At 43.5% G+C, this 144179-nt stretch overlaps 2 protein-coding genes across 2 annotated transcripts; one reads left to right on the top strand and one right to left on the bottom strand.

Moving 5' to 3' along the window:
* Positions 1-15979: 15979 nt before the first annotated feature.
* Positions 15980-91047, top strand: LOC146808555 (extracellular calcium-sensing receptor-like). The gene is made up of 6 exons (XM_085624003.1): positions 15980-16022; positions 17820-18052; positions 22954-23796; positions 61439-61657; positions 83085-83205; positions 90947-91047. Exons 1-6 carry the CDS (start codon positions 15980-15982, stop codon positions 91045-91047), a joined length of 1560 nt encoding a protein of 519 aa, XP_085480129.1.
* Positions 91048-117170: 26123 nt separating this feature from the next.
* LOC146808556 (myb-related transcription factor, partner of profilin-like) lies at positions 117171-117572 on the bottom strand. Its single transcript, XM_085624004.1, has one exon. The coding sequence runs from the start codon at positions 117570-117572 to the stop codon at positions 117171-117173; it is 402 nt and encodes a 133-aa protein (XP_085480130.1).
* Positions 117573-144179: the final 26607 nt, after the last annotated feature.

Raw genomic sequence — 144179 nt, forward strand, 5'->3', positions numbered from 1 at the left:
ATTTCCTGGTGCTAACGCACCTTATCGCCGGTTTTGTGTTCTTATCGCCGATCTATCTGGCTGTTGAGAATGTTGAGGTGTGGTGTTGTCGCGGCTTTTGGCATGGGAACGCCCACTCTGCATCTCATTAGCAATAGTTGCGGGGGGCCTCTGTGGCGATGTTGTTTGCGGCTCCTATCGCGGGTAAACTGGTGCTGTGGGCTGTTAGCACCAGCTTGTGAATGGGGAGGTAAATTTATCACGACTTTGGCTGCGATAAAGTGCCATTAATTTGGCGATAGCTCCTTGTGAATATGGCCCTTTGTCTTATCAGCATCATGTCGCTAAGTGATCCCCTTTTTTCATATTGGTTAAAAAAATGTACCTTATTTTTTACATTCTGTGTACCATGAACATAGGATGATAAGCCACTGTCCTGAATAGAACAATGGACTTTTTTCCATCTAAGGGTCAAACCACTGACTACATCTAACTCAACTGAGTTTTGGTGTGGCACCACTTTTTCAGAATGTATTTCCATGGGACAGAACGAGGCTTCCGCTCCCTATGAAGCCCTGATTTTCCCTGAGCAGGGTGAAGCACCTTTGGGCTCCCTCCACTGTGGAGGTATGACTTTTGTAGGAGACTGTGCACATTGTATTTGGCACTATATATTGAGTTCTGCTGGTGATATGGCTCTCGTGCTATCTCACATAATTGCAAGAAGTGATTACAAATCAAGATAAAGCCATATGTTGTCATTTTATTTTATGTTTCTTCATGGTTTACCAGGTTTTACTTTTTACAGAATTTCATGTGAGCTGTTTTGGCTTGTTTTACCTTTGGTTGTTTTGCATAATGTTTTAAGACATGGGGATTGCTGCAATTTTCAACATTGGATTACATCTTTTTAAAGTCCTGATGTAGATGCATGCAATACTCCCTGTTCGAAGATTATCAGCGATCTCTTCAGCTTACCAGATGGCCAACAACACAACTTTTTCATGGGTACCTGATTGCAAAATCCAGTTGTGAAGAAGGTGTAATCACCCATAAGATGGAGAAGGTGTTGGCTGCATGTAGTCTATTTGAAACCATGAAGACTGACAATGGAGGCCTATTTTATGGAATTGAGTTCTGGACATACCTAGGAGAACTGTATGCAAATCATCCCTAAGTCACGTCTTGATAGCCTTCAGCTTATGAGAAACTTCAGTGGTTCACTTACATGCTCAACAAAACTTACTTCAAAGTGGAACAGGGTAAGGCCATTGAATAAGATATGCATAGCTTCCTAAGACTGCATTGGTTGAACCCTGATTGTACCACCCAATGTGCCCCAGAGCAATTTGTGACACCATTCTCGGGGGTCAAATAGGGAACCAACAGGAGGTAGGCTTGCAGAGCAAAACAGCCATAACTGATGCTCAAGTATCAATGAAAGGGCTAAATGAAAAATAGAAAGTTAGAATTGGCTTTTTCAGCGGGTTCGCCCCCAGTCTTTTTACTTTTTGGCCTCCTGTTTTTGTTGGTTTTAGGACTCTGGGCACGTTACCACTGCTATTCAGTACTAAAGTGCATATGCTCTTCCTGTAAATTGTGTTATGGATTGGTATTTCCATGATTGGCATATTTGGTTTACTGGTAAGTCTCTAGTAAAGTGCACTGAGGGTCCCAGAGACTATAAATCAAATGCTGCTACTGAGCCTGCATTCTGTCCATCAATTGTTCTTTTTGCATTAGTCACCCCAAGAGGGACGGGTATGCCCAGACATGGGTCCTGTGCTCTCCATGCCACTGGAGTCAAGCTATCCTGGTTGATGAGGGATGACACACCGAAACTTGTCCTAGGATGCTTGTTTCCAGTCCAGGGAGGACCTGGCCTGGCAGTCCGGGCTGAACTGTTCCCATTTGGCGCAGGGTCAAGACTAATTTGCATATGGCTGGGTTCAAACTGGAATGGCATGTGAGCAAGAAAACAATGGATTTAGGCCCAGATCTCTGTACTGGGGTGAATGCATGACATTGTTCTGCATTCTATCCATCAATTGTTCTTTTTGCATTTGTCACCCCCGAAAGGAACGGGTATGCCCAGACGTGGGTCTCGTTCTCTCCATGCCACTGGAATCAAGCTATCCGGGCTGATGAGGGGTGAAACCCAGCAACTGGTTCTAGGATGTTTGTTTCCAGTGCAGGGAGGACCTGGACTGGCGGTTCGGGCTGGATTGTTTCCATTGGGTGCAGGGTCAAGACTGATTTGCATATGGCTGTGTTCAAACTGGAATGGCATGGTGAGCAAAACAACAATGGATGTATGCCCAGATCTCTGTACTGGGGTGAGTGTATGACATTGTTCTGCATTCTGTCCATCAAATGTTCTTTTTGCTAGTGGACCTGCAGCACTGGTTGTGCCACCCATACAAGCTGCCCTGAAAAGGGTTCTCAGACCAGCTACTGCCGTGTCTGTGTGCAGTTTGAAACTACCATCCCGACCTGGCAAGTGCACCCACTTGCCAGGCCCTAATCTGTCCTTTTCTTACATGTAAGTCACCCCTCTGGTAGGGCCAAGGTACCCGTATGGGCAGGGTGCTGTATATTTTAAAGGTGGAACATGTACTGGAGATTGTGACATGTCTTGGTGGTGAATTACAGCCTATTTCATTTTTCACCACTTCAAGGCTTTCTGTCCCATAGGATAGAATTGGAGTTTGCTTATGACATCTATAAGCATAAATTGCCATTGGGACAAGTTAGGGAAATAGATTTTGGTATGCCTGGACTCAGAATGTAAGAATGCAACTTTTAGTAAAGATGATTTTTATGTTCTGTGTTTGAATGAAAATACAACTTTTAGAAAGTAGGGATTTTCTTGCCCAACCATCCTGTGTGCCTCTGCTGATTTGTGAATTGACTATCTGGTTTTGGAGAGACAGAGACAGGGGATGTGAATTCTCTTCAGAAAGCCACTGGGGAAGTTGAAGTGCGCCCTTCCTTTCCTGGGATGAGTCAGGGCTGGGTTGAATAGACCTGGGCTGCATATACAGTAGTGGGAGGAGATTTCTCTGCAGTTGAATAGGCCTGATCTAGCCTGAACAATGCTGTTCCGCCTCCTGCCAGGAAGCTGCACCAGTGAAGACAGAACTGGTTTGGACTTGGCTCAGAGTCCCTCTGCCACAAGAGAACAAAGGATTTAGTAGTGTAAATATTGGAGCCAAACTCCAGAACTTTAGATTACTGCTGAACTACGGAACCTGCCAGGAAAAAGGGCTGGAAAATCTGTCAGGAGGAACTGCCACTTTGCTGCATGCTTTGCTGTGTTGGCCTGCTGCTTGCTGCTTCTGTTTTGGGCAGGGAAAGGACTGGATTGTACTTTTATCATCCAGGTGCTAGAGTTTGTTCCAAGTGCTTGAGGTAAAGCGTGCATCCTGTTGGAAGTCTCAGGTAGATAAAATACTTCAGAGAACTCTTTTGGACCAAGAACACTGCCTAGAAGAAGAGCAGGAGAAGCTGTGAGGAGTAACTACCAATCTGATGAGTGCTCTGTTGGCCTGCAGTGGCTGCCTCTGTCTTGGGCAGTAAAAGGACTGGACTGAACCTTCTGCAACTTCTTTGTGTGAGTTTCTCAAAGGGCTTGATGTAGAGCTTGCCCCCTGTTCAAGAAGTCTCAGGAACAGCAAAGGCTTCAAGTTTCATCTGCTCTCAGCACTGAGAACTGTGTGTTTTGTGCTGCAACAGAAGAAAAAGCAACTCGACACCATCATTGACGCTGTGGCCGATTCTGTGTCCTGAAGGCACTGCAGAGGGCACTGCTGCACTTCGCACAGCAACCCTGGTCTCACTGCCTCTGCCTCCCAATGTCACTACCAAGCCACAGCTTGCACTGCGACCTGATAGCACCACACTTTGCATCGCCTTGCTTCACGCTGCCGTCCTGGTATCCCCTACACCGCTGCTCCATACCAACATTGATGCAGCTGCTTGCCCACGGTTTGAGGGCACCGCTCGTAAGTCACACGAAGCACCATCCTCATTCCGCACCACAGCTTTGGCCTACCAACGCCTGTGCCATTGACTCCAGTTCGTCAGCCCATGACAGCGCTTCAGCAACGCTGCCGCTGCTGCTTCTACTTGCACCGTGACCTGCCAGCACTGTGACAAGCACCGCATCACTTTGCACCCTATCCCTGGTCTAACCGATGCCTCTGGATGACCGTCACCGAGCCGCTGCCTGCACCGCAACCTGAGGGCACTGCACCCACCCTGTTGCACTTCGCACCACAACCCCGAAGCCACATGATGTGCAACGAGTGTGACTTTAACTGCCAGACGACTCCTGCAACGACTTCCGTCGGCTCATCGGAGCTCCACGCGAGGTCGCAGATGACCTACATTTCTAAAGGTACTGTTTCAATTGGCAGGTCTTCCCGACACAGTAGCTGGCCTAGTCAGCCAAAACTGTTTGGATTTAGTGTTCACAATGCCGTGGTAGCCCCGGATTAAGCTACCAGCTTCGAGGAACTAGATTTTTCAAGTATTCTTGCAAAGTATATATTTATAAGTACTGTATTGTGGATTTCTATCGATTTGGTCTTGTTTTAGGTACATTAAATATTGGATATTTTTCTAAAACTGGTGTGGTGTTAGTTTGTAGTGTTTTCACTGTATTACTGTTGGTTATGTGCAAATGCTTTTCACACTACCTCTAAGATAACCCTGACTGCTCATGCTAAGCTACCAAGGGGGTGAGCAGGGGTTATTTTAGGAGTGTAACTCCCTTACCCTGACTAGCAAGAAGGGTCCCTACTTGGACAAAGGTTTCTGACACAGAGTGAAAGGGTAAGCTTAAAATCCTGGATCTGGTGCTTGTGCAGCATAGGAATCCTATAGGAAAACCCCTGATCAGTGGGATCAATAATAGAGACCATGATTTCTACAATGAAAGGAACTGGAAATGTCTTGAAAGAGTCAACACCCATGCTATCTGAACCTGTGGGATGAAGACACAACAGGGTAGCAAAGGAGCCTAACAAAAGCCGAGCCTGTAGCCCAGCTAAGAACAATAGTCCCTAAAGGTCCCCCACTGTCATCACAGACTGAGGTACCTCAATGTGATAGGATGTGATAAGACCTGTGAGAATCACAACAATTGCAATGCTTCCAGAATTTTTTTGTATATTAATTCAGTTATGTATATTGTTTGGGGTGGAATGTGTCAGTTATATTGTGCAAGTAAGATGGTGATAAACTTGTCTCAGTGAGCTCATGACTGTGTTCCTGGTCTTGTGTTATCATCAGGGCCTGAGGGCATAGGAGGAACTAAGGAAATAACTTTCACCATCTTTATTATGATTTCTTGGTAAATCAAGGTGAAATATACAGAAAATGTCTGGGAAATTGCAGTCCTTCTGTAATGCTATCATTGATTTCAACATATTATGTATTAACTGATTCACCAACAAATTGCTGTATCCATTATCTTGGATTATACTAATTCTTTTTTTATATTTATGCTGCAAGGTATGGAGACTTAATGATGGAATCGAAAACTAAAGAATGTCATCCTGAAGAAATCAGCCAGACAAAAGTCATAATGATGAAAAAAATATTAATAAAAACACAGCATATTTAATGGGAAAAATAGGACTGTGTTTAATTCCCAGGTGGTGGCTTTGAATCCCAGGTCCAATATAAAAAGAAAAACATCTTACAATTCACAGACTGTTAGAAATTGTAACAACATTTTTTTAATGAATCAAACCCCTCCCAAAAAAAGAGGAGAAATGGAAACAGTTCAGATTAAGAAGAGGGGGATGCGAGGATGGGTCTTAGAGGCTATGTTTACTGCCAAGAATGTGGTCCGCCTTCCGAATTTGGATGCAGGTTGACTTTGGTTTAATCCTGGTGGAGACCACAAGATTGCAAGAAAAGTGTGATCAACGTACCATCACTACCTGTTCATAGTGGAGATTAAACCCCATCATCAGTCCTGAGGAGTAAGAGCCGTCAGAGGCAGACCTGTACTTCCGCCCACCTAATTCAGATGGCCAACATTAGAGATCAGTTTTCACTGCCTGTCACTGTCAGTAAAACCACAGACTCCTGTGGCGAGGCATTTTCTTTTTGGAAATGAAAATGGAGACAGTTTTATGCAGGGCCCCATTATGTTGATATAGCCCTGCACCAAACTGCAAAACAGCATTGACAGGAACTGTTATGACGGTGGCTCCCGCCTAAGCTTTGGAAATGACCCTCAGCTTGGCAAGCGGCTCTTCCGTCAGGGTGATGGAGTCACATCACTCTGTCACCCCGATGGAGAAATGGACAACCTACTTACATTTAAAATGGGACCTTTTCTAGGACTAGCAAGACCTTGAAAGAAGTATTTCATGACTGTCAGAACACCACCAGCAGGACATCACTAACATCAAACAACATGACCACTTCCAACTCACCAAAGGAAATATCCTAGAAATGTTCTGCTCCTCCATGCTAGCATTCCCTGAGCCCTCTTTACTATCTAAGGACTCGTAGAAGCATACTGCAGTCACATGCCTGTGCCAGCACATAAAATGATAGCCATACAAGACCCTACAAGCAACACCTTTGTTAGTTTAAAAATGACCTAGTGCATGCCATACAGAACGTCATGAATTAACTCAATGTCATGTTGAACGCCTTGAGAAAATGTCATCTTATAAATCTGGATACTCAACAACATGTTTGATTCAAGCCTCAGGCATTAGACACTTATGCCCAGATTTATTACATGTTGGGAAGAATTAACGCTTCTAAATCTGTTTTTACTTTTATTAAAAAACTTATTTAATGCTGAAAAACACTTGAAAGTAGCGTGAAGCACGTAATGGGAGGTGCATGGGCATTGCCATTCAAAAACCCAAGATTTCTGATGCTGAACCCTAGTTACTTGAAGAAATTGACAGGGCTTGGTATGAGAAAATAGCGCCTATTACAGATAGGCGCTATGAAGAAGAAATGCTTTCATTTCTCCTTTCTTTTCTGACTTTGCATGGGTGCTGCAGTATACACCACAACTATAAACGGTTTCAAGTTAGTCTAGGCCTTTTATTTTGTACTGGAAGCGTTCCCTTCCAGTGCAAAACCTATGCTAGACTCACTGAGGCACCCGTCCACTATAGTTCAGCACATTTCTGCACTAGCACTAGGGAGAGGGGAGGGGAGGTGCGTGCCATATTTCCTTAAATTGGCACTCTCCTGCTCTCTCCTTCTTACGCTGCACAGCATTTGTGGCGGCTGCACTGAAGTGCATGAGAAACTACTAAATCTGCCCCTTAGTGCAGAGCAGCACTGTGTGAAAATCAGGAGTGCTGAAATATTTGTAGAGCAACACAATTTTAATGACTTTTTAAGCACTTTTAGTGCAACACTAAGAATTGACTTATGGCACGAAGGCGACCCAGCAACCCATTGTGTGAGACTTTTACTCCAAATTACACTTCCAGTACAGATGTTGATACAAGGACAACCTTCCAAAGATATAAGTTAGGTTGTGCCTGGTTTTATTTGCCACTAGGATCTCAAACAAAGGCAAATCATGTTCTTACAACAAATAAGGCATAGCTTACAACTCTATGGGCACTTGCATTGTTCCCATCTTAATATACACCTAGCAATTCTAGGCCTGGTTCTCTGTAACCATTACACACAGAAAGAAACACCATCCTCAGACAAGCAGAGACAGCAAAGATCACAACTTGAGGAAGACCTTGAGGCCCATGAGAACACATCACTATACAAAGAACACATCACTATACAAAGAACACATGGTACTGAAGCCAAAGCAACAAACTATTCCAACTGCTTAAGCCTACCTGCCAACATTAGAAGTCACCACCATCAAACATACTTTAATATCAACACGAGAGCCCTCTTAGACACGTATTGATCAAATGCAAGATCAACAGCTTTCTCAAGCAGAAGAGAAGAACAAATAAGGAAATATGATAGTTGGCAATGCACAGTCAGACAACATCCCACCTACAAATTTTACAGCTCCCCAAATTGATTGCTCTGACTACTGATGGCTCTTAATATATCCTTATATGTTAAAGTTGATTCCCTTCAAAATCCGCTGATGTTATTGCTGATGAAGGCCAACCTTCACGCCAACACCTTGTAAGCTACTTCGAATCTGGGCAAGATCACTGAGAAGGTAGGTTCTATTTAGCCACAGCAGTGAATCAAAAGCAATGACATACTACGGGACCACTAGCCAGGATTTGGGCATAGAGACAAAAATATTGTGGTATTTGACAGTGTAACATCATTAACGCAAATGCTAAACAAAAACTTCCTTCAAAATCATCCAAAACGTCTTCAAATGACTGATTTATGATTTATGTGTGTTTCAGAATTTGGTGGGACCAACTTAATTCCTTATTCTGTAAAGTCCATCTTCCTCACTTATATTGGGGGTATTGCCTGAGGGAGGAGGACCATGGTCCAAGCCACGGGAGGGGGTGGAGGCATGCCTTGCTATATGCCATGCTTGAAGGGAGAAAGATTGAATGTGGTCACTCTTCAAGGAAGTGAAACCCACAGCTTGCCATGGTTGCGTTTTCCCTCATTAAAATAGTCCTTGACAAAGGCTAAGGATGGGAGTTTAAGACACTAAGCCCGGCCCTGACATGAGTAGACCTAATGTGCCCCTAATTGGCTTCAATAAAAAGAGCTCCACCATTGTAACGTCTTCCAACATTAAGTCCATGTAGTCAAAGATATTGTATTTGTGGCTTCCTTTCCATACTTAGTACTTCAAATAAAAATAAATTGTGTCCATATCCTAAAGTAAAATGTTCCTGTAGGCCACGCCAAGGATGCTAATGTTTCTGAAAGGACATATATGTTTCTCAAATTGCAAGGCTGACAGGAGTTAGCCATCTGCTCTAGCTGCTAAAGTTAAAAATGTTGGTGGGTGTTGCGCAAAGTTCTGTTTGTGGTTTTGGCCACAATTATACTTAACTGTACAGAATATATTCTCAAGAAGTTTCTAGTTTCTTTCCCCAAAATAGGTAATTGTTTTTCAATATTTTCCCCAGAATAAAACAATGATTACTACAGTATAAAGTTGGAAAACATTGTTAAGCTTATATTTCTGGATGAAACCCAGTTGAGAGGTTTCTCCTACTCGCCTGTCCACCCAGCAAAGCTATTATCAGAGGCACCAATACAAATTTGACTACAGCTGCTTTATCTGCCACAGCTCAAAATCCAGTGGGTGGACACTCAAAAAGGAGCAACTGCAGATGCAGAGTCCATAACATTGCAAGACAAGTGCACAATCATCTAGTAACTTTAAAGATTTATAGCATACCCTGCTCTAACACCGTGCTTTCACAAGTGGTTGTATAAGTCTGAATCATCACATGCCATTTGGTTCACACCATCCTGAGAGATTTACTTAAAATCAAAAAACACTTTACAACTGCATAGGTAGTTGGCATACCTACATATCAGGACTAGCCAAATATTGACCATTGGGGGGGTCATTATCTGGTAAAAAAACTGATGATATTAGTAAGAACCATTTCACAACTCCTGCAAATACAAGACACTAGTGTGTTCTAGCGAAGAGATAAGATGTACTTGCCCCTCTATTTCAATGAGCACCACAACAGTATGTCATGCAGCTAAAGTGTCTCATAGTGACTACAAGTGCATTTATGTCATCTAAGCATGCTCTCAAATAATTACTCAAACTCAGAAGACATTATAGTAGGTGTTCCACTCTACTCAGTTAGCAAACTTGGCCACAAGACAGAAGCTATCTAAATGTTCGGGAATTCTCTGCACTTCAATGAAGGAAAATATGCCAGCATTAGTATCAGATAGTGACTGGCCAAATCATCTACTTCTACTGATTTACAAAGGTGAGATGGAGGATGTTAAGGGTGGATTATGTACATGATTTTACAAGAGTGTGATAACAATAAAATACCTTTTCCTCATGTGTGCACTAGGTTCCCCAAGCAGAAGGAAGGTACAACCACAAAGAAGTTTGTTGATCTGCACAGTCCTCCTTTCCCCCTGTTGTCTGTCTTCGCTTCTCAGTGATCAGCTTCTATGGGCGGATACAGGCAATAGAGAGACTGGGAGGGCCAGCATCAGTGTTTATGGCATGGCAGCCACAACTGACATTTACACAAGACTTTCAACTTGTTTGTCTGAGAAATAGCACTATCCGAAACCAATTCTAAAGCTATAATTATAATCATTTACCACACAGGCATTTATTCAGAAACATATATAATAATTGTAAATACAATACTTAAGAATTCCCACATACTCTTCTGTGAAATAGAGCAAACCTAACTTTGTTAGTTAACTTTCAGTATGGGTTGAACTATGTGACAATACCACTTAAAGCAAATATGTTATATTTTTAAGTGATTAACTATATTCTTCGGATTCTCACCCAAGAAGAAATTGTCCAGAGAAACCCCATCCCCGCAGGACAGAAGAAGATGAGAGAACATCCAGGAGACTGTGTTACCTCCTGCTCCTAGTGGCAAAGGCTTGGGGAGCAAGGGAGGTTCAACACAGAAGCATCCTGGAGGACAAAGTATTGTGAGTGCCCCCGGTGGTTCTGTGAAGAAACAAAATGTATGCAGCATGAGGCCATATATCATGGTGCCCAAGAAGGAGCTGGGGCACCCCCATCATTTATAAAGTGTGGATGGTAAACTGACATAATATCGATCACAGCAATATTGTGACACAGAAATATTGTGTCAAAAATTATGGATCACAAAAATAACATTTTCCAAAACTTTGAAAGGTAAGTACAAAAATATTTTAAAAAATTATGGTTTCACACTAATATTGTTAAAAAACATCACAATACATTTCTTTTTAATATATATACATATATATAGTGTATAAATTAGTACAGCTTAAATATTTTAACATATAATGTTAACATAATGTAAAGTAAATGAATTAAAGTGACATTTAATACCATATATAAATATGTACTCAAACACACATACACAAAGCAATTAGCATTTCCGCTTTTGTATCAAAGCAGTTATCCGTTGCAGCTTACCATATCAGAGACCCTCGAACTATATATTTAGGCTTACTATGTGTCAATATTTTTAAGCTTACTAAATATTTTAATTTTGCTTTGTGTATATAATTCAGGTCATAGCGAGGAACATGAATTGTTTGAAAGTTTTACTCACTGTCTGCTTTCTATTTCTGATCATGCATTTAAGCACTGTGATTTGTCATTTGTGGACATGTGAACAAGGCCACGGTTGTGGCCGAAACATGTCATGTTTGGAAGTAAACTTATTTGCATCTACACAGTCTGAGTGAGCGTTTCATTTGTCGCGTGGGATTTCTTTTGTCTTAAAAAAGTGCTGGTGGGCTCATCCGGCACACCCCTCCACCCCTCATGGGCACTGGTGAAGCATTGTGTTGTTGGAATTTATGTATATATATCTCAAAAGGCGGAGGTATTGGTTGAGTGCTGTCTTGAAAGTAGTAAGGTCTTCAGTTTTCTTGCTTGTCCGTCACTTTCTTTCTAGTTACCAGCACTTGCATTTGGTGGATATCAGCTCCACGGTGAACCAGCTGGCTAATCTGGCTGGTGCATTAGGTTGGGCACCTAGCAGGGGCGATTGTGCTGGCACAATCCGTGAGCCCATGGGAGAAATTCTTCACAGCCTGTTCTGGGTCGGATGTAGTATCAGGGAGGTAGGAGTTGAGAGCGTTGTACCACTGACCTTCTGATATCTTTTTCTAGTTTCTGCACATGGAGCTGGGGGGCAAGGTGCCAGTGTTGGTAGATTCTGAGATGGTGAATTGAACGCTGTAGTGGTCAGTCCAGATGAGTTACAATACGTGGGTGCACTTGATGTGTTGAACATAAAAATGGGATAAAACATGTGTTCTGCGATGTGGGAGGGGTCGATGACAGGATGTTTGGGACTGATGTTGCTCATGCTTTCCAGGAGGTTGGTTGTGTTGGTGTTACAGGGGTTATTAAGGTTCAAGTTAGGATCCCCTAGGAAGATGTAGTGTTCGTAGTCAATGGTGAGTGGGGTGATGAGGTCGGGGTTGGCATTGCAGAAGTTGGGGGGTGGTTGAGGTGGTCTGCATGTGAGGGTACATCTGATAGTGCTTTTTTCATCTGTGTGAATTAGAAATTGAAATGCGTCATTATCGGGGTTAAATTGTCTGAGGAGGTAGTGCAGCGATTGACATCCTTGTAGATGATGGTAACCCCACCTCTGTGTGTGTTAGTCCTGGGAGGGGGGAGAAGCGCTGGGTGGCGGGAAGGGCTGGAGTTGGGAACAGTGGGTAAAAATTAGCGAGATGTGAGGCAGGCCGGCTCCAACCAGGAAAACGGCAAAACTGTGTTGTGACAGTGTGCTCCAAAATGCACACCAATTATATACCACAGTCTTACCACTCTCCTGCTGAGTGGCATATTTGTGACACTTGTTATTTGTGTGACGCTTGGATTTTTCACCTTACCAATGAGTTCAGTTAAGTAACATGGATGGCAGCACGCCCGCTCCAAAAATGTGTTCAGCACCACTACCTCAAACTTGCCTTATGGCCATAAACAGTGGCCTGCACATTCTAGGGTGCAGACATCTCAACAACAGACTGGGAGATGATTGACCCGCTCAATGTCCATTTGGAGCAAAGAGATTCAACTCTACCATTGATTACACTGGTATCCTGGCTTCAGATTTCGGACACTGTATAGACTTCAAATTGAAAACATCTCAGAAAGTAATATGTGATTAATATGTATTAGTAGAAAATAATTAGGAACTTTGCTTCTAAATGACCGAGTAACTAAAACTATGAAACCAAAGGTTTTTGGCAGATTTAAAGACCACAATAGCTTAGGCAACTCATCAGCTAGGTGTTCGAATGTGAGTGCCCCCTTCAGAACATTTTTAATTTCTTATCCTCAGTGATCAGTGCAAAGCAAGTTCATCACAATCCTCATAATGAAACAGAAGAAAAGAGATCACAGGAATAAATTGAAGGTGATTATTAAAATTACCAGCCACAAAGAACCAGGAGATTCACAAAACAGAGGGCTCTCTCTGGAACAGCTTCTTAATTATTATTTTTAAAAGAGTGGATCGACCTTCAGCAAGCAATTGAACCTAGAGATGGATTTGATTTCTGGCAACTAATACATAATTAATAGAACGGATTCCATCAAAGGGCGTTCACTGGTGGCTCGTCTACATAACACCATGCTCATGAACGACCAAATTCTTCACCCCTCACACCTAGGAAGCATCCATCCTCCAACCTATACATAAGCCTGGACCAAGAAATGAAGCGAGCAGCAAAAATGTAACTACGCTGATAGATGTAAGGTGAAGATTTCTACCGAACACCCCTTTACTTCTCTAACCCAATGGACAATGAAGACTCAGATTATTAGGTAAAATCAAACAGGTAACTATGCTGGCAATATCACTCTAGACTAACAAAGCATTCACAACTGGGAAACAAATAACACTATTGTCTTACTACATAGGTCTTTCAACCTGTTAAAACATGGTCATGAGCCAGCTATCATCCTGGGAGTCAACCAAACATTATCAGCTCATTGATTGCACTTCATACCTATAAAGGGGTGCGAGTAAAACATTCCTTATCGTTCCCTATATGTTGCTGACCAACCACAATTATAGAAAGTCATGTACATGCAGCCAACCTATCTCTTACAAAGCTAGCAGAGACAAACTGACTCCAGTAATACAGTAACCTAAATATCTGACAGCAGCAAATTATAAAAAGACAAACAAATATGTGTATCTAATAAATGAAGATTTAATTGGGTCCTAGAAAGTCTCCGCATTGGCCACAATATACTTACCTCTGGGTGCAGATCAACAAAAAAGATACAAGGAATATACACTTTATTATTTGCTCTAAAAAAGCTCAAAAACATGTAGGTAATCAAATGTTTATCTAGGAATTATGGGGGAGGAGGTGCAATGGACCAATGATTATTGCTGCTGCAACCACACACTCGCCTCTGTTCCTTTAAGTAGCCCTCATGAAATAACTAAACTGTAGGAAAGTGGAGTATTATTAATACTAATTATATAGTGATGAATAGACCTCACCATGTAATAATAATTAAAAGATACATATAATCACTTATAAAGCGCCTGGTTACACCAACTGGTGTGTCCCCATGCTAGAAGCCACTCTCCAGACAGGCTGGAAGAAAAAAACGTACTATAGACCAGAATCATGATGTACTCAAACATCACAACTGAAAGAGCTCAGTTCGGGGAAAGAGGGGTAGTGTGTTTCAACTCGTGGCGGCAGGTAGCCAAATGAGTGTGCACCCTATCTGGCTCTTTATACCCAAAGATGGTACTTGGATTCATAATAATACATATTTAGCTCATTCCAGTCAGACTTTAATAGATAAACATGTGCTAAGTAATTGACAAAACTTGACGGTAATCCAGCACCAATTTATACAAATAAAGCAGATGTCTATATTAGTTTAGACACCAAAACGAAAACAATGGGATGCATATAACAGAAGTAATGAATTTTAAAATCAAAAGTAAATCAGTTCATTTCACTGCAGCAAAATGGTATCATTGTGGTCAATAGGTAAAGCACTAGTGACAAGCAGTCATCGCAGGTCGAGCACCGTGAAACCCATGAGGGGGAGCACAGTTGATGCGGGTCACAGGACCAAGCCACAATAGTCAGTTCAAATTCAACTGGCCTGAGAGGCTAGCCTGCAGAGTTGAGCTGGGTGTCCCTGGTCCTGAGGTGGGACTCGTGGAAGAGCTGGGTTTACCACTGAGATGCTGCTGGGGAGAAAACAGATGCAACAAGGAAACACTACTGTGGCTGGTTGAAGGTGCTGCAGAGTTTCATCAGGTTGCAGTCTCAAGCAAAGATGGTAGCAATAAGGTCAGCAAGATGATACTTTGACATCCAGAGGTCCACGGAAAAGAGGTAGTTGCCTTAGGCTTGCTGGAGCTCAGGACTATATTACCCACAACACAGTGAACTATCTACTTTTGGGTGGTACCGGTAAGGGCCCGATGGCTAGCGATTCTTTTATTCAGGATGCATGGTTCCACATGCAGTATTCTAGTGCCACTTGCCTGAAGGAGTCTGAAGTTGCCTTTGGCATTCAAAGGAGTACTGCTGTGTGGGGAGCCAGTCTTTCATCTGGGACGGGTCGCAAGCATGCAGTTTCAGGGTGGTTGCCACAGTAGCAGGTTATCATGCTTTTGCTTTGTGCATGTCCTGAAGTCACGCACTTGGGTCTCTTCTTTGTCCTAGTTTGCAAGTCTTCTCAGATCTGAGGTTCTGGTGCAAGGGGTGGCAATTAAATTCTAGATTTAAGGGTGTTAGGGTTGTGGGTGCAAGTGGTCAATGGGTTACTTGCCTCAGCAGCTAATCCACTCTTGAGGTGACCACTTCCAGGGGGTGTGTTTCACTATTTCTTCCCAGAACCCTTCATTTACCACTTCTAAAAACAACAGAACCCTTCATCAGCTATACTGACCAGGTACCCCACCATAAACGTATGGCTAGCCTTCTTGGTGTGTATGACTACTGACTATATCATTTTCCTGCCTGCCTGCCTGGGTACAAATGTGCTAGGGGCATGAGGGGGTTTCATCCTGCGTGCATTTGAGAGGTGGTGCATGATTTGAAGCTCACTGCCTTGATGTACCGCTTCACTAGCCATCTTGTCAGGGTGGATGGTGTCACCCCCTTCCCAGGCAGGCCTTTATTTCTGACAACCGAAAGTGTTCACACTTCCTGGCAAGAGGTCAGATTCCTGTCTTGGCAGTAGAAGCCTGCCAGCCAGGGCACAGGAAAGGCTGAGTCAACCAGGTGGGCAACCTCTAATGTAGCCACCTGGTTGAATTTCACATTAAATATAACATTTGAATCATGTTGGGGTGATGAGGCAAGTTGTTTTATATCAAACATGACCACATTCAGCAGGGCCATAAAGGAGGTGGCGACCTCAGGTATGTCAATGTGCCAGCCCATGTTATCCTATGGCTCACCTATAGTAACCCTAAATGGAAAGAGACTTTAATTTGTCCACGCCTTTAATATAATGCACCTTTCCCCCTGGGCTCAGGAGGCCTATTTCATGGATGACTGAGAAGTATTACTGAGGGAATTGACACTCCTGAGGCGGAAGCCGGGAGAGAATGCCGGTGTTTTAAAATTGTTTGTTCTCGATCTCACTGATCTTACCTGATTGCTCTCTTTTGCTTGGCACTTCCCCACCAACAACAGCACCTTGAATACTCCCGCGCAGCGGACGTAAGCGCTGCCGCGGGTTGGGAAATCCTTCGCCGCCATCAACCCTCAGGCCATGCCCACTGACGTGAGGCCACGCCCCTTTCTTTAAAAAACCATCTTATAAAAGCCGGGCTGATTACAAGCTCGCGCTCAGAGGGAATTGACACTCCTGAGGCGGAAGCCGGGAGAGAATGCCCGTGTTTTAAAATTGTTTGTTCTCGACCTCACTGATCTTACCTGATTGCTCTCCTTTGCTTGGCACTTACCCACCAACAACAGCACCTTGAATACTCCCGTGCAGCGGACGTAAGCGCTGCCGCGGGTTGGGAAATCCTTCACCTCCATCAACCCTCAGGCCACGCCCACTGACGTGAGGCCACGCCCCCCCCTCCTAGCCTATAATTCTGTGTATTTTTCGGACGTGCAGTGGACGAGCGCAGCGGGCGCTGGCAGCGCGCCGAAGGGTCGCCTAAGGCAAGCCCATCTGCCCCTGTCCGCGACCGGACGGGGCCAGGGGCACAGCTCCATGCCCATTTTATTTCCTATCCCCCTGAAACACTGTGCGCCCACCAAGGCCCTGGGGACTTGAATCAAGCAGTGAAGGATCATATCACAGAGGCTGGGATCCTAAGCGCCCATCCCCTACCCTCTTTACCACCCAACCTGCCTTCGACTCCCGATCTGCACCAGTTCCACCTCTGCTCAAGTAAGTGACTTACCGATTATCTCTGCCCTCCTACTCAACACTCGGTCAGCAGTAAAACACCACCTTGACCTGTTTATTCTCCTAGACATGCAGAAACCTAACTTACTGTTCCTCACGGAAACCTGGTTTCACCAGGACTCCCTGCCCAACTTGCTTGCGGCTCTGCCCTCCTCCTACTATGCACTTCGGGCAGATCGACCCCCTGGCAAAACAGGGGGGAGTGGCTCTGATCATTCACTCAGATCTACACTTCCAACTACTACCTCACACCCCTATCCCAGAAGTGGACTACTTAGTTGCATGCTCGAACTCCTTCCAGATCCCTATCACATGTGTCCTGATGTATCGGCCCCCCCAAAAATATGCCGCACTTCCTTCCAGCCTTCCAGGACCTGCTAGCCACATTAGCCATGAACAACCTGAATTTTATATCCCATATTCACACTCCCACCCATGTTCAGGGCCACATATTAGATCAAGTTTGGTCCCTTAACATCCCTATCCTTGAGCCTACTGATACCCCTTGCTTGTGGTCAGACCACCACTTGATCTCCTTCTCCCTGGACTCAAGTTCGACCACAAAACCCCCCCTGCCCAAAAACACCTGGGCTCGCAACTGGGGCAAAGTTGACATCCCATTGCTGTGTTCTTCTTTACTATCCTCCAGTCCAGCTATAGAGGAACAGGCCCCCCCCCCTTCAGGCAGCAATACTAAATAATTGGCTGTCCAACGCCTGCGATCAGGTGGCACCCCTAAGACGCATTAGGGTAAGACGCGCCCATGACGTCAACAAATGGTTCACACCAGAACTGAAGGAGAAAAAACTGGCCGCCGGCCGTGCAGAACGTGCGTGGAGACGCACTTACTGCACAGCCTCCAAATCACTGTACTCCTCCACCCAGGCAGAGTACAAGAAAGCCATCCTTGATGCCAAAACCTGCTACTTTTCAAACAAGATCCTCCTGGCAGAGAACCAACCCAGAGAAATCTTTGCTACAGTCTTCGAATTAGCCTCTTCGGACAGGACTTCATCCAAGCCGGTACCTTCCCAGCACTTGTGCGACTCGCTGAACAACTTCTTTAGCAATAAAATTGCAGACATTAAGGCCAATATACCTCCACCCTCCCAAGCTTTCCTAAACCCCGACCCACAACCCAACGCCTGCCACCTCGACTTCATAACCCCACTGTCTAAAGAAACCTTCCTCTCCTTGCTCCCATGCGTCAAGTCGGGATCCCCCGCTGACATCTGCCCGGCCTACATCTTGCGCGATATCTTCCTCACTTGTCCATCTCCCCCCTCACCTTTCTCAATGAGACCCTCAACTCAGGCACTGTCCCTTCATGTCATAAATCAGCCACCATCATTCCAATCTTGAAAAAACCAGGCGCAGACCCCACAGCGCTAGTAAACTATCAGCCCATTTCCCTCCTTCCCTACCTGGCTTAAGTCCTCGAACGCCACGTAACCAAAGTCCTTAGCTCTTTTATAGAGGACAGCGGCTATTTATCACCATGCCAAGCAGGGTTCCGCACTCTCCATTCCACCGAAAAAGTGGTGCTCTCTGTCATTGACACACTCAGAGCGGGGCAAGATGCTAATCTCCCTCAGGCATTGGTTCTCCTCGATTTGTCGGCCGCCTTCGACACGGTCGATCACACCATCCTCCTTTCCCGTGTCGAGGTGGCAGGCATTGGAGGTTCTGCCCTGGCCTGGATCAGCTTGTTCCTGAGCGACCGCTCACAGGCAGTCCACCTGGCAAATTTTTCCTCCGAGGCCCGCAAAGTGCTATGTGGCGTCCCTCAGGGCTCCTCTCTCTCCCCCCTTCTTTTTAATTTGTACGTCTGCCCGCTCATTTGTGCTCTGCAGAGGATGGAGGTCACTGTGTTTAACTACGCCGATGACCTCCAACTCATTTTTAACCTCTCTAACTCTCCCGATTCTATTTCTAATTTCCAGTCGGTGATGGTCTTTATCAGGGATTGGATGTGCTTTAACCACCTCAAGCTCAACTCTGATAAGACCGAGCTTCTTCTCACTGGCGGCAAACTCAACCCTTGGTCCCCCTTCTTCTGGCCCCCCTCTTTTGGTCCCCCCCCTTCTCCCTCTCCCGCCATTAAGACATTGGGAATCACCCTCAACCAACAACTGACCCTACACTCTCAGATCAGCACAGTGGTCTCTTCCTGTTTTTCGCAAGATCTCACGTTTTTTCTCATTTTCAGCCCTTAAATTGATCTTGATGGCTATGTTCCTTTCCCGGCTGGATTATGGGAATGCCCTACACAACGGCGCCCCCGCTTACGCCATCCGGAGGCTCCAACTGGTGCAAAACCAAGCTGCTCGCCTGGCCTATGGTTTATCCAAGTCACACCATACCACTCCCCTTCTCAGATCCCTCCATTGGCTCCCAATTAGAGAAAGGGCCCTCTTTAAGATGGGTTGTATCACGTTCCAGGCTCTTGCGGAACCAGACCCATCTTTTATCACGTCAAAAATCGCCCCCTACATCCCCAGCAGACTACTCCGATCCTCCTCTCTGTCCCTACTGGTGGTGCCCAGATTCAAGAAGAGCAGAATGAGAGGCTCAATGTTCTCCGTTATTGCTCCACAATTTTGGAATTCTCTACCTTTCCAAATGAGATCAACCCCCTCATACCTGGAGTTACGGAGCACCCTGAAAACCAATCTGTTTGCACAGGTTTTTAAAATCTAAGTCGCATCACCCTCTCACTCAGGTATCATTTCCTATACAGCGCCATGAAACCGCTTGGTGTCCGAGCGCTCAATAAATATTTTTTAAATTCAAATTCAAATTCAAATATTACAAATAGTGCTTTGACCTTGGATCTCAGGGTGAGGGCAAAGTAGAGTTGGAGCAGTTTGCAAAGTCTGCAATGGCAGACCTGCTGTCATCTGTTTACTTGGGTTACTCAAGGTGGCAGTCCCTGGTGAACCCTTTATCTCCCATGCCCAGGTACTCATGGTGCCATTTACTAGGGACTTATTAGGGAGTTAAAGTCGTTGCCAATATGCTTACATCATGATTAGTGAGAGAGCACTGGTGCTGGGGCCTGGACAGCAGGCTCCAGCCCACGTTCAGAGTCAGAACCATAAGCATTAGGGCAACAATGTGGGGTGAGGATACAGTAAGGGCACTTCCCTAAACAGACAACCCTTTTATAAAACATATCTATAGCATACCCTATTTAGGAACCTGCCTTCCCTACTGCCATCTACAGCGAGAAATGTGTTTTCCTTTGTTGATTTCTTCCAAACATGTCACCTCACGTGTGGCTGTGTCAATGTCAATGTGGATACATTAAAAAAAACACATATAAAGTCCACAGAAATGTTGCAAACTTTAAATATCCACAGATACAACACGCTGCTGAATGATTAGCATTTACAGTCACATTATCGCATCTGTTCAAGTCCGAGCAAAAATTCATTCGGCAAAAAACATGTTTGACTGCTCAGCTTGACTTGGATCTTATTTAATTAATAAATTGCCTTACTACATTATAGACATTTAAGGGCTGATTACGATGCAGATGTAAAGGCCTCAACCATCGGTAGGAGTCTTTATGAACCGCATTTTAATCAGCCGCTTGGTTTCCTTTCTGAATGTCTTATTAGGATGGAGGCGGTAGAAAAGGACACTGACCGGGTATTTCGGCTGACATCCGACAGGTTCTGAGAGCCCGTCCGCCAGTCGGAAGCCATGTAATAATCTCAAGGGTGGCCGTTTCCATCCTTGAGATACCATGATGCTTTCCGACATGGTTTCCATGCCGGCCTGTCTGACATGGAAACCATGTCAGAAAGCATCTTTGGAGCCCCCATCGGGGCCCCCTTTGGTGCACGGTCTACAGTCGGAGGCCAAGGGAGCACCCGTCTTGATCCCTGCACATTGTGGCTGGCACCTTGAGGTGCCTGCCACAGGGTGCAGGGAAGAACCAAACCTCAAATTTTACAATGGGAGCATGCATTCTGGACGGTTTACGGCCGGAATGCATGCTCCCATAGTAAAATGTAGGAATACGACCAAACAGTTTTCGGTCATATCCTAATTAGGTGGTCGGGACTGTCGACCGGGTGTCGGTCAGTCCTATAATCGAAGCGATATCGGGCAAAAGTAATTCCAACCGACATTGTAAGTAGCCTCCAAATGATTTACAACTGACTTACATGGAAAAAAACAACTTTATTTGGATTAAAGAATTCACTCACAAACATTAACATCTTGAGTAAGCTTTAGATTATTGAATATTTATTTCAGTTTAAAGGGCCATCACGTGAGACCAAAGACAGGTTTTGCCGTCATAGCATCCTAACAATGGAACTATTGAACATATGCTCTGTTTGTGACTCAACTTTCTGGAGCTGCGCAAGACATACTCATACCCTATTTACCTTAGGAACAAAGTCACTGACAAAGAGCATCACAAACAATACTTCCACTGAAGGAGACACAACTTGATTTTAAAAAGTATATATTTTTTTTAAATGTTTTTAAAATACCTCATATTTCATTAATTCACAATGATTTGTGTTTTATTTCAATTGGTTTGACCTAATTTATACTATAAAGAACTGATCAGTCAACCTACTGAGATGTGAAATGTGTTGCGATGTCATCCATGGGTCAGGTATTCCTCATGTCACATATATTTTATAGTTTACGCCACTTACTGCAAGGAATCAAAATTTCATCTTGGTTATATTACTGCCCACAAATGCAAAACTCAAACCTACATGCAGATCACATAAAACCAGGGTACCATGACTGGTCATTATATCATGTGTGTTTGCAAAAGTAATGACTAAAGCTATTTAGTGAAGTGTAAACTCCTTCAGACTCCAGTTTCCCACTCATTTATTGGTTGTGAAAAGCCAGGTGGTGGAGCCTCAGCTGTTTCTGCTGCAAGCAATCTACAAGTCAATCATAAGATGCACAGTATTTAAGACAGACCTTCTGATGTACGTATTCTGTTGAGGACCACCTGGAAAAGCCTGGATGTCATGAACAGGAAGAATACCAATGACACTTACATGCTGGATGAAAACTCACATGGGAACAGACACCTCTTTGTTCTGTATTTCAGAAACAAACCCCTACTGCAAGGATTAATTTCTGAAAAACAGAAATGTTTCCAAAGTGGAGTCAACCCAACAGGGTGCTCGCTCAGCAAACATCTCTGCCTTCTATGCAACTCCTGCCCCATATGAATCTCCACCATGGGATCAAATGTGATGGCCCTAGGATGACTAAGTGAACTGTCTGACTTTCAATGTCCAACTCTCCTTCTAAATGTTTCCTAGCTGTGTAAGGCCCGTGGTGTAAAAGCTAGCCAATAGTCCCCACTGATGCAGTTAAACACAGGTCTAACACCCTGCAATACCAGGCATATCTGTTTCAAGATAGTGAGTGTCTGTGTTTTTAACAACACTGAGTATATTCCTTCAAAGTTAGACCCCATGCAAATACAAATCAGGCAACTTCTATCACAAATGTAGTTGGGATGGGAAAAAAACAATTTCTTGCAGAATCTCCAGCTTACATTGAATCAAAAATGTTCAAGGTTACAAAAGCGAGGAGGGACTCAGTTACATTTTCACAGGAGAATATACAACCTTCCGTCCAATCACCTTCAGTCACACGTCAGGCCTTTGTCTATGTCAGTAGCTGCAAGTGGGACACAGGAAGCTACTGGGCTCCAAAAAAGTCACACTTCTGCTGCTTCCCCTCCTGTGGGTGTGCATCATTTTTAAAGCCTTATATGCAAGTGATTTATAGTCAGCTAAATTAAACAATACAACAGGTGCTCTGAAAATCTTTACACAATGTTTAGGAAGGTCTGTTGGACTTTTAAAATGAAAGTCAAATATTTGCAGTGTGACATTGTATATATTTTACTACTATTATTTTCTATGCAGATCAGCTATGGGTCTGAGCTGCCCATGCTAAGTGACAAGTCTCAGTTCCCTTCCTTTCTGCGCACAGTACCCAGCAACATCTTTCAGATCACTGCGCTGGTGCGACTAATGGGGCACTTCAGCTGGACATGGATTGGGATGATAATCTCTGATGATGAACTTGGATTGCAAGGAGGGCAAGACCTGAAAGATGCAATCGAACATAACAAAGGATGTGTAGCGTTTATGGAAAAAACTCATGCTGCATATAATCGAACAAAGATACTCACCGTCGCCAATGTTGTCCAGAAACATGCAGTGAAAGTGATCATTATCTACAGTTCTGTTGTCCATGTGAAGAATCTCTTGGAGGCCCTCTCTGCACAGAACGTGACCGACAAGACCTTCATCTTCTCTGCATCCTTCACAATGACTCTTGGACTCTTCTCCAAGCAGGCCAGGAGGTTATTCAATGGATCATTAAAGTTAGTCCTCCGGTTAACCAAGATGCCAGGCTTTGAGGACTTCCTTACTCGACTCAATCCCATGCGGGATCCCAATGATAGATTTATTAAACTCTTCTGGGAGAAAGCATTTAACTGTAGATGGCTGGCAACCAATGGAAATGAGACATTGACCCCTGTGACACATGGTGGAACAGTTACCTCCTGCTTTGAGAAGCAGACACTTGACAAAATACCTCTAAATGAGTTTGAGTTGAATGATCTGAGCTCCAGTTATCACACCTACCTTGCAGTTTATGCTTTGGCCTATGCTGTGACATCCTTGATGGTTTGTAAGCCAGGACAAGGGCCTTTCGGCAATGGAACCTGCGCTGATAACAGCAACATTAAACCCTGGCAGGTAATTGAGTAAAAACAAATTATCTTATTGCTGAGTGTGAATGCTTATAGATGACAGTGGTTACCACCGATGAGGCACAAAGAATAGGCACTCCTGCCTTAGTGTGGCCTGTTAAGCTTAAGCTCTTGTTTTTCATGTAATCATTTATGTAAAGTATTCTTTACCATGGGATTAATTGGCAATTTTCTAATTTCGCAAAATAGATCTGCTCTGAAAAAAATCACTTCCTCTATTAGTATTAGAACTTAGCCTGTACATGTATGTAATTATCATTTGAAAAGCAGGGAATAATATCATATCTGTGTATATTTAAATCAACAGGAGCACAAAAAGTGGTCAAAAAGGTAAGTTTATTAAACACTTAGAAAAACCTTCCTTCAAAGATAGGAAGCCCAGGCTAACTGAGTTCTCCAGAATTCCAGCATGGATCTAGAACTATGGCCAACTAGAAATCCAACACAGAGAACACGCATTCCCCTCCGTTACAACAATGAAATTAAAATAAAGACCAACAATATACATAAGAACACAATAAATACATAGAACTATGCATCCATTAAACTGCAAAACAAGTGGCATGAAAGAATCAACCCACCCATTAATAACCCTGACTATAACAACCATCATATAATATCAGAGCATTAAACATATGTTAAGTTGCAAACAGCCTCTCTGCCCCATATTTTTTCAAATGAAGATCTGCAACCATTAGCCCTTGGTGTGGGCCAATAACTCCACAATAGTTGTTTGCTAATTTGATACCAATTTTTTCTATTAGCTATATTCCTTCCTTCACACCCCTTATCCGTTGTTCTACAATACCATTACTTTGTGAGGTGTGATTATGTCCAATACAATGTCTTGATAAAAAAATGTTTTTATATTGTTGTGTGTTTCCTATGGATCCCAATGCCATTTTTCCTATTGAGCCCAATGCCATTTTCCCTATGTTAGCCTAACTTTTGCACAATGTAGGTTGCTTCTTCTTTGCTCAAAAGTAGAAAGAAAGTGCACGCCTGTTTTCGTGACATGTTATAATTTGCACATATTCAGAACACATTTTAGTATTATCTTTCCTTTTCTGGGATGTTGCTGTACCGCCCGTGCAAGGTCATTATGGTCTAGAATAGCAAAGACATCCAACTGCTGTTTTTGGATGTACAGGTTTTGTACTATAACTAGGGACGTGTTGTTCTGAAAGTCCGAGAGCCAAGGTACTGCAGACGAGAGGGCTGCACCAGCTGAGATGTAGAACCATCTGATATATGTGCTGAGGTACGGGGTCCACCACCAAAACTGAGATATATTCTTTCTATAATCTATACCCACTTAGCTTTAGTAGAGAGGGTGGGGTTAGGCAAATATAACATAACAGGACCATTCATTGTTTATGGTCTGTTGATTATGCTTTTGATATTATTGGCATGCATCTGCTTTGTATTTATGGCATACTCATTGCAGATTAGAATCATGATTGTTTAAAAAATATATTAAACTGTGTTTATGTCTCAACTTTGGTAAATTATGGACAAGTAGAACAAAAGTGTGTGACCTGCAACCGCAACCTTAATAGGGTTGGAAGTGTTGTGTTCTGGGGTGCCATATCACTTGGATCTCTGGAAGCTTGGGAATGAAAGAGCGGCACTATGAGCTAATCAGATTCAGGCCCACAGATACTGATGTAGTATGGTGACGCAGTCCCTATCCACTGATGTCCTGTGATCCAAAGCATAGTTCCGTCTCCGAGCAGAATCCCTGCACCAATATTATCAGTTGTAAATTGCGCCCCATTATCTGTCACTATATCCTTAGGGAAACCCTGCCTCTCAAAGACATCGTTCATAAACGGAATCACATTAGCACATGTAACATGATTTATCATTTTAACCTTCGGTCACTGTGACATCTGATCAATCAAAACTATAGCAAATACTTGGCCTTTGGACTAGCGATAGCCAATTAAATTACTTCCCACACTCTACTGGGTCTAGACAGGGGTGACATCATAAACAACAGTGTTTTGTGAATTATCACTAATGGCATATCCTATACACGATCTTACTTTATCTTCTAACCTTCTATCTATAGTAGGCAACCAAAAATCACCCCTGACCCTTCTCTTCATGATGCTTTCCTCAGCATACCCCAGACGAGACATTTGGACAACAGTATGTCTTAATCCTACTGGTACCAATAGTTGCTCACCAAGGTACAATCATCCATCTTGTTGAGAAAGCTTGTCTGCCATATGCAAGTAAGGCAATAAATCTTCCTCTACAAATTTCTTTATTGCCAATTTTGTTTTATTGTTTTCTAGCACCTTCTGAATGTCTGCATACTCCTTGCATGCTTCCCTTCACTGTCTCTCCGTTATACACCCCTCTGATGTTTCACTTATAGACACAACAGAATCCTTCTCATTATCCTGCACTAGAGAGAGAGAGAGAATACAGGGTAATAATTGGTGAAGGGTGAGACACCGTATGTCCCTTTGCTACCAAGAAATTATCACAAAATGGGTGTGGTGGCCATTAGTTTAAGGATCTATGTAGGATATATTTGCACTGCCAATTTATCCTGAGTGTGCATCTTCAGAATATCCTAAGAAGCAAACTCTTAACCTAAGATGGTTACCCAGGAACAGTCATTCTTAGTGAAAGAGGAAACCTCTCACACTTAATATTGTCATGCTTCACCATAAGAATCCTCTACCCACCTCGATTGGAGAATGCCATGAAGGCAGGCTCATCGCCCTTGGAGACTGTAATGGAAGAAGGGAGTTCTTGGATAAATCTTACTGAACAAAACCAACAAGAATGGGGATCCAGATGGAAAAGTAAAAACACCTTAGTGTTTTATGGGCAATACCTTTAATTTAGTGGGTACTATGTATGATTAAAAACTCTAGTGAATAGGTAGTGGATATCAATGACTCACACCCAATTCTCTGTCTGCCAACATGTTTCTGCCCAGCTAAATTAGCATAAATGGTCTGGGGAATTCGTGGTAGAGAATATTATCAAATCACTCAAATTGGGCCCTACCCAATCACCTGTTGAGTAGGAGCTTGATACCCTAGATTTTAAGGAGAACCGGCACCTCGGTCACAGAGGGGGTGGTGTCCTTTGTAGTCAGGCATTCGTCAAAAGGTAAGTCACACGGTCTACCTCAGTTAGTCCCATTTTGTGCCCCTGAAACCCCCTCCTTCTGTTACAGTCTTCAAGGAGGTTGTGTCCTCCAGCTTTGTCACATACACTTTTTAATTTATAATATTATTTATATTAATTATATCCACCTCTTTCATTTGCTCTTTACACCTTACCACATCTCTCACCCAGATTCTTACTTTTCTCATGCAATCTGGCCTTCTCATTTTCCTCTCACCTTTCACTCACTCTTCTCTGCTTAAGGCCACCTAATAGTCATTTGACATCTATATCTACCATATATTTACACCTCCCATCCATGTACTGCCCAACACCTCTCATCTCTCCCTACAGCATCCTAACTTTCACTGCTAGTCTATCCCCTTTGCATCCACCTATCCACTTTATTCCACCACAGCCTGTTACCTTGTCTCACTGTGGTTCTCTTAGATCCCCATCTCACTTCCATGATAAATACCACAAATCATTTCTAATAATACCAGCTACCATGCTCACTGATTCTGCCTCTATTACAACCACCTTTCACCTTACTGCTACATACTTCATCTTACATATCTTGCCAACCTCTAACCTTTTCTTGCTTGTACTACCTTTTTCACATCTACCTCTTTCCTGCATACTTCTTTTCAAGGTCCTACACTCTGATATCCACCCACCAGCATTTCCTCCATTCCTCGTTTAAAATATTAGGATACAGTACGTATCCTATTCAAGCATTGTCTTTTACCTTTACTCCTTCCTTTCGGCCTCTTCTTCTCTCCACTGACTGGCACACAGCATCCTCTCTAAACACAATACCCTCTACACCACTGCTGTTACCAAACCCTGAGGTTTGACCTGCTCAACTAAACTGACCCAAGGAGGAGGGTGTTGCAGTGCTGTGTCACGCAGAAAAGGTATACCTTCAGCTGTATCACATGAGGCGGCTAGAAGAAAGATTGGTGAAGGGAGTACAGGCAAATGTAGATACTAAGAGGACTTGATATTTCCTAGCATTAGCAACATGTCAATAGTATCCTCATAAAGATACCATTTGAAATATATAGAGTGCAGCTACATCTTGAAAATTTAGAAAGTACTCTTAGTAGATGCATCACCTACCAGAGCAAGAGAACAAGTAGCTAAGATATCTGACAAACAACAAGCACAATTCACTCCTGTCAGCATTAAGCCAACTACAAATTCCAATGGAGCAATGCCACACGTGTGTCACATAACTGGATTGTCTGTAACAGCCTTTGCCAACAGACAAACTCTTGGTCATCCTAGGTACAATGTTTGGTGTCTGATATCCAATCCAGATCTCATATCCAATAAACCACAACCCAGATGTCCTGAGTCTTGTGTCTGTGTCTGTTTGCACATCACACATTCGCTCAAGGCATATAAACACACTCAGCATCACTTTTCACGCAAACACTCCTTGAAAACCTTGAATAACACATAACAAATAACATGACTCTCTGATAGCACACACATCCCCTATCATGCTGGTTACCATAGTCAAGTATTGTGCCCTATAAATCAGGCTGGACGAGCAAATGCAGGGCCATGTGTCTCCCAACCTAGATTCTAAAGGCGCATCAAGTAAGAATGATGTGGGCCATGTCCAGTTTTCAGATTATGTAAATGGGCAGACTATAACTGTGGCTTAAGACTAGAATTTAAGGTCCATCACTTTCAATCAGTCAATAACTTTATTTCGGCCACTGCGGACATAAACGTATGACAGGCATACAATACAGTACAGACATAGTAAACAATCAATTTTAAAAAATAGTCCATAATAACCTGGTCTTTTTCTTCTTGGAGTACAGACTTCCTAAAGCTCCACTGAAGAAAAAGAAGCCATAAAAGTGTTTGTGTATCGGGTATAATAAATTAATAACCATCTTACAAAAGCAGGAGCCTAAGAGTTGGCAAATAGGGACCTTGAAAGAGCCAGTGCCTAAAGTGCAAAAGGGACCAAAGATTCATTACAAAGATTTCAAAGCTGGTTCGGTTCAACTATCTAATACAATAATAAGAGAAATTTAAAAAGAACAATTAAAATCAGAACCAGGAGGTGCAGCAGGAAATGTCTATGCCTTAAGAGTTAACGGCAAGACCCGTCATGCAGTACAATTCCATATTTGGTACGATACTAAGTTAATAAATAGATACTTATGTAGTACCGGATAAGAACTAATAAAATACAAAGGGATTACATCAGTTGCATGGTCAGTGCGTGCCTTCTACTAATCCACATTTTACCTAGAAATTTTGCGACTGCACACACAATTAGCATGCTAGAGTCAGATTTTAAGACACGTAGCTCATCGCTATGACTGCGGGTACCTAGCTGTTTACAGATAGGAGCTATCCACCTAGATCTCGAATGGTGGTACCTAGGGGATGCAAGGAGTATGTGACTGATGGACTCGGCTGAAATAGAGCAGCCAGGACAGATCACAGATGCAGAAGAGTGCTGGGACCAGGAGGCAACAAAAGTGTTAAGAGGGAGGGAAACAAATCTGAAGTGCATGCAGAGTTTTCTATTCTGTGGATTTGTAATAACCTCCAGATATTGCTCAAAAGCGCCTTCCAGTTTGATCTCCATAAAATCGAGAGTCAAGCGGCCCCCAGTTGAATGGGAGATAAGGGACCTGTGCCACCCAGTCCCAATACTGTTTCTTAAGTTGGGCTTTGGTTGGAAGAGATTCTAGAGTGTCAGTATCCCAAATGCCATCCAACCCCAGAGTGGACAACAGTGATTTCACCCAGGTTATCCAGCCAATGTTCTTGTGTCGATCTAACATGTAGACTTCATCCAGAGCAGCAGCGTATAGATATAGCTCCGGGTTGTTTTAAGATGTAGCAAAAAGAGCAAGGGGAGTAACTGAGCTTTTTTCACAATCGTAAATCTACCCAAATCAAATCTCATGGGTTGCAGGGGGGTACTCTGTGGGAGGTAACAAAGTGATCTCAGAAATTTATTTTCAGTCACTAAGAGTGCATCCAATTTTTCAAACCCCCAGAGTTCCACCCCATAAAAGCTGCTCCCATGACTTTGTGATCAAACGGAGGCAGCTATTGGCTTGCTCACTGAGATCTTATGTTCCTTAATCAAAGCCCCTGAGATACGCCTTACCTGAAGGTTATGCCGCTTGACATGGAATCTCCAGGAGAGGTCGCCAGAGAGAGTGATACCCAAGTAATCAAAGGTACTCACTCTCGCTAGTGGTTTCCCCTCTAGGAATAGCTTCCCCTTGAAGGATCGATGAGGATTGATTATTAGGAGCTTAGGGCCATATGTAGATAGCTAAATACCGGTCGTTAACGGCCGAAAATCGGTAATTTTCCCGTTACCGACCGGTATTTAGCCCTTTCCAATGTAGGAGGCAGGTTTTAAGGATTTGGTAATTTACCGAATCGGTATCTTAAGAAATCGGTAAAATACCGATTCGGTAAATTACCGAATCCTCAAATGCTATGTAGGGAGCACTCAAGTGAGTGCTTTTTTGTTTCAAGGATTCGTTATTTACCACCAACTACAGGTTGGGGGTAAATACTGAATACCTGTTAAAAAGCACTTTTGTGCTCTTCTAGATATGCCATGTGGCAGACATACATGCCCTTAGGGAATTTATGTGTGCCACATGTGCACACATGCACGATTCAGGGGTGCAACAGGGTGTCAATGTGACACCCTGCCACCCTTGAATCTGCTCCCCCTATTACCGAATCGGTATTTACCGAATCGGTAATAGTCAATGGCTTCCCATTCATTCCTATGGGCCTCCAGGCCCATAGGAATGAATAGGAAGGTATTCCTTATTACCGATTCGGTTAATACCGAATCAGTAATACTGAATATTACCGAATCGGTAACATTTACCGATTTTTTACCTACATTATATTTACCGATTCATAAATACCGAATCGGTAAAATTTGGTATTTAAGAATCGGTAAATATAAATTACCTACATATGGCCCTTAGTCTTTGCAGTATTCATCTCAAGCCCTCTTAGTACACAAAAGGACTCAAAGCGTTTTAGAAGGGATTGTAGGCCACTCAGTGTTTTAGAAACTATCAAAGGGTCGTCTGCAAAAAAGTAAGGTTATCACTTTAACCCTCCCCAGAGTCGGTGCTTCAGCTGGGCTCTCAGTGAGAAACTGGACAACACCATTAATGAAGAGAGTAGGGGCCATTACACACCCTTGGCAGACCCCTCTATCTACCCTAATCGGATCTGACATTTGACCTTGATTACCCCAACTTACCGTTGCATAGTTGTTCTCATGCAAGCGAATGGTCAGTGATAGAATTTCAGGTGCGATGCCCATTTCCTTCAAGATGCACCAAAGTTTGTGTCTAAGGAAAAGATCTAAAGGAGACCATGAATCAATGAATGCTACATATAGGCTTCCCTTAGAGATTGTCACTGTCTTCCATGTTGGTAATAGGAACCGAAAAACCTTACCAACAGTGCTGACTTTCTGTCTGAACCCAGATTGATAAGGAGACCTTTTGGTCATTGTCGATCAGGCGGATAGGTCGATAGTTTGAGGGCAGTGAACGAATACTCTTCCTGAACACTGGGATTACCTCAGTCCCTTTCCATGAGGATGGGATTGCTGAGCCCGGAGGCTATTTTGTATACCAGGGCCAGAATATACAGTGACCAGCTCTCGATGTTACTGAGAAATACGTCGCCCGGAATGGTGTCCAGCCCAGGGACTTTAGAGCTAAGGATTACAATAATACTAGATTTTATTTCCGCCAAACTGAAGAACCTGTAAGTCTTAGAGCTGTCTTGAGCAACTGTTAGATCTACATTAGCGTCAGTCGGCTCTCCGGTGTATAAAGTTGAGAAATGGTGATGCTATTCTTCGACAGTGATGTTGTTGTCAGGTGGCTGGGACCTATATACCTCTCCCCTAGTTACTAGAAGCGAGAACCATTGTGTGTCTTTCTTTGCACAAGCATTAATAATCAGTGCACAACGCTCCGCCTCCCAGTCCTTTTTGGCCTTGAGAATCGCTTTCTTATATGCTCTCCTAGTTTACCTCACTTGGTTTACATTATTTGAATGGATTGCCGAGGCCAACTGGGTTCTAAGGTCCCCGCATTCTCGCGTAAACCAGGCAAACTGCGATTTAGAGCATGTGTTCCCTTTTTTCATTGTATTTTAAAATAAGTGGCCAGCAAGTTACAAAAATTAGTATGGCAGTCAGCAATCTTGCCAAAATCACCCGGGGGTTCTCTAAGGCGATGCATTAATTTAGTACTGGCCTCCAAGTTGGTGTTAATTAGAGCTAACTTCTCTGGGTCCATTGCTACACGTGCCCATTTGTATGTTTAGCAACCACTTTGGTAGTTTTTGTAAAGCATATAAGTTTGTTTAAAAGCTGCTTCATATATATATAAGTTGCATCCTCATCGCCATTGTCAAAAACTAAGGGTGGGAAATGATATGAAATCCATTTCCCTTCTTACCCAAGACAATGTTTGAATATAGCAAACTTCCTCTTTTCTGTAAACACATTTCCACTACTTGTCTCCTAGTGCTCCTCAAACCCATCCTTCCACTACATCCATTTCAACTTAGGGTCAACAGGATGGTTTATAATAAGTTCTTTCTTTATTCGGATGCAACCGCATCCATGAAAGATACAATAATGCACAATCATACTATATAAAAAAGAGCACAGCATAATATAAAAACCTTGCAAACCACTAAAACATCACCAGGTTTTAAAACAGTACAGATTGATAAAGCCCTGGGGATCTAAAACTAAATGCACCATCGCACTAAAAGTGGCATCATGAGTGAAGGCCATTCAGAGATCAACCAATTCTAGAGAGCCCAGATCTGTAAGCGGCCCACAAAAAGCTTATTACAGCACAGAGGGTATAGGAGTTTGGTAGCCACTGTAAGTGCAAAAGTGCCACTTTGGCCTGCCTAAACCTCAAGCTCTTTAACAGGGGTGGGAGCAATCGTCTTCTTGGCAATGAAAATAATTTGCACAATAAAACAAAATGAAGCATGTCCTGGTGAGATCTAAGATCGCAGCCACAAGGACCTCTTTGAGTTAAGGAAAAAAATCCAACCAAGGATGCTTAAAGATGGTGTAATTGATTAAATCTAAAACGTGTGATTAAAAATCTATCATGAGGGCTTGTTGTTCCAAACCCAACACAGACTTCACCATTACCTGAGTAATCACTGTGGGTTTACTGAGCTCAACATTTTCACGAAGCACGGTAGAAAAGTTTTAGTGTAAGTCTTTTGTGATGTTAACATTCCCGGGGCTTAAAGTGTCATGTGCAAAGAAAATGTCTGGCCTTCCTATAGCCTGAGAAGACTCCTTTGCATATCTATCAATGGAATTTTATTGCCATTTTCCAAGGCCAAACAATCCGATAGGAGCAAGCAATTTAAACCCTTATCCTCACATGTCTATATCTTTATCAAACATGTTTAATTGCCACTTGATATGCCAAATAATTAACCCATAGCTCCTCATGCACTGACCAAGCTGACGTGCCTTCGGGGACTTGCTGGATCCGGTGCAGAAACTTGTTTTCAGCCATCTGTAACCTATGAGAAGGAAGGTACCCCCAGATTTCACTGCCATATAAAACATTTGCAATGCTTTTGGACTTATACAGTTTTAAAATAACCTCCGGTGCCCATGAGCCCAGTCTGGTTATAGCCCCCCCAGATCTTTTCAGCTCGCCCAGCGTTATTGACCGTCGAATAACACTCCTAGGTAGGAAAAGGCTGGGACCTTAGCGACAATATGGTGATCAGCTTTAAAACGTTTCATCCGGAGCCCCCGGGAACCAGCAACTAGTAGATAGGACTTAGTGAAATTGACAGACTGGTCCAGCCTGTCCATAAAAGCTGTCTATTAAAACCTGCAGGCCCGAGCCATGAGGGCCATAAGCTTCGCAGCATGGGCATGGAGTAAAACTGGCAGGGCTCTCCTATCCACTCCAGGGGAATCTGACTGAAGTGCCAATAAAGCTACCTCAAGACCATTAATATAAACCGAGAATAAAAATGGATCTAGAATACAGCCTTGGCATAACCCTGTGTACAATTACAATGATTTGTAAGGGCCCCTCGTGTGAATATCTCACTGCTGGTGTCATTTGGGGATGAAGTGATGTGAGTAAATGAACAATTCCGGGATCTACTCTCAAAGAAATTAACATGTCCCACAAGTCCTTCGTGGAAACCATATTGTGGACATCAGATAAGATCTGGTTGTCTGTGGCCCACAAGGACAATCTAGATAAAAGGACCCAACCCAAGACCTTTAGTACAGCATCGATAAGGGAGATCGTGCAATAATAATGCGAGTTTTCCTTATCCCCTTTTTGGTACAATTGTAGCAGTAGACCAGAAGGGCAACATCCCCTTCGAGGCCACTGCACATAAACTGGGGTCAATATATGGGCCCAGACCTCAATATTATCGCGGAAGAGATCCGGAGATATTCTGTCGGGGCCCGGGGCCTTGTTTAGTGATAGCAGCTCAATACCTGAGTATCCCTCATCCAGAGAAAAGGTAAAGGGGACACAGCTAGGATGTAAGGTATAACTACACATGGCTCCATTGGGAAACCTGCGTTATATACTTTTTCAAAATGAGAGATCCACTGGTCTGGCGTAATGTGATGACACAAAGTCGAACTGACTGCATCAGCAAAGCTGGGACTATTACTGATCTTCCAACATAAGGTTGAGTCCTTCAATTTGCCTGCAGTAGTTAGGTTCTCCCATGCCTGCTTTGTAACTGGTGTCTGCGATCTTTCAGAGTCTCTTTGTGGAGGTGCCAGCACAGAGTCACTCTAACTTTTTCCCCGGGCACCTGTTTCAGGGCTACCTTTAACCTCCTCAGTGTCTACAAGCACTTGTGGTCAAACCATGACAAGGCAGCCTGGCCGCGCCTCACTGTCTGTGTGATTTAAAGGTCAGAAAACGGGCTTAGAATTTCCTCACTCGGTGTGTGAAGATCCAAACATTAACCTATCTCATGCTGCCAGGAGGAGAGGAGGCTCTGATTAAAGGCCCTTGCATCTAAACTCAACCAGCGTAGGCGCATGCCCTGGTCTATTGGGGTTAGGAGTGCCTGAGACTTTCGGGGACCTGTTGAATCAAAGTCCAACCCCATCAGCATGAGTGTCAGTGGATTATGGTCACTGAATGGGTGATGTTCTATATTAAAAGAACCAGGAACCACGCCTAAGGGGTGTGTCACAAAAATTAAATCTATGATAGTAGCAGAACCCCTTCCTTTATTGGACAGGGGGAACATGAGAGATAAGCCCAGTGTATATAAAGTTATGAGTGAGTAGGTAAGAGATCTTTTATCTGCTCCCCATCCGTGGTATGCAGATCCTCGGATAGCGGGCAAGGCTGTACAATAGACTGGTGCTTTACAAAAGCTGAATATACATAACAATTAAAACCCCCTACAAAAATAAGGTTTGTGTCCCAAAACCCTCCCACTTAAGGGAATCTAAGGCACATTTTAGGGGATTAAAATTGCAAGGCCCATCCTTCCCCATCTTCATGTTGTAAAAGTTGATTATGACAATTTGGAGTGTTCTCCCCATGCACAATTTTATACCCTGAAACACCTGGGAATCCCACTTTAACATCTGGAACTGCCATGCGAACAACCTCAATTTGCAGTGAGTGAATCACTGCAACCTCAATATGCAGCGATGTTGCAGGGATTCTGCTTTTGCACAGAACTATGCGCAGGAGACCAGGACCTCAGAGAATTGTGGTGTACCAGAAAACTCCCCTCAGAACCCAGAACCCCTTATCCGACTAGCTTAGTATCCCATTCGTTTACCTAGATCTAGCTAGGTGGTCCCAATGTATAGACAAACCAGAACAAGCAACTTAGATATTTCTCAGGAGTGGTGGGAATCCAAAATACCTGTTAGTAACTATTTGTTAGTCCACAACATAATAATACAGACACGGTAAAGTTTAAAGAGTTTATTTTATAAACCTCGCGTCCTAAGATGCAGTACTTTGGCTAACACTAGCAGACTAACAGTACAGATCAAAACCATAAGCATTATTACAATACCATACAAAATGAAAGGAGCAATCATACTAATAATGACAGTGGTATACAGCCACACTCCTTTCTCTAGAATCTAATACATTATTATTAGACTATTAGAAGGTCTCTTAGGTTAACAGGGGGGACCCCATACCGTATAGATCAGCTTAGTAGTGTGGAAATATGGATTTTCTGGTCAGTTATGTCCCCTATCTTGGACCCCAACGGTTCTATGAGCATGTCACAAGTACATGTATGTTCCCTCCAGTTCCAGTTATGAAGACGCAAATACATGTGCGTCCACCGTCAACATGCTCTCTGTCAGATCCGCCATGACTAGGCCGGATATTCCATTCCTAAATATGAAAGGCCACCGGCTTTATATGGTTCACTTATGCCATTTTACAGTCCAGGCAAGTAGGCCCTGATTCTGTCATCAAACTCCTCTTGCTTTCTGCCTCTGAAAACTCCAGTCTGAGCCTGCATCTGTGACCATGAACTTTGTCTCATTCTCTGCGCGGCTCACGAAGCCTGACATCAGCCTATTCTCTGCCAAGAACTGTATTTCACCTTCGAGTTATCTGCTTCCCCCTCAGCCGATGCATTCCTGCCTAGTAGTTTAAGTAAACATTCTTCCAGCCACCGAGCAAAAGGCTCGACTTCTCTGCCCTCATGCAAGTAATTCATAGCCCTGTTACCATGGAATATTCCTACCCCCTCGCTTTCAGTGTAGACACTTAGACGCTTGTACACGCACGCACAGTCAGTATAGAATAGATTCTGTTCGAGAGTCCTTCTTTATGGATAACATAGTTCTTTAAACATAGGATGTTAGATATGATTTGGGATTAGGTTGACTTGACCCCCCAGACTTTTTGTCTCCACATGTAGAGCTAAATGTCAAGTCCCCTTCACCCCCTAGTTGCACGTCAATCACACGTCATACTGCTGCGCACGCATCTATGCCAAGTATTATCTTATAGATCCACCTATATATGACATCATAACCAATTATGTTCCTTTTTACTCCTTATTACACCCATTTTTTGGTTACGCAGATAGATCGTCATTTTCCTTATCAATTGTTACGCCTACTACATTCGCCTCATTGTAATGTATGATCTATAAAAGTCATTTCATGTCAATAATGTATGTACTTCACTTCCTGAACCTCCGTGGTGATGGAACCTGGAGCAACCGATTATAATCGTTCATTGGAATAAAGCCCATTCCGAACCTCTAATACCACGGATTCTGCCTCTCATTTTACTGAGCTGTTTTATTATGTTTCTGTATCAAATTCAGTCCCGGTAAAGGAAAATTATTTACCACATGAATGGCGCCCGAACAGGGACACTTTCTCATCTCACGCGCTGGCGGTGCGTTGCAGGCCCGGTCTCCTGCCACAGCTGGACGGACAATAACGCGTACCAGCAGGATTTCCTGTATCTCCCTCCGGTCAAGCGGGGGCGACTGAGACTGCGATCAACACCCAGACGAGGCGGTGAGAAGTGCGAAGTATCCCGACCAGAGCCTAGCTGAGAGAGCAAGATCCGAGGTATACAGAGGCCCACCAGTTCGAAGTCAAGCCCAGTGTCCGACGAGTCGAGTCGAGTCCAGTCCGGTTCAAGTTCAAGTTACCGAGGCCTTCCGTTTCCGAAGCTACCCGGTGAGTACCATTGCTGGGGAGGCATTTCTGACGTGCACATAGGTTGTGCCGGTCAAGACGGGTTTGGGTACACAAATCCGGTCTGCACTGTTTTAGCAGTGTATCTGTACTGTTTAGCAGTATATCAAGTATTCCGAAGTATCTAGTTATTGTCAAGAATTAAGCTTGGTGATTAGTTATGCAGACGATCATCATTGTTGGTTATTTTAAAGGTTAAAAATGTTTTAATGTTTAATGTTCAATGTGTTAAACGTCCTGCATATTGTGGTATGAATGGTTGTTCATTACTGTGCTTTTGTATTAAGTGTGTTCAAGATTAAGTATCGGATCAGTTGTCAATATGCCGCTCTTTTCGAAATTAAGACAGATCACTACTAGAAAAGGGGTTCTCGAAGAAGCCGTCCCTATTCCTCCTAGGGACACTCCAGGGCACTTCATGTATCACAAACATGGCTTAGACGCTATATTATTTCTTGATTTATGGGTAGACTACACCAAGGGATTACCAGAAAGTCAGAGGTGGCCCGCAGCGGGAACCTGGGATGCAGAGTGCATCATGAAAGTCGAGGAAGAGTTATGGAAAAGGAAAGTCAGACAGTCACAGAAAGACGCCGTTGAGTTATGGCGTAAAGAATCTCATAGACGAACAGAAAAAGCACGTAGACAGGAAGAAAGGAATAAAGAAAGTTCAAATAAAGTTCGAGAAAATCTATTAATTGAGGAAGGTATCCGAGTGAAATCAGAACAAGTAGACAGACAAAGAAACGCCCTTATGAATGGTATGTATCCCCTTCTGGCCGAAGGATTACCTAAGGCTACTCCAGAGATACCGAAAGACTTGCCACCCCCATTGTTCCCAATAAAGGTACATCCTAAGGGGCATCCTAGAACCGCAGAAGATGTTTTTCTTTCCTCATATTTAGATGACGCCGCTCCCGAATATGCTAATTCCGCCCCGCATAGACCGCATACCAGGGAGGTCCAACGCCAAGATCCAGCACCCGTATCCCTACAGCAACAAATCGAGTCACAAGTTCTGGCAAGCACATCTGTTTCTGCATCCGCTCCTACAGCTACTTCTATAGCTGTGTCCACACCTGTAGTTGCTGTGTCACGTTCGACGAATCCTTTCACACCCGACACCCCAGATGGGGCCACGGGAGGTGCTACCAATATCTTTTCTACGCCACCCAGAATAAATAAACTTACTTTTCAGGAATCAGCACATTCACGTACACCCAAACTCATAAGTGCCCGTACGCTGAAGGAACTTCTTATAGATTGCAGATATGACCCTGTGCCCGGTAAATAGGACGAAATGACCCTGGCATCATTGCGTATCAGACGAGCCGCAGTGTATTTAGGAAAGTTACCAGGAATGACTGCGCATCTAGATAAAATATATCATTTTGTCCAAACAGGGCGAGATCCAGAATGTATTTACAGAGCTATGGAATACCAGAAAGTAGAGATACAGGGGGAACTGTTACGTTTCCTCATAAACTGTGTGATCAGAAATCAAGACCGACCGGGGGTAGACCCGGAAGCAATGCAAATTCTTACAAGATGGAGCCAGAATATATCAGAAGGTAGACATGATAAACAAAATTGTATAATAGCCATGTGCCGAAAGATCCGTAAAGAAATAGAGCGCCTACACGAAGATAGATTAGAGGTAGACGAGTTCGAACAAAGCGAGGAAGAAGGGTCAGGACTGCCCACAGGACAGTCAGACACCATAGCCTATGTAGGTAGAGGAAGATCTTGTAATAATAATAGACGTCTTACTGACTCAATACGTCCGATATGTCCAGATAATAACAGGAACTTCCAAATACCTATAATTAATATAAGGTCTAACGAGCATTCGTTCCAAACCGCCGACAAACTACTCCGAGAACGAAGGGGTTATCATTTTCTCGATTCTATGGATGAACAAGATTTAGCCAGGGCAGCTGTCCATTGGGTGGACAGTCCCGGAAAATATAGTGATGATACAGTAGTACGCACATTTCTGAATCTTACCCCAGATGAACAGAGGTTAGCTGGGATTTATATGATTCAACAACTCATTATACTATATCGAAGTCAGCATTCGGACCCTGGTCCCTTACCTGACATACTGACTGAATTACTTATGAATAAATGGAGAGGTGCAGGTACTAAATTAATTAAAGAAATTCTAGAATCAAGAAAGCAGTATATTCTTTTTGTATGCGCAGAGCATGTCTCATTGCCCGTCAAAGAAAGAACAACGTATCACATGGATAGACAGAATCCCTTACGAGAAGTGCACCCAATAAAAGGCGAGGACAACGAGTTCAAGCGCGTATTTGTATATACGCCCATATCGAAAATAGAATTGTTACAAATGAAGAAAGTGGTACCCAGTCATGACAAAGATCCAGCGGGTTTTCACCGAGAAATTAAAGATATGTTACTCATGGGAGAGTATACCTACCCCGACATTATGACCATATTAAAGGTATTGATGCCTGCTGGTATTTATGAGAAACTCAAGGAAAAAGAGTGGGAGGTAGGAGACCAAAAGATAGAATGGTCAGTGTTAGAAGCGGAAGAAAAGGCCCGAACTGCAGGAGCAGGACTTGGGGATAAAACTAAAGCACTGCCAGGTTTATTAGTGCAGGTACTGCCACGTTTATTAACTACGAAAAAGGAAGATTGGGGTACAATTTCAGCCTGTAAACAGAAGCAAGATGAAGACACTAGTGATTACTATGCCCGATTTGAAAAATGTTTTGGTATAAATAGTGGCATAAAAGCAAGTAGCGAATCATACCCACATCTGTTTGTAACAAAATTAGTAGAAAATGCCCTGCCACCAGTAAAGAATAGAGTATTAAAATTCGAGAGTACCTGGCAAGGTAACACTCCATCACAAATGTTACAAATGTTACAGTACCATCATAATAGAATTAGAGAGGAACAAGAACATGAACACAGACGCATGAAAGACACGAAAATGAAAATGTTAGTTTCCCAGACAGTTCCAGCTGAAGGACATAAAAAGGGTATGACACATTCCGATTCAGCAGGACCTGTAAAAGGGACATGCAATTATTGTAAAAAGCCAGGTCATTATGTACACGATTGTCCAGTTTTAAAACATAATATCGCCATAGGTAAAACACAAGAAAGATCACGGCCATTTAGACAAGATCAGAATGAACAAGGAGCTCTGCAGCATGCCCAGGCCATGCCAGCCGCACAACAGCCAATACAGTTTGTGCCAGCTGCACCACCGTTGCCTGTTGCTGCCACACAGACAACAACACGACAAATGTATCAGACCGCACAGTATGAATATCCTGAGTATCAGCGTTACGCATGAACTAGCCTAGAGAGGGAAGTTGACTTACCCCTTATCGAGATACCTGTAGATCAAGAAGGACCTTATGTACACAGTGAATTATTAGGTCAAGATAGAAAATTTTTACTCGATACAGGGGCAAGTCGAACAACTATAAAACGTAGTGAAGTTCCAGGGGCACCCCTCTCAGGCTCACAAAATATTTCCCTTGGTTTTTCAGGAAAACCTATTGTTAATGAAGTGTCACAACCTCTGCCACTTACGATAGGACCTCTGACCCGAACTACAGATTTATTGCTTACTAAGTCATGTCCAGAAAACCTGTTAGGAATAAAAACATTAAAAGCTCTAGGAGCTATAATATGTTGTTCTCCGGAAGGAGTAAGATTGTTTTTACGCGATTTTAAAGGTCACTATGTATCTAGAGACATGGATCCCCGACTGCAGACTTTACCTACACGTCTATGGGCACAAGGCCCTACTGATGTTGGTTGCATGAATATTACACCATATAGAGTCACATTAAAGGCAGGAGTGGTGCTACCACGAATGCGACAATACAAGTTACCACCAGATGCTGTAGTGGCTTTACTACAAATCATTGACGAGCTTATTGCCCAAGGAGTAGTTGTAGAAACAGACTCGAATGTATGTAATTCACCGATAATTCCGATTCTTAAACGAACAGATCCAAAGGCCCCACCAGTATATCGATTGGTTATTGATCTGCGTGAATTAAACAAGTGCATTGTGCCACAATTTCCTGTGGTCCCAGATATCTCGTCATTACTGACAGCTATTGATTCCGAAGCAACGTTCTTTACTGTAATTGATCTCAAGAATGCCTTTTTCAGCGTCCCAATAGATCCGGAAAGCCAATATTTATTCGGATTTAGTTTAAATGGACGTAGCTTTAAATTCTCACGCGCACCTCAAGGATTTACAGAAAGCCCCAGCATCTATAGCCAAGCACTGAAACGAGAACTCGATAGTATCCACATGCCAGTTAACACTGCCCTGCTTCAATACGTCGATGATCTGCTGATCACCGCAAGAAGCGAACCGGAATGTGAAAAAGCATCACTGACGGTTTTACAATTTCTAGCCGAAAAGGGGCACAAGGTGTCCCCTTCTAAGCTGCAATTCTGTGTCCAGCGAGTTATTTATCTTGGACACTCGCTGTCCAAGGAGGGAAGGCAGCTTACACCCGACCGCATTCAATTAATAGCTAACATGCCAATACCCAAGACACAAAAGGAGGTACGGGCTTTCATAGGCCTCACTTCATATTGTAGGCAGTGGATCCCTCAGTATGCATTTCTAGCAAAACCACTCATTCAGTTAACCACACAGGAGGCAGCCACATCGACTGTTCTCCCTTGGACTCAGGAACATACACAAGCTTTTGAAAGCCTAAAGAAAGCTTTATGTCAAGCACCTGTTTTAGCAACACCATGTTACAGAAAACAGTTTACACTTTTTGTTACAGAACGCGAAGGTACTGCCTTGTCAGTACTCACACAGGAACAAGCAGGAGCACACAAACCATGTGCTTATTTTTCTAGTACATTAGATCCAGTAGCTCAGGCTTTGCCTGCATGCCTGAAATCAGTAGCAGCGACAGCTTTAGCAATCAGACAAAGCGATGCCATAGTGTTAGGACATCCATTGACAGTTCAAGTACCACACACAGTAGAGGTCCTTGTAAATAGAACGCAAACACAACACTTGACTATAGCGCGACTTACAGGGTATGAACTTACATTGTTTCAGCCACATATAGAAATCAGACGCTGTAACACATTGAATCCTGCCACACTTTTGCCAGTAACCGGAACAGACCCACTAGCTCATGACTGTATTGAAGTTATTACTATAACGACAAAACCCAGACAAGACTTGACAGATGTCCCATTGTCAGATCCAGACCTGACGTTGTATGTAGATGGTTCATGTATGAGAACAAGTACAGGAGAGTTAGTGGCTGCTTACGCAGTCACAACAGATACAGAAGTCATTGAAACTAATCGTATAAATACTTTGTCAGCTCAAGCCGCAGAGCTCATCGCTCTGACACAAGCCTGTATTCAAGACTTCGGCGTGCTGTGGCGAGAGAGAGGTTATTTAACTTCCCACGGTGCCCACATTCAGCACGGACCCCTCATTCATGCCTTATTAGATGCAATACATCTACCCACTGCAATATCAATTATGAAATGTAAGGCTCATACGAAGGTTACTGATATCATTTCCCAAGGCAATGATCTAGCCGACAGAACAGCTAAACAGACTGCTCAAACTCAAACCCCCGACATGACAAAGACAATAGTCCCGACACCGACACATTGTATGACAGTTAAAGATCCTACTCTTGACGTAATTGACATACAGACACATGCTACACCAGACGAAGTAAAGAAATGGACTGAATTAGGAGGGATCCAAACGGACCAAGGATGGATGATGAAGGAAAAGTCTGTATGGTTCCTTCCTGATTCAATGGTCCAAGTTATAATTAACACTATACATAGTCCAGCGCATCTAGGAGAAAAAGCTATGCTAGACAGCATTCAACACATTTGGTTCAATAAACATTTACGAGCAGCAGCCAAACAAAAGGTCCGTACCTGTATGATCTGTTGCCAGTTCAACCCAGGAAAAAGCGTTCCCGTAGAACAAGGTGGATTTCATCCTCCTGACCACCCTTTTGAAGTCCTCCAGATGGATTATGTCCAGATGGAACGATGTCGAGGATTCAAATATGTTCTCGTAGTTGTCTGCGCTCTGTCCCGTTGGACGGAGGCATACCCGGTTTCAGATTACACTGCCCCGACTACTGCCAAACAGTTGGTTCGAGAATTCTTCCCACGATACGGTTTACCACGTGTTGTCTACTCAGATAACGGCCAGCCGTTCTCATCCGAATTGATGAAACATGTTTCACTTCTGCTAGGATATCAGTGGAAATTCCACTGTGTTCGACACCCCGAGGCAGCAGGTCTCGTAGAAAGACATAATCAGATACTGAAAATCAGACTGTCCAAAATATGCAGAGAGAAAGGTGTCGACTGGATAGTAGCATTACCAGTTGCACTCTTTTACATGAGAATGGTAGCACACTCTCGAACAGGGCTATCCCCGTATGAGGTGATCTTCGGCAGACCACCAAATATGTGGGGGACGCCCATACCACGAAAAATAACTGATGTTGACTGTAATATGCTGACAGATTACTTGGCTTCCTTGATGTCTGCACTACAATCTTGTCGTTCACAGGTTGCTGCAGCATTTCCCGACAACACTGAGGTGAAACCCCATGACGTAGTTCCGGGTGATTTCGTGTTTGTGAAAAATTTCGACCGAAAGACTCAGCTGGAGCCCAGGTGGAAGACACCCAAGTTGGTTCTGCTGACCACAAGAACAGCCGTGAAGATCGAGGGCCGCAAGGGCTGGATTCATTCAAGTCATATCAAGAAATTTCATGGACAATCCTCGGATATAGACATTGTGCCCTGCACTCCCTCACAGACTGATTCAAAACTTCCTTTGGTTGAAAAGACTGAAACCGAACTCTACAAAGTTAAATTGAGGCCTAGAACGTCAGACGATTTGATTGTTTAAGTCCTCTCCTAGGTGAAGCGGTTGAATTTGTCTCTGACATGTATCCTCTAGACCTGAATCATGGACAGTCGCGGAAAATGTTGAAACGACAGGCGTATTGTAAATCACTGCGTAGCCATTGCATAGTGACATTAATAATCTTGTTTTTCTTGAGTCTTTTGATAATTATTGCAAGTATATTGTTGCACATATATTACCCTATTTCTAAACATGTTTATAATGTTACTGCTGAACATTCTTTTAGTGACTTACCCCCGCATGAATTGTCTTATAGACTTGCGCTGCGCAATAACACTTTCATTAGTATGTTACATCATTCCCATCAGACTAGTAATGCCACTAATTGTTGGGTGTGTGGCCGACTCCCTCCCTATCAGAATTATGAAGGAGTCCTGCCTTTCTTTCCACATCCGTTTACACACAATGGATCCTGTGGAGCATGGTTTAGTTTAATCAATTCCATAGACTCAGACACAGCAGTTTACCAAGATCAGTGGGTATGGGGAAACCTGAACCTAGTTTTACTCAAGGTCTGCTACCCTGACAAGGAGGGTCGCCCCAAAAGAACAGGAACTGATCTAGAAAATGAAGTATATGGATTAGATAATTTCACACCTAATCTCATGATTCTAAATGTCGTATCCGAAGTTGAACTAGTCTTACCCACCATGTCAGTATTCCCAGCGAAGGGTGAATTATGTGTAAGAAAGGTTGGTTCCATACATATGGGCCATAGTAAATGCACTACTATAGTAGAATTCAGTGATCAAGGCAAATCCTCATTCAGAGCTTATCGCCACTCCTACTTTATATGTGGTCAGACTGCATATATGCGTCTACCTCTAGATTGGGATGGTACCTGCTACATTGCATTCCTTTTGCCACCTGTTTTCCTAGCTCCTCCTGATTATTATAGAAATATTCATTTAGTACACAATAGAGAGCGGAGAGATCTCCCGATTGTCGATTACACTGAAACAGCATGGGAAAAATACACAGATTTCAATAAAGGCATCTTTCCCTATATAGGTACTGTTACTAATAGTAAACTGATACGTAGATTAACTAGAACCCTTGAAGCAGTAGTGAATGAGACTATTTCCGCCTTAGGCAATTTAACGGAAGAGCAGTCTGCTATGCGGATTGTTGTGCTTCAAAATCGTCTTGTCCTTGACGTCATCTTGGCTGATAGGGGCGGAGCTTGTAGGGTCATCGGATCAAGCTGCTGCGTATTCATACCAGAAAATTCGCCATCTGTATATAAAGCCATCACTCGCCTTCATAAGATTGTAAACCAGATACACCAGAACCCAGGCACTTGGACTTGGTCCAGTTGGTTTTGGAGTGTGATATCAGCCTGGGGATGGAGAGTTTTATCCTTCCTAGGTATTGGCCTTCTCATACTATTCAGTTGCTGTCTATGTCTACAATGTGGACCAGCGATCTGTGGTCTGTGTACCACATCGTGTATTCCACCACCAAGATTTCGTTCGTCCCGGAAGAAGAAAGAAGAACAAATGATGTTATATTAACAGATCAATGGATTGATGAAGATTGATATCTCTTAACGGGCAAGTAGGGGACAAGGAGGGAATGTGGAAATATGGATTTTCTGGTCAGTTATGTCCCCTATCTTGGACCCCAACGGTTCTATGAGCATGTCACAAGTACATGTATGTTCCCTCCAGTTCCAGTTATGAAGACGCAAATACATGTGCGTCCACCGTCAACATGCTCTCTGTCAGATCCGCCATGACTAGGCCGGATATTCCATTCCTAAATATGAAAGGCCACCGGCTTTATATGGTTCACTTATGCCATTTTACAGTCCAGGCAAGTAGGCCCTGATTCTGTCATCAAACTCCTCTTGCTTTCTGCCTCTGAAAACTCCAGTCTGAGCCTGCATCTGTGACCATGAACTTTGTCTCATTCTCTGCGCGGCTCACGAAGCCTGACATCAGCCTATTCTCTGCCAAGAACTGTATTTCACCTTCGAGTTATCTGCTTCCCCCTCAGCCGATGCATTCCTGCCTAGTAGTTTAAGTAAACATTCTTCCAGCCACCGAGCAAAAGGCTCGACTTCTCTGCCCTCATGCAAGTAATTCATAGCCCTGTTACCATGGAATATTCCTACCCCCTCGCTTTCAGTGTAGACACTTAGACGCTTGTACACGCACGCACAGTCAGTATAGAATAGATTCTGTTCGAGAGTCCTTCTTTATGGATAACATAGTTCTTTAAACATAGGATGTTAGATATGATTTGGGATTAGGTTGACTTGACCCCCCAGACTTTTTGTCTCCACATGTAGAGCTAAATGTCAAGTCCCCTTCACCCCCTAGTTGCACGTCAATCACACGTCATACTGCTGCGCACGCATCTATGCCAAGTATTATCTTATAGATCCACCTATATATGACATCATAACCAATTATGTTCCTTTTTACTCCTTATTACACCCATTTTTTGGTTACGCAGATAGATCGTCATTTTCCTTATCAATTGTTACGCCTACTACATTCGCCTCATTGTAATGTATGATCTATAAAAGTCATTTCATGTCAATAATGTATGTACTTCACTTCCTGAACCTCCGTGGTGATGGAACCTGGAGCAACCGATTATAATCGTTCATTGGAATAAAGCCCATTCCGAACCTCTAATACCACGGATTCTGCCTCTCATTTTACTGAGCTGTTTTATTATGTTTCTGTATCAAATTCAGTCCCGGTAAAGGAAAATTATTTACCACAGTAGAATCACATCAAAGGATCAGCTAGCTCTCTCATGCATCAGCTCTTCTGTTCGAATGTCTGCAAACCCAAACTGTTCTGCAATATTAAAGACACTTGTCCTTCAGATATTGGCAGCTGCATGTATGATATGTCTAAGAAGTGGTACGATCAATCTAATCACAACACTCTGTACCTTCTAGAGACCCAGACTCGTTCTTTACATGATGTACAGACCAAGGGCACATTTCACGGTTAAGAATGTGAAACAACAGTTTGTTATCCTGTAAGGCAAAGTCGAGTCTGCATTTCTAAAATGAATAACACATAACAACAGTGTCGTGTGCAGCGCAGCAGAAATGACAAGCTTGCTTGCTAACAATGATCTCGTTTATGCTAACTTAGTGTTGTAAATAGGGCGTGGCTTAATCCATCTCACAGCGATTCACTCTCCCAATCGCATGCTGTCTCCATAATTGGCCTTCCACTGTCTTTCTTTGCTTGTCCTGCCTGCACACTTTGAAGACCAACAGCTCCCCCTCTCATTACAGAAATACCGCTCACCCAAATCTACTCAGGTTGCAGCAAAGAAGTGCCTCACCAATGCAGGTGCCTTCCGAGTAATTGTTGTAAACCCCAAGAGAAGGGACCTTGTTCTCAATTCTGAAATGTGGTCTCTGGTAATATTGCATCCGAATGTTCTTACCACAGAGCTCCAGGCTTCCCTCTGTAGTTTGTTCATTGCCAATAGTACATCTGTGTATCTTCAAATAAACAGGAGCCTGAAAAGTAGTCAAAACAAATGTGGATTAAAAACACATAGAAAAATGATTCTGCAAAGATAGAAAGCCCAGGCTAACTGACATCTCCGGAATTCCAGCATAGAGATAGAAGTTTGACCTACTAGAATTCCAGCAGAGATATCACAGTTAACATAATTGGATGAAAACAGGCAGGTTTCCACCACCTTTTGCCCCCATTTAGACTTTTAGATGCTGGTTACCAACTGTGAAAGTGCCCTGGAACCTCCAAACCGGGCCCCAGTGCCAATGCTGACTCGCCTAAAAAAGATGGATGTGAGCTGGAAATCTCAATTGGCAAGAAGTTTAACTCACCTATAAGTACCTGGGAGGTGATACCAGTTGCAACCGGTGCATGGGAGTTAGAACTAAAAGGATCACCAGGGCCTGAAGCACTGATTGTGCCACCGTGAGCGACCCAAGTAAAGAGATGACAGCAGGCCTGCCATTGTGGACTGCAGGAGCCATGCAAACTGCTCCAACTCAACTTTACCCTCAGCATGAGTGGCAAGGTCACTGCAGGTTTCATTATAGTAAAGCTGTGGCCATATAAGTGCAAGATTATGTGTAGCTTCTTTTCATTAAGGGCTACTATAAGTGTTTGGGCTATAGTATAACATGGGCTGGCACCTGGGTTGCCAGCTCCATTTTGGTCCCACTGAAAACTGTCATGTTTAGTATAAAATAACTCGTCTCATCAAATACAACTTTTTTCTCAAAGTCAGATTTAATGTGGCATGCACCCAGGTGGCAACTTTAGAGGTTGCCTATCTGGTTGCCCTAGCTCTTCCTGTGCCCTGGCGGACAGCCCGCATCTGTTGCTGCCATGTCAGGAATCTGACCTCTTGCCAGGAGGTGAGAACACGGCCAGGAGTAAGAGACAAAGGCTGCCCGGGAAGGAGGTGTCACCTGCAGAATGCAGTGGCCCATATCCTTTTGAATATTCCTAAACTTAACTCCCTTTCTCAGAGCATTTACAATCTCCACTGGCTGCCCTCCAGGACGTGGACACAATGTAAAGCCTTTTGTCCGGATCAAAAGTTGGTCAGATTCTAAGATTAACTGGCACATACCTTCGTGCAACCTCCAATCCCTAACTGCTAATAAGGGGGAGGAAAAAGCTTTTACTACAATACCTGTAATTGGTTGAATGCTCTGCCTGCTTACCTGAGAGCGCAGTTGAACCTGCTTAGCTTCAGAAAGCTCCTAAAAGCACGGTTATCCCTGCTGCCCATTGATCAGATCTTTCTTTGCCATGATGTGACACTCTCTTGAACACAGCACCAAGACACCCTATGGGTAGATGCGTACTTTACAAAATATTTTAACATAACCTCCCTCCTTGACCGGATGGCTATTAAAGTGGCACATCACGGGGTGAGCTTTAAAGCTTCCACCAAATCTGATATGCAACCAGGCTGCCCCCCAAAGAAGGAAACAGTCAGCTCCTGCCCCTACACCTAATTGCAACCGGACAGGTGGGAAAATTAGATAGTCAGTTGGCTTACCCCACCAGAACACTAGCCACACCCATTGGTCTGTACAGCCAAGGATGACTTCTGACATTTTTAGAAGTGGCAGAATAGAGGGTTCTGGGTAGAAAAGGTGGCACAGACCACCTGATATGTTCACATCAGGGGCAGAGTAGCTACCGGGGCTAGTAGTTCATTGGCTCTTGCAACCACACCCCTAACACCCATACATCTAGGATTTAAGGTGCTCCACTGGCACCAGAACCTCAGGTTTGCTTGTACTCCAACTATTGACAAAGATGAGACCTGAGTCTGTGACTTCAGGACCTGCTCAAATCAAGGGTTCACTAACATGCACCTGTGGCAACCACCTTGCAGCTGCATAACTGTGACATGTCCTGGACCACAAACTGGTTCCACAAGAAAGGAGAACCACTCCGCAAGCCAATGGTGACTCCAGCTCTCCCTTGGACTAGAGGTACTAGTCCCTTGCAGCTCGCAGGTATAGCACGCACCCGGAACCAAAGAATCACTGAGTTATTGGGCCTGCTAGGGGATCACCCAAAAGTAAATGATCTAGTGCATTGTGGGAAACATAGTCCTGACCCTCAGAAAATGTACGCAACTACTGTTTTCCGGCGGATTCCAGAATGCCAAAGCAACCACCAAGGCTTGTTGGTGGGTATTCAGGCTACCACCTTGATGGAATCTCACAGCATCCTCAACCAGCTGCCTCAGTGGCTTAGTTGTTGAGATTTTGTATCCTGTTCCTCACCCACACCATCATAGCAGCAAGACCAGCAACCATGGCTCCCACATTCAGTACCAGGGACACCCAAGACAACTTCACATCCAGGCCCTCAGAGCCATGTAAAAATCAACCGACTGTCGGATCCTGCTCCTGACACCCTCATCACCTTACCCCCCAGTGGTTTCCACTTGAGTCACCCTGCAAGTGTCCGTGTGCCACTAGTGTGTTTCCCATTGACCGCAATGTTATTGTTTTGCAAGAGTTAAATGCACTGATTTATTTTTCTGTTAAAAATTCATAATTCTGTGTATGCTCATCTGATTTTCTTCATTTTGGTATCTAAAATTATATACAAATGTGCTCTATTTTTAGAAATTGCTGTTGGATGTATTTCAAGTCGTTCCAATTACTTATCCTTCATATTTGGTACGGTGTGGACCCCCAGCACGGGTGGGGGTACATGCCGTACATACACGGGTGGGGGTATGTGCCGTACATACACGGGTGGGGGTACGTGCCGTACATACACGGGTGGGGGTATGTGCCGTACATACACGGGTGGGGGTATGTGCCGTACCTACGGGGGTGGGGGTACGTGCCGTACATACACGGGTGGGGGGACGTGCCGTACATACACGGGTGGGGGTACGTGCCGTACATACATGGGTGGGGGTATATGCCATACATACACGGGTGGGGGTACGCGCCGTACCTACGGGGGTGGGGGTACGTGCCGTACATACACGGGTGGGGGTACGTGCCATACATACACGGGAGGAGGTAACTGCCATACATACACGGGTGGGGGTACGTGCCGTACATACACGGGTGGGGGTACGGCACGTACATACACGGGTGGGGGTACGTGCCATACATACACGGGTGGGGGTACGTGCCGTACCTACGGGGGTGGGGGTACGTGCCATACCTACGGGGGTGGGGGTATGTGCCGTACATACACGGGTGGGGGTACGTGCCGTACATACGCGGGGGGCTGGGGGGACGGCGCGTACATCCGCGGGGGGCTGGGGGGACGGCGCGTACATCCGCGGGGCTGGGGGGGACGGCGCGTACATACGGGGGGCTGGGGGGGAAGGCACGTACATACGGGGGGCTAGGGGGGGAAGGCGCGTACATACGGGGGCTGGGGGGGGACGGCGCGTACCGGGCCCCCTATTCCGCTCGCATCGCGGCGTCCTTCGCTTTTCCGGCACTTTTTGTGTGCCGTAAAAATATTGCTGTCCAGACTGCTGTCGGTACGAATCGTACTTGCTGGGACTTAAAAACATGCCTAACTCCGTCCGGACGTCACGTCCGCGGTGTCCCAGATCACATTCGTATGGATTTTGCTGTCGGTCGGTGTTTTTTCCGACTCGTACGGAAATGGTGTTTCCGTACGAATCGTACTTGCAAGTTTGTATGGTGTTTTTACCGGGTACGAGTCGGACGGAGAAAGCGCTCTGACCGACGGTTCGTACCCGGTTTTTCCAGGTTCGGAATCGGCCCCTCAGTTGGGTTATTTTGAAGTTAGATTAATAAATTATGTATGTTTTCTGTCGACTTTCTAGTTTATTTTTGTTTATATTGAAGTAGAAATAATGAATTATATTTGTTTACTGTCCAGCACGTCCCTTAACTTAAGATCTGGGGTGTTTATAGTGTATTGTTTATGCTTAGTGTCCAGCACTTTCCCTGACTGAAGCTATATTGGAGTGGGAATAGTAATTTATGTATGTTTAGGGCCTGAATACGAGTCTGGCGGTCTTGAGACTGCTGGACTTGCGGTGGTGCAGGAGGGGCGATCCAAAGTTTAGCCAATTACGACTTACAAATTTGTGCCAGTGGTGGATTGCCTGCTGCGCCAGGGAACAGTAATTTCCTTGCGGTGATGCTGGAGCACCACAACGCATTAGGCTAAGCAGGGACTGATGCAGTCCAGCTCAGCATATTTTGCGTTCTTGCACCGCCAGCTTTTTCATGGCGGAGCCTCACAATGAAAAAGCTGGCAGTGCATAAACAAAGGAGCCCTACTGGGCCCTCATGTCCTCCATGCTATGGGGATACATTCAGGGGGGCACAAGATGTGTCCCCCTGTCTGTATTCCCCCCCCAGTTCCAGCACGGCATGGGCTTCGCCATCTATACTGTATTGGAACTTTTTGGCCATTCTCATTACAGAGCCTGTTTACAAGACACTGTCATGGGAATGGCCAAAGGACCGCCGACTATATTATAAGTCCATTTTCAACTCCTAATGCAGTTGATGTTCCTTGCGCAGTTTTGCCGCAGCAGTGTCATGTGCCCAGTGTCGCCCGCTGCACGCCCCATAAAACACCCAAACCACGGAGCCATTTGGATAAGAACCAGGCTCCATCTCCGCGAGATGCGTGAGTTTTGGAGGTCCTCCGCTCTGCACTATCCTTCCCGGCCTCCCTTGCAACACGCAGGCACAGGAAGTGACATAGCGAGGGTCCGGCCGGCTACGTAAGCCGGAGACGCCGAAGGTACAGGGAAGATTATTCCTGACTCGCTGGGGAACGCCGAGGAAACATCAACGTCGCAACTCTGCAGCAGAAAGCCCTGGTGGGGTAAGGATGTCGGTGACACCGCCTAGAGTAATTTCGTGCTATTTTGCAAACACGGCGTTGTTGGCTCACATCGCTGTGTTGAACCCTCAGATACTTTTGAATACGGGTGTCGGTGACACCACCTAAAGGCATTTTTTTGCTAACTTGCAAACACGGCGTTGTTGGCTCACATCGCTGTGTTGAATCCTCAGATACTTTGCATACGGGTGTCGGTGACACTGCCTAGAGTCATTCCTTGGTTATCTTACTTACAGCGCTAGTCTGATATCAACGCTGCACAGAAACCTCATATACTTTGCATACGGGTGTCGGTAACACCGCCTAGAGTCAAAATCTAACTAAGGAGCTGACGAGAGCTGCGCTTTCGCACCAGTGCGGCCATAGAATCCGCGGCACATCTTTTGCTACAAAATAAGCGCTTTCTCTTGTTTTGGGACAGTGAATGTTGTATATCCATATCAGGTGGTATATCTATATTCCACGTTATTGTGATGCATGAACAATGACTTCAGTCATCCACCCATAAGTGTTTTATGTGTGTTTCGTCTTAGCAGGGGAGCTATGAGAGGTGCTGAGAATAAAGCGTAATCCCTTCTTCCCTTGTGAGGCCCACAGTCACACGTTTTATGGTGGGTAAGGTATTCCTTGTAAGGAGTTTTGTAACCACGGCACGGTGAACAGTTGTTATATGTAAATGTTTATTTGTTCACAGTTCTCTGCTGAGTATTACTTACATGTGGTACGAACAAACAGACAAAAAACCAGGTAGCCCTAGAGGGTCTGATGATGATACAATCGTCCTTCTAGTTGTAGCTGCCACCACAGAGTTTTTTACTTTACAGGTAGATACAGCTGTGTTGCCGCAAGGAAGGCGTGAGATAAACTGTAGAGGTGCCACTCTTATGGTGTTTTAATCATAATTTTTCTCCACAGGTCTCCCTCCCCGCTATTCCCTTCCTTTCCTTCCCCCGATTGACCCCCTCTAATGTCCGTGCTTTTATAGCAACTCGGAAATTGAGGTTGTCAATAGGTGGACCCCAATTGAGCAACAAACCAATCCTGAGAGGCCTCCGAGGGACCGTGACAAGCAGAGTCAGTGCTGACCCGGCGCCGCTGCACCAAAGTCTTAATCGGGCCCTTAGAGTCCAGCACCTTCCCTGACTTAAGTTATATTGGAATGGTAATAATAAATTATGTATGTTCAGTGGATAGCAAGTTCCTTGTGTTAAGATGTATGGGGGTGCTAATAGTTTATTACGTATGTTTATTATCCAGCACCTTGCCTGACATAAGTTAGATTGGATGGGAATAGCAAATGATTTATGTTTAGTGTCCAGCACCTTCCCAGACTGAAGCTAGCTTGGAGTGGTAATAGTAAATTATGTATGTTCAGTTTCCAGCACCTTCCCTCATTTAAGGTAGGTTGGAACAGGGAATAGTAAATTACGTATTTTGGGGTGTTCATTGTGTATTATGTATGTTTAGTGTCCAGTAACTTACTTGACTTAAGATATCTGGGGGAGCTTTCAAATCTGTTTGCTTAATGTCTAGCACCTTCCCTGACTTAAGGTCGTTTGGAGTGGGAATGGTAAATAATGCATGTTTAGTGTCCAGAATCTTCCCTGACTTAAGCTATGTTGGAGTGGTAATATTAAATTATGTATGTTTACTGTTTAGCAATTTCCATGATTTAATATATATGGGTGATAATAAAGTAATATGTATGTTTAGTGTCCTGCACCTTCCCAATAGGTAGTGGTGCGAATAGTAAACTGTTTATCTATGTTGTCCAGCACCTTCCCTGATTTAAGCTACATTTGAGTGCAAATAGTGTTTTAATTAATTAAGACATACATATTTTAAAAAAGTACATTTTCTTTTCACACATAAGAATGTGAACCAGGTTTATGTAATATGTAAATAAATGTCATTGCAAAGAATATATTGATTTATTTAAACAGATAATACAGAGAAATGTTTTGTGTGAATTGCTTGTATTTGTTTTCCATTTATTATTAAATTATACATTTTATGTATAGGAAGTACATTAAGGGCAGATTCTGCATGTTTATATACATTAAAGTTCTATTTCTAACAAGTTTTATAATGTTCATTTTTACAGTATTTTTGAGAATATTTTAATGCATAATCAAAAATTATGTATACTGTAAATTCTGGGGGGCGCTAGAGGGCGGGCTAACAAGATGGCCGCACTGAGGTGTGGCTCCATCAGGCCTGGAGAAAATATCCAACATTCATTCTGAACCTGTGGGGTAATCTCACTGTACTCTGCCCCAAAATGCAGCGGATAAAGTGGAGCACCCTTATACTGCTATTTTCCCAGGATGGGTTTGAAGCACCCGATCCTGAACTTTACTATCTCAGCGCTCAGGCACACTATGCTGCGTACTGGTTTGAGCCTCCACCATTCATGACGCACTTAGCAGTGGAACAGGGGTGTATGGCGCCAATCCCCATAACAGGATTTCTGGGCACTGCTGATAAGACAGTCAGAGGACAAAGGTCAACAGTAGCCTGCACTAATAGCACGTGGCGAGATCTCGCTAAGCGGTATCAAGTTCCCATGCTCTACTCCCTGCTGCTTCCCCTCTAGGATCAACAAGGTGTATCTGTCACACAGGAAGGTATTGTCAAACGTATGCTCCTCACCGATGGCATCAACACCTCGGGGGATATGTGTGAACTCGGGCAATTCAAAGGCACAGATAGGTTTTGCAGGGACCGGTCCCCCACAACCATGGAGCAATTCCTATACATACCCCTCAGACAGGACTGCCACTCCAGCGTTCCCTGAGGAACCCCCCACATTGCTTCCATTGCACAAACTGTTACAAGCTGGGGCGCCTCACGCAGTGTCCCGTATATACAGGGCAACCTTAGGGGCAGGGACACACAACACACTGAAAGTGATGTTGGGGTGGGAGGCAGAATCAGATAACGAACGAGGCCTGAACGTATTGCTGTCAGCAAATGGAACACATCACAACGAGCAGCAGATTTAGGATAATACATTTTAAATGTATTCACAGAATGTACTAGACCCCTGCAAGAATGCACAGGCTCCAACTGCGCGATAACGACAAATGAGACCGCTGTAAGCAAGATGGAGCAGGATTTTTATATCTCGCATAGGAATGTGGGGCCATAGCGTGCTATTCCGCAGAGGTGGAAGCGGGCCTGAGGGACATGGTTGGGGACCAGGTGGTCCTAACACCCGAGATGAGTCTCCTTGGATACTTTCCCGGGTATAGAGCCCGAATCAAACGCTTACTAGGTGTGGGCCTGCTCATTGCAAAGCGAAAGATTGCATGTAGATGGTGGAGGAGCAGGGCGCCCAAATTTAAGGAGTGGCTGACAGACCTAACTTACTGCCAGGAGCAAAATAACATATATGCCGAATTGCTCACCTCACGCTCTAAGCCATTTGACATTTGGGAACCCCTCACGAATTACCTGCTGTGGACAACTGCTATCGACACAGAAGAAAATAAATCACCTGCATAGACTAGAAGACCCGATGCGGCTGCCGGGTCACAGACTAATGAGGTTGATTTTTGCCAAGCTCAATGTGTTATATTATATCCCTTACTTATATAACAAAGTTACTATATAAAGTGTCCAGCTGATTTAGCTTCAACAATTGCACAACCAAAGTAGTCTTGCAATGTACCTGCAATGCCTACCACGTACTGTATGTGTTATGTACTTGAAACAAAAAATGCCAATAAACAAAGTTGTAAAAAAAAATACTGTATATTATTATTTAATATGTATTTACCAAACATTACAATTCATTATTATGAAGTTATTTGTATGCACAATACTTTTTTTGTATATTAAATAATATTAAGGGGCCTATTACGATGTTGGTTGGAGTTTCCTCTGACCGACACCATGGCAGAAATGGGACCAGCCGACCTCCAGTCGGCGGTCCCGATCGCCTAAACATGGTGCGGTTGCATTCTCACATTTCCCTAAGGGAGCATGTGTTACGGCCGTAGACTGGAGGCCGCAACTGAAAGCGTACCCCAAACATGCTTTCTAACAGGGCTTCTATGTCGAAAAGGCCGGCATAGAAACCGTGCCGGAAACTGTGCAGCAGAATCTATATGGCATAAACCACAAATGGATTATGGATCGATTCCGACTGGCTGATACATTTTTGCAGTGATATTGTTTTACAGTGAGTTCAATAAGTTATAGCCATTTTTCCAGCTTAATTAGGCAGCCATTATTTTTTAGTCTAAGTGGATTTTGTATTCCATCGCTGTTATTATTTGGACGGCTTTGGAGAGAGAAGCTCGGGGTTGGAAGCTGTGTCGCAAGGGTTAAGGTAAGTTTATTTCAAGTTATTTGTAAGGCAATTCAAGAGTGGGGGGTAGTAGTTAGGTATTGTGTAGGGTTCTATTGTATTTTTTAATGTTGTAACTTGGTGTAGTGCCTACATGGCAATATGTGTAGTAGCGTTAATGCATCGTACGTTTAATGATGCATAGTGTTGTAGATGTACATATTTATGTGTAGTTAAGTGTCTGTTGAGTAACTGTAGTTGCTTATAAGTCAGGTGTATAGTACGGCAAGTATATGTGTGTACGGGAAGGATTTGTTATATTTTTTTTAAAAGGTGGTTTTGTTCCTAATTTAGAGTGTGTTGGAGGTCTTGTTCTCTGTTTTTTAGAGGAAATGTATATTAGTTTATTATTAACTAATAATTTTTTTACATTTCCTTTATTTTTCGAGTTTTTTGGAGCGTTTCTTCATTTTTATTTCCTTTTTTTATGGTTCTACGCTATGGAGGTATATCTTGGTGGATTTATTATTGGACAGTTGTATTTTTCCATTTCTTGGGGGGGGGGTTAAAATTCAAAAATGGTTTTCGAAGGATTATTGTTCTCTAACTGATCAACGTCTGCAGCTATGAAATAGTAAGTACATTTTATTCATATGAAGTGAGTGGGAAATGTTATTTATTTAACTGTGGATATTCTTTGCAATTGAGATGCATTTTGTTATTTTCTATCTATGGAGGAATGTGATGGATTTGTTTGGTAACTTAATATTTTTTGAGAGGATATTATTTAGTAGTATATTTTTTAATATAACAAATATTTTACTATGTCAATTAGTAATTAATTGTTACATATAAATTTTTTGACAAATATTAATTTTCTAATATTAGAAAAAATGTTTAGTAGTATAGATTTGGCTATGGTATTCTAGACCATTAGGTATTCTAGACCATTAGTATTTGGATACAGGGCCCCCATAGTATCCCGCCATGGGGATACATTTAGGGGGGCATAGCATGCGCCCCTTGTCTGTAATCCCACAAAATACCAGCAAGGCATGGAGGTCACTGTCCATGCTGTGCTGGAAAAATTTTTGCCTTTCCCATTGCGAATCCTGTTTTCCAGGTCCCGACATGGGAAAGACAAAGTACTGCCTGCCGTATCACAAGTTAAACGCTACATTGCACCGTCAAACTCAAAATCAGGCCCAAGGTTCTTGGTAGCTTTGTTTTTTTTTTTAATAGATTCAAATAATTTATGTGGGGTGGGTTGACTTCTTCTCATTGTGGATTGTAAAGCATTATGCCATCCTTCCACTGCATTGTTGTTTTTTGCTTGTTGGGCTAGGGTACTGTCGTACACATTCCACCATGGAATGTGGAATTTTGGTTGCCACCTGTACCCAGATATGTGTAGTAATCTTCCCCAGGTATCCAAAACTTGTCAAGTAGGGGAGTTAGTTTATCTTTGTTTGTTTGATAATAAGGGCTCAAATAAAAGGTTATAGTGATTAGCATCTTCGGTTATGGGAACGTAGGCTAGATCTATAAATCTTTTAACTTCATATGCAAAGTGGCTGCTTGTTGCATATGCAACATATTAGGGCCAATTAATTTGTCGGTCAGAAAGACTCTGACTGCTAGTCAGAAGCTTTTATACAAAGGTCTGAGGCTTTCCGATTGACACGTCGGTTTGCGGTCCGACCGCCGAATTCCGATGACGGCAGTTGGAGCGTGAGCCTGTCGGTCATTCCAATAAGGTTCTGACAGGCTCTCAGAGCTTTCCGGACGGTCAGAACCGCTCTTTAATCCCCTATGGACAGTGTTTCCACCATCGGTATTACGATGTTGGTTTCACACAGCCTTTCATGCCGGCCTTACCGACAAGGAAAGGCTGTCGGAGAACAACTTTCGGGGCCCATAGCAGGGTATTTTGCCTCTGCAACTTAAGGTTGGTGGCTGAGGTAGAACCTACAATGACCCCCTGTAAATCAATGCACTATGTGGCAGGCACTATAGGGTGCCAGCCACAGGGTGCAGGTTTTTACAAACACCCTTATTCCTTTTCAGGAGACTGTTTTACAGCCGGTTTATAACACAAGCTCCTATAGAGAAACATTGTTGGGTCGTATCTTAATCAGACCGTTGGAACTGCTGACTGGAGGTCGGTCAGTCCCAAGAGCGAGATGGTGTCGGTCCGAGGCAACTCCAACCGACATTGTATTAAGCCCCATATTGTTTAAAAATGTTATACTTTAAAACTTAACATTTGCTAATATATATTTGGGTGTGTTGATATTTTTAGGTTTTGAAAAATATTCTGTTCTTTAAGGGTTGTATTTTTCCTGTTGAAGAAAAAAAAGGCTACTTATTTTGTTTATTAGCAAAATATTGCTTTGGGTGGGGCTTGGGTGGGATTGGTTTGGATTTTAAACTAGCGGATTTATTTTGATTTAAAGTGTAATTGCATTATTCAGTGGATTTTCTTTTATTTTCTTTGTAGTTAGTTTGATTTCAGTTGGTAAAATCTGTAGATGAGAGAAAATGTATAGAAAGAAAATATTAATTATTTTAATTATTTGGAATTGTATTTAACTTTAGCTTTGAAATCAACTACTTGCTTTGAAAATTGTATATTTAAAGGTCGGTCATTCTGGCAGAAATCCGATAGAGATTTGGCCCTCTACAGGTTTTGTAGCTGTAGATTATATGTCATTTTTGCTGTCTTTTACAGTGTTTATTTATTTGTTGGTAGATATTTACTGGTTGTTTTATTTCATTGGTTTATAAAGCATCTGTTTTAATTGTGTTGACAGTTATGTCCTTATTTGGAAAACGCTAAGTAGGTTTTAAACATTAATTTAGTAAAATGTAGGTATTTTTTTATTTAGAAAGTAATATATTCCTTGTATAAAATCTATGATAGTGGTGCTTATGTATGATATTTATTTTTGGGTGATGAAAGTAAATTTACAAACAGTGTGAAGTGGTGGTTTATACAAGTAGATATATGGCTTACATAGAGATAAGAATTTTGCTTGTATATTGGATAATTTCAGTATTGATATTAATTATATTTTCAATTTTTTTATGTTGTGAGGTTTATATATTTGTATTTGTATGATATTTATATGCTCAATATTTTTGGTTTCAATATTTTTGTTATGATCAATGTTTCTTTAATGTTTACAATATTTTTGTTTCTGATATTTTTGTGTTCAATATGAGGTATTTCGATATATTTTGTGACAAGAATTTGAAATCAATATTTATGTTTCTTTAATTAAATATAGGTGGGCAATATCTTTGTTATCGATATTAGTGTGATGATAATTTTGTAGGTCGACTTTAGTAGTGTGGATATTATGCCAGTGAATCCATTTGAACTTAAGGCATTTACTTAAACAATAACAGAGTAATGGTTTGAATGCTTCATTTATTCTCAGCCACTGGCTATCACTTGGAGCCCCGTTCAAGACTTGTTTTTTACCCACTGTGCCATTCTAGACAAAGACCTGCCTTATAAAAATCAGCCTTGGTTCTGCTCTAATAGAAACAGTGGAACTCAACTGCTAGTTTCAACCTACTCAGGTCTCGTCAGTGAAATATATCTTGAGTCCTATGGCACAGTGAGAATAGGATCCACGTCTGGAAATACAAAATGCAAAAACTACAAGGTGCTGGAACAAATGCTTGAATTTATCTCAGTCACCGGTCATTGCTCAAGGCCTCATATATATCAGCCTGTGTTTTTAAACATGAATAAAAAATCAATAGCCTGATGCAACTTTGGCTATAGAAATAACCAAAAGAGTTATTATCAGGAAATTCCTGTCTGTAAATCAGTCTTGACTCTGCTCTAATAGCAACAATCAAGTTTCTCATGCGTGCAGACCAGCGAGAGGTTTGTGAGGGAACAGGTACCCTTGAGCAGTACATCTGCATTTGCATCATGGCAAATAAAATACTGCCTAGGGTAGCATCTGCTGATTTAGCAACTTTTTCAATAGTTGTGAAATACTGAGGATGTTACATAGATTTAATTTGATGTTTGTTACATTATTGTTCAATTCCCTTCATGTGTTAATGTGTTCTCCTTGTGCCTGTATCTGTGGTTTTATCTAATAGGTTCTTCACTATGTGAAAAGGATGAATCTATCATTGAAAATCGGGGCTCAAATATCTTTTGATGAAAATGGTGATGCCCCAAGCGTGTATGACATTGTGAATGTACAGATATTTAACTATGAGGACATTCGACTGGTCAACGTGGGCAGTTTTGACTCCCAACAAGGTGCACATATCCATATCAACACCAGTGCCATATTGTGGACTGAAAACACCCAGGTGAGTATGTTATGTTATGTTATGTTACTGTTTTTTGTACCGCGCACAGCTGCCCCAGCAAAGGGGCGTCCTGGCGCCAGAAAAGGTAAACACAACAACACAGAATGCAACGGGTTACTAAATTTTATTAAAAAGAAACGTTTTAATGACACCTCTGAACCTAGTTAAATCTTCCTCAGCACGGATGTCGTAGGGAAGAGCGTTCCAGAGCTTGGCAGCTACTACTCGAAAGGAGCGGCCACCCGTCCTGTTCAACAGAAAACGGGGAACAACAGCTAAGTTCTGGCCCAAGGATCTCAAAGAGCGAGAAGGAATGTACGGAGTGAGAAGATTCGTGAGAATAGGAGGAGCCAAGCCTTTCAAAATTTTAAAGGCCAGGCAAAGCACCTTAAACTCAATGCGCCGCGCCACAGGCAGCCAGTGGAGAGTATGCAGTACTCCGGACACTGAGCAACGTTTGGGCAACACAAATATTGCTCTTGCGGCGGCATTCTGCACTCGTTGTAGCCGCAAGAGTTCAGCCTTGTTCGTGCCTGCAAGCAGAGCACTGGCATAGTCTATCCTAGATAATACCGAGGCCTGGACCACCAGCTGTCTCGTGCTGGCATCAAAGAATTTGAGCACCGGCCTAATGCTCCTGATAATGCCGAAGCAAGAGGCAGCCACCTTCTTCGTATGGCAGGTGAAACTAAGGGAAGGGTCCAGCCAGACCCCAAGGTTCTTTAGCTCCATTACAGGAGAAGGGATCATACCTAGCTCGGGGGGCCACCAACTATCATTCCAACATCCAGGAAGCTTACCAAACACCATCACCTCTGTCTTCTTAGTGTTCAATTGGAGACAGTTCTGATTCATCCAATTGACCACCGAGCGCAACCCCTCACAGAAGTTGAGGGCATCCATAGCTGAGTCCCCACTTAGTGTGACCGCCAGCTGCGTGTCATCCGCATAGGAAACCATTGTCAGGCCCCAGCTTTTGACTACCGCAGCCAGCGGCCTCACGTAAAGATTAAAAAGAGTGGGGCTCAGAGATGAACCCTGAGGAACCCCCGACGTGAGCGGGTGAGAGGTGGACTTACCGGGTGGTATCGCAACCTGGAAGGATCTGTTGGAAAGAAAGGAGCGGAACCAGCCTAATGCCAACCCCCTAACTCCAGCTTCCTCTAACCGCCGCATCAAGATGTCATGGGACACCGTATCAAAGGCGGCGCTCAGGTCTAACAAAAGGAGTGCCGCTGTTTGACCGGTGTCCAGCACGGAGCGCAGATGTTCAGCCATATATAGCAGGGCAGTCTCCGTGCTGTGGGCTTTACGGAAACCATTTTGCGTGGGGTCCAAGATGTTAGCTTTATCAAGATGGTCCGCCAGGATCCCATTCACGTGGGTTTCGATGACTTTAGCAGCCCACGGCAGCAAGGAGATGGGGCGGTAGTTCTCAGGTTTAGTGGGGTCGAGGGTAGGCTTTTTCAGGATGGGAGTGACTACCGCTTGCTTCCACTTGGAAGGTACGGTCCCTGAACCCAGAGACATATTGATGAGGGAAAGTAAGGGAACACGGCATGTATCCCGCATGTTTTTAAATAAGGCCGGTTTAAGGGGGTCTGCCGGGGAGCCAGATTTAATTTTTTGGCTCAGGAGATCAAAACCCTCCTCCGATAGGGGGGCTAGACAGTCCAGGATCCTATCCTTGAACTCAGGACAATCAACAGGATTCAAACAGTGCACGGCAGTAGGGAAGGAGTGGTAAATAGCTTGCACCTTCTGAACAAAAAACATGGCCAAGCGCTCGCAATGGGAGTCTGTGCATATTTCAGCCGCAGGGGTCCTCTTAGTTATGAGGTCCTTTAGGACCTTGAAGATTAATTTGGAGGGGTTCGGGCTGTTCCGAAACTCCTGCGCATAGAAAGCGGCACGTGTACGACACACCGCTCTGTGATATGCCTTGGATATAGTGAGGTAGCAGATCTTAAGCGCGGGATCATAGGCTTTCCTCCATCGCCTTTCCGCTTGCCTACACTCTCTCTTGAGAGACACCAGTGTCTCATCATACCACGGGCTATGAGCCTTGGTCCGGCACTTGGAACGTACACAGGGAATAAGAGAGTCTAAGGCTGTGCCAATCCAAGTGCAGAATGCATCATACCCACCGTCCACGTCAGAGAGGAGGGGTAGGGGTGTTTTACCTAATAAAAGGTAAAAATCATCGAGCTTTAATTTACACCACTGGCGGGACAGAGATGTTTTATTCAGTGCCACGAAAAGAGAATCTGCCACGGGGAGAACTGCTTTCACCAGCAAATGATCTGTCCAAGCCAGCTGGACAGGGTGGCATAAAGTAATCTCCTCTAAGGTGGTAAAGAACGGGTCTAGTATGTGACCACCAGAATGGGAGGGGGACATCACTCTCTGTGTAAGCTGCAAAGCTTCCAGATCTGCTAAACAGCTCCTAATGGAAGATTGAGAAGGACAGTCAAAATGCAAATTAAGGTCACCGACCACATTAAAATTAGCACAGCCGAGCGCTTCAATACTAATGACATCCGGGAGAGCAGCCCTAAATGCCGCATCGCAGCCCGGAGGCCGATATATTTAAAAGACCTGAGAAGCTAAAGCAATGAGACAGAGAGATTCTGAAGCGAGCACATTCACAACCTGGAAGTTTTAATTATTTCCATTCACAAGGAAAGCGCCGTTTCACCGCCATTGCAATCCCACCACCTCTCGAGCCGCGATTGAGAGTTACCACGGTATAATCAGGGGGGAAGGCAAGGTTTAAAATCGCTGTGTCATCGTCTTGTAGCCATGTCTCAGTCATAAAAAGCACATCAGGGGAGTCATTAGTGACCATGTCAAAGATCTCCGCCTGATGTTTGACCAGAGATCTGACATTTAGGCTATATATGCTGGCAACATTCCCCTCCAACCCGCTGATCTGCCGAGATGAACTGTGGCTGGAGCGAATGCGAGATGGGGGCGGCAGGTGCCAACAGCAACAGGTACACCGATAAGGGCCCCTTAGTGGTGCTACAGGCGGGAGTGGACAGACGGAACAAAGATCACGTACGGCCAATAAATCAGCTCTACCATACCTGAAAGACAGAGCAGCCATAGGAGAGATGTAAGAGTCTGCCGCACCCCGCACCTCCTTAGCGCGGACGGGCGCAGACGGGCAGACTCTGGCTTGACTCAGGCGCGATGAAGGCGCACCGCTGCGCTCACCGCTGCGCGACCGAGAGAAGGCTCAAGTAGGCTCCAAAGTGCGAGATCTCGCGAGATTACGCGAGAGTGCCCCAGCCCAAAGCAAGATGGCGCTCAAAGTCGTGGCCCCCGCTTCCCCGTGATCCCGTGTAGATGGTCCCCAGGGGGGTTCTATGGTGCAAGGATGAGGCCAGGGAGGTCAGTGTCAATAAAAACAAGGTACAAAATACACAAATGAAATAAAATACAAAACGGGGTTTTTAAAAACCAAGAAAGCATCCAGAAAGCGCTGCTAGCGCTAGCGAAGTCTGTGTAGCCGGTCACCTTCTCCAGGCTGACCCCTCACCACTCGCTGCCTCAAGTAGGCTCCAAAGTGCGAGATCTCGCGAGATTACGCGAGAGTGCCCCAGCCCAAAGCAAGATGGCGCTCAAAGTCGTGGCCCCCGCTTCCCCGTGATCCCGGACCCGCCAAAGGCGGTGTAGATGGTCCCCAGGGGGGTTCTATGGTGCAAGGATGAGGCCAGGGAGGTCAGTGTCAATAAAAACAAGGTACAAAATACACAAATGAAATAAAATACAAAACGGGGTTTTTAAAAACCAAGAAAGCATCCAGAAAGCACTGCTAGCGCTAGCGAAGTCTGTGTAGCCGGTCACCTTCTCCAGTATGAGACATGACACAGTAATGTTCGGCTTTGGGTAGCATATGTGGTCATATAGACGACCGACAGTTCTGATGTACTGCTTGAAAGGACTCAACAGTTGGGCATGAGCTGTCATAGTCTCCACACTCAGGCCTGTGCCACTACTAGTGGTCATAACTATTAAATGATTTATTATAAGGATCACTTTGAGTGATTGCTTGTTAATAGAGATGGCACTCTTGGAAAGCGATATCAAATAAAACAGTTTTTTTTATGGAGCATACTATCCAGCTACCGTCCGGCGTCCAGTCTATCCTAGTTGAGTAAATCAATGAAGAAACGCATTCTATCCTGTTCTCTTGTTGCTCAATCAGTCTGTAATCTGCGTAATGGAATGGCCATCCTCTTGCATCCTTGATGGAGGGGAATCCTCTCTCCTCATTCTCCTTTATCTGACTGCTGCGTTTGGTACTAGAGACCATGATTGACTCTTCTCGCTCTTTCAAGACAGAATGGAAATCGATCACAAGTAGTGAGGATTAGGTGCAATAGCTTGAATCCTATCCCAATTGTCTGTGGGTTCCACAAGGCTCAATCTTGGCCCCTGCACACTTCAATCAGTATATGGATACTTTGAAGGGGCACAGGGGTCTCCATTATTCATTATGAGGACAACACACAAATCAATTTTGAAACCTCCTCTCTGTTTAACTCCTCACATTGCACACTGTAGTTATTTATCAAACTCAGCCTTTATTTCTATTCTCTCCAAAAAATTGTTTGACCTGATTCTTGTCAAGGAACTCAAAGTTTGCTCCCCTGTTAAATTCCTTGGTTTCACCTGACTGTGATTCTACACATAAATCAATTCATAAAAGCAGCCAATCTTTATCTAATTACTCGGATGATAATACCTTTGCAAAACACCTCAATCTGACAGCTCAGGCATGCAGTAACTGGAATTTCCAGGGCGGTGTGGCACAATTTTCTTTTTTAGTAAGCAATATTGAATCCCTCTCTCTACTTCCCTAGGACTCATGCTTATCTCCAAATTAGATGGGAAACACATTGATTGCTTGCTTACTTTATGCAGAACATCTGGTAATCATTTATCAAACAGAGATAGGTCTGCAGAGGAAGCTGAATGTGTTCAATGAATACTGCACTCAGAAAAAACGTGTCGTAAACGTTTGCACTTTGGTAAGAAAAGGAAGAATTGTGGGCTCCACAAAGTTGGAAAGAGTAAATGAGGATATATATCTAGGACTGTGGTTAAAAAAATCTCTAAAATGGAAATCCCATTTAAATGCCCTGAGAATATGAGCACTGACTTAAGTTAGTGGCTGAAAAAATGTAACAGAAATAATAGAGAAAGGTTAGACGGACCTGTCTTGAAAGCATATATGGCCATGGTACTGCCCCAGTTCCAATATGGAGCCAAAAAGTTGAGTGGTAAAAGAGGGTGGGATACTGAAGAGGGAAAATGTATAAAAGATCTTTTGTCCCTACCCAGGTCTTCTATGATCCAGGCAGTAAGAATGGAAATGGGCATGGTATCTTGTGAGGCAATGGCGCGTATGGCATTATTAAGATTCCGGCAACGTCTGCGATACGGGGAGAAGCGAAATATAACACAATGGTGCAAATGTGAAATTTTACAGAGTGATCTGAAATGGGCAGAGAGGGAAGGGAAAATGTTAGATACAGTATGTAGAAAACGGGAAGTTAAACTGTGCTTCCACGACTTACAAATTAATGTCAGAAGGCGAGAACCTAAGATACTAGGGAAATACATTTCTTGACACTGGATCCCCAGTATTTGGAGGGGGAAAAGATCTGTGAATTTTATGATTAAGTCATGGCAACCTGATCAACAGTTCTCATACATTGATATACTACCCAATCGCTGCCTTAGAAATGAAGTATTACGATTATGAATCAGAATTAATCCTTGTTATGCGAATGACAAGATGAAAGGGGCTATGATGGACACTGAAGGGAAGTGTACCAGCAACCTAGGCACACAGTGTGATATTTTGCTCATAATCTTAGTCTGTTTTAAGGTTTTTGCTGCTGGCAAACTGTTCTTACGGACGATGTTTTTAAAATATGGTAATACAAACTGTGCCCAGGCAGTAGATCTGTTAACCGAAATGTACTTTTTGGACATAGCATGTGCACTTGGGAGTTTATAGAATTGGGAATTTTTTGAAGAAATGTATTATGTTAGGGAAATTGGAATAACTAAGAATCTTGACTTATTTTGGATTTGTATATTAAATATGTATAATTTATTTAATGATACAGTATCATGAAAAAATGTAAATGTTCTTTTCATGTTTAAGGACCAAGGGTATGAATAAACATTCCTTCTGGTTTGATTTGACTCAAGCTTAAGGTGAAAAATCTGTTGTGAGAAGTATCCATCAGAAGGAAAGCTTACATTCCTTTGGAAACAATATTTCTGGTGGAAACTATAACTGCCCTCAGATTCTTTGTCACCCTTCTGCTGCCCTTCAATTGAAAAAACACAAAAATTAATGCATTGATCCATGTGAACCCATATCCCTGGGTCCCCAAGGGTCTCAGCGTGCTGCCTGCGACCCGTGGCACTGTCTTTGCCACCACTGACCACAGAAGTAGCAAAATCAGTGCCAAGAACAGAATGTAATCAGCATCCTCATTAGCACTGTTTACTATGTGCACCTTCCGTGAGATGCAGGACATTTCCTTTTCATTTCCACAAATACTTAATGCAGTAGTGCAATGCACACTCTTTTGGGTAAATGGAAGAAGTGGAAAAAAGACACGTTTTTAAAGAACTTGTTGCCAAGTTTCATTAGTGTGAATACTTGAAAAAAATATACATTTGATCACAATCCCCCCTCTGTGCTCCTAATTAGTGATATTGTATGAGAAGTGATAATACGTCAAAATCTACTAACAATTAAGATTAATGAAAGCAAATACTGTATGTGAATAATAAAAACACACTCACATTTTTAATCTTCTTCTGGCAGTACTTTTAATACTTTTTGTAATTTACAAATGCTGATTGGAATTTGCATGGAAAGCTGCTCCTGGAGCAAGAAGAGATTTATTGGGAAATCACGCGATATTAAAGTCTGGAATCCATGTCCATGGTGCAGATTTCTCCACGTCGGAGAACTCCACACTAGCACATTTAGGGGCATATCAACAAGGGCTTTATCTCTGCTTTTTTGGCTTCAAAAGCCAAAAAAGCAGAGATAAAACTAGCAGCCTATCAACAACAGGGTGCTAACATGCAAATTCGCATGCTAGCACCCTTTTACTCTACGCTTCCCCTTGCATCTCTAATGAGATGCAAAGGGGGCGTTCCAGAGTAAAATAATAGGACAAATGTCGCTAAGCGACATTTCTCCTATTATCAAGCCTCACGCTAACCCTGTTAGAGACAAAAAAAGCAGCGCTGACCGCGGTTAACGCTGCTTTTTTACGTCTGGTATTTTTCTGACTTAGCCATGATATCCTATGGAAGGAGGATATCATGGCTAAGTTTGTCTGTCCCTATCAACAAGCTAACGTGAGATTATCGCTGGGTTTCCAGCGATAATCTCACGTTAGCCTGTTAGCGTGAGGATTTTTATCGCTATTGAGATAAGCGTTGCTAATAGCACGCTATCTTAGCGATAAAAATCAACGCTAGCCGGAGATAATTATCCTAGCACTAAGTGCGCTTTGCGATAATTATCGCCGGTTGTTGTTGATATGCCCCCTGGTGTGTTTCTTTTTTTTCTGTGTCGACAAGTTTTTTACCTCATGGAGACTCTCCTTCCCTGAAATTCCCACAAAATGTGGTTGTTGTAAGGGATCTACACAGACACTTATCCAAAGAAATATTACAACTCTTTCCTGTCTAGGAGTTTGTGACTACCCATACCTAATTTGGAAACATTCACAAACTTCCAAATCAAGGCATGCCTTGGTACTCGCAGCAAATGCCTCAATCCCACTCTCTGTGTGGGGCGTACCATTTCCGAGAACTCCAAACGTGTAATGGAGATCTCTACTCTGGCAAAACGGCTGACCTTTGTGAATACCTTTTTGATTCTTGGCAGACAATGAGGTAAATTTGATTGCAAATTTTTTACATTGAAAAAAGTTTAAGGGGTAGATTTTCAAATATTTTGCGCTGGGTTAGTGTCACAAAAGGGATGCTAACCAACACAAACCTTTTCAGGGGGGATTTACTTTCCACCTCAAGATTTGTTTTGAGTTGGAAAGTCCCCTAGAAGTAGTGTGAAGCAATACTGCTTTGCTTTACTTAGGGGCGATACATGGGTGGTACATGGGCTGTTGTGTCCAAATAATTATTCCAAGGGCCACACTTACCACTGGCCCGCAATATTAAGTAAAATAAGGAGCAGTTGGCAACGTGGAAGGTTCAAACGTTTATTAGCCACCATAGATCTCTATATAGAGGAGCCTCATCGATCCTCACCCATCAGGTGCGCCAAGGAAGACTGCTGGCTCCTTGACAGTAACACACTTTTATACATTATCGGTACAGCATACAAAACCTTATATGTGGAAAAGTACCAGTTAGTCCTGGCGCTCCTAATGAGCTCATGCCTATTTCTAGTTTCAGTTACACATACAAAGGGTTACTATCTTTACAGAGAAGGTCGAAAGGGTGACTCCCTTCTCGTCCCAGGTCTAGAGGAATTTGCTTGATACTCCCTTTTGGCAGATGTGACCTTGCTTCTCAGCAACTCAGCCTGTCTCCTAATGAATGCACAAAAGGGGGGAAGCAGATGGTGTGCGGAAGAGACCATGTGATTCTCAAGCGAAAAAACCCGCAATCCAAGATGGAGGCGGTTCAGTTCTCGGCCCTTTTTGTCGTGCTAAGCATAACGGGGATTTCGATCCTTTTCATACACCATAGCTAATCCTACCATAATTAGATATACTGCGCTAATCATACCATAGTGACTTGAATGCCTCAGAACGGCCCTTTTTAGCGCAGCATAGCTAATAACGGAGTCAGTCTTCAAAAATACCCTCATCAATCTGCATTAAGCCATGCATCTCCTTCTGAGCCCGCTGAGTATCTATCCTAGTTTGGACGGGCTTGGGTCTAGGGATGGATCGGCGAACCTGAGTAGCGCAATATGCACAGCAAGCAGGCCCGCACTGTAGACAAATGCAGCAGGTGAAAATGAACCCTACTACTCCCAAAAGAATCATGAATAACTTCCATCCCCAGGTAGTCACCAGATCCCAAAACCACCCGGACAAGGACCAAGTACCAGTCTCGATGTGAATTTCAGAGGCTAGCCGATGCAGTTTCCGGATGGCTAAATGGACAGAAGGGGCGGAGTCAGGTATATATACACAACAGGAACTGCCGATGACTCTACAAGCTCCTCCACGATCAGCTAGGATAACATCTAAAACAAGACGATTTTGAAGGGTCACAAGCCGGGTCGCCTGGAGCTCCACTGTGATATTAGTTAATATTCCTGGAGTAGTATTAACCACCCCTTCCACCACTCTAGATAGCCTCCTAACTTCTTTACTATTGAGGATGGGTCCCCATATGGGCAACACCCCTTTTATGATATCAACGAAGTGTTGGGCTGGAGTGTCAGTTTGGTCAGTGGCATCATTACTGGCGGCTTCAGCTTTCAGGCTCCGCCGATTTAAGGAATGAGACTTATGATAATCAGAAGGAGCTATGTAAACCGGTGGGTAAAGGAAAGATAAGTAACACCTACCCGCCCATCCTCTGGGTAGCCACGTGTGTGCGTTTTCGCCGCACACAAAATAAACATTGGGAGGGGTGAGTGTTGGGGGGCTACTGAACGTCTGCAGTCTATAAGTGTAATTACATCTACTATAACCTACGAATAAATGTCCAGTACCCTGCACGCAGAAGGAGGAGGATGTATTCAACACCGGGACCGGAATGATTTTCTCATCTGAGACATTTCGCTCCTGGAAATATTTGAAATACTCAGTAAAGTTAAAAGTCATGAAATCCAGTACTTCATCCCTCAACCAGGTATCATTTTCATGATCAGTGTATACATTCATGCAGGCGGTAGGATCAAGGGTACCATCCGTTCCCTCAGCATTAGGAGTAAAACCTTGGCGTTTCTCTCTAAAATCAAAGCATAATCCTTCTCTGAGAATCGACGTTCATCTATAGTGTAGTGTTCGTACAGCATGGATAACATTTTGAACCAGGCTTCGCAACTACCTAAATAAGATAAGGGCATTGATATAAACAAAACTTGCTTATGCATCACTGACGGGAGAAGACCACAGACCCAACAATCAGTAACATTTGTGGAGCTATGAGTCTGGTGCAGCATCTCAATGAAGGCATTATGTACATATGTTTGTCGGTGTCTTTCCTTATGAGGGGCAAAGGTCTGGAAATGATGTTCCTTAGGAGCAGGGGTAGACACTATCAAGGTGTGTACAGGATGACGGAACTCTAAATATATGAACAAACCTAAGCATAGTACAAATGATATAATCAATATAGAAATGAAAACAATTTTAACACGCAAGCTCCATGAGGAGAACATTGGCAAATGCGGGGGAATGGTACGGGGTACTATGGGACGCCCTTCTTCAGGGACAAAACGAGCAAAAGGGTATATTTTCTCACTAGAAGTCCAATATAATCTCGGGAAAAAGGGGGTCTACAAGCAGTCCGACCTGCCGGAGGGTGCTTCTTTCCTGTGTCCGTATAGAGCCTCACAGGCAGACTCCTATTGTTCAGAAAAAACAAAAGGTAAAAAGATAAAAAACTTCTCGCGTTGGGGTCACACTTGACGCAACCCGTGTTGAAAAGAAACTCCACCTGTGCCCCCACCAACTGATCAATGTCACTATCTTCGTTCTGAACAGAGCTCTACTTAAAGTTCCATGCTCTCAACGAGTTCAGTCCAGTGTTCCAACAATCCTCAGGTCTTTGCGGGGGCCTCCAACTTCACTTGCCGAGGCTAGACCTGGGATTGTCTATTTCCGGGGCCGCAGGTGATATCGATCCCGACCAGGGGTTTCAGGATTAACAAACAAGGTGGGCACAGTGGGGTCAGACGAGGAGCTGGGCTCCCGACCAGATGCTTCACTTTGGGCAATTGGGGAAAAAGGGGTTTCCACGCTCACAGCACTCTCCCCTCGCCCGTCAACCTCTCTGCGGGTGTCCAGGGAAAGTGACTCTTCAGTACTGGGTTCGCCTTGAGTTGGCAGACCTTCCTCCTGGTCAAGTTGCTCCCTTGGCAATGGGAGGGGAACTCGCTTAAGATGGGAGATATGGATCCAGTGCTGCTTCCCTTCAACTTTCACCGCCGTTCGCGTAGCCAGGAGCACCTGGTACGGCCGGGACCAGCGGGGATCCAAACTCGACTTCCGTTGGTAGTTTCGGACCAAGACCCACTGTCCAGGTTCTACGCTGTGTCCAGGACCCTCCGGCAGGGGCTGCAGTACGGCAGATATCTGTTGATGAATGGAATGGAGATCTTTAGTCAAAGCATACAAATAGTCAGTCAACATAGGATGGTCAATGTCCCTGAAAGATTTGGGCCGGGGTACTCCCCATACGTTGGCAGGTCTGCCAAAAATTACTTCATAAGGGGAGATACCGCTCCGTGAATGGGGAGTAGTTCTTACAGACAACAGGGCCAGGGGCAGGAGATCGGGCCATTTTAATCCTGTCGTGTCCTGAAGTTTAGCCAATTTTAACTTCAGAATCCCATTATATTTCTCAACCAGGCCTGCTAACTGAGGATGTCGTGCTGCGTGAAACTTCTGCTGGATGGACAGACCCTTGCATACATACTTAACTAAGTTAGCATTAAAATGTGTCCCGTTGTCACTCCAAATCACCCGTGGCAACCCATATCGAGGAAAAAACTCCTTTACTAGAGCTTTTGCAGTTGCCAGGGCAGTATTTTCCTTGGTGGGATACGCCTCCACCCATTTACTAAAAGTACAAATCACCACTAGCACGTATTTCAGATTGTTAACTCGCTCTAGCTGTATGTAATCCATCTGGAGTACTTCAAAAGGCAGAGTGGGTGGCGCAAAACTACCCGCCAGGACGGGAATACTGACCCCAGGATTATGCTGGAGGCAAATTATGCAATGCTGGACCAAGTTCCTAGCTGTCTTATGGATATTAACATTATACCAGACAGGATCCAATATGGCACAGATGCCCTGAACTCCCACATGCGAAGGTCCGTGTGCCATGGTTACTACCGCATTTACAAATGCGTTTGGCAGTAACCATCTACACCTCTCTGACAAGTCAGTCCAACACCTATTCTCATCAAGCCTCCCCACCTGTTCTTGCCAGTATGTCAGCTCTTCCGGGGTCACCTCCTTTTGTAGCTCTTTCACACTATCTATGGTGTTGTTAAAAACCCCTGCTTCTATCATTCTTGTTACTACAAACATAGAAGTGGTGTCAGACTGGGCCGTTTCCTTGGCGATTCGATCCGCAAAGAAATTTCCCCTCCCCACATCATCAATTATAACTTTGTGTGCACTGCATTTGACTATGGCCAGGGTCTTGGGCAATGTTAATGCGGCTAGTAGTCGTTCAACTAATGGTCCATTCTTTATTTTCTCACCATGGGATGTCAAGAATCCTCTTTCCGCCCATAACCTCCCGAAGCTATGTGCTACACCGAACGCATACTGGCTGTCGGTGTAGACATTTAGCCTTAAGCCTTTCCCCAACTCGCAGGCCCTGAATAATGCAACCAATTCGGCCGCCTGGGCCGACCGGTATGGTATCTTTGCTGCCTCAACTACCGTTTGCAGGGTAGTGATCGCATAAGCCGCAGCTGTCGTACCATCCGGTAATCTGAAGCATGACCCATCAACATACAATTCTCCTTGGGCATCAGACAGTGGGGTGTCAGTTAGATCTATCCGGCCCTTGGTTTCTTCTTCAGTTCGAAAGACACAATCATGTATGTCTTGTCCACTGTCTCCCGAAGGGAGGGGTAACAACGTGGCAGGGTTCAAATTAACACATCTTTTGATCGTTATATGAGGTGCAAACAGGGTCAATTCGTACCCTGTAAGACGCGCACTAGTTAAGTGCTGCGTCTGTGTCCTGTTTAATAATACATCCACAGCATGAGGCACCATCACTGTCAGGTCCGTATTCAGGACTAGCCCTTCCGATTGTCTGATTGCTATGGCCACTGCCGCTGCAGCCCTCAGACAACTGGGAAGTGCTCTGGCGACATTGTCCAAAACCGCCGAGAAATATGCACAAGGCCTTTGCTTACCACCAAAGTCCTGTGTCAACACTGAAAGAGAACAACCGTCCACCTCATGCACGTAGAGCACAAAAGGTTTCCGGTAGTCAGGGGTGCCAAGCACAGGAGCAGAGCAAAGAGCAGTTTTCAGAGCGGAAAAGGCAGTCTGGCATTCATCAGTCCAAGGTAAAGGTTCATGCACATCCTTCGTAGTTAGATACAGGAAAGGTTTAGTCAAGAGAGAATAGTTAGCAATCCATTGGCGACAGTAGGAGGTTATGCCAAGCAAAGCGCGGACATCACGTTGCGTGCGAGGAACAGGCATGTTAGTTATGGTTGCGATGCGCTCAGAAGTCAACCGTCTTCCCTCCTTCGACAGGAGATGACCGAGATAGGTCACCTCCGGTCGACAATATTGAAATTTAGAGAGCGGCACCTTGTTACCGTGAGTGGCCAGATGTCGTAGCAGGGTAACCGTGGCATCGCGGCAACCATGTTCTGTATCAGAGGCCACAAGGAGGTCGTCGACACACTGCAATAGGACAGTACCTGGTGGAAATTGTAAAGAATCCAATACTCTCTTTAGGGCTTGGCTGTAGATACTAGGACTTTCGGTATACCCCTGGGGGGCGCGACAGAATCTAAAGCTGCGGCCTCCCAATGAGAAACCAAACAAATGTCTACTATCTGGATGAATGGGAATACTAAAGAAAGCATTCTTCAAATCAACCACCGAGAAAAAGGTTGCAGTGGGAGGGATCATGGTCAAAATGGAATTAATATCTGGTACCACAGGATATTGGGGTACCACAATCTTGTTAATCTCTCGCAAATCAATCACAAATCGATAGGTATTAGCATAATCAGGGGACTGGGGTACAGGGGCTCGTTTAAGAATCGGAAGAATCGGGCTGTTGCAGATATTGGAAGTCGTTTCCTCCACCACCCCTGTTCTAATCAAGTCAGAAATAATGGCCAGTAAAGCGCGTTCTCCCTCGGGGGCTATTTTGTACTGTGGGATCCTCGGCAATTTGGCATTCTGTTTCAAAGTGATGGACACCGGGGGAATTTGTAGGAACCCTACGTCAGTGTCCCCCAGGGCCCAAAGATCCCTCGGGAGTTTTGCAAGCTCAGGGGGTAAGAAGTCCGTTTTTGAAAAACATTGAATGGAGGGGATAGAGGTATTCCTAATGGTCAGGTAGACTCCATCGGGGGAGCAAAAGATGCGGGCATGCAACCTTTTTAATATATCCATACCCAGGAGATTTTCCCCACACTGGGAGGTGAGGAGAAAAGGCGATTCTATCGTTACCGGTCCCACAGTAAGGGAAAGTGGCTTAGAAATGGGGCTCACCACCGGAGTTCCAGAGAACCCCACGGACACATTAGTCTGGCCAGACAGAGCGGCCCCCGGGACCAGGGCACGTGAAACAGAACTGTTCATAGCCCCTGTGTCAACCAAAAACTTACCTGATGCATCCAGTAATTGTGCATGGACATAGGGTCCAGCTTGATCTATCGGGATTGACACACGCCCCTTACTCTGCCCTTGGCTGTCCTATGCTTGAGTATATCCGGTGTCTCCGTCCGTCACGCGTCCGTCATGGTAGTACTGTTTACCTTGGCTTTGGTCGAAATAATTCTGACTGTTCTCACCTCGGGCTGTCTGTTCTTGTCTCGTGTATCCACCTCGGTGCCCACTTATTCTTCCCCGTCCACGACCCCTTGAAGCAGTATTCTGCTCATACAACAGCGGGCACTGCGCTCTCCAATGCCCCTCCTCCTTACAGAAAGCACATTGATTTATGCCCAGATCCGTTCGCCCAGCCGTTTGCGCGGGTCCCGCCCCTCTTGGAGCGAAATTCTGCAACCCTCTTCCTCTTCCTCTACCCCTCTCCACTTGCTGCAGTAACACTCGTGTTTTCAAGTCTTTCGACTTTCTTTCTGTCTTATCCTTGCTCTCATTTTCCCGATGCTCATAATACTGAGCCATGCTTAATATCATGGAAGGCGTGGTGGTCGTCCAGGTACTCTCAGCTGCCTGTAACCGGGCCGATACCTCAGGTAGCAAATTGGTTACGAATCTATTAACAAATAAACGCACACCCCCCTCCGTGGCCAAGTCCTGTCTGCTGAAATCAATGAATACTCCCTCAAACCTCGTGAAAAAATCGGATACACTCTCATCCTTCTTTTGCTTACAGGCCGTCAGCTTATCCCAATCTACTTTCCTGGGTGGGATCAATGAATGCATATAGGTTATGATTTTCTCAGGCAAGGTCAGTATTTCAGGTCGGGGCTTGTTCCCCGGTTTACGATCTCTATCCCAGTTTCTCAGTTGGTCCCATGTCCCACCAAATTCCGTGACATGATCCTGGTCATGTACCTGGCGCCAAATGTCCACCGGTACTAATAAGGCAAAGAATAATTCAATATCCGCCAACGTCATTACTGCTGACGAGGCGTCCTCGGTCAGTTCCTTGTAATATGCAGTGGGGTTTTTTCTAGGATCTGGCAACTGACTTTTTAGGGATAATACCTCACTCCGCTTCCAGGGGGTATATACCCATTGTTCCTGGAACCGGGCGTCTATTTCTGGGCGGGTAACAACACAGTGGGCATCCACCACCTCAGTAACTTCCGGATGGAAGATAGGGTGCACTTCCCGCATAGGGAACTGGGAGGATCCGGCGGGAAGGGTGGACTGTAAACGAGTTCTATAAGAAACCAAATTCTGCACCTTCCCATACACTTCTTCAGGCCTCAACTGGGATTTATGAATCTGATCAAGAATATCATACAATATGGCCGGAGCTCTCCCTCCCTGGTGTACCTGTTCCCATACAGAAATAAGACGGTTGGCCATATGTTCCAGGGCATGCTGTTGCATCACCGGTTCGTAGTCTCTCATGGTACTCCAAATATCAGCAAGAGTATAAATAGGATGTCGCATCCACTGGGACGCTTGTGTGGCAATAGTTTCCCTTTCTTCCGTTCCCAAGGCAGAACGAGTGAACAACCTCCTACCCTCCGCTAGACTGGCCGGATGTATTGGAGTAGTCACAGCTGTTACCGGCGTTGTACTAGCGGAGGAGGAGGGCAGAACAGAAGGGGAAGACATTGACCCCGGCAACAGCTGAGGGGTCCCGGCTGCAGCTGCCGTCAATAAATTAGGCAGCATGGCTATAACTTCAGACACAGATGTCGGCAACCGGGAGAGGTTCGGCAGGGAGGGAGGGGTAGTAGTGGCCGGGGGAGCCGAAGCCGAGGCCCCCAGAGACATATCTGGGGCCGGGGCCGAGGCCCCTGACACCTCCGGATATATCCTCTGCGGTACATAAGGGGGCGGTGGCCTGGTGTCCAACAAATCCTCTATTTCATCTTCCGCATTCGGGCGGGTCACATAGCTCTTATCCACCTTCAATCTAAATTCGCGATTCATGCAATCCAATCCCTTCTCTACTCTTTCTCGGTCATAGGCCATAGCTTTCTGAGTAACGTTCTGTCCTGCCTTAGCTCTAGCTACTTTCTCTTCCCTTATTCGCCGTTGTTTGGCCTCCTTCTGCCATGCAATTAGAGCATCGAACATGGCCTGCCTACTTTGCCTAGAAAACAATTGTTCCTGTAGGAACGCAATTTTCTTCTCATCAAACGAACCCGTCTTGGGCCATCGTAATTCCTCATTTCCCTTGGTATACTTATGCCACAGAGTGCAGAACAATAAAGGAGAGATCCCATGTTTGACATACATAAAATGGCTCGGACTGCCCTCCGGCGGGGCGGGTTGGCTCTCAGCTAATCTGGAGTCACTTGTGCGGCAGCTGCAGCCAAAACAATTCAATTTACTAAAACAGGACATTTTGGTTAGTTTTCAGACATGTACACATAGAACAACAATCAGCACAACTCATACACAACATACAATCAGTATCAGAGAACCAAGCCCGTCGACTCTGGTTCACAGTCCAGACACCAAACTGCACGCGGGATTCCAGCCACCCTCCTGGCTCACCACTAAGACCAGCCCCCCAACGAGGACTTGTCCCGTTGGGAGTATACCCTGTGGCTACCCAGTCTAGGTCACAGGTCCTTCCACGTGCAATCCGTCTATATTCCTCCGGCGCGCTATTTCTAATCAAATCAATACAATCTGTACGTACTTCGAGTCAAACCACTGTAATGCGAACCCGATCAAGCAAGACACCACTCTCCGGTGCGTGCCTTCAAATCAACGCACCGCTGTCCAGCGCGAGCTTCAAACAAATGCAGTCAGTGTTCAAATCAAAAATGCATCGTTCTCAACGAATGCTCTTAAATCAATCAAATAGCACACCGTCTTCAACGCGTGCTTCAACAAAAAATAATGCACCGTTTACAACGCGTGCGTCAAATCAAATCAATCTATACTCACCGGGTGCACCCAGATACGAATGTTCATTCTCCGCTGCCAACTCCTTCCGACCAATTTAGTCCATTTTCTGGGTTAAGCCCGTAGGACCCCGGTGAAGGGTGACTAGCAGCAGGGGACGTACCGAAAAGTCGCGCAGGGTGGGAGAAATCCTCAGGCTCCTCTCCCGTCGACCGGTCAGGACGCCCCCAATCCCACCACCCGAATACGGGGTCCCTTCGTGGTCGCCAACTGTTGTGTCCAAATAATTATTCCAAGGGCCACACTTACCACTGGCCCGCAATATTAAGTAAAATAAGGAGCAGTTGGCAACGTGGAAGGTTCAAACGTTTATTAGCCACCATAGATCTCTATATAGAGGAGCCTCGTCGATCCTCACCCATCAGGTGCGCCGAGGAAGACTGCTGGCTCCTTGACAGTAACACACTTTTATACATTATCGGTACAGCATACAAAACCTTATATGTGGAAAAGTACCAGTTAGTCCTGGCGCTCCTAATGAGCTCATGCCTATTTCTAGTTTCAGTTACACATACAAAGGGTTACTATCTTTACAGAGAAGGTCGAAAGGGTGACTCCCTTCTCGTCCCAGGTCTAGAGGAATTTGCTTGATACTCCCTTTTGGCAGATGTGACCTTGCTTCTCAGCAACTCAGCCTGTCTCCTAATGAATGCACGAAAAGGGGGGAAGCAGATGGTGTGCGGAAGAGACCATGTGATTCTCAAGCGAAAAAACCCGCAATCCAAGATGGAGGTGGTTCAGTTCTCGGCCCTTTTTGTCGTGCTAAGCATAACGGGGATTTCGATCCTTTTCATACACCATAGCTAATCCTACCATAATTAGATATACTGCGCTAATCATACCATAGTGACTTGAATACCTCAGGGCGTTCCCATGCAGCCATCCATGCCTTTTGATGCAAAAACCCTATCTATAAAGTATTGCATACAAGGTTTAGTGCCAAAAGTTAATGTCACTTCAAAGGAGGCGCTAACAGAAGAAATTGTTTTATTTCTCCTTTCTTTTTTGACTTTGAATGCGTGCTGCACTGTGCAGAACAAATACAACAAATACAAAGTAGGAAATGCCTATAAACTTTTCTAGGCAGGGTATTTTGTACTGGAATCATACCCTTCCTGTACAAAACCTATGCTAGACTCACACACACACACCCTAACGCTATGGCACTAAGATGTGTGCGTGGTGCTCTGCAGCTGAGATCAGTGCCGTCATTAGTGAGAGGAGAGGTGAGTGGGCCATATCTCTGTAGATAACGTGCCATCTGCTCCCTCCCTATTACGCAACACAGCACAACCTCTTTAGGAGCTGCGCTGCTTTGTGCGTCTTATTCAAAATCTGGCAATAAGTCGTTTTTTTGGCTTGCTGTATAATTTATCATTGCATTTTTCACTGTGGTATTGCTTAGGAGAACTGTTAAATTATGGCAATTTGTGGTATGAATAATTTAGATTTCCAGAAATGCTCGTTGTTCTGTGGCACTGCATTTCCTTCTTCAAATGAGCAGCACCATTTCTTAAGTATTAGAGACATCTAAAATTGACATTTATCTGTGGTGTGTTTTTTTATTAATCATACAGCTATTACGGAATTTAAGCCGCGTTTTCAGGGTTAGGGTAAGTGACATCCCTTTCTGGGAAGTTTCAGCATATTATTTTCATGTCACCTGCTTGGTAAAGCTTCAATACCTTTCACATTCTAGTGGCCCATGGAGATGAACTAATATAGAAATAACTAAATCATTTTTAAAAGTGTCACCCAGTCCAAAGGAGTGGGGATAAGGAAGTGTGAGGAAACAGTAGACCATCTCAAAAGTCACTGAGATGACAGAGGGGTATATCAGCAAGGGCTTTAGCTCTGCTTTTTTGGCTTTAAAAGTCAAAAAAGCAGAGATAAAACTATCGCCTTATCAACAAGAGGGTGCTAACATGCAAAATCGCATGTTAGCATCCTTTTTCCCTACGCCTCCCTTTGCATCTCTAATGAGATGCAAAGTGGGCGTTCCTTCCCAAAATAACTGGAGAAATGTCGCTAACCGACATTTTTCCAATTATCAATGGGCACGCTAACAAGCATAACGATAAGTAGTGCTAACCGCGGTTATCGCTACTTTCCTTACGCCTGCTTTTAGTTTGACTTAGCCATGATATCCAATGGAAGGTGGATCTCATGGCTAAGTCTGCCTTGCCCTATCAACAACTTAGCGCCAAATGTTGTGCGATTATCGCTGGAATCCCAGCGATAATTGCACATTTGGCAGCTAACTCGCTATTTTTATCGCTCTGGAGATAAAAACAAGCGTTAGCCGGCGATAATTATCCTAGCGCTAAGTGCGCTTAGTGAGAATTATCGCCCGTTGTTGATGATATGCCCCAATGTAAGTGCCACGGTTGCTCTAACCTACCACCTCGAGATCATATTGAAAAGCAAGATAATGATTTCAATTTCCCTCTGTGAAGGGATCAAACTGGAATAGAACCTGAGTCTTTTCTACTGCTCAAAAAGAGAAGTGCCCAGCTGACTGCAAAGAGATCTATCTACAGTCTGCCTGATGACAAACCCTACGGGGCTGCCAGCTCTTACTTTGCAAGCTTCATCAAAGGCAGTCATGGGTTCTAGTTTAAGGGGTCTTTAAGTCCCTCTGAGCTCTTCTAGTTTTAGAATTGCGTACGATGATGCTCTCGGCCGCTCACCAGTTGGCCTAGATGCCAGTAAATGTTTTCTATGTTTTTTAAAGCCAATGCTTTTCTGGGAAATATTTTGTTCTGCTATTAATGTGATGGCCATCCTGAAGAATTGAATGAAGACATGTTTTCTCTGTTTGAACTTCGGAAATCAGTGACTCACGACGTTGCACGTATTTGGTCATTTACTAACAGGTGCACAATCTTTAAAAAGGTGTCAAACAAACTTAGGGCCATATCAGCAACGGCCAGCGATAATTATCGCTGGCCGTGCTTAGCGATTAGTTTCTTATCGCTGGCTATCTCTGCTTTTTATCGCCCTGGTAGCGCGTTATCATCAACGCGCTGCTCCAGGGCGATAAAAATTCCAGATATAGCGATGTTATCGCCGTTTTGCAGGGAACATCGCTGGTTTCCCAGCAATGTTCCCTGCAAAAGGGCGATAACCTTGCTGATACGCCCCACAGGGTCGTATCAGCATAATCCACCCCCAATGTTAGGGGTGGTTTAGTCAGGATTTTAGCAGACGTTCGTTTTTGGAGAAAACAGCAGTTTCCTCCAAAAATTAACGTCTGCTTAAATGCAAGGGCATCCTTGCTGATAGCGCAAAGACGCGTTATTGCTCTCCTGACTTGTAGTGTATGTCAGGAACGCCCACTTTGCATCTCATTAGAGTAGGCGTAGTGTAAAAGGGTGCTAACATGCGAATACGCATGTTAGCACCCTCTTGCTGATAGGGCGTTGGTTTTATCTCCGCTTTTCTGGCTTTTAAAGCCAGAAAAGCGGAGATAAAGCCCTTGATGATATGCCCCTTAATTGTAAGGGTATTAAAAGACCCTGGGGCATATTATCAAGGTCCGGTGTTAAGATTATCGCCACTATATCGGCAGAAAACTGCCGCCAAAGCGGCGATAATGGGCTTGATAATATGCCCTTGAGAATTCCCATAGAAGCCCATGTTCCGGTGTGAACATTGGCTTCTATGGGAATTCTCCAGGGCATATTAACAAACCCATTATCGCCGCGGCGATAATTTTAACGCCGCCCTTGATAATATGCCCCCCTGTTTGTAACATCCCATCAGTCATATATTTAGGTTCCACGCCATCTTCCCTCCTTTCTTCTACCAGTCTCGTCGTCCTTATCGTTCAGCTCACAAGCTCTCTGGTGCATTCCACTAACACTGTCACCTTGTCCTCCCTGCAGCTCCCACGCTCTGTCTGTAGTGAAAAATGTCCTCCTGGCTACAGACAGGCAGCCATCAAAGGAAAGCCAGTCTGCTGCTTTGAATGCATTCCCTGTGCGCAAGAAGAGATCAAGGACCCAAGTAAGTGTTACCATAGGTTGCACTCATAAAAACTCATCAGATATTCCTGGCCACCTGTAAATCTGCATTCTTTTGGGATGGGAAAAAAATCACCATGGCTTTGTGCAACGGTGGAGTCGGCCAGGGCTACGTAATGAGAACTCCAGCCTCCTGGTCTTCTCTCCCTCTAAGTTTAGGTTGAATTTGCACAGACCAGTTTAATAATTTGACAAAAATTGTTCTAAAGTACTATGTTTAATACATTGTTTGAGGCATAATTATTTTATTAATATTATTTTCAGTTTCCATTTGTAATTGAAAGGTCACCTGAAGGTTGTTCAGGTCTTTGAGAACTAAGGGGCATATTTACAAGCTGGCGATAGAAAATTATCGGCCGAAAAGCGGCGATAATTTTGTGAAGCCTTGCGTTAGCGTCGGGATTCCTAACACCCAGCTTTGCATCTCTAATGAAATGCAAAGTGGACGTTCCTGACCTAACATGACAGGAGAAATGTCACTAAGCGACATTTCTCCTATCATCAAGCCCCACGCTATGAAGCATAGCGGCAGGAAAAGTAGCGATAACCCCTGTTATCGCTACTTTCCTTCCGCCTGCTTCAGGACTGACTTAGCCCTGATATCCTATGGAAGGTGGATATCATGGCTAAGTTTATGGGGCCCTATCAACAAGCTAACACCACATTACGTGAGATTAACGCTGGGTTTCCAGCGATAATCTCACGTTAGGCAGTTAGCGCTAGGACTTTTATCGCTGAGGAGATAAGAGTTGCTAATAGCACGCTATCTCAGCGATAAAAATCCACGTTACCCGGCGATAATTATCCTAGTGCTAAGTGCGCTTAGCGATAATTATCGCCGGGTGTTGCTGATATGCCCCTATGACCTCTCCCGAATAGTGACAAACCCCTCACATGTGAAAAGGACATATTCTTGATCCCATTTTGCCCAAGGTGAATTCTCCATTCCTTAATTCTGGTTCACTGAGCTGTACAGACCATCACTTTGTCCTGTTCGCAATAACAATTTTACTGCCAAATGAGAGTGGCCCCGCGGAGAAGCGCCTTGATGCTGCAGTACATGGAATGGCTGGTATCTACTGTGGGGTAAAAAGTCATATTCAATTTAGGAAAAGAAATATACTGATAATCTTTTTTTTTTGTAACATATTTTTATTGACATTTTCAGAATTTATATACTGTACATTATTCAAATCTTTCCAGCAATTATGGCATAAAGTACAGTATGCGGTATCACATATCATCTGTAAAACCTGACGTAGAATCAGCAGTGAGATGAAGTGATCAAATACGAGACAATGCGTGTGCCCCAGGGGTTCGAATGAATAATATGTTGCTTGAACTAGGGAAATATACTGATAATCTTTATGAGGATTTCTAAAAAGTGCCTTGTGATTAGTGCAAAAGTGCTCGTGCAAAGCAGGAAGCAGTGTAAACTACAAATATAAAAGGCCTTTTAGATGTTGCTCAATTCATTTTAAACAAACACCAAAAAAGGCAAACGCATGAGACATTCAAAAGTACATTTTATGGCAGCCATAGTGAGGTACTTTGCACCTGATTATGATGTCGGTCGGAGTTGCCTCTGACTCATACCGTTTCGGTGAGGGAACCGCATGACCATAGGTCTTGGTTCTGAACACCGAATAATGATGTGACCACACATAGTGAGTTCGGAAACTGCCCTCTCTCTATGGGAGCTTGTATGGCTGGTGGAAATTGCCCATTGACAATGGAAGTTTGTGCAAATCTCTGCACAAGGGGAAGGGATGTTCAGGGAGCTCCATAGGTGCCCTCAGGCCCACATGCGGAAGCTGGAGAGGGAAGGGGGCCCTGCTAGTGGCCCCTATGGAATGGCAGTCAGAAACTGAAATCCTAATCCTGATGGCGGAAGCGCCATCCTTAGGGATTATGATGAGTTTCCAACTGACCGACATGCTCAATGAGCCCGTCATAAAGCGTTGGTCCATCCCTCAGACTGCTGCCTCTGACTGCACGCATCGTAATACGTCAGTCGGACCACAGTAGAAGAAGCCGGTCAGAACGCAACAAATGAGCCGCCAGTTGCGGTTTGACGTGCATCGTAATTAGGCCCTACATATTTTTCCAAGACGAAAGTCAGTCACTAGTACTCTAGTGAAAATTGCCCACCAGTGGGTGTGAACAAAATGTGTCAACCAACATGATCCTTTTAGGTGCCTGGGAAATACAACTAACCCATTGACTTTCAAGCTCCTATTTAGGTTGTACTTCACATTTGTGAAATATATTTGCAGTGGTCATAATCAGCACCATTGAATTATTAAAACATGGAATTACCACCATCCTTTGATCACAGTGTTACTTAAACATAATCATGGAAAGTAAAGCCTGGGCTTTGATAGCCTGCAAAGTGAACAAGATTTACAACAACTTCCATAAATAATGTGGTACCTTTTCCAAGCCAGACAAATGTTGTATTTAATTGGGAAATGCTGTAGTTCACAACATGAAGAAATCCAGAGAAGGAATTGGCTTTGTAAGGTAGGGTATGTATGTGTGTGCCCAAATGCCTGTGTGTGTGTGAGTACTTGCATGTGTGGCTGTCTGAACAAAGTTTTAGCCCTTGCCAGCCATGGCCAAGATGACAAAAGATGTGAGCAGCTACTTAAGAGTGATGACAGGTGGTGCGTTGTAAGCAGGACTAGAATAGTCCAGCAAGGATCTTGCTGGAAAGTTATCCAGTGGGTCAAAATGCCAGTATGGCTCTAGTGTGGAAGATACGCTTGCTCATAAGAACAATGAACATAATAGTGAGACAATATAAAAAGATAAGGGGAATTTGTCTCATCATAATTCTCTAGTGTTGAGTTGCAGATGAAATTGGAGGGTGAGCCGCTCCATGCCTTAATGTGCCACAAGATTAGAAATACAACCTGGGGAGAGCTGAACAGTGATCATATGTCTGACAATATAACTCATATTTCATTTAGTTTTTTTCCTGTCACTAGGAAACCTGTGATGGCAGATTGTGGAACAAACATTACTGCTCAGTAACACATGAAGTGCATGTTTCACTCTTTTCACTGAGCTTTCAAGTAAAGAAGTTCTGAATGCTCTCCCACCTACTCACCGATCTCTTTTGTCAGTGTCTGTATCCGCATGAACATTGCTACCTGGGTATTTCTGAAGAGGCATTCCTCTCTCACAGCTAAGTTGAATATTGTGTTAGACATAACAGTCATGTCATAGACAATCTTGGGGCATTAAAGAATTCCATACTGCATACTTGCATTGGAACGTGGATCTGAATATGCCAAAATAGTGTTTGATGATATCACATGTCCTCATCAATGCTGTAACTTTCTTCTCTTGGGTATCTTTCAATTTGCAGAGAGCGATCAGGCATTGTCTCAATGTGTTACCTATGGTGGGGAGGTAAGCACACAGTACACTATACATTTGGCCATTCAATTAACTAACAGCTTTTCATTGGCTATAAGTGACATAGACACAGACCAGTAATCCTTGTCCTTACTAACCACTTTCAAGGCAATAATCAATGGTGCAGCGGCTGAATCTACATCTGGAATGGGAACGTCCTCAGTACTCCTTTCATCACTGCTGAAGCTGTATTTGGCATCTCTGATTGCCTGTTCTAATTTATTTTTATTTAGAGTGTTTGTGGACTCAGTTGAATATTACTGTGTGTTGATATTGCTAAATGCCATTTCTCCATTCCTCTTTGTCTGAGGCAACAAATAAATGCTGTCATTTATGTATTTATTTTATTGATTTGAAAAGCACTGGATTGTGAAATGTCTTCACTTTGTAGCATGGCAATGGCTGAATCAGTGGCAGCACTTAAGACTAAACCAACACAACACCTGAGTTCGTAGAAACTCTAAAACCTTCATCAGAACACTAAGAACTGAACCTTAATACAGAAAACTGGTAAAATAACAGTGCAATGTAAGTAGTAAAGATAAACATAAAAATATGGGGCTGATTAACAAAGGCAATCTGAGACAAAAGTCTAACTTTATGACTATTGATATTCACTGAGGCCATTTACGAGTCGTATCTGTATGTCCGCAGTTGAGTCAGAATCTCTGCACCCAGGCTGCACTCTCTGCACTCGGCAGTACTCTCCGGCCTGGGGCCACACTCTCCAACTCAGGCAGGATGAAGTGTTATCAATGGACCGGAATGCAATTTTTAGCAAAAAGGAATATTAGGAACGCGTGATAAATGGTAGAGGAGGTGTGAAAATCAGTTTGGGCAGGTAAAAGGGTGTGGCCGAACACTACATCACATCCCAGAAAGGTTTGGTCCTTCACTTCATGGTACATGCAGTACACGATTTGCGCTCCCCTCAGTGTTGACTGTTGTGTCAACACTATAGTCAACACTAGTGTTGCTACTACACAATACACAAAAGAGACGGGGTATAAGGCAGAAACTTAAATGCACCAAATCATTTAGTCAGGTCAAGGTTATTAATATTCTTCGGGTGCCAAGGATCATGAGGTTAAATACCCCTAAACCCCCTTAGGATCAGAGATCTTACAATATGTCAACAAATCACTGCGATCCAGCACTCCACAATATTGTTTTATGATCATATAATATATCAGTCCATTCAGCAGGTGTTGTTTCAAAATTATTTCTTTATTGGGTTCTTCTTCCCTTTACAAGTATAAAAGACACATACAGCGTAGCCGACGCATTTCGTCCCAGAGGACTTCTTCAGGGCAAAATTCTGAAGTATAAAGAGGGCTTCATCTTATTCCCCTCCAACATCACGAAATGTGAATAAGCCTTCCTCTAGTTGGTCAGACTAAGTAGGTTGCCTTTTTTGTTTTATTTGATCGTTCTTAGTTCTTCAAGTTGTTTTTCACCCGTGTACAATTAAAGTAATATCCTGGACCGCTTGATGGAAGGAATCTGCTCCTACACATTGATATTACTTTAATTGTACACGGGTGTACAGTCCACATTGAAGGGAGCACGATCACCCAAGTGGGACACTCATTTTTATTGACTGGGGTGAATTAGGGTCCCTGTGTTTAGTCAGGGTTCTCTGACTTCACACTGATAAATGACTACCTGAAATAGTCCTACTGCTTCAATCAAACCTTTTTCTTTTTGTAAAAGATGAACTTAATTCTTGTGAGAAAGCTTGTTGAAAGATATGTGAAAAAGATAAAGGAATCCTAATATTCAGAACTGCAATAATGTGTCTGCAAAACAGTGTCCCAAAACATGCAAAACCTAAGGAACAAAAAAACCAAAAACTTATGGTCAAGCAAGAATCAGATCCTAAGAAGGCCAATAATTCATTTGAAAAAATACCTGAGTTTCCAGAATAGTCTGTTTTATATTGAAAACAGTGTATGAGTAATACTGTCCAATTTTGATGTAGGATACATTTTCAATCAAATTTTATTCCAGCTAGCAAGCTAGCATGGAACTATTATTTCAAACTAATTCTCAACAACAACTATAATTTAGATTTGTCTCTATTTGTGTACCTAGGTGTTATTAAAGAATGCTCTAGAGGCAATTCCACAGTGAAGGAAAATGAAATATACAGTATGTCCTGACTCTTCATACCTGGCTGCATGATCTAAATCTAGTCAATAGCTGATATCTAGACTGGTCTCCCGCCAAACGTTTTGCCTCCAACCCTCCTGTTTCCTGAAATGTGTTTTTATTAGGGGTGGGCGGAATTTGCGAAATCCACTTTCGCAAATTATCGCGAAAATGTTAAAAATTATCGCAAACACGCGGAAATATTGCGAAGATGCGGAAGTTTTTTTCCCGCATGTTCGCGAGATTTTCTGCATGGTTGCGGCTCGCCAACTTACCCATGTGGTTACTCGCGGGCGCGGCCATCTTGTTTTCAGTTGTCTCGCGGTGCATGATCACGAGAATAAAGACGTGATCGCGCGACGCATGACGTCACTGCGGGCGCGAACTGTTGCGAGACAGCGCAAATGGCTTAAAACAATACAACATCTCATGGAGAACGCGGCCGGATCAAGAAAACTTGTCGGCGAACGCAGGGATTCAGGTAAGGCGATCGCGCACGCGCGAGAATGTATTATTTTACAGCGCGAGCAACAAACAAATTATCGCCAAGCTGCGGAATGCGGTAATTTTGACATTTTCGCGCTTTCCGCGGAACGCGAAAATGTCAAATTATCGCAATTTCCGCGAACAGAACGAAATTTTAGCCCAGGCCTAGTTTTTATTGGCATTAGGACACTGCACTTTACCACTGCCAATCAGTGCTAAGGTGCTTGTGCTCTCTCCCTAAAGCATAGTAAAACTGGCTTACATATGATTGGCACATTTAATTTACTTATAAATTCCTAGTATATGCTGCTACATGTACCTAGAGACTGTATATTAAATGCTACTAACCTATAGAACTCATTAAACCACTAAACCAATAAAGCAGCACTATCGAACATGTCCCAGGCCTGCCATTGCAGCTTGGAGTGCAGTTTTAGCAGCCAATTCGATGTATCAAAATACATCCTTTGCCAGGCCTAAAATGTCCTTTTCAAATTAAGTTGCACCTGAGGAAGGCCCTAAACGTCCATAGGCCAGGGTGCATTTTATTAGTATGACATGTGAGTTTAAATGTTACATGTACTGGTAGTGAGGAGCAGGTAGGAATGTCATGTTTGGATTCAAATGAATTGTAATTTAAAATCTCCTCTAAGTTACAATCTGAAAATCTGAAAATTACACTTTTAGAAAGTTGGCATTTCCCTTCCCTAAACATTTGGTGCCTGCTGCCAGTGTCCTGACTGACTCACATAAATGTGAATGGCTCGTTTGTGGGGGTTTGTATATTCCTCCCAGAATGATTGTGAGAATGTGTGACAAAGGGCACTAAGTATTGGCAGGATGGGCCATCATGGCTGAGGCAGAAACTGTACCCTACTTCACTTACGCTTCACAGGGCTACCTCCAGGACACAACATACACAAAGGAACCTGATACTAGTCTTTTGTCACTCCAGACTTCCAGAACTAGATGCGAGTGTAGTGTAGGGAAGCACCCTCTATAAAGGCTGCCAACAGGTATAAATGTCGGACGTCTTGAGGCACTCATCAGTGTGCTCCAGGACCTCTGGACTACTGAAAACTACTCCCTTGTTTCCCAGAAGATTGTCTTAATGGTACCAAAGGACTGCCCTGCTGCTCAAGGCCTGCTACTGTCCCCAGAGGACTGTTATGCTGCTTGAAACCTATCCTTCTCTCTGTGGAGAAAGACTGGACCTGCTCCCTTCATACCATGCTAACCTGAGTTACCCCAAGGACAATTGGTTGAACTATTGTTCTAAGCTACAGGGACACAACAAGAGGCCTCCCTGCACTGCCCTGCTGACCTGCTACAACTGAACTTGCATATACCTGCAATTGGACATGCTTGAGCCCTTTTCACCTCTGCTGGAGGGACGTCCTGATAACCAGGAATTGGCTTCACAGGTCATGGACCATTTGCCTGACATCAGATGAGCTCCTCCTGGATAGAAACAGTGAAATCCTGAAATGTTAAGCTCTTCACGACTGTCAACGGGCCACTTCTTTCTGAGAATCTGCCCCCTGTGATGCCAGCCAACACAAGATCTGCACTTCACACTACAGTAATGACAGCCCTCTGTGACAGCAAATGTGATGCTCCATCAACCACCATCTGTGACACTCTACCTGATCTTCATACTACAGCAATGACCGTCAGCGATGCCAGACCAGCTCTTTGTGCTAAATCATATGTGACCATCCTCAATGCACTCTTTGAGGCCTCCCCCACATGCTTTGGACTTTGAGAATGAAACATTTTCAGCAGTACTCACATGGTCCCTGTATCTGGTCGGAAGTCCATAGCAGTTATCTCAAACTAAAGTAACGGTCCCTCGATTGGAGCAGATGACCACCAGTTGTGCCTTTTGCTTTTAGAAGCTCTACTTACCCAAAACATTGAAATTCAATGTCTCCTGTTCTACTGATTAGATTTGACCGTGTTTGGTGTCATTTTATTTAGTACAATTTTTTTCAAATTCACTAAATTTGTTTGGGATTTATCTTGTGTTTTCAATGTATTACTGTATGTGTGCTGCATTAAAACTTACACAGTGCCTAAAAGACAATGAAAATGGGTTCAGAATACAAAATAGGTGAAGGCAAAAAGTTTGAGCATTACCCTGCAGAAAGGACCAAGTCCAACAGGTGGTCTCAGCACTCGGTGTGTGACCGTGTGTGCCTAGATGAAAGCTGGAACCAGCGATAATAACAGTGAGAAGGAGGGGGGTTCTTTATACGGATAGACTACTGAGAAGGTAACTTCCTTTGTACATTGGTTTCTTGCCCCAGTGCTATGTGTAAATTAGCAAGAGCTCTAATGTAGGGGAGTTAGAGGATCTAATGGTAGTGTTCTTGTATCTTCCAAGCCTCACATCACTGAATCAAGTGCAAAGATTCTCTGGCGAGGGTTCATGTGCCACCAGGCTTAGCCTTTGAATTTCTTGGATCAGGCGGTCAGAATCCTAAAATGAATAAAATCCCCTTCAGAGGAGAAGAAAGAGGCTGTTCATGAAGTCAATCTAGTATGGTGGTACACCCTCCTCCGTCAACGGGGGGCTCCTTTCTCCACCCCAGTTCAGCTCTGGGCTAAGGAATACATCCTATCATTGTGGTATGGTCGAGAAGATCAGGTCCCAGAGGCTGCACATATCACACCAAGGCGCTGCTGTTTATGATGCAGGTATTCTCCTTCATGGGCTTTACAGTGCCAAAGGCTCTGGGATCAGGAGAGGAGAAGGGCCTACCTCTGGTGCAGGGCCAATACTGGGCTCCTGGTTTCCTGGGTTGATAATGTTATTGGAATGGACAGTGTTACAATCAAGGCTGCGTCTACTGCATTTAATAGCCCCTCAGGCAAATGGATGATCCTCTCTGATAAACATTTCTATCTGTCTAAAGTCAGGTACAAGGGCAGCGATCACTAAGAAACTAACCTCCATGGTTTTAAACCTTAGATCAGAAAACCTCAACTCAGACTTTATAATCTTGGGAGACTTCAACATGTGGCTAATGACTGATCTTCCCGTAAATGAGATAATTCAGCTACAAGAAGGTGACTGGGATATACCACCCCTGGATTGCCCCTGGTGGGGCAAAGAGGGTCCTCCTAGGAAATCTGGAACATCTTGGTCTAAGACCCCTTAATGGCCGTTCTCACCCCGATAAGCCACCTGGCCTTACATACTTGATCAAGACCGCAGCTTACTTGATCGACTACACATTTGTCAACCTTCCTTTGCTGAATCAAATCTCCTTATTTGGTTTCCGTGAAAACATGGATAGCGACCATTGCCCTCAAGAGCTCATCATTAACATGCGGTTGAACCAATACAAGGTGGCAGTTAACCTAGGCTTTGAAAGCCACACAGTTAATCTAAAGCATATCAAGTGCTCCATCAACAAACTCCCGACCATGGTCGCAGAAGCTAAACTGCTCCTAGCCAGCATCCACAAACAGAGGGAGATTCAATCCTCAGCTGGTCAATGTTCTCGGAAAAACTGGCAGACCAGATTGCAAAACCGGTACTGGGCAAAGCAAAGCTGCCTTTCTCACAAGGGGAGGGCTCAATTAATCTTATAAGGTCTGCCAAAAAAAGTATCAACCGGCTGTGGAGGAATCTCAAAAGTTCACCAATGAACCCAACAATAATATTCAAACTTAGAGAGACTCGAAGACAGCTTAAGATGGCATAACATGAACACCAAAGGAAAATCTGGAACGCCTTCTGGGCTGAATTACTGCATGATATCAGGACAAACAATTCTGTAAAGTTTTGGTGCACCATTAATAGACTAGGGGGGTTCCCTCCCTAAGGTGGCTTCTTTCAACATCCCGGAGCCAGTGTGGTACCACTTTCTACATGATCATCACCAGACCAACTCCTCATGCAGGAGGAAGGCCATGTGGACAGTGGTATCCGGGAATCTCTAATCAAGAACCACGAACAAGCAGCTGCTGGGTACCACATCTCAGAGGCCCTAAACTAAAAACAAATCGCTAAGGGACGCAGGGAAGGGGTTCCGGGTGCAGGCGGAATACTATCAGCTCTGTATAAGGACGACCCAACATTCTGTGCTATCCAACTAGCCCTGCTTAATTTATCAATATTGGAAAAGAACTGCATCCTCCCTTCATGGCGTGGTTCGATACGTGGTCCAATTTTCAAAGGGGGTGATAAAAAATCTACTGGGAACTATCGTATGATAGCCCTGATCAATAACGAGGCAAAGTACTTCGTTGGTGCGTTGCTGGACTCTCTAAAATCATGGGCTGAGGCAAATAAAATCATCCCCCAAATCAAACTGGATTCACTGGGCATGCTGGGACAACAGTGAACCTAACAGCACTCTCCTTTTTGATCGAACAGGCGGAATCTACCAGCTGCCCCTTATATATGGTGTTTATAAATTACAAGTCTGTATTTAACAAGGTCGATAGAGGGAAGCACTGGCAGAAAATTGCCCTCCTTCACATCCCTGACATCCTGCTCAGAGCTCTGCAGCTTCTGCACCACAATACCTGGGTCAGAATTAAGATCGGGGATGGACCGTGCCTGTCCTGACCTATAACCAACACACAAGACCTCAAGGAAGTTCGCTGTTTTGCTCCCACTCTATTCAACTTATTTCTATATGATCTATCTCTGGTCCTCAACTCAGTAAACTTGCATCCACTCAAACTGGGTGGCCTCTGACTCTCAAATTTACTCTATGCAGATGACCTGGTCCTTATCAGCAAAACAAACATTGGTCTGCAACACCTGGATGCAACTGACACATTTTCTGAAAGGAATGGCCAGCAAATAAACAAAAAAAAGCCAAGATTTAAGCAGTCTGAGTTAACAGAACTCAAAAGCCAACATGGTCCCCTGACCAGGAGAAATTAGAAGCAACCAACTGCCACAAGTACATGGGAGTCCTTTTTAATGAGAACGGCAGGTATGCGAGCCAGATGATGGAAATACAAAGGAAAGGCACTGCACTTTCGTTTGCTCTCAGATCCGCTCAGATAAAACTAAAAGGCCACACCTTTACACTGATCTTTCAGGTCGCTCAGGCGAAGGTTCTCCCAACTCTAACATATGGGTGCGAGGCTCTGAAACGGCGGGAGAGCAAGACCCTTGACAAAATGCTCACAAAGAGCTACAGATCAGTTTTCCAGCTCCCCTGCTACACATCACCAGTGCAAATAAGACTGTAATTTGTAATTTGCAGACAGGTGCTGGCCTGCAAGGCTGCCTTTTCTATAAGCTGCCACAAGCTTAGGGCCTCCAAAGAATGTCCCTGGCTCACCACTTATGGATGGACGTGGCCACAACCCATAGGTCGCAGGGTAAGCACTATCTGACCCAAGTCCGCAGCACACCTGGCATGGGTCCCACCTGCGACTTACACACCAGCCATCGGGAATTCAAAAGGCTGGCAAACGAGAGTAGGGCGGCTGCTACTTTGTAGTACACATCGCCTACTGCTTAATATCAGCCACATAGTGTGGTTTGATTAGGTCAATTGTGACTAATCTTTTATCCTTTTTTCTGGCAAGAGGCGGTAGAAGTACAGTTCTTGCTCCTTCGACTGCTAGGTCCTGTACAGGCTTTCTATAGGATGGGCCAAATTCTTTTTTGTACGCTATTTTCTCTCTGACCAGATCCCTGACTTTTGGGATCCAGACAGGTCTTGCTGTGACTGATTTGACTTCCCCAGTGGGGGTCTGCTTTAGGTGGACATTGCTTTGTTGCGTCCTGGATTCATTTAGATCCTGTAAAATAGCTAAATGATCATGGATGCCAAAAGGCTTTTCATCCGCCACTGCGCCTTCACAATCAAGATCAGGTACCCACATTCTTGTCCCAAATAGGACCTCCTATAGAGTGACCCCCTTAGAGAACTTCTTGGCATATTGTTAAGAGCCCACTGGACTCCATAAAGATATGTTACCCAACTCTCTCCCGTGCCTAATACTCTAGCTGTCAAAGATTACTTGAAGTCTTGGTTTTTTCTCTCCACTACCGAATTTCCCACGGGATGGTACAGAGATGCAATGCTTCACCCAAACTTCCTGTGGCTTCCTTGTAAGCCCTAGAGTTAAATGCGGGCCCTGGTCAGAAATAATATGCAATTGTGTATTTCCCTATGAAGAGTCGCAAATCTTTTTTACCAGTTCGAGCGTCAGCCGAGTGCTGGGGCCACACCCATCGGAATCCAGAGCAGGAATCCACTGCTACCATGATATACTTTTTAGCCCCATCTCTTCTTAAGAGGCCGCAGTGGTCTAGGTAAACATATGCTAGTGGTCTGTCAGCTGCAGATGTTTCATTTCAAGAAATAGTCTTTAGTCTGCTTTGTTAACCCAGACCACCAACAAAGAAACAGTCGCCGAAATTCCAGCATGTGCAGAACCTATCCCATCGTGTGCTTCTAGAATTAAACCTAACCTACGATCCATATTTGGAATAACTCTAACCCCCACTCCAGGAATCTGAGCAAATGGGATGTTATTTGCATCTAATTTGTAGGAGTACTTGAGTGGAAACTTTTTAGGTACTGCTCCGCTGTTCATGCGACAAGCATTTATAGATACCATAATCTCACCATCTATTCTCGTATTAGAATGAGTGATTGCTGCTACGGAAGCCGTGTGTACAGCCTCCTTTGCAGCTTCATCAGCCAAAGAATTTCCTTCAACGTGAACGCTATCATGCTGATGACTCAGTGTGAATATCACGTGAGCCCTTGGTAGTTCCGATTTAAACTTCATACCAGTTCCCATCGCATTTCATGCTTAATTGTGCCACCTTTTGCATCTTTGAACCTGTTTAGTACCAAGTATTGCCAGTATTCAGTATATAACTGTACACAGTAAAAGGAATCGCACACAATCAGTGTGGGGAATTCTTAATCCGTATTTACAAGTGGCAGTATCAGCGCTTTTAACTCTGCCAACTGTGCCGTGCAGTCTCCTTGAAATTGCATTTTCGTGCAACTCGGATGGAACTGTCCATCCTGCATGCAACCTTTAAAGATAGCACATGCTGCGCTGTATTGTTGCTTACTCCCTATGGCTGGTTGAGCAGATCCGTCAGTGTAAATTATGTATTCCTACTGTTCTAGAGGCCTTATTGGATTTGGGAAAGGATATTCTTGTTTGTATTGCAGGAATGCTTGTGTCTTTAAATTTGGGTCGACCTGTATTTTATATCTGTTGCAGTGAGAGAATTAGCCCATTGTATCCATCTCGGATGTAAGGCTTTAGCATTAGGGGCGCTTGCCTTTGTCGCAGCCTCTAAGGCTGGGACCGGAGTCACTACTATTATTCATTTCCCCTGAGCTAGTGCTCTTTCTCTCACTACAGCAGTCTGTACTGCTGTTAGAATCATTTCTGTAGATGCAAAGCGCATCTCAGCATTTGTGTACAAATGTGACTTGTATGCAATTGATACCTTAAGATAGGTATACCCAGATTGACCCGCAACTATAAGGATCACCAGGTTGCGTACGTTTACGCGTGTCTGTGAGAGTTTTAAAGCTATCATGTCAGCTTGTAAGAAACATAGTGTATCTGTATGTTCCTGTGTCCAGTTTCTTGCTGAGAAATCAGGTTTTATTAAGTTGTAGAACGGTTTTACTCTTTCTTCTTAATCCAAGATGTATGTTTTACCAAAATTCAGGAATCCCAGTATTGATTGTAGAGTTTTTTAATGATTTTGGAGGTTAGAACAACACGCATTTTTAAAGAGAATTATGGCTGCTAGGCTTTTTCCTTTACTTGAAAACTCATATTCCAAAAACAGGTCACTGAGGTGGGCAATTTTAATTTTTTAAAGTTGAATTTGTAGCCCTCAGATGAAAATCCCAAAATTATGGTATTCACTCTGTTCAAGTGTTCTTCCAGGTCATCGTCCGTCAGACAAATATCATCCACATAGGGCAATGTCTTTTCATCTAATTTCTGAAGTAACTCAGTTACTCTGGCTGAAAACAACCCTGGGCTATTTTATACCCTTGGGGGAGTCTCAGAAATTGCTGTGTGACCCTAGCGCTGAGAATGCTGTAAATAAAAATACCTGCTTTCATGCGCTATATTTTGTCAAAAGAATCCATTTGAGATATCACTGTGTGCATTTTGAATTGCAAATGTCTTAGTTCAATGTTTAAATGTCGGTAATCCAAAAGTAGACAATATGTATTGTCGGGTTTCATGACTGGAAACAAAGGATTATTCTTTTGAGATGTGCAAGTTTCAATCACCCCTTGGTAGTTAAGTTGATCTAAGATCCCCCTTGACCTGTTTTTTTGCTTCTTGCTTTATTGGATACTGCCTCTGTGCAGTTGGGGCATTTTTTAAAGGAATTATGTGCTGGGTTGAATAATCATCCCATCCAAAATTGTTTTTGTATAATGCTGGAGCTTGGGCTACCGACCACTCCTTCGCATAAGCATGTTGCAAGTGCCTGGAAATGTGATCTGAGAAGGCTGGTAGAATTACCGTTTCCCCTTTAGGGCAATCCATTACGAATGCTGGCGGCCAATCTTGTTCAGCTAACAAAATGTCAGAGCCAAACGTAAGGTTCTCTCAAAAGAGACCTCTCACTTTCCTACTTTTTTCCCCCTTCATTTGGAGAGTTATTTCACATACTTTATGTGGGACACTTACTCAAGTATCAGGTCTTCCCACCGTGATATCATCATTCAAGTCCACTGTCACCAGAAATTCCATCAGGTTCTGGTGAGCTATTGCTACTTCTGCCGCACTGTCTTGCATCATCAGATCTCATTCCCCGTTCAGAAGTCGAGTCCTCAGAATTCTGGGCATGTCTGATCTTTAGACTTTCAACTTTCTTCTTTTTGAACTGTGGTTTCTGCTTTGGCTTTCCTTTTTTTTTAGAAGTGTAATCTTGAGCGTGCGGTTTCTCTCTGGACTTTGTACGCTCGTCTTGTCTTTCTGACCGTCCTCTCCTCATAGAGGGCCTTATGTAGGTAGCCCAACATTTACCACTTCATAAATACCGAATATTACCGATTCGGTATTTATGAAGTGGTAAATGCTATGTAGGTAATCAGTCGGTAAAAATTACCGATTCGGAATTGGTCGGTAATTAAGAATCGGTATTTACCGATTCAGTAATGGTAACTGGCTTCCCATTGATTCCTATGGGCCAGGAGGCCCATAGGAATCAATGGGAAGCCAGTTACCATTACCGAATCGGTAAATACCGATTCGGTAATGGGGGGAGCACAATCAAGGGTGGCAGGGTGTCACAGTGACACCCTGTTGCACCCCTGATTCCTGCATGTGTGCACATGTGGCACACATACATGCCCTAAGGGCATGTATGTCTGCCACATTGCACACTTCTAAGGGCCAAAAAATGCTTTTTCTAAGACATTCGTCATTTACCACCAACTTTTAGTTGGTGGTAAATAACAAATCCACACAACACCCACATACTCCCCCTACATCTCATTTCAGGGTTCGGTATTTACCGAATCGGTAAAATTACCGATTCGGTAATTTTACCGATTCGGTAAATTACCGAATCCTGAAATGTCCCCCCTACATACCAAAAGCCTGAATACCGGTCGGTAACGGAATTTTTACCGAAAATCGGCCGTTACCGACCGGTATTAGGCTACCTACATATGGCCCAGAGTGTTTTGATGAACCCTGAAAGGAATGAGAGGAACGTGTATCAGTATCCTGATACCTGTCAGGTTTCCTAATATTATCCCTATTCCTAAGGTTGTACCTCTTTTCAGAGGGCTCCTGTGGAGGAGATCTACCTCCAGGTTGAGATCTGCTTCCTTTAAATGTTTTCTGTTTTTCATTGTCCCACTTCTTTTTAGAAGAAGCAGGTGCCTGCTTGGTAGTGTCCTTTTCAGGACTGCCGTTCAGTTTGTGGTTTTAAAGCTTTCCCTCCCAAACTATCGCTGCCTAGTTCTGCATATGCAGTTTCAATTATTTTGAGTAGTTTGTGTTCCTGTTCTAAAGAACTGAACTCCCTTAGGCGTTGGCGGATTGCCACTGAAGCTGCTTCCCTTTTAATATTAATAGTATTATTGCTGATACCTTGGCATAGTTACCTAGTAACTTCATCCCTAAGTTCAGAGCAAGTTCTGCTCCGTACTCGTTCTGTATTTGTCTTAATACTTCAGGTATTACTGCTAATGAAGGAATACCATGAGATATGGTATAAATGGCAGCAAAAACTGTACTCCAAGTGGTACAATCTTCTACTTGTGTTGCTGTCCCCATGGGCAAGCAGATTGTTAGCATTCTGTGTTTTCTATACGGGGTAGTATTCTGGAATACTGCCTTGAGCTGTGTGATTTTCTGAGCAACTCAGAATGGCATTTGTTGACGTTTAGAGGGCTTTTTACCCATCACTGTGTGTAATGTTTGTGGTGTGATTTTAGTTGCTGTACCCTGAGATTGAGTTCCATTGATTGCAACTATTGCTGGTCGGACTGTAAATGTCCTCATGACAAATTGCGTCAAGTTTCTGTATATTTTTATTAAATCTTTGTGTTGTATGAGGAAGTCTCCTGGTGGCATTGTTTCAATGTCAGGATGTGGTGTGTAGGCCGCTAACATCGGCCATGTTGCCCCTTCACCTTTAGTGGGCCTAATCTTACTCTTCCTCTTATATGGGGTAGGGTGCCTTTAAACCAGTATAAGTGTTCTTGGTACGTGAGCTAAACCTCTATGTCCTTGAATGGACAATATTCCACTGGTGCATCTCCTTCTGTGTAAGAGTGAAATGTCTTTGTTCTTGCATTTGCTGCTGGGAATGTAACCCACAAATAAAATAACTCTGTTTTGTTTGATTCCTGTGCCTCAATCAAGAAAACTGCTGAGCAACCACTAGCTGATAAACCATTTTCTAACAGTTTCATGGTGACTGTATGTCTGAATCTTTCTGCAATCGGAATTGCGTCTGCATCTTCTTCTCCAGCTGCGAGGTGTAGATCCACTATGAGGTTATCTCCTGCCTCAGGCATTTTTGTAAAGAAGAAGTTTGTTCAAGGGAACTAAGATAAAGGTTGTAATTCCTAATTTTAGGAACACTGTGTCCTTCAAGCTTGATTAACCAGCAGCCAATAAATAGGATTTTTCGCCTACTCAGCGGTGGCGGAGTTTGTGCTCACCCACTCCAGAAGTCTCTGGTGTTTTGTGAGTAGGGGGTCTCTGAGAATAGCATGACTGAACTACTCAGATTCTACTGTAAAATAAGTACCCACCAATGTTGGCGGCATCATGTTGTGTAGTTCCTATATATCCTATACAGGATCTGCGCGTTTGGATTACATTAACCGGGGGTTTGGTGGCAGACTGGTTCCGAGCATCCCCACCGGATATGTTAGCCTGTTTGCATTAGCTAGCCCACAGTGCCACTAGAATCTCCTCTTATCGGGGAGAGAATAGTTTCTGACAACCTCATAACATGACAACCCTAATCCCCCAGATTCGTGGAAACAATATACTACTTTTCGCTCAGTCACTCGTGCTCACTTAGTTTTGTCTCAGAGATACACAGAATAAACAGTCTGGGCGATTTATTGAACAGTTGTTATTTTAGTGTAGAATAGATGAGCTGCAACAACCATTAGACAGTAGCAGAGATATATGATTAGCAATACCACAAAAGTAAAGGGATGGTATAGCTCTACCATCTTGCAGTAATCATGAATACATGATAACAAGTGCAACTTAAAAGTGCCTACTTCTACGATGCCTCCGGTGTGTCCGCCGGGAAATCACAATCTCCTCTGTCTGTCTAAGCAAGACATGATATATATATATATTCCCACAGGTCTCCTCAGGGGTCCTACCTTGCTGTGTTTCTATGTCAGCCTAAAGGATGACGTCGGGCTTGAACTTTATACATAGATATTATACAGGAGATGTACGTTCTGCGGTGCTTCCAAGAAGCCTCATGCATAATGTATAAATGTGGAATAAGTGAAAACCTGCATTCTGAATGCAGTGTTGTATCTAGGTAAAAGGTCAGTCCCTATAAACCGGTATATATGTAATGTAGGGAAGGATATAGGTGAAAGGTTGCAGTGTTACCTGCGCCTATATAGGGTACCTATATGGAATATAACAATGCCCCAACCTTCTAGAGGATAGAAGGGCTTTGCTACGAAAGAGCTGGATAGCTAAGGACATAAGATCCTGCAGAGGTGCAGTCCTGGCCTGCTTCGAGCCTTCAAATACCATCCTGATTTACGCCGTGGTCAAATTTATGGACTGTTTCTCTAGGAAGATAGAGGCTCAGAATCGTGCACGCGATGGGCTGACAGTTATTTGGCTTCAACTGGGCCCTCGCAACCGACCACTCCCCCTAACACCATTCCCCCCTTTACATCTGCCTAGTGAATAACTGACACACTCCGGCTCTTCCAAAAGTGTTGCACATAGTAGATGCTCATCTACTCGCACAAACGTTCCTTATAATTTCATTCCATTCTATCACTCAGTGTATTCAGCAACTTCTCATAATTTAACTCACGCATGTATGCACTTTTCATTCTATCCCCATTGTGTTAGTAACATGCAATATAGGCCTTATGTAACTCAATGATATTTTTACTCGTATTGTTTTAAACCTGCATCTTAAAAGATGTAACCTTGTGGAATATGCAAACTGTGATCTGATGCCACCTTTCTATATTGCAAAGGTTTTAACTAATCATGCAATAAAGTCTTTTACCCCCCCCCCCAAAACCATTTTTGCAAAATGCCAGACATAGATTTATTTAAAAAAAGATTATGCTGGATACACAGGGCCGGCTCTAGGGCGGTGTGACCGGTGCAACCGCTCCTGGTGCAGGCTTCCTGGGGCCTCCTTATAGGCAAGTTTATTATATTTTTAAAGCACCTGCTGCCGCGTTCCTTTCCTGTGGCAATTACTAGGCCTCACAAAAATGTCAAGTTAACTCCTGCCATTAATTTTCTTCCTGGAGAGAGATTGGAGTTTTGTATAGTTGATGTTTTGACTTATGTGAAGGTAGTGCAGATGGTTAATTTACTTGCTGCAAAGAACGTCTACCATGTAGATTACAGAGTGCACATAATGTAAATAGATCAGCAGATGACTGCTTTTAGAAGAAACATCTTTTTGTTATTGCAATTTATAACTTGACGCCCTAATATAGAACAGTGAGCTATTAACTGTCATCATAAAATTGCATGCACACTGCAAAGTACACATTAGAGCATTGATTAATGTCCCAAAAGGGTTCATTTGGGTAGGAATCAATTCTTATCATTAAAGAAAACTCCCAACTTCGCTGTTTCTTTTTCAACTCTGAGTTTGTGCTTCTCCACACCAAGTACTCCTAAACTACACTGCCTACCAGTATGTTTGTCATGTGACTCCTACACTCTTAGTCCTTAGGTTTATGTAACAATTCCTATAAGCTGATTTACACACGTATGTTTGATTGTCTCTGTGTAAAGTGTGTGTGATGCAAAGTGCTCTGACATCCTTTACTGGTATGAGTGGCACTATATAACTAATTCAATGCATCAGAGAGAGTAGTTATGGAGACTTGGTAACTGTTAAAATGTGCTAGTGATAGAATCCATGGTGGAGGTGGTCATTGGGGGGGTGCTAACTAACATTGTCGCACTGGGTGCCACCAGCGCTAAAGCCGGCAATGTGGATACATCCCAGAGATGGATAACTTTTCCTACTGTAAATGGTTGGTCTAAGACACTTGTTAAGTGTCCTTGTGATAATTTGTCAGATCAAAGTACCATGCATCTAATCTTTTTTTGTAAATTTTATAAAGACTTTGGAAAGTATATTATTACCCTGTTTGCGTGAACGTAAATTTTCACAATGTCACCCTGCATATTTGTTTTTACAATCATTACCCATGCCTTTGATTTGTTGTTTTGTGTCTACTTCTCTGTTGTCAGGAATTATTTATAGGACATTTGTGTATATCTGCAATGACCCTGCTATTCTAAGATGAACTGATATACTTTTGCACTGTTTGCACTTTAAATTTTTTAATTTGATATATTTTGTTTGTATGTTTTGATGATTTTAGTAAAAAAATCGAATACATCTTATTTTAACTTGACTTTGACATGGCCTAAAGTAAGGAACACTTTGTCCTGCAGCCTTGTTGCCAACCTGCACCAATTAGGATATGCGAAAGGTGGCCAGAGTCTCATAAATAGGATCCCAAATATGAGGAAAATCTCACAAAGAGAAAACATCTTCTTAAAAATGTTATAAAATCTTGACTGAAGATTAGGATCGATAATTAAGAGACAGCAAGGCACTAAAATCCTCCCAAAGAGTAAGGAGGAGAGAGAAAAACAAGAAGAACTCTAGTAACAGAATCCAGAGGAAAGGTCCAGCTGAAACAAACCTGGAAGCAAAGATGAAGTATGCAACAAAAAATAAGGGAAGAAATGCTTTGCAGCACATCCTTCACTTAGAATTGCCTTCTTACACATGAAAACAGCAACAGATGTCACAGGAAAGAGATAACATCCCATGGCTTGACAACCATTTTGAAGACTTAGCATTTACTTGTCAAGAGAAGAAGGAGCCCACGTTTAACACTTTTTCCTAGGACTGCATTCCGTAGTCTCATCACCGCCATTCTAGTCCTGCACTTCGAACAGCTTGTGGTTTGTCCCTCTGGACAACAATGAATGTGGAGACACTAGGACAGGCCAAGTGGCACAGGCAATCAGGCACAACTGTATGCAGCATCCCAGAATACACCGTCTGACTACAGGGGCCTCTTGTAAAAGAGCTATATTTTTCTCAATTTAGACAAAAGTGACAAGACTTTCTGTCTCTTAAATGCATTACCCAGTCTTTTATCATTTAATGAAATAATTCTCAACATATGTAGGTTTATATATTCAGTTGCATAACAGGAATGTAAAACACAACATGTAAGAATAAAGACAATAGAAAGGGAGCACTTACAAATAAATCAAATATATCAGAAAACACAAATTAGGGTAAAGAATGGGACACATCAATAGGAAGAAATATAACCCTCAAGTTTCATAATAGTGTGTAAGTGATCAAAATGGCCACAACTGCACCGTAAAATGATACAATGAACATAGATTAAAAGGCCTTATCACCCCCATAATGATACACCTCCATTTACACCAACAATGATAAAGACTGAACAAAACAAGAAAACCCTGACATACATTCCCAACCTGAGAAGAAAATAAAACAGGAACATAGTTATTGGATCACAAATTAGTACAATAAGAAAATAACAATAAATTATCACCACTGCAAATAAAACTTACAATGAAACATAATACTAACATATACATAGATAGACTTTATAGCAAACAAGTATAAACTACTATATGGACATTAAACACATGCAGACACAAGAACAACACAGATGAAACCTAGCCTTTGTAATATAGAATTCTGTTCTACAATTATAGATAAACAACCTTAACTTTACTTGCATGTCATAAATAATGGATTATTCTATATATGTGACTTTGAACAGACATGGATGGATGAATTGGACCATATTATAATTTAAGAGAATGACGATTCTCCAATTTCTATGCAGAGAGAATCTTGATTTCAGTCAGTCAATACTTTATTTCGGCTAACAATAGCCATAAAAGTCAACACATATAACACAATACATAAATCCATGGTAGAAATACACAATACATAAGTCCATGATAAACAGAATACATACAATTTATGATGGTGAGTATTTATCCATGATTAAGCAATACCAGATAAAATATAAATAACACATTAAATTATCTAAAAGCCAGAAATCTTACAATAAAAAATATTAAAATGAGGTAGACTTGAGAATAATCTGATATCTAGAGTAATCCAAGGTTCCTCTTATTATGATTACAGTTTTTGACCACGGCATTTCCTAATAAGGTATACATTGAATAAATATCTACTTATACCATATACCATTACTTGGGAGGAATTACATTTTAATATGCGCTCAGCTACTTTATATGACTCAATCCCCATATTCCTACAGAGGGGTTTAATCCAAGAAGACCTTGGTTTCTTGTAGGCCGGACAAAAAAAAAGAATGTGGGGAATGTCTTCCCTAGCCCCAAGGGGACACATAGTACACAAATCCAATCCATTTTCTCCAGCCCACCTACATGTGTAGGAGTTTAACAATAGAACCCCATACCTAAATTGCAAATAGAGAGATTTTGCTAAGGGGGGAGCAATCTCATCCATAAATTCCTCAAAGTTAGGTGAATCTTTTGCGTTTAAAAAATTCTGGGTTAAAGTACCAATACGAGAACCCAGGGTTAGTTCACTGTTAACGTGGGACCAAAAGGTTACCTTGAGGAGTTTTTTGGAAAACTGAGTCAAATTATGGGGCTCCTCCCAAAAGGTAAAAAGCCCCAATCTCTTAAACGATGTACAAATATATTTCAGCCATGGGGTTTTCAGAGACACGTCCAATTTAATTAATTCGATCAACGCATCCTTATAGTCTATCAACTCAGGGGTTGACCATATCCTAACCCAGTACAATAACGGTCTTAATGAAGCCAAGTGCTCTGTTCTTTTGAGATTGATGTCTAAAAACAGGGGCACAACTGGGGTACGAGTCGGTATTTTAAGTAGACTACGCACAAATGTATTTTCTATCACCCCAAATTTGGAGGAATTACTATATCCCCATATCTCGGCACCATAAAGAGCTGCTGATTGAGCCTTGGCTTTAAAGACCTCCAATGCTGGTGTAATGGCTTTAGAGCTACTTGCTCCGTGCACCTTTAGGATAGGGAAAGAGTTCTGTTTAAGAGACAGTGAGCTTTTGTTTAGCTGGCCTTGCCAGGACAGCTTGTTATCTAATATCAAGCCCAAATAATTAAAACTTTCTACCTTTTCCAATGTGCGGTTCTCTAAGAGCAAGTTTTTCCTAAACGTTTTGGTTGGGTTTATGGCCATGTACTTTGTTTTCATTGGGTTAATTTCTAGCCCCTTTTCCACGCAATAATTGTAAAAAGTATTAACCAAATTTTGCAAGCCTCTCGGGGTCTGAGAAATAAGGATAGTATCGTCGGCAAAAAGTAAAGAAGTAATTGGTTCACCGACTAATTTTGGGGAGTCATGAGCACAATTCCTCAGGTATGTTGGAATATTATTAACATACAGTGAGAACAATGTGGGTGCTAATACGCATCCTTGACGCACCCCTCTATCTACAGGAATCGCTTTAGATAGTTCTCCTGCTTTTCCCCATCTAATTTTTGCATAGTTCCCTGTATGGAGTTTGATGAGTTCATTAAGTAACTCACCAGGGATGTCTAACTTTTTTAGTGTAGACCACAGCAACTTCCGGGGGACAAGATCAAAAGCAGCCCTTAAATCTATAAATGCAACATAAAGACAACCCTGTCTGATCTTTATGTATTTCCAACAAATACACATAAATCTGAACACCTGGTCGACAGTACTTACTTTAGATCTGAAGCCAGCTTGGTATTTTGACAGTAATTTTGTCTCCTCAATCCAAATTAAAATCCTATTTAAAATATGTCTGGCAAAAATCTTTTGTAAAACATCAATTAAACTAATGGGGCGGTAATTGCTAGGATCATGGCGATCACCTTTTTTAAAAATTGTTATTATTTCTGCCCCTTTCCATGATTCTGGAATAGGTAGACCGGCCACAATTGAGTTACTTAAAAAGTTGATATACGGCCCCCACACATTGACATCGTGTTTCAACAAGTCACCAGGAATTTTGTCAGGGCCAGGGGCCTTACCAGTTTTTATAGCTGATAATGCCAGGACTGTTTCTTCTAAGGTAAAATGCAATGGTACAGTACTACTAACTGGAATAACGTCTACATTCACTAGGGACAAATCATCCTTACTAATCGTGTAAAGTTTAGAAAAGTGATCACACCAGGTCAGTTCATCCAGAAAAATATCCTTGGGTGATCTACCCTTTTTGTTTCCCTTAGCAATTAGATTCCAGAACGTGCTTTGATCATGTAGTTTAGCTGCACTCAGTAAGTCATCCCAAAAGTTAGCATCCCATGCATTTTTAGCTTGACTCAGGGTTTTTTTATAGATCAGTCTAGCATTTTTTATATCACATTGGCTCCCATTTTTTACTACGTGAATCAGTTGTGATTTAGCAACCCTACAATCATGGTTATACCATTGTTTTCCTGGTTCGACCTGATCCATAGTTTTATTCCCTTCTTTTTTATAGACCTTACTCAGAAGGGGTGATAATGCGTCGACCAACTTCAAATGTAAGTCAAGAACTCCCCGAGTGCCTAAGGATGGCATTTGGGGAGACCCCATAATTTCGCTGAATTTGTTATAAATGTTGGCCAGCGCTTCTTTGTTACCCGCAATATACGACCATTTTATGGCTCGTCTATTATTAGAAATCTGTATATCTCCAATTTGGAGATTCAACGGGCCTACTGCAGGTAATCGTTGAAGGAAAAGGGCAGGATCTAACCATAATTGGAGGGGAAAGTGATCACTCTCTATTCTGGAGTCAACCTTAAAATCAATTAATGAACTCCATAGATTTCGAGAGGCCATTACGAAGTCGATATGTGATCTGATACTTCCCTTAAAATAAGTGGGAGCTGACGGAGTGTCTGATGGAAAACGACCATTACATGATCTTAGATCGTGTGATACAGTCATCTGTAGGATCTGTGTGGCGGCTATTGTGCTTTTAGCATAACTTATGGCCTCCAGGGGCATGATACCACTAGCAGTATCTTGTTCAACAAACAGGCTATCAAGAACCTGTATTGGTTCGTATTTGCAATTAAAATCTCCACAGATTAAAACACGGGCATTAACTCCCAATCCTTCTAGGATGGAGTCCAGGGTATCTATCAACTTAGATTCTCTATTTGATGGATAAGGTCTATTATATATGTTTAATAAATAAATAGCACTTTTATTACTGGTCACAATTTTTAGTCCTAGCAAGTCCGGGCCGGGAGTAGACAGCTGACTAACCTCTATTTCTAGGGAAACTTTGACCCAGATAACCAGCCCCCCGGATGCCCTTCCCCTATTGGATGGCATCGCTTTAGAGCAAAAAGTTTTATATCCTACTCTATGGGGGGGTTCTACCATCCAGGTTTCCTGAAGGGCAATTATGTCATGTTTCTCAAAGAAAGAGCATACTCCCACATCCACCAGGTTCCTAGAAAGGCCAGCAATGTTCCAAGACAGTAGGTTGACTTTAAATTCCTCAACTATCTTTGGAGATGTTCCCCTTAATCCAATATTGTCACTAGTATTATTAGATACTGGCGAGTTATCTAATACCATTGTATATTTATCAATGACAAATTCATTGCCTAATGTCTTTGTCTGTGCTATAGTTGTCTTTGGAGCAACATCAAGCCCAGCTTCTACTTGCACTCCCTGCTTACTTCCCAAGAGCCCATTTGTCTTTGACTGCTCATCCAATGGGTTAGAAGGTAACCCCAGTGCCACCGTACTTTTAAAACCAGGGGTTCCACAACCGTTAAAAATCTCTATAGGGTGAGTAACCAGCAATGAGGCTAGGCTCTTATTTATATCAGCCTCTGGGAGTCAATCATTTTCATCTAGGTCCCTCAACACTGCATATCTGTTTGCCATCGGGATTTCAAATTGTAATGGTTTATTAACGATGCAAATAGGGCTAACCTCGATTGTTCTTTGGAATAATCTATCTGGGTGTCTGTAAAAGTAACCCAAAGGGTGTACACGTACGGCATTCCCTCCTGATGCAAGGGAAGCTGCCCTTAGGAGTGTAGTTGCCACATGTTGGGGATGTCTGAAGTTTATTATAACACAATCCCCCTTGCATGTTTTCCTCGTATTACCTAGCCAGGCAACTCTTCTGGTGGACAATATTTGGTTTGAGAGGTTCGTGGGGAAACCACAGTTTTTATTTAGCCAAGCAACTGATTTTCTCTTGAGTGAATCATGAGATTCATCCGAGGCTTTAAGAGTACCAGGGACAAGTGGGGGAACATTAGACAAAATAACCACATATGATTCACAAGCTGGTGGAAGGTTGGCACAAATTGGTTTTTGTGCTATAGCTATAGGACCCTTGTTACTAGATGGATCTGTGTTAGTTCGAATACCACCACCAGCTGGTTGTGATGTTGTCATGCAGCCAGTTAAGATTAAATTTCCCTCCTCTAGAGGGGGAACCGGGGCAGTATGAACAGGTTTTAGTGGTACCTTAGGCGGTATGCTAGGCGGTATAATATGCTGTTTCAATCCCTCCACAAGACAACCCAACCTTGATACCTCTAATGCCAGGGTTTCAATTTTGTTTGCAAAAGGTTTGATCATAAGCACCAATTTTTCCTCCAAAATTTTAGCTACGGTCTCAGCGAGAGTAAAACTCTCAGCTTCATTACGGGTCTGTGTTTTAACATGAGCCACAGCGGGCTTCCGAGGTTGATCTGACAATGATTTATGGTATACACTACCCTTCTTAAATTGAGACTTCCTACATTTCCTAACTGCTCTTTTCGGAGGAGAAGGAGGGACTTCAAGCTCGCTCTGGGACTCTGATATTTCTTGGCTTACAGTATTAACCTCATTGTCCACAATGCAATCAGATGGGTTCCCCACTAAAGTTGCTTCAGTTAAAGAGTTCCCTATAATTAACCCGTGAGCACCATCATCTATACAAAGCTCAGGATTATCTTCCAGAGTCACCTTCCCAAGGGACTTCCGTCTTTCATTATTTATCATGCTGACCTTTTTAACTAAATAATTATCCATCGTTACTTTAGCTTTTGCCATCATAAACGCTTATTAGATCATAACCAATTACAGTGTAGTTAATATCACAAATAATCCCGAAGAGCAGGATTAATACTAGTACACTATAGCAGTAAGTCGAACTTTTATACCAACAAGTTAGGACTATTTAGACAACAGGACAGCAACCAATAAAGATACACTTAAATATATAACCTGAGAGCACACAACACTAAACGATCAGGAGATGCTCATGACTGACTGAGTCTATTAAAAAAACAAAAAAAAAAAAAAACAATACTTGCAAAAGCGTGTCCACAACGTTATCAAGGGGGGTGGCCCAACCCGACCGCCTACGACCTCCTAACGGCCTCACAACGGCCCGCCCTTTGCCCGGGCTTAGCCCCAGCGCTGTCCCGCGCGCGTCCCGCGTCGCGGGGGAAGTCCTCGGTTTTAAGCGCCTCCTGGCGCGCTTCTGATGATGGCGGGCTTCCGCCGCTAGGCAGCTTGGAAGCTGCAGTCCTTGCTGTGTCCCGCTACCGTCTCCGGATGGCCGTGGAGGGGGTGAAGGAAAGCAAGGTGAGTGCCCCACTGCTTGGCTGCTTGGTCGGAAAAAAGATGCCACAGTTCGACCCGATTTGGAGGAGACACCCGCTCTGCCGGGGAAGTCCTCGGTTTTAAGCGCCTCCTGGCGCGCTTCTGATGATGGCGGGCTTCCGCCGCTAGGCAGCTTGGAAGCTGCAGTCCTTGCTGTGTCCCGCTACCGTCTCCGGATGGCCGTGGAGGGGGTGAAGGAAAGCAAGGTGAGTGCCCCACTGCTTGGCTGCTTGGTCGGAAAAAAGATGCCACAGTTCGACCCGATTTGGAGGAGACACCCGCTCTGCCGGGGAAGTCCTCGGTTTTAAGCGCCTCCTGGCGCGCTTCTGATGATGGCGGGCTTCCGCCGCTAGGCAGCTTGGAAGCTGCAGTCCTTGCTGTGTCCCGCTACCGTCTCCGGATGGCCGTGGAGGGGGTGAAGGAAAGCAAGGTGAGTGCCCCACTGCTTGGCTGCTTGGTCGGAAAAAAGATGCCACAGTTCGACCCGATTTGGTTTCATTAAAGACAACGGAGGCTAACATTATGCATATACTTTTATTTGCTGCCCAACATGCAGCCCTTTCAAGAACACTGAACACATCACAAAGTAATAGAATGTTCACACAAGCAGTATAAGTATCCTGTGCACTGCATCATCTTCCTCTTTTAGCTGTGCAATCCAAGAGGTGAATCGCTTCTTTCTTGGCAAGAGAAAGTCCTGAAGCATTTTGATCTAAAGAGAAGAAAGGTTCTCACGGTAAGGAAGCACTAGAAACAGTAAGAGAGCATGCACGAAACATTTGCATTAAAGATACAGAGTAGAAACATTAATTAATATAATAAATAACATATATATACATATATATATATATATGAACCCAAGTTTCTAGGGAGAGGAGGGTGGGATAATGTTAGCCTCCGTTGTCTTTAATGAAATCAAGATTCTCTCTGCATAGAAATTGGAGAATCGTCATTTCATTACAAGACTGGAGGCTACCATTATGCATGTTTAAAGCCACTCAAGGCTACATTAGTAACATGCTCTACTGGTCTTAAATAAAACTTAGCAAAAGTACTAGCATTAGGCCAGTCGGCTGCTTTAAGAATCTCTGGGAGAGAACCCCCTGCCCAATATAACTTACTAGCCATTGCACCCCTTGAAGAGTGAGCACTAAACCTGGTTAGATCCACCCCAGCTTCGTTCATGATAGAGCGAACCCACCTTGCCAAAGTAGCATTTGAAACTGGTTTATGAGGTCTAAAGTAAGACAAAAGTAGCTGATCCACACCAACTGTTCTATGACTTTGAATTTTTGAATCGTACACTTTCATACAATTAACCACACACAGTTTCTCACAATCATGGAAGAGGGGAAAGAATATGGACCCTGACATAGTCTTGGTTCTCCTCCAAATGTCAAAATGAACGCCTTCAGAAGAATAAAACCTGTTAGAGATTTCAAGTGCATTAATGTCAGAAATCTTTCTAACGGAAATTAAACAAAGCAAGGTAGCACGTTTCATAGAGATTTGCTTTAGAGAAAGCAGAGTGTTGTCTTGCCAACTACAGAGAAGTTCAAAAATCAAATTAACATCCCAAAGAGAGTTATAACAAGATTTAGGGGGTCTTTTTAATCTAACCCCTTTCATTACTCTTTTAATTAATGAATTACTACCATTCGCTAGATTATTCATCAAAGCATGACCTGAGGAGATTGCAAATCTATAACAGTTTATAGTTCTGTAGGAAAGACCAGAATCAAGAAGATGTGCTAAGTAGTTAGCTATTAATTGAACAGGGGCTTCCACGGGATCCAAGTCCCTCTCCACGCACGCAGACATGTATGGATGAATGGGACCATATTATAATTTAAGAGGATTCAGCGCAGTCCAGATACAAATCCAGAAACTCTTTCTTACTATTAGTTGCTGCACTGTCCTTATATTGACCAGAATATAACGTATGAGCATAACATGACAGCTGGTATATTTCCTTTGCTGAAGTAATGGGCCCATTTAATTATTTGTGGTTGGGCAGTTGTTTTGCCAGGAAGATAGAGTACATTCATCTGTCGAGGTCCTGACTGCCAGATTTATAAATGAAAAGAAAGTAAAAGAAACACTAAAGGGCTGATTACGATGCTGCACAGAATGGCTCCGACCATCAGTTGGAGCCTATCCGGGCCGCATATCGGTTTAATGCTAGTGGTCGGAAATTAAACCTCTTGGTCATTCCGGCTGGCTTTCATAGGGCTCATGGAGCCATTCTGCCAGTCTTAGGCCAGCCCGTAATCCCATAGGGCAGACGTTCTGCCCTTGAGATTACGATACTCGGTCTCAGCAGGCTTTCCATGTTGGGCTTTCCGACATGAAAAGCCTGTCGGAGAGTGAGTATGGGGGCCTCTAAAAGGGCCCCCTTGCCACTGCGGCCTCCAGTTGGGAACCGAAGTAGCACCTATGGTGCCCACTTGTTCCTCCCTGCACCATGTTGCAGGCACCATAGGTGCAGGGATGAACACCGACTCCCACTCCTCTATGCGAGCTTGTGTTGCAGCCAGTTTATGGCTATAGCACGAGCTCCCATCGAGGAATGGGAGTATGCAACCCAATGGCGTTCAGTCGCATCATAATGAGTTTTTACCAGTGAATTATCTATTGCAGTTTTCCAACACTGTTGCTATTTTGCTGCTAGCATTCCATGCAGCTCTTTACTCAGCAGACAAGAATTCTATTGACAGGATGGTTTATTTGTTTTAATATTATGGCAAGGCCCAGGGGCAAATATTATGCATTATCTCTTTCATTACCTCATACACAAACACAGCAGCAACAAGAACATAGAATTAGAATAACAACAACGCTCTGGAAACCTTAGAACCTGTATATTTACTGAACGCAGAGCCATTTTCCTTCTTGCTGCCCCTACACAGATAAGTACAGTGTGCCGGTTGCTTACTTCAGTGTTTGAGATAGAAGTTTGAATATTTTGAGTTGTTTTTAACATCTATAATTTTCAATTTTAAACGTCTGATGACAGTGTGTATGTTTGGAGGATTTCTGAATGCTAGCATGAGTATGAATGTTAAGCTTATCTGTGTGGGCCAGATAGTCAGTTGAACCCAAATGTTGGTGTTCAAGTAAAATAAATGATGACATTCTACGGGAAGATACATACAGGTGCATCTTTGGGTCGATTCAGATTGAGGCCACTAACTGTGGTTCATGTTTTAAGGGAAAGATTGTTTTTCCAGGACTAAAGGATGTTCGTTTGGTTGGTCATGTATAGTTGGAAGGTATTTGTGAATTTTTGAGGTGTAGGGCGATGGGTCGCAGGTTTGGGTTGTGGTTTTTGTAACTATGGTGGATAGTTTTGGTGCTTACTTTGAAAAGTCACTTACATTCTAAGGCTGCATGCAACAAGGGGAGGCATGCAGTTGGGGGTCGCACAGCCGATCCGAGTTGATAGGCTGTAGCCGATCTGTGGAAGCAGCTGAGCGGGCACCGGACGCAAAGCAGATAGCTTGCGCTTCTTTTAGGCTTTTAGAGGCACATGCATCAAGCTATTTTGCGATCGCAAACCTTGCGAATCGCAAAAAAAGACCATTTGCGATCGCAAAATAGCCAAATGCAATGCATGAAAAAGGCCTCAAAATCGCAAAATTTTGCAAATACCTAAATAGCAAATCTGAATAAGTGAATCTGTAATAGGTAATCGCTAATTAAGAATCGCTAAAGCTATGCATGAAAAAAGTCACTATTTGCGAATATACAAAAAAATCGCAATTAGTATTTCTTAAATAAGAACAAATGAAACCAGGTGGTAACCATTACAAATTGGATGAATCAAGTGCCAATCATCAGCAAACTACCTAAACAGGCCCAGAATCTATCAGAATGTTTCACAATGGCAGCACTCTACGTCATGGCGAGGAGGATGAGGCTCAGAGCAGCAGCACAAAGAAGAAGGAGGATACAGGAGCACATTTTCAGAGTGCGCGTTACTTTGCTAGGGTAGACAGAGGAGGAGATCTATGACAAATATAGGCTGAATGCAGACATAATCGACGATCTCATAGCTGAATTGGATCCACTACTACAGCGTCAGACTCGCAGGACACATGCCATCCCCTCTCATGTGCAGGTTCTATGTTCCCTGCACCTCCTAGCATCAGGTAGCTTCCACGAAGTAATTGCCACAGCTGGAGGTGTCTCTCAAAATGCACTATCGCACTTTTTTAACACATTCCTTGATGCCATGTTGCAGAGGATACACCACCACATTAAGTCCCCCACAGCACCACAGGAATTGCAACAAACTAAACTTGAATTCTAACAAATAGCACAATTTCCCCACATAATTGGTTGCATTGATGGGACGCATGTAACCATTTGTCCCCCCTCAGTGAATGAGTACATTTACAGGATCCGAAAGTCATACCATTCATTGAACATACAAGTCATCTGCAACTCCAAACACATGATCACAGACATAGTGACAAGTTACCTTGGCACTGCACATGACTCCTACATCTTCAGACACAGTGGCATACACAGATGTTTCCTTGCGCGTGAATTTTGAGAAGGATATATGCTTGGTAAACAGATGTTATACTATCTTACAGACTCGTCCACCATAGTGACACATAACAGTGAGTAATGTTATGGTTTATTTCCCTATAGGTGATAGCACATACGCTTTGCACTCCTTTATACTGACGCCATACCTAAATCCAAGTACCCCAAGTGAGCAGTGATATAATGCAGCACATATCTCCACACGCAACGCAATTGAGAAGACATTATCTTTTCTCAAATCTAGGTTCCGCTGCCTCCACAAAACTGGTGGTGCATTGCAGTACAGGACATATATCTGCTGCAAAATTGTCACAACATGTACCATTTTGCACAACATAGCCACTAATAGGGGCCTTCCCGTGGAACACTCTAACAGCGAGCCTGAGGTAGACATGCAGCCAAGACAACCACCACAAGGGGCATGCGGTCCAAGTGCAGCAGAGGGGAGACGGAGATGTGCAGAAATCACTCAACATTACTTTTAAGGTGGGTAATCATGAGACAACACAGTAGGTGCTCAACAGTTTAATGTAACAATATTGTGGTAGAGTTAATTCACACATACCAGGTGCAGACAAGTGTAGTGTGAATAAAGTAAATTGTATGACATTGCATTGGCACTTAAACGTCAGTGGGAACAATGTACATGCTGCTGGTTACCTCACCAGAATAGTACGTGTCCATATTATTACTTTTTCCAGCCACGCACTTCCGGGGACCACTCAGTAGGCTCAGCCACATCCCTTGTTGAGCCTTCTGTGGCAGTGTTGCTACTTGTACTGAGACTCCTGAGATATATTACAGGTGCCAGTAGGCTACTGAGGCTGGAGGCCTCCTCACTATCCCCCTGCCAATAACGTTGTTACCACCAACTGCAGCAATCTGGAGCTGTTCCATTGCATTAGTGACCTGTATGAGGCCCATGGCCACATCCCCGCAGCAGTGGCTCATCTTCACTTGCATGCTAACAGCACAACGGGAAAGCTGAGCTGTTGTGCTCAGCCTATCGATGGCCCTGGTGTAACCGTCCAGGAGCCCCATTAAATTGTGATGCCGCTTTCCATGGAAGGCATGGTCATCCTGAATGACCCTGCACAATCCTGCATAGCTGTTGTAACATAAGCAAAGTTTTCAATGTTTGCCCTTTGCCCTTCCACAACAGCAGTGGTGAGCTCTCTCTGTCAGTCATGGATGTCCCCCATGTGTGTTGCCATTGTCCCCAGTTGGCCTTGCATAATTCTCATGTTTTTGCATTGCAGGCGCTGGACCCTGAGCATCTTGCCCTCCAGCCCATTCCAAGAAGCAGCCCCATTGTGTTCTGCAGCTGTCAGGATTGCCCTTGCCTTTCACCTGCGGAAATGTATGGACCTGCGCCGCATTGGTACCTCTGTTGTTGGTGGGGGTGTATGGGCAGCCTTCTGTGTGGGAGTTTCTGTTTGGCTCTCTTCCTCACTCTCCAAATCAGGTAGTGGTGGGACTTTTCACCTGCGTGGAGTGGTAGCAGGTAAGGGTGAGGGTGCTGGCCCATCTGGTTTCTCCTCAGACTGTGCATCTGGTTCCTGTGACTTGTGGACAGCAGCCACATCACTCTCCTGCGCAGCTGCATCTGTGATTTTAAACAGTGCAAGTTCAGTCATTTCTTTGTGCACATGTATGTGACATAGCACATGCCAATGTCTAATAAATTAACTTTTGTTATGGACAAAGTCTACTTTAGCCACTTCCTTGCTGCACTCTGCTGCACTAAAGCTGTTTTGGTCCCTCCTTGCCTTGCCCTTACATTTGTCTGTATACTTCTCCCATAATGCATTTGGGTGTTGCAAGTAAAAAGCAGACTGGACTCAGGGGTGCTACACTATGCAGGATCTGCATTAGGGGCTATTTTAGGTACATTTAACATTTAAAGATATTTAGCAGTGGTCTTACCTTGTGAGGTACCAGCCTGTTCAGAGGTATCTATCTGGGTTATGCCGACAACTGCCTCTGGCTGCAGTTTCTACCATGTCCTCCAGGAGTGTGTTTGCATGTTCCTCAATTAGTCCCCCTCCAGCGTTTTTTGGCTCTGCAAACCTTGCATCCACCCTCTCTTTTGATTTGCTGCGCAGGTCGTACCAGCACTTGCTCACATCTGCAATTGAGTGCTGTGTTATCCCCGCAGCATTTACCTTTGCTTGGATAGCCAGCCAAATTTTTCTTTTAACTGACTCTGCAACTTGCAGGCACAGTTTGCCAAAGAGCTTATCGTGGCTCAAAACCACTTCCTCAATGAGGATTTCCAGTTCTTTTTCGCTGAATGTCAGCTTCCTTTTCCTTCCTTGGCCTTTCTTGTCCCCTGTTTCTGTGGCCATGCTTTTGTTTTCAAACAGATTCAGCTTAAAAAACAGCTTGTTCCTGCTCAGCTCCACCAGTCTGCCTCCTCGTCGGACTCTCTCTGTGAACAGGTGTCTGCATTCCCTGATTCACTTCCTGGTTGTGATGTCATCCCCATGCAGCAATATGAGTAAATCGCTGTTAGCGAATCGGTATTAGCGGATTCACTATTTGATTTAGTGATTTTTACCGAATCGCTAAAATAGAGCGATTTTTTTGATGCATTCGTTTTTGCGATTCCGTAATAGCGATTTCTTAATAATCGCTATTAAGGAATCGCAAAAATTATTTTTCATGCATTTGCCCTTTAGTCGCTTGAGAGCCATTTTAGGAAATTGATAAAAAGACCCTTCAGAGATATTTAAAACCAGGAGGACATGTTTTGGGAAACAACAATCCAGATTCTTCTGAGGTGTTTAGATGCATGCTGGTAACTCATTCTGATCATCTGAGAGAGGACGCTGAATCTTAGGGCCTTTGCGAGAGTTATCATGTAGACTTTGTAGGGGTTCCTCTTTACGTGGAGTGTCCAAGATTGTTGAGGTATTCCAAAGAAAAGGAGGTATTGGTGACTCAAGAGGTAAAAGAGCTTCTGTAAAAGCACAATAGAGAGTGCAGAAGAGGTTCCAGGGTGTTTTGTGAGCAACAGTTTCCTAGATGCATAGAAGAGCAAAGATGGCACCTGTTATAAATCTGAGGGAATTGAACAATTAGATGTTTTACAACCACTTCAAGATGGAAGGAATACACACATTAAGAGATTTGTTGAGGAAAGGAGATTGGTTGGCAAGATTGGCCATGAAGAATGTTTATTTGATGATTCCAATGTTTGTAGAACACAGGGATTACCTACAGTTTAGGTAGGAGGGAATTTAATGGAGAATCAGAAGTCTACCATTCAGGCTAACATCGTCTCCATGGCATTTTACAAAGGTGATGAGGCCAGTAATAGTGTGGTTGCGTTCAAGGGCTATCCATCTGATTGTTTTTCTGGACACATTTTTAATAATCGATGGTGTTGGAGCAGACAGAATTGGCTGTGCAGATGCTGGAAGATTTAGGGTTCATAATGAACCGAGACAACTCTTGTTTGGAACTAGCATTAATGTTTTTAGGTTTCCAGACCTTAGAATGCATGTTGAAGGTACAAATGGAGAAATTGAAGAGAATTTGCAGGGAATTGAATTTAGATTGAATCACATTGCATCAGTTAGCGAGGTTCCTAGGTCTGCTGTCAGCTTAAATTCAGGCAATCTTTCCGGCTCCCCCCCATTGTAGGGTTCTTCAAAGGTTGAAAGGTCATCATATACGGTTAAGGGTGACGTATTCCCAGAAGGTGCGAATGAATCAACAAACGATAGAGGAGTTGGAATGGCTTTTGATGAACATGAAAGCAATGAATAGAAGGGCAATTTTCAGGGAGTTCTGGAAAAGTAATAGAGTCAGTTGCAAGGCTGCATGGTTGAGGACCAAGATGTAGCTCACTGATGAAAAGAAGAGAAGAAGATGCATATAAACTGTCTGGTACACCAGGCCAGCCCTTCGCAGTGAGGAGTTTTGTGAAGGATCAGGCAAAACGTTGCATGATGTTGAACATGGATAACACAGTGTGTTATGCCAACAAGTTGGGTGGTCCACGCTCAAGAGGTTTGGCAGAGATTGTGAAATAGTTTTTGATGATTTTGCTTGGACAGAGAGATAATAGTGCAGGCTCAACATATTCCAGGGAAGAAAAATTTAGAGGCAGATTGGAAATCAAGGTTTCTAATAGATGTGAGCAATTGGAGGTTGGATAGGGAAGTGTTAATGATTTTGGTGACAGGATGGGTACCGTTGGAAGTGGATTTGTTTGCGGACAGACTTAATGCAGAGTTGCCAAGGTTTTACAGTCTGAGACCAGATCCAGAAGCAAAGGTGTAGATGTTTTTCAACAGGACTGGGGGAGAGGAAGGATGTATATTTTGCCTCCTATCTTGATGATACAGAAGGTGCTAATGAAAGTAAGTAGAGAGAAAGCAGAGTTGGTGTTGGTCACTCCGTTCTGGCAATCTCAGGTGTGATTTCCAGATGTGATGAACTTGTTGTTGGATGATCCAGTCTTTTACCATGTTTCCCTCAAGTACTGTTGGATGCCCAGGGCAATTGTCATGAGATGATAGTAGCAGGACAGTTAATGTTGATGGGTTGGTTGATTTCAAGAGTTTGGCAAATGGCTGGGTTATCGAAAGAGGCATCAGAGCTCATTGAAAAGTCATGGGCGCCAGGGACAACTAGAGCATACAGGTTGGTATGGAGAAGATGGTGTAGTTGGTGTGCTGCTAGGGCATTGGATCACATATCAGCACCTGTAGTGGAGGTAGTAAATCATTTGCAGAATTGTTCAAGAAAGGTTTGGCATATAATTCATTGAATTTAAGTAGGTCTGCAATTTCAGCAAGACATGAGTTGGTGGGTGGAATACCAGTTGGTCAGCATGTGTTCGTGTTTCCTCCAAACTCGAACTATAATCCTCTTTGGGATGTCTTTCTAATGTGAGGGAAGTTGTAAGCAGGGAGGAGGTGGTTGTTTGACTTTAAGGTTGCTATCTTGGAAAATGGCCATCTTACGTTGTTTGTTTCCGCTAAGAGAGTATCTGATATTAGAGCTTTAGTGGTAACTTCTACGAGTTTCCAACCTGAGGGTGTGTGTTTTGAGTTACAGAAGAGGACTAAGGCTAAGACTATGTCTAGGAACATTATTTATCCTAGCATGGAGGGACATGACGCTTATGTGTGGTACATTAAGAGAAGAACTGAGAGGTTGAGGAAACAAGGATGTTCACAGTTATTTATTTCTTTGAAGCACACGTTTAAGGCTGTGTTGGCACCTAATTTGGTGAAGTGGGTTAAGGAGGTGATGAAAATGGCAAGTATTGATAGAAGCATTTTTGGGGCGCACTCAGATAGGGGGGCAATGGCTTGTAAGGCTTTTTTGACAGGTTCCAGTCTAAGTAGTATCATGAAGGCTTCAGATTGGTCTAGTGTTTCGACGTTTAAAAGATTTAAAATTAAATCTGTGGAAAATTCTGTACAAAATGCAGATTTTCCACAGTTTTAATGGGAAGAAAATCATGATTTTATTATAGGCACAGAGGCTTATATTTTTCCTCCATCGATTGTGCTCGGCTGATTTGTTCAGTTTTGTGTTTTCAGGTCAAAGCTAAGCAAAGGAGAGGCCTTCGGAGCTTCAAGAATTTAGATGGCTTTGTTTCTGGTGGATTTACAGTTTAATATGAGGATGAACTTTTGGTTTATTCACAAGCAAGAATAGAAGGAAGATGCTGTGCATTCAGCGAATATATGCATTTCCTAGGGATTCTAGAGTGTTGTTGTATTCTAATTCTATGTTCTTGTTGCTGCTGTGTATGTGCATTATCCAATAAAAGAGATGATGCACAATATTAGCCTTTGTGTTTTTAATACAATCATGATTTTCTTCCCATTAAAACGTTGTAAAAACTGCATTTTCATATACATTCATCTTATCCCTCGATGCAGAGAAGAAAGGCCACACTAACAAACTAATGAAAGGGACAGACAACAAAGAAAACTGGCCCATATTAAATACCACAATAGATCAATGTCCTTTTCTTTCTCAAAAGGTGCAAATTATGTCTATTAAACTAACATATAATGTAAACAGCCAGGCAGAGAAAAGGATCCAATGAAAATGATCCAATGGAATCATACACAAAAACCCATAGTGACTCCCCATGCTGTGAGTATGCACACTACGGACCCGGAAGTCACCACTGACTGCACAGGAAGTCACTCAAATTATCTAAAGGTAAAAATCAGTAATTTAGAACATGTTAGGCGGTCGACTCCTGTCCTCTACTGTAACAGCAGAAGGGCACCCACCATACCTAGAGCTCCTTGCTGCGTTAGCCCAAGTCATTTTAGCAAACTTGCTCTAGCCAAAACAGAATGAAAATGTTTATCAAAATTGTTCAGTCGGCCAGCCACCATGTCTTGGCCTTGAGGATTTATCCACAGACATCAGTCTGGTAATATGGTAGGTTTCATAATTCCATTAGAGAAGAATCACATGTGTACACAAACTGCACGGAGTCCACTCACAATGATGGCAGATATTACACATGAGTTAAGAAATTGTATTAATCAGGATTTGCAATGCTATCCCTGATGATCAAGTAATTGTGGAACTTCCAGTCTTTCTAAGAAAATTGCTGAGATTTTTGTTGTCCTTTTTACTGATCTATAGAATAGACAATTCATTTTTTTGGATTAATTGAATTCCTGCATAAAGATAAAAAAACAATAATTAAATTTCATAAAACAGAGAATAAGTTTCAAACAGGATTATAACTGATGTAAAATCCATCAATGCATAAGTGCTGTCTGGGGTTTGTCAGATTGGCAGCTTGTCCATACAGTGCACTGGGTTAAAGTACAAGTGTACCGAAAAAACGGGTTTTACCAGCCTGCTTTGTAAAGTTAAATCTGACACACAACTGTCTTTGGAATCAAGCATTCAACTTTGTAGAGAGACTCCCAAGGTTTTGATGTTGATTAATGTTTCCTGGCTGTCAACCTGGCCCAGATGTTGCAACAGATACTGGAGATACTGGGGTCCATGCATGTAAAATTTGGTGTGGCGTGCAGATAAACAGCTTTTAAAGTCAAGAGTCCATCTAGCTCAAAAGTTCCCACAGGCCAGGGAAGATTTTTAAAGTGCCAGTTTGCAAATTAGAAGCTTATAAAGTGCATGGGTACTGTCTAGAGTGTGACTGGCCAAGGACTTGTCTGATGGTCTCCAAAGGACCTAATTTACAACGCCAAGATTGAAGATGAAGTTAGCTTTTACAGGCTGTTCTATAAGGTTAGAAAATTTGCACAACTGTATACAAGTGAATCAAGCGACTTTTTCATGGATCTTCAATGAGATAGGATGGGCCAGGGTTTTGATATTAGTGACTCCAACCCGGATAGCAGATGGCCCATATGTTTTTGTGTTTATGACCAGCCCCCTGCTGGTGGCCAGTTCCACTGCAACTCAATGCGGTGGTTTAAGTTTCATGAAACAACAATTTAGAGTGGGGTCGTCGGGTTCTAACCAGGATATAACATCCTGCCTGCATGTACGGATCCCTTTACTTAATGTGAAGGTTTCAAGAGACACCGACTCTCCACTGCTATCTCAGGGCAAATTCAGGTCATGTGCAGGAGTTTCTCATTGCTTGAGCTGCATAAGTGGCATGCTCTGTGACTGGTGTATAGCCATGTATGTTTTTCGCTAGTATGCATAGGCGACCCAAATGTCACCACAGCAACTTTGATTTCAAATGAAGTGAGTATGAACAGGCTGATTATGGCACTCACTGTAGCTTTGGGTAGCTGTAGTTGACTTTCCAGGCATGACTTATTTTAGCAAGCTCCTCTTTGTCTTTTAGGAGGTAAGTTTTGGCCATTGCAGAATTGACTGACTTTTTAAAGGCCTTATATGACAGGGGCCGATCTCAGAAATTCCCAAGGTGCAAGTTTCCTATGGTTTGAACTAGACACACTTTGAAGTTGCTTGTGTAATTACAGCTACCTAGATTGTTGATCGAAAACCACAGGGTGTTGTTTTAAGTGTTGGGCTCTGCTGTATAACTAAGGACTAAACAAATGAGTCTGCCATGCGATTGATTGCCTCGTAAATCTTATCTCCAGCCAGATTTGACTTAGAGAATAACTCTGAGCTAAATTTAGCACATAATGAAAGACTATAGCTTTTTAGTTGAAGCTTGTCCAATAGGGCTGTGTCACGGCCGAGAAGGGCCTCAGTGCAGTAGGTTAAAGTTAGCACAATTTTTGCCACCATTACAGAGTGAATCAAATGTTGGGCCATACATTTTCTTGACCAGGGTGTAATAAGTGGCAGTTAAGGCATTACATTGTTTGTGATGGCTCAAAGTTTTTTACCAATCAAAATCCGCAGGTTATGATGTTGTGAGGTAACACTGAATACCCATTTTTTTCTACACAAGAATTTCCTAGGTCTACATATTTCTGTTTGAATGTATGTTTGTATTATTTCTAGGCCTGGGTGGAGTTCGTGAGGTTCCGCTATGTGGAACTCTGCAAAGTGACAAAAAAACTCCAGCATGATCGTCGGATTCCGCGAGCGGCGGAGTGCGTTAAAGTCATGTCGTTCGCGGTGATTTTCAGTGCCAGGTGTTTGCCTCGCACTGTAAAATCAGTGTAAATGGCACCATGCTCAGCGCAAGACGGCTCAGCTTCCTTTCTGCCACCAGAGTATATTTTCTACCCGAGCGGCAGCTTTCTCAACATGAATGGAAGGCTTCTCAATGTGAGCAGTTGTGACCTGCCACGACCACTCGCATTGAGAAATCTGACTACCCACATTGAGATGAATCACCAGGAGTTGGATTTTCCTCCCTCGTGCTTACCAACTTGACGTTGACATGCCGGAGAAAGAATAAATCTCGCCAGTAGGTGAATTTTCCTTGCTTGAGCTCACCAACTTGACGAGCACGGAGTGTGGAAAACTCCGGAAACTCCACGAACGGAGTGGAGTTCACTGCCCAGGCCTAATTATTTCTATGGTTTCCTATTGCCAGCAACCATATGTTCACTTTTAATAAACTAAATTTTGCTGCACCCTGAAAGCCATGTCCAACAGCAAGATATTTTAGATGTGTGGGCTCAGCTAAAATTCTAGAAATCAGTCAAATGTTTCTGTAGAGATGGGAAATTGCCACAACGCATATGTCATTTTGTGAATGTGTAACTAAAACCAGAATGATGACATTCTAAATAACTGTTTCTTATCTTTAGGTAGCAAATCTACTGCAGTGCAGGTGGACCCCAGCTGTATGAACACTCGTAGTGAGCGTAATCGGTGTCTGTATTCCGCTCTTTCATTCCATTCCCTTTTCACTGGTTTCAGTGCTGCTCAGCAAAATATATTTGCGCAGCTGTCAGTGAGGTCAGGGGATTACAATCTCTCCTGTTTCATCTAGTTTGCTTTGTTTTTGCAAATGTAATGCAATATCAAAAGGTAAACTTTCAAGTAAGTAAATGTGTAAGTTTACTTTTTAGTATGTTTACTACTTTTGGATATTTATCATTTACAAGTGTAAAGTGACTCAAATATAGAGACTTAACTGTCTCCACCCCAGGAAACAGGAAGTGGAGCCAAAAGTGTAACTTACTAAACTGAAAAAGGAGCAATAGTAAGTCCAGCACCACACAAACGATCTGCTGACACTGCAACATCCTCGAATAGAAACTAAAAAAAGGCAGGGACTTACAGTAAGGCCCTGTAGTGTTACATTAAATATATTTTAAATAAAAAATACAAACAAAAATTAAATGGAATGGTAATCATTATATTTGAAAAATAAATATAAGTTAGTGATACATATTTGAATGAATTTCATTTACTTCTATACATAATATTTTGCAATTATTAATACATAATAACTAGATACAAACATTTCCTTTTAGGGATGATTTTTAAAAAAAATAATGTAAAGTAATTTAATATATGTAAACTAATTTAGTAATGATGGAAATAATAATTCAATAGTTTAAAATTACTTTTAATAATAGTCACATGTAGTCAGACGTCTCTGTGACCAGCGCAGAGATATCTCTATAAGAAATAATGTAATAGTATATTAAAATTTGAAAAAAAGAAAATATATTTAAATTATTGATATTAAATAAGGGTACCTTTATGGGCTAATAATAGAACAAAATAAACAAAATGCTACAACATTCACAACAATTCACAAGTAATTATCTTTATTATCTTCAATTCAATTAAAATGTATTTATATTATTAATATTATATCATACAAAATTGCACCTAAAGTGAAAAAACTATGTTGTTTTATTGTGCATTGAAAATTATTAAAAGTGATTAATTAGAAGTAATTTAATTATATTTTAATAAAACTGAATGTTACATTATTTTTTAAATGCAGGAAATGGTTATTAAACAAAGAACATTTTAAAATGAAATGTTTTATTTTTTTATATTATTTTAGTGTTAAATTAAATGCTTTTATATTTTAACTACTTTGAATAGTTTATTTTGTTTTAACATTATTCCTAAGAATACCACCATTTTTCCCTATGAGAGGGTGTTCAGGTACCAGTGTTTGGTCATATGTGGTGCTGGACTTACCGCAGCTCTGAGGTGGATTAGATTTACAACTGCATTGGGTCTTTTCTAGTTGTAGTACTTTTCAAATTACAGTTTGTGTATAGGAATGGAATTACTTTCTTTTGTGGGTGGGTGCACATCCCTCTCTAAACTCTCTTACTCCTCCCTTCAGCACTCACATTTTATATGGAGTGTTTCCTATTTTCCAGTGATTTGGCTCTGTCCCTTACACATTTATTACTAAAATGTATACTGACTTGTTTGGAAACTGCCTAGTCAGGCGGAGATCTCTGCACAGAAAAGATAGGAGAGTTGGAAATGGAACCTTGGCACAGAGGGTTTTGAATAGCATTTTGTATTATGTTAGTAGTACCATTGTAGTTCTACAAACATAATACAAAATGCAGTATGTAAAAAGTCCTCATAGAATTTAACTTCATATTTCATGTTTCTCTCCCTTTTCTCCCATCTGCGTATACCGGCCACGAAGTAACATCTGCGTAGGCTGGTATAGGCAGAACGGGGCATGGGGTATCCACATCGCTGCTGCAGCAACACTGCTTGGAATGAAGGTTTATGGTCTGAGTTCTGTTGCTAAGATAGTTGCCTTCAATAAAGGTATCTCAGATGATTTGGGGGCACTTACCAGTTCTGCTCACCTGCTTTCCATTCAATAAATAATGTAATAACATCTGGAATAAAAAGACTATTGAAAGATGTAGACACGTGTCTCTATGTTACACTTTTAATAATTACCATCTTAATAGAAACAATCTAAATTATTTCTAAATGTCAATAGTACTGGTATTCACAAAGTAGGGCACCTATTTTTATGTTTTACATGCCCTGTTAGTGAAAAACACTTATATTAATTTTCACTACTTTCTCTCCCATAAGATAACAATGAAGTTGCCTTATTACCTTTTATAACTGGAAGAGATGACCGGTTCATGTTCGGTGTTTCTGCAATCCTAATTTATGTCGAAGTTTGATTTTAAATTGCAATTATTAAAAGGTTACCTATAGAAAGTTGTCATTTTCAAGCTTTAGTCATTTGGTGCCAGCAGCCTGTCTCTTGTCACATGACTGGGTGTAGTTGACAGTTGGGCTTTTTATTTTACTTCTAGACAGCCACAGACAATGGGAGCTTAGGTGTGACTGGAGGGGCCATCACTGACAGTATGGGAGGGAGACGCTGCGCCAAGCCTCACTTACATCTGAACATGCTGTGTCCTGTCTCCACACAAATGGCTGCATAACCCCTGTAATTAGTCTGGAAACAGGGCAGGGAAGGCATGTACTTCAAGGGCATGCCTCGAGAAGCTTCTTGCCCGCTTCAAAGGCACAAGTGTGTATCAGAGAAGGACCTCACACGCCACCACCTCAGCACACTTTTCTACCTGTGGATGCTCTGCCAGGAATAAGGTCTGCTGTGCTGGTTCAAGGAATTCCAATCTGCTGGACTTCTGCTCTAAGCAAACTGCTGCTCTGCTTCCATCTTGCCTGCCGAAGAAGAATTAGACCTGCAACTTCATCTTGAACCCAGGATCCCCAGAGTGGCTCACCAACAGCTCCTGGACCCATCTTCATTGACTTCCTAACCCCCAAGTGGTGCATCTCAGGTCCTGGACCCTTGGTGTGGCTCTTAGGCTCTTAAAATCAAGATTTTGAGCTCCTTGTCACTGCTAAAGAGCCTGTTTGCACAGCAAGCGAGCAATTCGCATGCAAAATTTGAGCAAGCAGCCACTAGCCTGTCTCTTTGCACAGCAAGTTGCAATCGCTGTGGAGGACTGCCAATGTGAAGCTCCAGCCCACCCAGTTTACAGCACATGATCTGCTCTTCATGCCACGCCGACCACCATCAGCGATGCTCACATTTGCTCCACATGACCCTATTTGACGTGTAAAGGTCTCTTGGTACAAAACTTTGACAAGATAAAACTTCAAATTTTCGTCAGCCTGAATTTTTTACTTTGACCCACTTTGGTACTATATTGCAGTTTATTATTAAAACCTTCAGAACTCTGGTTCTAATGATTGGCTTTTTGTTGTTTGGGGCATGTTTTGTTTATTAAACTTAGCTATATTTTTTTTAACCTTTTGTGCCATCTTTTTATGTGGAGGTTTCACTGTGTTACTGTTTCAAGTGTTGCACAAATACTTTAGACATTGCCTCTAGGTTAAGGCTGACTTCTCTGTGCCAAGCTACCAGGGGGTGAGCACAGGTTAATTTGGCGTTTGCTTGCTCCTTACCCTGACTAGGATTCTGGTTGCTGCTTGATCAGGGATCACACCCCAGTCCACCAGTATCCCTATTTCCTTATAAGTAAAGCAGAAACTGCATGCGCTTGAAATATATGCGCCCATTCCAAGCCAGGCTGAAAATGCTCCTCCAGGAAAAAACATTATTCGTTGATCATCCTGCTAGGGCTTGGGAATGGATTGGAAAATGACTACTGCTAGCCAGACCTGGCACAGCCTCACAGATGGAGACGGTCACCAAAGGCAGGCCTGGGGTGGTAGAGTACTTGGATGGTCGGTTCCAACAACCACAAGGCAAGATCCCAATATGGGGATCACAACCATAGTTTGAAGCATACGACATCCTGAGACTGTAGTCCTCCACAGACACTGATAGAAACAGGGGATCCTACTGGACCAGGCTAAACCAATACCAAATCTCTAGGTCCTTCTCGGCACCAGATGAGGGCAATAATGTCTTATAATGCAGGCACTACCCTCACATTTCCCTGCCTATTGTTTTCTTCTTTACTTTTGGTTTCTCTTCTCCTTTTGTCTTATGAGATAGTTCTACAGTTGATTGGGGACAGATGCTTCCATGTGGGAAGTGTAAGTAGGAGGGGAGGATGGGGGGTTGGGAATGTTTTCTTTGTTTATTCCATTCCTGTTATGTTTTTATTTGCTGTGATATCTATGAGGCACACTGTGTTATCCACTTATAGACATCGTCAGTCCCATACTCTGCATGGCAAACTGCCTCCTTCGGGCTCGAATATTATAGGTGCTAATCTGGAACATTAGTAGTCTCTTGGACAAAATTAAGAGGGATGCAGTCTTTTGCTAGGTTAATCAGCTGACCCACACAATCCTCCTCCTCCAGGAGACTCAGCTACTGGCCTCCAAATGCCCTTTTCCTGCCTAACAAGGTTACACCAGAGTATTTCACGTAGGGTTTGTGACAAGGGCCAGGGGTGTGACAATCCTACAACATCATACATGTCCCTTAGTAGTCATGACATCCCACTTGGACACACAAGGAAGGAACATATTCCCAGAGGGCACCCTGGAAGGTTCACAATGGACCATCGTCAGTATATATGTGCCTCCGGCCCGAATTAACTGCGATACCTCTACAAAACCAGCCATGCACACCGGTACTGTGAGGAGACTTTAACGCTAATATGCATCGATCCATGGACACCAAATCCACTGTACGATCCCCTAGAATTTTAGCTCTCGGTGGATGGGTGACCTCCCTGGGATTGATTGCGGACCTTCAAAGACAGATGCCAAATATCAGGGTATGTCTTCCACTGCCTATTGCTTTTAACATGGAATTGATGTTTACAAATCCTCTCACTTTGCAGTAAGAGAAAGAAAAGTAAAGTGAATCACATGAAACTTCTGCTGGGGTACATGAGGTGTGAAAGAAAATGAAAGGTTGTGGGTTTTATTTTTTTCCTAATGCCCAACAAATTGTAAATTCCTGTGAATGAAATGAACACATTCGTCGTTTTGATGAAGACACACATTTGGAGAGGATCAGAGCATATCAAGATATTTTACTTGGAGATGCACAGATAATAACTATTCAGTGCCACCTGGTTTCCATGCATACTCATTTGTGTGCAATAAAGTTTTATCAATTGTTTGTACAAATTTAGAGATTATTTAAATGGAAAATGTGTTGTCTGTAAACAACAGTATGCTACCACACATTGTGTTTATTACATTATAAAATTGCCCGTCTCATGTCTATTAATGCTAGGTGGTTTGCGAAAGTTTGGTATACTACAAAGGGAGTCTTGGTTTTGGTAAGCACTGATAAAGACAATTCAATGGCAGCAAACATTATGAGCAGTTAAGGGTGACCACACTTAATGCTGGTATATTTTCTTTGGATGGTTTAATTTACTTGAGAGTGAGGTACCCCGTACCACAAACGTTCTTTCTCTTCCCCAAGACACACAAGGCGCATGGAGACCATGAAGGAGTCCTATAGTGGTCAGGCCAGCACTGGCTGTTTCACTGCACAGATAGTAAATTATGAAAATACGTTCTTGTTGCCATATTTTAAAAATGGGAAACAGTGTTTACAATGCAGACAGAACTACGCAGTGCCATTACACCACAGGCACTACAACAAATACGTCATTAGCACGCATTCCATTACAACAACTTGCTTTAGTGAATCCAACACCTTCCCTACTGTTGCACAGACTGGAGTTGGAATAGTAAAATGTACTATTCCAAAGTCTAGCGCTTCCCTAAGGCAAGTCGCTGTGACGACTTGCGTTGTAATGGAACGCGTAGAAATGACGCGTTTGTTGTATTGCCCGCATTGTAAAAGCATGCTTTGTAAAAGTATGCGTGAATACGTCATGCATCGGTTGAAAATCAACTCTCTTACATCTGTGATTCAATGGATGTTCATAACAGGTAAAATGATTTACTCTTTAAAGAGGAATATTGTCTCATGACACTAGGTTTCATATTCCTATATTACTGTGTAGAGCATTCAAAAGGATTAACCAGTTGTATGTTTTTACAAGATAGTTCAGCCCTATTCCACTTGCATAAATACATATAAAAATCACCTTGTCTGCCCACTTGAAGTCTGAACACATTAAGTAAACAAAAATCAGCAAAGGAGTGCTATTACCATGCAATGTGGCAAATGTTCTCTTAATCGCAACGAGGACCTAATGCTATAAGCCCGCACCAAGATATGGAGCTTTCATAGACCGTTGCACACATTTAACAGTGTGACGCCTGTGACAGAAACCCAAATTGTGATGTCATTGCAGATGTACAGTGCAATCATGAAGAAGCTAATAAAAGGTTTTGAAAAGTGATACAAATATCATAAACTTTCATATGCTGAGCTGGCCACTTGAGAATCCTCGCTATGGTGGTCAGTATGAAGATGGGCGGATCGCCACCCACCGGCCGGCAGTGGCAATCCGTCCGCCATCACAACATGATTTACCCCCGCTATATTACCATGGTGGGGGGTATTGTGGTGGACAGAAAGTCCGTCCGCCGCTTTTCCGCTGGTCGGCAATCATTACTATTGCCGGCCGGGTGGAGCTGGAGGATGATATGATGCCAGGTGGTCAAGGCCTTTCCATGGTGGCGATGCTGCCATGGAAAGGTTGGCGGAAATTGCTTTGGGGACTATTGCGGACCCCCCGAGGGGTGGGGGCTACACTTGGGGGTACCTATGGTACCCCCCTACATTGCCATGCACAAGGTGGCAGGCACCACGCGGTGCCTGCCACGTTGTGCATGGCAATGCACAACATGCCAACAACATATCAAGATAGCAGATTACGACCGCCAGGGTGGCGGTCGCATCCCAATCAGTGGTGTGGGACCACAGCACGTCTGGCCACCGGTCCCAGCACCTCTAGGGTGGCATGCGGACTAAAGTCCGCCCGCCATCCTAATGGTGTCTTTAGTGCGGACGCCAGAAGGCATTCGGTCTGTGTAACCATACTTAATATGGGCAAACAAGATGGCCTCTGCAAAAGAAACATGGTGCCTTCTATCATGGTAATGGGAGCTTAAACGTGGTCATTTTGTCTATCATACTATGCTCCTTGAAATGATAGAGTGTGACCTTAACAACAATGTCTTTCTGTTTGATGCTAATGGACTTTTGCTTCCACTTTTGGGACCATAACGTGGCTTGGGTTCAATCTTTGAGACGTGGGAAAGAATATTAATTTTTGATTAGGGTATTTTGAAGGCCCGCTTCTAATTTGATTGAAGGGAATATACACGCCTTCTCAATAACAATCATTTCAATACATGTTTCACATCTGCTTACAGCATTAGGAAAGTGGAATATCTGGATTGTATATTATATCTGGGGAAAAAAAGGATACAACGTGAAATAGTTTGAATTTCACCTCTACCATCCTAGTATTATAGGCTCACAATTCCCAAAACTAATTGAAAGACTGGCAGTCAGAGGTTGCAGCTGTAACATTACCAGTACAGAGAGCTGACTGCCTCATAGTAGCAACACAGTGTTAGCACCTAAAAGCATTAGATGAAAGGCGGACACAGATTCATCACTAAGTTCATGAATAAGAACAAAGAATTTCCAAATATTTGAAATACATATTGGAAGAATGTATATGCTGATCCAAAGATACAGGAGGAGGTTTCCCAAGCTCCAATGTTCACACACATGAGGTTGACTCAATTGGTGAATTGAATGCTTGTGGTCATTTTCGCTTTTAAGTTGGAAGGATAAGGTTTATTAGCATTAGATATAAGACAATGAGTGTACAATCAAGTAAATCAGCGTGGTTAGAAGAAGTACATTAAAGTAACTATAGACAGGAAAAGATGAAATGGAAAAAGATCAAATATCCCAAGAATAATAAGTAGAAAAATTATCAGTGCTAAAACATGAGATAAATATGCATTAATATTGAAATATATAATATATTTGTACATAACAGTGATACAAAATCCTGGAGCGTTTGGGTACATCTTCAATCCAAGGTTTATGTGTGTTGCCAGATGGTGCTGAAGACTCCAGGAAAGTTGTCACAGGTAGCCAAAGGATGTCTCTTTTGATAGCACGAGATATTGGGTTGGCATATGCTCTGTCCAGTCTAGCTTGTGATTATAACAAGCACCATAACACCATGTTTGAAAAGATGTATTGGAGGAGTCTTTCCATAACTTGGTGATCTGTTGAAATGCAATTCAAAAAGTAAATCCCAATATCAACCTTATCATGATGAGAAGACCAATCCTCTGAGATCCTACCTGACAATACATTTTTAAATTAAAAGGGCTTTGGGTGTTAAAAATAGTGTTTATCTGTTGCCAGACTTTCAACTGAAATTGATATGCAGATGTGCATTCAAATAGCATATACTTAAGGCTAGGGGGCGAGAGGTGTGAGACCAACAGGAAGAGGATGTGTGATTTATTTTGTGAAAAGTGGCAGGGGTAATCAATAGCCTGGTATAAATATAAAATAAAGCTAGAATAGTATTAGCTTCCGTAACTTAGGCCAAATTCTATTCCATAAGGGAATTGGGATGGACGTGTGCAAGTCACGTTCCCATTGTAATTCCACATCAGTCTTGTCTTGATCTTCTGGAGGAGCAGTGAATTTATTGTAATTTGTGATGCTGAGGAAAAGGATAGCAAAGATGTCACCAATTTGGTGATATGCGAGTATGAACAATATCATGTGGAAAATGTTGATAGGCTGCACGAGTCACAGATATTAATGAGAGATATTTAGTATCATTCAAAAGCGGAAAGGAAAAAGGGTGTTGGGCTTATGCAAAAAAAAAGTGAATAGTCCTTATTAAAAGTTGATGAATCCATTTTAGGCCCTTCTCGTGCTAGGACTTCAAAAAATAGTTTTAGTATTGATTTTAGTATATTTATTATGCAAGATTGAATAATGAATAAATATAGGACTTAGAAGCGTACATGTATTTTGTAGGATAAAAATAGACATAGTAAACAATAAATACTCTCTGTGATACTGCTCTAGGTCTTTGTCACACTAATTACATGGTCTCACCTCTGATAAATCCAGGCAATCTTATTTCATGAAAGTACTATCAGGACCATGACATTTGGAATATTAGAGCCTTTACATACATTTTAGAATGTTGATGGGAATTATCTTGTGTTGCACTGTAATTTGGGGATAAATGTGCCAGCAACTGACCTCCTATTAAAGTGTTAATGTTATATAGGAAAACAGACGAGGACCATGGAGGCAACATGGAATAAAGATTGCACCATATTGAAAGCTGGATCTTTTTGAAATTATGTATTAAGTCACCAGGAGAAGTTACTACAGAAAAGGGACTACATGCATTTATGTAAATGTGAATTTAGCAGCTTATAAGGAACCTTGAAATTTGGCAGAAAAGTCATGAGGCTAGGATCAGTTCGCACAATTTTGTTTAGCAAACCCCAGAAATTGGGTGTTTCCACAGGTGCATCGACCCAACTATAGATTACATGCTGGGTTTTTTGTCCTTTCTGGAATGTTGTAGAATGGACATTTTCATGGATTTTTGACAATATTGACAATGTATGTAAAGGTGAGACCCATTTATATGTGTTTATGCTATAATAAAGTGAATTAAAGTCTATAGGTTACTATGTAAACACAAGGGGACGCGCTAGAAGAGACAGTGATACTTTCCCTCTCCACCTCGTAATCGCTGTGAGGGGAACGGCTTCGCCAGCGGGGGAATCCTGGTTCTCTCCTTATTTTTCAACGCCGTGAGGGGAACGGCCCTAAAAAACTACTCCACCCAGCATCCCTTGCAAACAGGCACTGCGGGTGATGTCACCTGGGCACGCCGGCACATCACAAAAGCCACCAGGTGCCTCCGCAGCGCGGGACGCGCTAGAAGAGACAGTGATACTTTCCCTCGCCACCTCGTAATCGCTGTGAGGGGAACGGCTTCGCCAGCGGGGGAATCGTGGTTCTCTCCTTATTTTTCAACGCCGTGAGGGGAACGGCCCTAAAAAACTACTCCACCCAGCATCCCTTGCAAACCGGCGCTGCGGGTGACGTCACCTGGGCGCGCCGGCACATCACAAAAGCCGCCAGGTGCCACCACAGCGCGGGACGCGCGCGGGCAGCGCCCGGGCAAAGCCCGGGCCAAGGGCGGGCCCGTCCTTGCCCGTCACTGCCCGGAGCGGACTGGACTGGGCAACCCCCCTAACGACGCATCTTCAGCATACGGTACTGTTGTTCTCCTATCTATATGAGATTTAATGCGAGGGATACGTTTTTGAGGCTGTATATTTGGATGGTTACTTCTTATTCTTTTTGCTGTGTTCGGTTCCTCTCTAACTAGCCCCCTGGCCTCTAACATGCCATCAAAAGATATTAAAAGTAGAGTGGCTAATGTACATCTCACTGGAACGATGGACCAATTTGTAACAAAGGTTAATTGTGTTATTGACCAAGAAATTATGCTCCTGGAACGCCGTGTCTCGCAGGACCTTGCGGCGGCCAGGAGGTCCTCCATGGGTCATTTCGCCAATGTGCGCTCTCCTGTTCAGCAAGCCTCTAATCACGTTGCCATTACTTGCTCTGATGTGGATCTTGCGGCCCTGGACTTGCTACCCAGTGGAACAGTTGCTGCTGTTTCCTTGGAAGATCAGTCCATGGCCTTTGACTCTTTGTTAATTTCTCCTCGTCTGTTGCCGTCTGCCTCTAGCACAGTTCCAGAGTCTAGCACTAGGCAGCTGCGAGAGAGAAACCCCGGGGCAATCCCTAAAAACAAACAAGGGTGTACCTCCAATAATGGTGGGAAGGGCAAGACTAGTAAAAGAAAGCAAAAACCAGTAAGCCACACCGGAAACCCTAAACGACCCCCTGCTGCCCTTGAGCAGCCTTCATTGGCGGTATTGGCAGATAAAGTTGCTTCCCCAGTCCATTTATTACCCACTAGAATGGTGTGCCAGGATGTTATTGGGGGGACAAGTGAAGGGGTTGAGGGAAGGACTCCTGACCTATTGAATATTCATGATATATATGATGCAGTTAGGCTTCTCCTTCGTCCAGTGGAGGATAGAATACACAAGATCGAACAACATCTACTTAGGATTGAACGTGGTCTTGGGGAATTGATTGATTCTTCAAATATTATTCACCAATCTGGGGCCCCGAAACCATCGGATTATATTAGAGCAGAAAAAGTCCCGGTGGCCCCCCATGTTCAGTCAGCAGTATCCTCTGAACATCAGGCATTAACTGTAATTAATGAGCCTATACTAGTTCCTGATTACAGGAAATCCACCCAGCACAGCATAATTCAGTCAAAAGAGGATGTCAGGATATCTACACCTAGGACCCCAAGTGGGGCAAACATCCCTAACTTGCCACCTGAAACCTCCCCATTTGTGGTAATATTAACAGGGGCCCCCGAATTGGGCAAAAACGAAGTTGAGTCCCCCACAACCTTGAGGAACAGGGTGGTGCATTGGCTCAACAAAAACAGACCATTTCCAATGCACAAAACCTGTAAAATACTCATGGTTAGGTGGGTCCCATGGGTAGGCCACTTGGCAAAGAATATAAGGGGGACTGTATCTTAATTAACTTCGATGATCCTAAAATTGTTGAGTACATCTGTAACTGGAGATATCCTAGCCCAGGAGTATCCATCAGAGCCCTTCCCCTGACCTATTTTTATCCCCCTGGTCACTTCACGGACGCGTGGACGCTTGTTCACCGGAATAGGAGGGGTTTTCCGCAAGGGGGCTGGCCTATACACCCACTGCCATTAGATTCTATCTTTATGGAAAATCGATACAGCAGCCTAGAGGCTGTTGACTGACTGCAGGGTAATGGAGGTATACCAAGCAGCTCCCCGCCCCCCTCAGGTTGCTGTACACCAGAAGCCACTATATCATCAGAACACCCGGGTTTGGAATCATCCACTTTGGCAATCTCACCTCAGAGGCCCATTATTAGCACTGACTATCATCAAGACCATCCCCTAAGTGCCCTAATTTCCCGGGAAAATCTCTCTAGTCATTTTAAGCTTGTTTCTTGGAACGTGGCAGGTCTACGCAGCAAGCTCTCTCTCCCAGACTGGAATGATTTTATCGAGGATTTTATCGAGGAATATGATCTATGTATGTTCCAGGAAACCTGGAGCCTCGAGCCATTGTACAAGCCGGGGTTTTGTTGTTTTTTTGTATCAGCTACCTCAATTGGCCGTGGTCGCCCCTCTGGCGGAGTCATGGTATGGGTTAGGGCAGAACTTAATCTTAGGATTACCCTTAATAGCTGCTCTACACCAGATATAATGAGACTTACCATTAAATGAGCGACTACATATGGGAATTCTTTAATGTTTATGCCCGAGGAATCCAAGGGGGCGCTAAATCTTCTACTATCACAGCCCTTTCAGATATGCTTTCTACTTGTCCCTCTGGTTCCCTTCTTTTCGTTGCCGGCGATTTTAACTGTTCATTTAAACCGCTTGCTATAGACGATATCTTGGGAACACATGATGAGGACACTAGATGGGGTATCCCCTCACTATCTCTCAACCCTGTAAAAAGATGGTCCCCGGTTGTAATTCAAATAAACGCTCTAGCGATAGAATTCGGGCTAAGAGCTGCTAATGGGCGTACAATCTCTGACCCAGCGGGTGCAAACACTTTTAATAGGGTCTCTTGCCAAAGTAGAATTGATTACATACTGGTCGACAGGAGGGAATGGAAACTTGTTGTCGATATGATTGTGATACCATCAATCAATAGTGACCATAACCCTTTGTTCCTCAGTATGCGGGAGATGTGGCACAGGCAAGAGCAAACCCCCTAATCTGGAATGCAAATGACAACCAAGGCGTTCCTGCCCTCCAATTGTAATAGGTTCCTCAAATGGCCTAAATTCATTCTGTGTAACTCAAAATTAGTTCCTCTGGAGAAAATCCTTGTTGACCAGACCGCCAGGCTCTCCATAGCATCCAGGGACACGGCTGGCTACACTGCTGTAGTCAAAATCTTTGAGGAAACTATGGATTCGATTGGTATTCTGTTTCTTGATCATAGGAAAAAATGCAAACCAAGTGTCAAGTCAGAAAACAAGTGGTTCAATAAGGGCTGCAGACTGAAAACAAATAGCCTGGTCCTCGCTATCAAATCTAACAATCCGGGCGAGGTCAGGCAAGCGAGGTTGCAATATAGACAGGCCCTCGCATCTGCCAAGAGGGACTGGGAAGAGCAGCGTTGGGACTGTTTAAAATCTGTGAGCCATTCAAAAAATGGCGAGCTTTTTTGGTCCATAGTCAGAAGATCCACTAACCATGATCAGGACCAAATTACCAACTATATCACGGATAGGGAATGGTTTGACCATTTTAGGACTCTATATGTAGGGGTGGAGCATATGGGGGACCCTTGCACTCGAACGGGGATCACAGCCACACATCCAGACCAGCTTTTATTTTCCAGGATTGAGAAGAAAGTGGTTGAGATCGCCATTAATAAAATTGTACCTGCAAAGGCCCCGGGACCAGATGGTATCCCGGGTGACCTATACAAAGCCAACATTGATGGATGGGCTGCGTATTTTGCGATTTTTATTAATGCTCTGTTGGAAGGCTCACCGGTGCCTGAATCATGGAAGGGAGCTGAAGTAATTCCCATCTTCAAGAAGGGCTCTAGGGGGGACCCAGCGAACTACCGCCCAATCAGTCTCATAGATACCGGACAGAAATTGGTTGGTAGGGTCCTCCTGGAGAGGATCCACTCTTGGGTGGACGAAAATGGCATTATGACAAAGTTCCAGGCAGGCTTCAGGGCCTGCACAAGTACAATTGATCAGGCTTTTAGGCTAGTGCTTCTATACTGGAAGGTGGTCACTATTGGTAAGGGCGCCCTTTACCTGGCGTTTATCGATTTTAAGACCGCCTTTGATCTGGTTCCCCGTGATCGCCTGTGGCTGATCTTGGAGGAGATGGGGATTCCACCATATACCCTGAACCTTCTTATTCGGATGCATGAAGATAACTTTGCTCGCATCAGATGGGGGTCTCAGGAGCAAAAAACTGATAAAATCCCGGTGAATAGAGGGGTTCACCAAGGTTGTGTGCTGGCACCCACGCTCTTCACACTGTTTGTGAACGGCGTAGTCTCTTTCCTGCTTGAAGCTGAAGCCGATGTCCCCACTCTTGCAGGCGACAAAGTTCCTTCCCTTCTTTTTGCGGATGATACGCTTCTAATATCAATAACACCAGCAGGACTGCAGAAGCTTTTAGATCGCTTCTCTCTGTTTTGTGAGCTGAGAGGCCTTGTCACCAACACCTCCAAAACCAAACTCCTCTATTTTAACCCAACCAGATCCTTCAGATCCACCCTGACTTTGGATGGGAAACCACTTGAGCTTGTCAAGGAGTTCGATTATCTGGGGATCAGAATCACTGACAGACTCAAGTGGCAGCCTCATATTGATAAAATGGTGTTAAACCATAGACGGGTAGTTGGAGCCCTGGGAAAGGAATTTTGTGCCTCCACTACCAAACCCATTGCTCCAGCCCTGGATATATACGCTGCAAAGGCGGTAGGTAGTGCTCTCTATGGCGCAGAATTATGGGGCTTTTGTTGTGTAGATGCCCTTGTGACTAATGAAAATAGGTTCTTTAGGGACCTCGTAATGCTCCCAAGGGGAACCCCGACAAAACCACTATTGAGCGATCTTGGTAGGCGCTCTATTAGAGATTTAGCCACTCTTCGTCCCCTTCTATATTGGGCGCGGTTGTGGCGTACCCCTGAGCACTCCAACTATGCCGATGGCCTAAGAGAGGTCATGAATCTACGAGGAGCCCACAAAATCAGGTGGCTTACGAACATTAAGAAGCTTTTGGTCGCAACAGGCCTCACATCCGATCGGGACTTGGGGGCATCACTATCCAAGGAGGAAACTAAAAGAGCTTTTTGGGCATGGGTTGATGCTTTGGAGTCAAGAGACCCCAATCCTGGCAGACTGACAGAGGCATTCCGTCAGCACAAGCTTATGCCCTTTTTGGAACCCTATTTAGACTTCATCACGAAGCCCAAGGACAGATCACTCTTTATTCAGTTTAGGTTTGGGACTCTTTCCCTTTGCGACCATACCAGCAAGTGGAATCCTCTGCATAAGACTCCCTTGGATTGCCCAACTTGCCCGGGTGCTACTGAGAATATTTCTCACTTCTTCTTTGCTTGTCCAGCATATGTGAAACCTAGAATGAAATGGCTCAGGCCTGTTTGTCTGCAGTTAGGAACAAGGGACCACCTTGCTGCTTTGAGAATCCTTAAAACGGATGCAAATACCACTATAGTTTGCGGGATGGCTAAATTTTTAGGCTGGGCATGGCTGATTAGGCAGAGGTTGATTAGTTCTATTTGATTATTCTTTTTATCCTCAAACCTGTTAAAGTTTAATACATTTTTAAATATTTATTGTATATAAAGAAAAAAAGATTCCTTTATAACATGTTTTTAAAATGTATTTTTATGAATTGTGTTTTATATACTTTTGTGCTTTTATGATATTTTATGTCGAAATAAAGCTTTGATTGATTGGTAAACACAAGTATTGTGTTATAATCCATTTTAGGAATTGCGTTTTGACTTTACATGTCTGTGATGTTTGCACTACTTAAACTCCTCCTCTAAAATTGATGAATGTGCCATCCTGATTTGCACTTGGCTGAGTACAAACTGAATTGGCATGGGGAGCAAACAAACGATTGATATAGGCTCAGATCTCTGTACTGGGGTGAATGTATGGCATTGTTCTACATTCTGTCCATCAATTTTTCTTTTTGCATTTGTCACCCTGAGTGGGACAGGCATGCCCAGACGTGGGTCCCGTGCTTTCCATGCCACTGGAGTCAAGCTATCCTGGCACATGAGGGGTAAAACTCCGAAACCGGTCCTAGGATGCTTGTTTCCAGTCCAGGGAGCACTTTGTCTGGCAGTTCGGGGTGGATTGTTCCCATTGGATGCAGGGTCAAGACTGATTTGTATATGGCAGGGTCCAAACTGCAATGGCATGGGGAGCAAAAGAATGATGGATATAGACCCAGATCTCTGTACTGGGGTGAATGTATGACATTGTTCTGCATTCTGTACATCAATTGTTCTTTTTGCATTTGTCAACCCCAGTGGGACGGCTATGCCCTGAGGTGGGTCAAGTGCTTTCCATGCTTCTGGAGTCAAGCTATCCTGGCTGACGAGGGGTGAAACCCTGAAACCGGCCATAGGATGCTTGTTTCCATTCCAGGGAGGATCTGGACTGGCAGTTCGGGGTGGATTGTTCCCATTGGATGCAGGGTCAAGACTGATTTGTATATGGCAGGGTCCAAACTGCAATGGCATGGGGAGCAAAAGAATGATGGATATAGGCCCAGATCTAAGTACTGGGGTGGATGTATGAAATTGTTCTGCATTCCGTCCATCAATTGTTCCTTTTGCATTTGTCACGCTCAGTGGGATGGTTATTACCAGACATGGGTCCTGTAATTTCCATATCACTGGAGTCAAGCTCTCCTGGCTGATGGGGGGGCGGAACCCCAAAACTGGTCCTAGGCCGATTGTTTCCAGTGCAGGGAGGGCCAAGCCTGGCAGTTCCGGCTGGACTGTTCCCATTGGGCCTAGGGTCAAGGCTAATTTGCATATGACCAGGTCAAAGCTGGAATGGCAGGGGGAGCAAAAAAACAATGGATATAGGCCCAGATCTCTGTACTGGGGTGAATGTATGACATTGTTCTGCATTCGGTCTATCAATTGTTTTTCTTGCATTTGTCACCCTGAGTTGGAGGGTTATGCCCAGATGTGGGTCCCGTGCTTTCATGCCACTGGATTCAAGCTATCCTAGCGGATGACGGGTGATTTATTACCGTTTTGCGGACCTTTGCGTAGTGCGACTACGCAAATTCCGCCCACCCCTAAATAAATCTCCGGGAACACGCAGAAATTCCGCAAACATGCGGAATTGCTTGTTCGTGATGCTTTTTTCCTGTTCGTGATCGCTGTTTGCATGCTCGGGGGGAAATATCTTGCAAACACGCATTTTGAGAACGCGAGCAAGCAAAAAATTCCGCAAAGCTGCGCAACGCTGAATTTTGGCCAATCCCGCGTTCTTTCGTAACGCGAAATTACCCAAATTACGCAAATTCCGTGAGCGGAACAGAATTTACTGCCCAGGCCTAGGTGAAACCCCAAAACCGGTCCTAGGATGCTTATTTCCATTATAGGGAGGACCTGACCTGGCAGTTGGGGCTGGACTGCTCCCATTGGGCGCTGGGTCAAGACTGATTTGCATATGGCTGGGTTCAAACTGGAATAGCATGGTGAGTAAAAAAACGATGGATATAGGCCCAGATTTCTGTACTGCGGTGAATGTATGTCATTGCTCTGCATTCTGTCAATCAATTGTTCTTTTTGCATTTGTCAATCCGGGTGGGACGGTAATGCCCAGATGTGGGTCCCGTGCTTTCCATGCCACTGGAGTCAAGCTATCCTGGCTGATGAGTGATAAAACCACTAAATCAGTCCTAGGATGCTTGTTTCCAGTCCAGGAAGGACCTGACCTTGCAGTTCAGGCTGGACTGTTCCCTTTGGGCACAGGGTGAAGACTGACTTGTATATGTCTGGGTCCAAAATGTGATGGCATGGGGAGTAAAAAAACAATGGACATAGGTCTAGATCTCTGTACTGAGGTGAATGTATGACATTGTTCTGCATTCTGTTCATCAATTTGTCCTTTTTGCATTTGTCACCCCGAGTGGGACGAGAATGTCCAGGCGTTCGGTCCTGTGCTTTCCATGCCACTGAAGTCAAGCTATCCTGGCTGATGAGGGGAGAAACCCCGTAACTCCCTAGATGCGTCACGTTGTAAAGCCCTGCGCCACATTATACCTGCATCAGGTATAATGTATGCAGGGTGGGCGTTCCCACGCAAGAAAGCCTCCTAAAAGCGAGGCTGTGAAATTGACAAGATTTCACTGCTCCACTTCTAGGATGCTGCTGCATCAAAACCTTATGCCTGCTTAACCCCTTGCATGCTCCTGACGGAACCACTCTGTCATGAGCCACGGGTGCCGTGTGCTCATGACGGAGTGGTTCCGTCATGCTGCGGCCGTTGGCGGCCGCTCCGCCCACGCGGCGCTGTTTCCCCGCCTGTGCGGGCGATCAGGGCAAGTGGGTGGAGTCATGACGGAACCACGCCGTCATGAGCACAGCTCGCCTGTGACTCATGACGGCGTGGTTCCGTCATGAGCATGGCGGCCCCGCGCTCACCCAAAACCCCCCCAGCACTGCGGCGGAATTCGCCCCGCAGCGAAGGGGTTAAAGCAGGCATAAGGAGTGACGCAGTACAATAAGTATAGGCCTCAAAATGCATTGCTGGAGTTGCATCCTGCTTGCGACACGACTCCAGCATTGCATGACTTTTGGTCCAAAAGATGAATCAGAATATCTGACGTATCTGTCAATCCTTGCGCCGTGGTGCGCCATATTGTAAATACAACACATCCATGATGGCGCAAGGGTATCGCAGGCTGGTGCAGGGAAACTGACGCAGCTCTAGAGATGCGTCAGTTTCTTGTAAATCTGCCCCAATGGATATAGGCCCAGATCTCTGTACTCGGGTGAATGTCTGACATTGTTCTGTATTCTGTCCATCAGTCGTTCGTTTCGCATCCCTCTCATAGGAGCAGGCCAGAATAGGGCAGGAGGCATTTTTCACCTTAAACACTTTGCACCGTGCACTTTAAAGACCAATAAATGGATTAACATTTCCTCTCCTGCGGATGGAGGGTTTTTTCTGAGCACTGTGCCCTTCTGATGCTGAACGACAAAGATGGTCCTTAAATATTGAGATGCTCTGCTGCTATTGCTGTTTAACATGTTCAGTGAGGATTGGTACTTGCTAAGCAGTAGCCTAGCAGACACACTGGTACTTGTTAACCCAAACAGTGAATAGGAAAAGTACAACTGCAAGACCAGAACACATGGGGGCATATTTACTATTATTTTGTGTCATGGTTGCATCACTTTTGTGACGCATCCAAGACACACAATGCTAGTAGAGATGTGCAAAGCCATGCAAGAGTAATTTGTGCCACTTTCCGTGGCTTTATAAAAACAATGTAATGCAATGCAGCGCCTTACACTCCAATGCATTACATGGGTGGAACATGGGAGTTCTGATGCATTCATCTATGAATTTCACACAATCCCAGATTTAGAAAGGGTTGTTAACCTGGGATTGGGTGGAATTGCTACGCCTCCTTCAGGGTGGCGTAACAAGGAGAAAAATATGTTTTTCTCCTTGTCATTTCATCTTTTTATGGGTGCTATAATCTGCAAAACACATAGAAAGAGGAAAATGTCTCAAAAGATTGTTTTTTGTGCAGAGAGGTAGACCTTCTTGCACAAAACAATTCTCCTTGTAATGTAGGCACCCTTGAACCATGGTGCAGGGGTGTCTGCATTGGCTCTAGGTTGCCTGAAGTGAACCAGCGCAAGGAGAGAGGAGAAATGCTCCATATCTCAGTAAATGTGGAGCATTTCTGCCCCCTCCCTTTCATGCAAGATAGCGCCGCAACTTTGCTTGCTGTCGGGCCTGGCGTGAAACGTTTACTAAATAT

Source organism: Triturus cristatus, chromosome 8 (genome assembly GCF_964204655.1).
Source record: "Triturus cristatus chromosome 8, aTriCri1.1, whole genome shotgun sequence".
Taxonomy (NCBI): domain Eukaryota; kingdom Metazoa; phylum Chordata; class Amphibia; order Caudata; family Salamandridae; genus Triturus; species Triturus cristatus.

What these genes read in the sequence shown, in the direction of transcription:
- LOC146808555 (XM_085624003.1), top strand. Translation starts at nt 15,980, where the DNA reads ATGACCACATTCAGCAGGGCCATAAAGGAGGTGGCGACCTCAG. An exon ending in TGTGGACTGAAAACACCCAG is followed by an intron (nt 61,658 to 83,084) that starts GTGAGTATGTTA and finishes TCCTCCCTGCAG; the next exon opens with CTCCCACGCTCTGTCTGTAG. An exon ending in AGAAGAGATCAAGGACCCAA is followed by an intron (nt 83,206 to 90,946) that starts GTAAGTGTTACC and finishes TTCATACTACAG; the next exon opens with CAATGACCGTCAGCGATGCC.
- LOC146808556 (XM_085624004.1), bottom strand. Translation starts at nt 117,572, where the DNA reads ATGGCCACAGAAACAGGGGACAAGAAAGGCCAAGGAAGGAAAAGGAAG.